The sequence below is a fragment of the Akebia trifoliata genome, chromosome 8 (assembly GCF_017979445.1).
Source record: "Akebia trifoliata isolate Shusen 1 chromosome 8, ASM1797944v1, whole genome shotgun sequence".
NCBI lineage: Eukaryota > Viridiplantae > Streptophyta > Magnoliopsida > Ranunculales > Lardizabalaceae > Akebia > Akebia trifoliata.
Genome location: NC_141382.1, coordinates 248804 through 386663, shown reverse-complemented (window position 1 = coordinate 386663; position 137860 = coordinate 248804). Strand labels below are relative to the sequence as shown.

At 35.1% G+C, this 137860-nt stretch overlaps 14 protein-coding genes, 1 long non-coding RNA gene and 1 pseudogene across 21 annotated transcripts; 5 read left to right on the top strand and 11 right to left on the bottom strand.

Moving 5' to 3' along the window:
- The first annotated feature begins 5772 nt into the window (after window positions 1-5772).
- On the top strand, window positions 5773-9972 carry LOC147395225 (uncharacterized). The gene is made up of 3 exons (XR_015180773.1): window positions 5773-6467; window positions 6561-6643; window positions 9836-9972. It is a non-coding gene; the product is annotated as an uncharacterized LOC147395225 (long non-coding RNA).
- A 17205-nt stretch (window positions 9973-27177) lies between these two features.
- On the bottom strand, window positions 27178-34314 carry LOC147395224 (E3 ubiquitin-protein ligase SDIR1-like; annotated as a pseudogene). The gene is made up of 9 exons (XR_015180546.1): window positions 33659-34314; window positions 31675-31836; window positions 31470-31525; window positions 31324-31376; window positions 30984-31211; window positions 30738-30852; window positions 30465-30513; window positions 28939-29064; window positions 27178-28586 (listed from the first exon to the last, which is right to left on the bottom strand). The product of XR_015180546.1 is annotated as an E3 ubiquitin-protein ligase SDIR1-like (transcript).
- Window positions 34315-39643: 5329 nt separating this feature from the next.
- LOC147395223 (aspartic proteinase PCS1-like) lies at window positions 39644-41424 on the bottom strand. The gene has a single exon (XM_086451125.1). The coding sequence runs from the start codon at window positions 41274-41276 to the stop codon at window positions 39984-39986; it is 1293 nt and encodes a 430-aa protein (XP_086307251.1). The 5' UTR covers window positions 41277-41424; the 3' UTR covers window positions 39644-39983.
- Window positions 41425-56110: 14686 nt separating this feature from the next.
- LOC147395221 (transcription factor PCL1-like) lies at window positions 56111-64478 on the top strand. Of its 4 annotated transcripts, none has more exons than XM_086449887.1 (2): window positions 56111-57403; window positions 64340-64478. In XM_086449887.1, exon 1 carries the CDS (start codon window positions 56412-56414, stop codon window positions 57372-57374), a length of 963 nt encoding a protein of 320 aa, XP_086306013.1. In that variant the 5' UTR covers window positions 56111-56411; the 3' UTR covers window positions 57375-57403; window positions 64340-64478. The 4 variants fall into 4 exon arrangements, with proteins under 4 accessions (XP_086306013.1, XP_086306012.1, XP_086306011.1 ...); XM_086449886.1 differs by lacking the exon at window positions 64340-64478 and adding an exon at window positions 64161-64281; XM_086449885.1 differs by lacking the exon at window positions 64340-64478 and adding an exon at window positions 60757-61446.
- LOC147395222 (protein LATERAL BRANCHING OXIDOREDUCTASE 1-like) lies at window positions 60156-61719 on the bottom strand. The gene is made up of 4 exons (XM_086452286.1): window positions 61453-61719; window positions 60999-61246; window positions 60593-60917; window positions 60156-60404 (listed from the first exon to the last, which is right to left on the bottom strand). The coding sequence occupies exons 1-4, from the start codon at window positions 61717-61719 to the stop codon at window positions 60156-60158; spliced, it is 1089 nt and encodes a 362-aa protein (XP_086308412.1).
- LOC147395220 (protein LATERAL BRANCHING OXIDOREDUCTASE 1-like) lies at window positions 63031-65790 on the bottom strand. The gene is made up of 4 exons (XM_086449884.1): window positions 65081-65790; window positions 64588-64835; window positions 64176-64500; window positions 63031-63503 (listed from the first exon to the last, which is right to left on the bottom strand). Exons 1-4 carry the CDS (start codon window positions 65354-65356, stop codon window positions 63252-63254), a joined length of 1101 nt encoding a protein of 366 aa, XP_086306010.1. The 5' UTR covers window positions 65357-65790; the 3' UTR covers window positions 63031-63251.
- Window positions 65791-66282: 492 nt separating this feature from the next.
- LOC147395219 (thaumatin-like protein) lies at window positions 66283-67465 on the bottom strand. The gene is made up of 2 exons (XM_086449890.1): window positions 67339-67465; window positions 66283-67139 (listed from the first exon to the last, which is right to left on the bottom strand). The coding sequence occupies exons 1-2, from the start codon at window positions 67400-67402 to the stop codon at window positions 66466-66468; spliced, it is 738 nt and encodes a 245-aa protein (XP_086306016.1). The 5' UTR covers window positions 67403-67465; the 3' UTR covers window positions 66283-66465.
- Window positions 67466-69415: 1950 nt separating this feature from the next.
- Window positions 69416-73848, bottom strand: LOC147395218 (protein TOC75-3, chloroplastic-like). The gene is given in 7 exon segments (XM_086449881.1): window positions 69416-69838; window positions 70418-70672; window positions 71514-71762; window positions 71880-72071; window positions 72168-72275; window positions 72421-72556; window positions 72558-73848. Coding segments are annotated over 7 exon segments (2406 nt in total). The 5' UTR covers window positions 73784-73848; the 3' UTR covers window positions 69416-69598.
- A 990-nt stretch (window positions 73849-74838) lies between these two features.
- On the top strand, window positions 74839-77252 carry LOC147395217 (uncharacterized). Its single transcript, XM_086449889.1, has 4 exons — window positions 74839-74981; window positions 75743-75985; window positions 76440-76964; window positions 77071-77252. The coding sequence occupies exons 1-4, from the start codon at window positions 74921-74923 to the stop codon at window positions 77112-77114; spliced, it is 873 nt and encodes a 290-aa protein (XP_086306015.1). The 5' UTR covers window positions 74839-74920; the 3' UTR covers window positions 77115-77252.
- Window positions 77253-78459: 1207 nt separating this feature from the next.
- On the bottom strand, window positions 78460-83478 carry LOC147395216 (uncharacterized). The gene is made up of 8 exons (XM_086449891.1): window positions 83163-83478; window positions 82448-82503; window positions 81235-81378; window positions 79976-80049; window positions 79724-79778; window positions 79566-79628; window positions 79339-79466; window positions 78460-78787 (listed from the first exon to the last, which is right to left on the bottom strand). Exons 1-8 carry the CDS (start codon window positions 83206-83208, stop codon window positions 78709-78711), a joined length of 645 nt encoding a protein of 214 aa, XP_086306017.1. The 5' UTR covers window positions 83209-83478; the 3' UTR covers window positions 78460-78708.
- Window positions 83479-84543: 1065 nt separating this feature from the next.
- LOC147395215 (ribulose bisphosphate carboxylase/oxygenase activase, chloroplastic-like) lies at window positions 84544-87308 on the bottom strand. The gene is made up of 7 exons (XM_086449883.1): window positions 87150-87308; window positions 86371-86687; window positions 86151-86256; window positions 85972-86057; window positions 85334-85806; window positions 84944-85225; window positions 84544-84846 (listed from the first exon to the last, which is right to left on the bottom strand). Exons 1-7 carry the CDS (start codon window positions 87192-87194, stop codon window positions 84734-84736), a joined length of 1422 nt encoding a protein of 473 aa, XP_086306009.1. The 5' UTR covers window positions 87195-87308; the 3' UTR covers window positions 84544-84733.
- A 1719-nt stretch (window positions 87309-89027) lies between these two features.
- On the bottom strand, window positions 89028-96698 carry LOC147395214 (transcription initiation factor IIA large subunit-like). 3 transcript variants are annotated; one of them, XM_086450490.1, is made up of 11 exons: window positions 96360-96698; window positions 95950-96120; window positions 95666-95851; window positions 95500-95554; window positions 95353-95411; window positions 95027-95152; window positions 91642-91794; window positions 90791-90854; window positions 90524-90684; window positions 89606-89689; window positions 89028-89452 (listed from the first exon to the last, which is right to left on the bottom strand). In XM_086450490.1, the coding sequence occupies exons 1-11, from the start codon at window positions 96474-96476 to the stop codon at window positions 89429-89431; spliced, it is 1200 nt and encodes a 399-aa protein (XP_086306616.1). In that variant the 5' UTR covers window positions 96477-96698; the 3' UTR covers window positions 89028-89428. The 3 variants fall into 3 exon arrangements, with proteins under 3 accessions (XP_086306616.1, XP_086306617.1, XP_086306618.1); XM_086450491.1 differs by having other exon boundaries at window positions 91660-91794; XM_086450492.1 differs by lacking the exon at window positions 91642-91794 and having other exon boundaries at window positions 96360-96696.
- A 7626-nt stretch (window positions 96699-104324) lies between these two features.
- LOC147395213 (LOB domain-containing protein 20-like) lies at window positions 104325-105277 on the top strand. The gene is made up of 2 exons (XM_086451368.1): window positions 104325-104666; window positions 104763-105277. The coding sequence occupies exons 1-2, from the start codon at window positions 104388-104390 to the stop codon at window positions 105129-105131; spliced, it is 648 nt and encodes a 215-aa protein (XP_086307494.1). The 5' UTR covers window positions 104325-104387; the 3' UTR covers window positions 105132-105277.
- Window positions 105278-109029: 3752 nt separating this feature from the next.
- Window positions 109030-110502, bottom strand: LOC147395212 (protein PSK SIMULATOR 1-like). The gene has a single exon (XM_086452261.1). The coding sequence runs from the start codon at window positions 110500-110502 to the stop codon at window positions 109030-109032; it is 1473 nt and encodes a 490-aa protein (XP_086308387.1).
- A 2500-nt stretch (window positions 110503-113002) lies between these two features.
- On the top strand, window positions 113003-121165 carry LOC147395211 (uncharacterized). Its single transcript, XM_086449926.1, is given in 15 exon segments — window positions 113003-113126; window positions 113283-113372; window positions 113545-113667; window positions 113751-113918; window positions 114009-114080; window positions 114221-114360; window positions 117745-117792; window positions 118090-118140; window positions 118316-118455; window positions 118458-118914; window positions 118997-119122; window positions 119250-119489; window positions 119620-119721; window positions 119821-120021; window positions 120224-121165. Coding segments are annotated over 15 exon segments (2730 nt in total). The 5' UTR covers window positions 113003-113105; the 3' UTR covers window positions 120975-121165.
- Window positions 121166-134017: 12852 nt separating this feature from the next.
- Window positions 134018-136822, bottom strand: LOC147395210 (AT-hook motif nuclear-localized protein 20-like). The gene is made up of 2 exons (XM_086451991.1): window positions 135344-136822; window positions 134018-134903 (listed from the first exon to the last, which is right to left on the bottom strand). Exons 1-2 carry the CDS (start codon window positions 135759-135761, stop codon window positions 134521-134523), a joined length of 801 nt encoding a protein of 266 aa, XP_086308117.1. The 5' UTR covers window positions 135762-136822; the 3' UTR covers window positions 134018-134520.
- Between the last annotated feature and the right edge of the window lie 1038 nt (window positions 136823-137860).

Genomic DNA, 137860 nt, shown 5'->3' with positions numbered 1-137860 from the left:
CCAATCCATTATAGAACTTCGATTGACACTCACAAAATTTGTCAACAATTCAACAAAATAAAACTTTCAAAGATTATAAGTGAAATTCAGATTTTATTAGATTCATAAAATCCATGTTGGATACACAATCTCCATGAGTTTAACAACTTTGAAACTCTTCAATGCAAGAACCAAATAAAAATAAGTCAGCGATACTAAGTTATGTATCAAATCAATCACCAAGAGGTGATTATGATCTTCTTGGTCATGAACATTGTACTTTAAAAAAAAAAAAAAAAAAAAAGAGTTCTAACTTGTGTTGGTGGGATTTGAACTCAAAGTTCTGATACCATTACCCAAAGACTTTTATTAAGTTAGTTGCCACGTGAGAACCTTGTTTGTTAGGATATTTTGGAGGAAAACAAACATGTTTTCTTCAAAGAGATTCTAAGCCACAAATCAACATAAGTCTTTTAAACCTTATTTTCTTTTGGTGTAATTATTATTTAAATTTTGTTATCACGAAGTCATAAACTTTACCAATCAAACTAGCCGACACTTCTAGAATTTTTTTAAGACTTCATTTTTAAACGAAGTTGGTTGATTTATAAGGTGACTTTCCCATAATTATTTTATACTAAACCAATGTTATATCATGGTATATTGAAAAAAAAAAATTACGTGAAAAATAACATTTGCTTGTTCAAAGAAATATAATAAAAGATTAATTTAATTTTAGAATGGATTTTGCATGAATATTTTACATGAACGGAGACGGTGAAAGCATATAAGAACTTCCTCTCAATGATAGAATATTTAGCTTTACAGAGTAGAATGAAGGAGCATCATGACCTCAACTCTTTGGGATGAGATTTTTCTTCTTCTTTTAATTTTCATTGTTATATTTTGTACAGTGGTGATAATGGTGCAATTCTAGTGGTGTAGTACTGATGATGGTAGTGGAGACAATGTGGTACACATATTGGGGCCCAATAACCCAAAGGAATATAGCTAGTCCTTTAGACTATTTATGCCTTAAAGATTTGGGCTTGGGCCCATAACTCGGTACAATTACATTATTACAAAGCCCCTTCCTGCAAAGATTTATGGTCATCCAAATTAATGGCGTTCCTCCATTAATTCCATTCAGTCCAATTCCAATTCTCCATCTAAGTATTTTTGGATCTTCCTCTTGCTCTTGTGGACCTTGAATTTGAATATTTTTCTAAGTGTGGTTGTAATCGGCCTTCATTAAACATTCTCAAACAATCTCAGTTGCTTCTCTTAGTTTATTGTTCATTGGAGATATATACTCTTATACATTCTCTTAATTGCGTTCATTTCTAACTATTTTATCTTTCCTAGTCTTTCCATCCATAGCGAGTTGGTTGACATTTTAAAATGCAACTTTGTGGTCATGTGTTCAAGTACCCCACCAAGGAGAAAACAAAGAAGATTGCAATTAAACGTGATCGGTTTTTATTTTTTATTTTTAGCCAATTGGATTAAAAAATATATACAAAAAAGTCAGTTTGATTGGTGATGTTTAGTCATTGTAACCAAATAACCCCAAGAAGAAAGCCAGAATCGAATGGCTAAAACTTACCAACGGAAATTCTCAAATTAATGAGTAATGGATCTGATTGATCTTTGGAGTAAAGGTTATATTATTATTATTTTGTGTGTATGTGACATCTAATTATTTAGGTTTTGTATGGAATCTTTTAAATTCCTAAATAAAATTCTCTTCTTAAAATGAAATTTCTACTATTTTAAAAGCTTTACATAATTTCTAAAAAGGTAATAACTTCATTTTTTTTTTTTTAAAAGCTTCCTAGAAATTGTTGAGTGCTGATTTTCTCACTACAAAGTCTTCACTTGGTCAATACTTGGCTGACATGGCATGCTCACGAAACCATAGATTTTTCCTTGGGATACACAACTGCACATCCCCATAAAATATGCCGTTGTGTATTCCGAGGAAAAAAGATCTATGATTCCATGTATGTTCCACGTCAGCGAGTACTCGACCGATTGAAGACTTTCTGGTTAGAAAGTCATTATTCAATTGTTTTTCCTAAAATTCCATACATAGCCTTAATCTAGTAGGAGTTATGTCACAGAACTCAAAGTCTCTCCTTTTCTGCAAAGTGGCTCTTTTAGGGGCCGATTTGACCCAAGGGTTTACTTTCTATCCTTTATTGGACCTACCCACCAAAAAAACTTGTTGATTAATTCTAATTGTTCATGGGCTTGGAACTGAACATAATCCATTAATTAATATGTGCGATTAGGTCCAATAGGAGGTCCACCAAATATTTCCTACACCATGTGCAGTGCATTACAAATTAGAAATGTAGTAGGTATGACAAGGAAATAAAGCTTGAAGTATATCTCAAAATTGACAAAATTCTTTCTTTAATTTGCCTTTATTAAGGGTAAGGGTGTCAATGGGTTGGTTCCCATTCCTAAGAAACTTAGAAACATAACCATTATATATAGTTCGGTTATAGTTCCTGTTGGTTTCGCGTCCAGTTCCAAAATAAATGAAATCGGAATCAAAACCGTCAAAAATCACGGGTACTTTCAATTCTCAAGAATTGAATGAGAAAAAATGTGTTTCAAGTCATTATAAACCATTTTTTTCCTTTTAAAAAATTTACATATTATCAACAAAAATATTAACTTACTTATAATTTGTTATACTAAAGATATAAATTAATGATTTTTTTCAAAAATAAAAATTCATCTTAATTAAAAGTAATAAATTTTTAGAAGAGAATTCATTTTTAGCATCAATTGATAATATATATAAAAAATTGAAGATTTTTATATAAAATGCATTTATTTTGAAATAAAAAATAACTTAAATCATCTATAGTATCAAAAGAAATGACAAAATAGATTGGTTCCGGGTACCCATTGGATAGAACCTAACGGTTCCGGTTCCTATCGGTTTAGTTCTATTTTAGATCCAGCTCTAATCGGTTCCAATAAAATGGGAATCAAAACCGGGATTTTTCAATTCCAGATCAGTTTCGATTAAATGGGTACCCATTGACACCCCTAACTAAGGGGTTTTTGGGTAGTATTTCATCTTTATTTTTGAAAAGGCAAAAACACAATAATGTGTGGAGATAATGAAAGTAGAACACTCTTTCAATAATAGAAGACATGGCTTTGTACATGATAAATTTGGGGCCTAACTCAAAACCAATTGATAATGAGTGGAGAGGCCCAACAACTTATAAGGAGAGAAATAAGGCAATGAGATGTGGGATTGAACTCAACATGCCCCCGAACGTGTGGGCGGGACTAGGCCAAAGTACATGGAGATATGAAGGCAATGAGATGTGGGACTAAACTCAACAGTGCAGAAGAATAAAGGGTCATGATATTTTTACCTGATACAAATCTTTGGGATCATGTTGTGATGATGATGTTCTTAACCACGAATTCTTATAATTTTCCAATTTGAGTTGATAAGCCAAAAATAAAAATTCTATTAGTATGTTTATAATAAAAATTTGGGCATTTTGGAGATTCTATTTATAAGAGTTCTACTCAGAGGATGTCCAAGAAAAATCATAATGCAGCCCATGCGACACATACGTGCACGTCCACACACACACACATATATATGATAAAAGAATCTATTGTACAAATATCAAAGTATCTTTACCTGTAAGCACTACAAAAATAGTTAATACCTTTGAACGAAATTTTCGAAATATGAAAGTTGTGGAAAATGCTAAAAATATTAGATTCAGAGTCTTACGTACTTGATTTTGGTTGGATATCAGTTATGTAGTAACCCATTATACTAGTAACATTAGTCGTCAAATGAGATAACTTCAAAATGTCATATAACATTAATCGTGGTGCTAAATTTAGAAGTCCATTTCAAAATCATTGAAGGATAAAATACTATCCTAAAGATACATCACATATCCTAGGATAAATTCCGACCATTGGTCTTCACATTTAATGGTTGTGATTCATGTTTTTGGAAAGTACCCATGTACCCTTTTCATAGCTCTTTTAACTCAAGTAAGTTTTTCAACGGGGACTGCAATTTATTCCGACGATTTGTGATGGTGAATGATGAATGAAGGCGACATACTCTTAAATTTGAATATTTAAATATAACTTTGAATCTATTTCGATGATATGTGACAACAAAGACGAAGAAAGAGCGACATACTTATAATTTTGAAGATTTAATCGTAAAATTTGGTCGAATGCCCACTTCACCACTATAATATAATTTTGGATATTTCAAGACGATCTATAGAGTGTTGAGCTCGGAAGGATTTTTTTTTTTTTTTTTTTTGAGTTATTGATCTCAACGATTTCAATTTTTTTGTCATGACATTGGATAGATGTTTCTGAAATGCCCAAAATACATATATTAATCAGAGTGTAATGTTTGATCCAAGTGTCAGTTTTGCCATTATTACAGATGTATTTGGAGTCTTTTGAAAAGATAGTGTCAAATTGGAAAAATCAAAATCATTGATCTCTTTGATGGGTCCTAACCTAGATCTAAAGAGTCGAACAACTCTAACTTAGACCAACCCTAACTCCCATTGGTTTTAAGTTGGCTAGGCCCAAGCCCAAATCTTAAGGGCTCAAATAGCTTTTCCCAATTGAAACATATTCCCCTAAGAGCAAGTGAAAGAATCCTTATAAATCCTATGAGTGATGATAGTATGACACCCCCTTTCTAACAAACGCCCCCATCATAGAATTGTAAATCATTTGCCTCAGGATACAAAGAACCATAAATCTTTTTCTTGTGTATCCCAAGGCATTTGATCTATGGTTCTATGATGGGAGTGTTTGTTAGAGAGAGAGTCATATTATCATGGTTCAAATCATATATGAGTCGTAATTTTCTAACTCCCCCCTTTAACATACTCCCCTTTACTCTTCTGACGTGGCGTGTGCTAAAATCATAGATTTCCTTGAGATACACAATTGCACATCTCCATAAATATGTGCAATTGTGTATCCCAAGAAAACAAAATCTATGGTTGTAGCACATACCATGTCAAGAGAGTATGTGGCATACTCAAAATACTATATTGATGTGGCATGTGTTAGAATCATAGATCTTTTTGCCCCACGATACACAATTGCGCATATTTATGAGGATTTGCATATGTGTATTCTGAGGCAAGATATCTATAATTATAGTACATGTCATGTCAGAAGAGTATTTTGAATAATGTCAACTATCATGACTTATATTTTTGCTCTCTTCTCGTTCTTTTGTGGTAGGTATAGAATTAAAAGAAGTCCTTTTTTTCTTTATGGGTTGGGATCCGTACTCATGAAAACTGACAAACCAGAATCGATTAACATACTACGAAATTCAATGATCAAGATTTACCCCAAGCTTGGAATAGGACGCATGACATATTCTTGAGATATATGTTTTCTAAGGATAGTTGGATTTCATGTTCTATTGGATAAGATTTCGTGTTATTTTCATGAGTCATTGTACACCCAAATGACATCGAGCATATGACTCAGATAGATTCCCTAAGAAAATTTATCCTCTAGAAAACAGTTCTAATCCCTAGGAAATCATTGATTTCCCTCCCACTCTACCCTATGTTTGAGGATAAAATTACAAGTCCCATGAATGGGGTCTTAAATTGGCAAATGTGGAATAAAAAATGGAGAAGGTAAGTTTTAATTTTCCTTTCTGGAAAGTAAATTAGTGTTTTTTTTTTTTTTTTTACATCTGTAGCAAGTGGACTAGGGCAGGAAGGATTATTAAACATTTCTGATATTTTTTGGAACGAAAGGAATGTGATGGGTTACTGTTGTGTTGTGGGCACATCACCCGAACCTGACAGATCTCATCACCAATCAATCCTCCCATATCTTATTCATTTAGTTATTACAAACCCTAAATCCTCTCTATTTATAGCCTCCTCCCTCTTCAATTCTCACATCTCCCCCCCACTTGTATCTCTTATCTCTATCTATCCATCCCCCTTTTTTGTCCCAATTAAGTTCCTTGTATTACAACTACTAACAACACTACTTCTTCTTCCTTATCTCTTTGATCATTTTTTCTAAGTTGGAACTGTAGGTGTGATAGCTTTTTTCTCTCCATCAATCATCCCTCTTTTGTCTTTGCTTCAACACTTGTACAGCAACTAAGACCATTCTTTTTCTCTTTTGATCATTATATCTAGTGAAACCATAGGTAAATATCCTTTTTAACTAAAGTGGGAATCTATTATTTAATGATTCAAGAGTGGGTTTGCTTGCTTTACAGATTTCTATCAATCTTTATTTTCCCTTTTTTCCTTCATGGGTTGTGATTAATTAGGGTTAGAGTTTCTCTTTTCAATTTTCTCTTGTTTTACTGCATGGGATGATGAACGAGGATCTCGAGACATCAGTCAGTCTTTGCAAATGCATCATCATCAAGATTCCCATACTTTAATGTGATTTGTGGAGCGTTTGTGGTGGTCCCTTCACTCTAAAATTAAGCTCTCTATATGTGAATCTTGATGATGCTGCATCAGCAATAAATGACTTTTTTTACTTTTATTTTGAAGCTTTAAAGAAGAAGGAGCTTCAACTGTTCAAGTGATCTTATTATAGTGGACGCTTTAAGAGTATAATCAAGAAACAAATGAAGGTAATTAAAGTTTCTTCAATTCCTGCTCACTTGTCCTCAAATTCTTTAGTTTTTTTGTTTAAAATTTTCTTTTCATGTCTTTGTTATTTGAACATACCTAATAATCACTTGTGTTATTGTGGTTGATCATTGATGGGTAGGAAGAACTAACATGCCCTGTGAAGCATCTGGTGATGGTTAGGTTTGGTGTGTGGGTAGTAGAACCAAACATGTTCCATGAATTAGTAAGAATGAACGGTTAGCTTTGAGGTGCAAGGACAACTGTTACTATCAAATATCAATAAGTTAAAACATAAGATATTTGTTATTTGTGGAGTGGTTTCTCTTGCCTTTCACTATAGTTTCTGGTACTAAAAATTTCCAGCAATTCTCTATTTAGTGGGATTTCCCACCCTATATGGACCTATTGATCATCAGGATCAATTTGAGCTCTACCATCAGTGGCACATAGCCACATGTGTGCGACCATAAGGAGCATGAGATCATCATCTCTTCGCCCCCTCCCTCCTTTTTTTTCTGAGGAGTTTAGGATTTTGAAGAGAGTTTCACATAGGTGCACATAAATATTAATTAAGGGCCTCCAACAAGATACGATCAGAACATGACTACACTACATCTATAAAGTCTATGAAGGAACAAAACCCATAAAGTCACGGAACTATTAGATTATGGAAATGTGTTCAATACCTCTCTATAATCTAATAGGAATGAAACCGATAAAATTTTTGAAAACTTACTTTTTAACTGGGGATTACATGTAAGGAGAAAGAGTAGCATTGAGGTATGTATTGAGTTTTCCATTAATTTAGGTTTTCTCAGCCTCCTCTTTCTTTTTTATAGCATAATGTCATGGTTTAAAATTGGATTGATGATCAAACTGAAATTTTGCTTTACCAGTAGATAGGGGGCTCGATTTGGTTGGACCAATTTCTATTAATTAAATAATTTTACATATATATAAATATGTATATATTTGAAAGTTTTCTTTTTCTTCAAATCTTTTTCAAATATCATTCTATGAATCTATGAATCTATGAGAAGCTCCATGGAATCAAAGAAAAATTGTATAAAAAAAATAAATTGAAATCTTCTTATTTTCCCAAATCTTTATTTTTCTTCAAAGTTTCAAAGCTTCTTCGTGTTCAATCTTAAGATTCTGTACCAAGCCCTAAAAAATTGTTTGCTGGAAATTGATACTAAAAATGTTGTTTGAGTTATGCTTTAAGAAGATTTTTTATTTATTTTATGTAAAAAAGCCCTAAAAATACATTATTTATAGGTTTTATGCCCTAAAAAGTACATCAGTTATAGACTTTATTTGATACTAAAAATCTATAGTTATAATTCTATTTAAGGAGGTTTAATGAGAAAAACTTTTATGTTTCTTTAAAATTTCATGTATCTATTCATAAAAATCAATGATTTTGACTGTTGAACAATTGTTCTTGATTAAGTATCTGTTCTGAGTGAATCAGACTGGTATTTCTAGAAAATCTGATTGGAGCAGACCGCCCAGTCTACACTGCATTGTGTATCTTATATTCATAAAAGAAAAATAAAATTATTTAGGTGTTATACAATAGGAAATCAGAGTTGGGGGTTCTTAACATGCCATTTAATGTATTTTGGTATGTTTTCTATCACCCCTTCTCTATCTCCTTTTAACTATTTAATCTTCCTTGGAATTTAACAGGTTTCGTTTTAAAGTTTGATATCTATTTTTTGTAATGGAACTTCAAATGAAGAAGCTTGATCCTATTTTATCTTTGTCCATGTTAGTTTGGAAGTTGGAATGTAGAATCATAATTCATTGTTTACTTCTTCTAGTTTTCTTTGATAGCTATCTTAAGGATCTCTTGGGGATTCAAGATGAATGGAAATAGTAGAGAATGTCTTGGATATTGTGGAAATAGAGGATCAGCCGCAATGGATAGCGATTCCAAAGAAGGGAGAAATAGGAAACAATCACACAAATAAAAACAATTATTTGAGAATAGGAAAATATAATCTCAATCTTCCATTATACAAAATTTATAATATTAGTTCAGTTTTCGTTTTTTGGCATTTTTGGGATGGGGGTGGGAAAGGTTCTTAGGGTGGAGAGGTGGCCTTAGGGATAAATAAGAGCTTGAGACATTCAATCCACATATAACACTCTATACTCGTAGTGAGGGTGAATTAAGGGGGAACTCTGATTGTTTTTTCATCTTGAACAAATTTTTGTGGGTGCATAAATTTCTTCTTTGTCACCTAAATCAAAATTTTAGTCCAAAGAATATTTATTTACATTAGAGAAAATTATATACCTTTACCTTAACCAACTCCTCTTTTATGATTATAGGTGTTGATGGGGTAGAAGCTCTAGTAGTTTTATTTAAGTCCCATGTCCTAGTTAATGAACTTCTAACCACTTGGAGCCATGCATTGTTTGTCAAGGTCTAGGCTTGTTTGGTCATCAACGTTGTCTCTATAATTCTAGATTTTGTTAAGATCTCTTTACGTGCACATCTAAATTGTTAGAAATTCTCTCTATGTGAATATCCCTTTGTTAAAAGCCAACTTTCTCGGTGATGTGTCCTTCCTGACTAAGTAGCCAAGAGGGCCAACCAGTTATGAATCTTTATTACTCTCACAAGAATTTTTAATTGCCCCCTCATTGAAAAAGTCCTAGCTCCGCCCCTAATCTTAATTAAAACATTACATCTAAATTAATACCTTAACATTGTTCCCATGAAAGTTGGTTTTAATTTTTGGAATTATGTAGGTTTAGAGTAAATTACATGTTAAACCTAATATTGATTAATGTATATACATAAGTATAGTGGGCGTCATTGTCTTATCAACATAATACTCAAACAACACTTACAATTTTACTTGAGCGGTTACAAGAAGACACTTATTGAATCATTGGCCTCTTTTTTTGGTAGTTATACAGCTTCTTGTGATAGATGTCTTGAATCTAGTTAGTGAATTTCTCTCATCGCAACTTTAAATGTATTCACTGTCGAATCACGTAAATCTTGTTGTGTTTCTTCTTTTATTTATTACCGTCTTTGTGATTTAATCTGGGGAATCATGCTCACATTGCTCTGACCAAGATAATCCTAATTATTGTTGTATAGTTTCTTGCAAGATTTATGGACATTTTAATACACAATTAGTAAATTTTGATTACCATTTCTTTCCTTTCAGGTAATTAAGCTGGGATTTAATCCAGGACCCCTTGATCACCATGAAGAAGTATCACATCTGACAATTCAGAGAAATTTACTTTGAATCACTAATTTCTTTCTAAGATGCAATCCTTTTTAGGGTGTTGGGTGGGGGGAGGGGAATAAATATTGACCTCATCGTTATTTTTGTTGTAATATGTGATCTTTCTTCTCTGTTTTAATATTTTTTTAATCAACCAATAATCCATCTGCTTCAAATGAGATTTTGTTATGCATATTATGTCTCTGACTGAATCAGAAAAAAAAAAAATTTGGAGATTAATATAGAATCGTGATGATCTGAGTGCCCCACGTGGCACACTCAATTGACTCTCCTGATGTGACAACTTTGGGAATCGTGGATCAGTACACCTCAGGATACACAATTCCCTCGGGATACACATTTTATGGGGAAATGCAGTTTTGTATCTCAAGACATACAGATCTACGGTTCCCGAAGTTGTCACGTCGGGAGAGTCGATTGAGTGTGCCATGTGGGGTTGTCAAATTATCACGATTCTAATATTTAAAGAAGTTAAAATAATCTTCTAATCTTGACAAATCAACTTCCTTATAGAGAACTTCCCGAAATTAGTACATGATTTTATGATTTCGAATCTCCATATGCCCCTCCACCAATAACATATGGCTATTTAATTGTTGTACAAGTGCCAGGTGGGATGGTAGGTGTGATCCGCTAAAGGAAAAAAATAAAAATAGTATATGATTATTACAAATAGTATCCCTAATAAATAGAAAACAATAAGATAACCCCTAATTAATATAATTACTAAATTATGTGAGCCTAAACCCCTAGATGGAATCAACAAAGGCAATAAAGAGAGAGAGTAAATAATGCAAAAAATTCAATAAAAGATTTATAGTGGTTTACCAATGCTTATGTTCAATTAGCAAGAAATTACAATCCATATTTCTTTCAATACCTCCCAAACACTCGAGGATATTTCACATTTTGATCAACAAATACCGATCCTTTCTCCCCTTTTGGGATTATTTATAATGGAATATCCTTCACTGTTTGTTTTGTTCCTCAGTTGAAAAGATACATCTTGAATAATGGGAGAATTATGCATATATATAAGATAAATTATGATAATTTTTTAGGGTTTGGGATTTCTTGTTTTTTCATGAATCGAAGGGGATGCAAGTGTCCCCAAATCTGGATAGAGTGAATGATTGATGATTCTATATGGCCTAATGTCATATACATTACATATAAATATGGGCCTAGACAGCCAAATAAACAATAGCTCTTTTTTTTGTTTTCTGGTTTGGGGCAAGGGATATTATTGTAGCATCAATGGGCCTTGTCCTCCCTTAAAAACCCCATGGATAAATTATTAACTGGATAACAAGTAATTGAGTTTCGACCTCTCATCATCTGCACTATTTAACTCTCTCTCTCACATAAAGGGCTAGGTACCTCCAATCCAACCCATAGTTTTAAAAATAAAAAATACGACTCAAATGTCCACCGAGTTGAGTAAACGAAAAACTTGCAAGTCGACCTGATAGAGTCAAAGAAATATATATTAATTTTATAAACAATTAAAAAATAAATTTAAATACTTAAAAAAAATAAAAAAAAAATATGTTTTTGTTACTCCACAATAATGTTATATATAACCAAATAATTTGAGTAAAATTTTCTGACCTGACTCGGTGCATTTTCAAGCATTGCTGAATTGACAAGTTGTTTGACCTATCGAATTTGCGTTCCAAGTAAATTTGAAATTCATTTGAGTTGACTTGGCCAAGTTTTAAATCAACTCCACCTGTTTAAAAAATATGCCCCAAACTCAATTTTAATGATGAAATGAGAAATTGTCCTACCTTTCTCTCACATGTTTTAATATAAAATCAATTCAAACAATAACAACAAAGCCTTATCCCAAAGAGTACTTCACCAGACGAATCTTGTTCCTCCATTCTACTATGTCTTCTCTTATTATGGAAATCAATTCAAAGAGGATGAAAAAAGGTCAAGAAGAGCCATTTTGAGCCTAAACTAGAAAAGAATATGACTAATTCAATATTGAAACCTTAACAATCAAGAACTAACCTTGAATTGGGGTAGTTATGGGCTTTAACTCTTAATGGTTTAAAATCCTAGCATACCCATCAACTCAAAAAATTCATACAATCCAATAAATCGTCCAAAATCAATCTATCAAGAATCATATTTTGGATAGAACAATCAATCATAGCTCAGTTGGTTTGACACATTGCAAAGCAACTTTCAGGTCATGGGTTCAAGTCAAGCTTTTCCATCCGAAAAAAAAAAAACAAAAACAAAAACAAAAAATCAAAATAGTTTCGCCAATATGTATGTCCAACAATTGGTGGGCCATAAAAGACTAGGTGAAGTTGTGTAGCTAAGCAATGTTCTTCTGTACAGGATCAAGATCCTTATGATATGGAAATGCAGAAAACAAGAGGAAGATGAGCTTTAATAAAAGAGGAATTATTATGTAGAGAGGGACCACGGAATCTAAAATAAGGTAATTTAACTCCAAAATAAATTAATGAACTAATAAAACTATAATCTATATATATATATATATATAGATTAACCACTAAGTTCCATCTAAAGAGAATTTCAAGTTCTACACTGCTTGATTGTCTAATATTACTTGGACTAATGTCACATGGAGATAGGATTATGTTGGTCATAGGTCATCATCAACTACTCCCATGTAACGTGCATCTCCAAGGAATATTTGACCAGTCAAAACATCTTTGCTTTCTTTCTTTTTATTTTTTAATTTTTTAATGAGTTGTGATGAATGCACGCTACTGACGTGGCAAGGGCACAGAATCATAGATCATTTTCATCGGGATATGCAGAAAAAAGATGTGTGATTTTCACTCAGCTGCGTACCATGACGGTGTGCATTCATCATTATTCTTTTTTCTATTTATATTAATAATGGATAATTTTGATACAATTTTACCTAAAATTTTCATCTAGTCATCCCCTATTTATAGAGAAAAAAGAGGAAACCATAATTCAGCTCAAATGATCTTTGTCCATATTAAAATTGATCTATAATATAATATGATTAGAAGCCAAAACTGTCCTCAATCAGCTTTGGATTTTATCTTCTATGGGGAATCCAAATTGAATGTAAATTACAATGTTTTTTTTTGGAATGAAAAGGTCCCCATCCATTTTAAGTGATAAACAAAATTATCAGTTTTAAGTTAATAATCAAATGAAATGTTCACTGAAACTATTTTCACCAAATTCCTTTTGATGATAATTATTTACTTTTACCAAAATGGGTTCCTGAATTTATCTTTTTTTTATATAAAAAAAAATGTAAGTAATTAAGTTTGTTAAATACAACACAAAAATTAATAACCATGGATTGGCTGCCTCATATGGTAAAAATGAAAGAAAAAAAATGTCAAAAAGGGTACATGCACGTTTTGATATAAATATTGAAAAAGATTAACTTTAGCCTGCAATTTCGGTAAAGTAAGAAATGCAATTCGGTAAAACACCCTTGCTTTTACCATGCATATATGAATTTGTGGCCATAGAACTAAAGTGTGTTGTTTCTCTGCGACTAGTACATATAATGCAAGCTGACACGACAGCTGGTGCATCTGCAGAAGGACACATAATCGATTTACTTTATGAATTGGGATGATCTAAGATCACACAATCAACAGTTCTCTATTACTTTCTACATTTATACATTATTACAATGCTACTTCAACGTATATCTTAGATTAAATAAGATGGTCATAAGTAATTGAAAAACTTAGGGTATGTTTGATTGCACATGGAAAATAGGGTGAAAAATCAATTTCCATGGAAAATGACATTTTTCAAGTGTTTGATTGCATATGAAAATGGAAATTCATTTTTCACCCCCTTCAAAAAGTCCATCAAAACATGGATTTCACTTTCCCACCCATATTTTTCATCCCTAATTCGTCCCCACTCATATCTTCTTCTTCCCTACCACCACCAACACCATTACACTAACCTCGTCATCGTCATCATCGTTGTCACCATCGCCGTCGTCATCTCCGTCTCCGTTATCATCATCTCCGACCCCCTTCTCTCTCTCGCCTCCTTCGCCACCACCACCACCACTTTCTCCCCCGATCTTCCTCATCATCTTCTTCCTTACTTACCTCTGCCGCCGCCACCGTCACCACCATCACCACCACGTTCTCCCATCTTCTTCCTCACTTACCTCCATCGTCGTCGCCACTGTAGCCGTTGCCTCTGCCGCCATCGTCTCCGTCGTCGCTACCCTCGTCGTCGCCATTGCCATTGCCGCCACATCCTCCCCCCTCCCTCTTCCTCCTCCTCTTCTTCTTCCTCTCCCACTCCCTCTCCTCCTCTTCTTCTTTTTTCTATTATTTTTCATGATTTTGTCCAAGTAAAATCAAACAATGGAATTTGATTTTCCAACCCTACCTATTTTCCACAACTATTTTTTCATAGATTTCAAATTCCATGGAAAGTCACTTTCCATACAATCAAACATACCCTTATTCGCATTCTTAGTCATTCATTCCTACTCAAATAATTAATCTTAATTATTTGATAAATGATTGAGTAATCAGTAGCATGGTTGAGAACACCGATAAAGATGATGGTGTCGCTAATTAATTATTCTCCAATTTGATATTTTCTTTGTGGAAAAGTTGGAATTCGAAAGAACAATGCACCCCCATCAATCCAGATGTCTGTCTTGATTAAGTAAAGATTTGGAGTCAGGATCCAACAAAAATCACCCAAGGCCGTCAAACTAACATTTTATGTCACAAGTTCTACGTTGGGGCAGTAGTGCCTTCTTCTATTACGATTTGGTTCTTGATAATATATGCCTCAATCATGGATTAAAGCTGCATGCAGTATGTAAATGGACCTTGACATGAAAAAAATGCAAATGGATTGAGATCAATGTAATTTGTAGGACACAAAACTTGGACATGGATAATCATGATCCATAAAAAATTGTTAGTGTCTTAATAGGATGAGAAGATGACATAAAACACTCTCTTTAGCTATAAAAAGAGGGATGATTGTGGGTTGCAAGTTCTGATTGATCTCTGAGCTCCTCTTTGTCATTTGTTGATAATAATATTAATTTACATCTCCTCTCTATTCTTCGGATCATGAAAATACATTTTGACGATCAAATTAATGATATATAATTTTAATAGAATGTAAATATTTTTTAATTGGAATTGAATACCTATACCTTTACTTATTGTCTATTTATAGAATTTCATATTTCGTTCTAAGTATAATATATGATGTTTTGCTCGAAACGCACTTGAGATATCAGAACGTTCCCGTCTCTAAAGTATCATGCACTATGTTTCCTACATGTTGACTATGTTTCAACTAGCATCACTACTTATTTATCTAATCATGTCAAACATGCATTTAATCAGATGCTATGTTTGGTATAATTTTTTTCTTGATTATTGATGTTTCGTATATTTAGATGTCCAAATTGTTGGTAGATTTTTCCTAATTAAAAAAAAATTACAGATTATTTTCAAATTAAATTATCATCTTATATATTCTACCAAATTATTTACAAACTTTGATGAATGTATATATATATATATATACATATAAAAGAGAATTATTGACATATAAAATAAGGAATTTGTTAGAGGATTACGATGTATCACCCCTAGTGGCTTGTGCGAATGACAAAGGAAACGTTAAAAGCTTTTAAAGGTTCTTCAGTCTTCAACTCTTGTCCTATGTTGACCAGAACTTTTGGTTTGGTTGACCAGGGACACGACCCATCTACATAGCCGACCAACACGTGTGTGTTTATGTAAGCATCTAAAACTTGATCCGCTATGAGATTTGCATAAGTAGATTTTCATCGAGATACGTAAAATTCCTATCGCAAGAACAATAGGGTGATGCTCAGGTCAACATCATCATTTTCCCTTTAAGTAATGAACAAAGTGTGTGGGTCCCGCTTCCGTAATGGAATCTTGTGCCTCATGTGATCGTATTCTCATCATAAATACACACACGCTTATCTCTCTTCCTGCAATCATTGTCATGGTCCCATGCCGCCCAATGATTCCAAATTGACACGTGTTACTTTCTATTTGGACGTTTCATGATCTTTTGGACTATCATTTCCAACCGTTGGATTGGCTTCGAGCATGGCTAATCAAGAACCATACTTCATGTAGATCATGAAAGAGGATACTTGGTTGACTTGGAACCTACAATTTCCTTTTATTTTAAATTCGCTAAAAATATATTAATTAATTATTTTCATTTAAATAAATTACAATGAAAACATGCAATTAATCTTGATCGAAACGTGATAATTTTGAAATACGCAGACGAAGATAACTAAGAGTTATATATGATATGAGATTTGATCATAGGCACATAGGGTACTTCTCAACATATGCCCCGTAAGTCACACATCCAACTAATTAATGCCTAAATTCTTTCTTTTTGAAAATTTCATTGGATTATGGCTTACATGGCAAGTATTGAGATGTGGGAGGAGGGTTTCATTAGCTATAGCATTTGAGCGTCTTGATAAAGTGGCATGGTAGAACCTACGTGGTCTATACACAATTGCCGTGGCAAGTGCTCAAAATCATATATCTTTTTCTTTGAGATACATAAAGAAAAAGATCTAAAACTCTATGCACTTGCCACTTTAGTAATGCACGTTTTAGCGCATCATTTTATTATTAGTTTACATTTTTAGATGTTGGAATTCACAAATTTCCATTATCAATGCCCATGCTCTATTATTAGTAGTTTAGAGGTTTTTCTTCCACTTTTGTTTAAAGACAAAGGAAAAATACAAAAGGTTTATGATTTTTTGACTTTTTTTTTCACTCAACTGATATATCAAGGGTGTAGAACAATATATTTTTTCTTGTGTATCTCGAAGAAATGATCTATGATATTGTGCCCTTACCATGTCGATCAAGTACAAACTGAGTGAATAAAACTGATTCAAAATATCTTGACTCAATGCCAAAAGGTCGCAGCTTATAGAGAAAGACTTTGTCATTATGGCATCTCTCCTCCTTATTACTTACCAATATTACTAGTTGTAATCAAATGATGAAACTCCTATTTTTTCTTAAACAACAATTTTTCTTACTGAATTCCCTATGAATTTGGTTTCCATAAAAATTGAAATTTGAGACAATCAAACATATCCATGGTGAAAAATGTTCAAATATAATGATGAGATTGACTTAGTGATAGGAGATTAATAAAGTGGTGGGCCAAACATTTATTGATTATAGTACAACGTTTACTAACAAAAGAGACCAGGTGTTAGCTCCTAAAACAACTCTCACGTGTACTTGATAAATGACCAGGTAATCGTGATAGAGATAGTGGACCAATACGTTGGGAAAAAAAAAATTCATCTAAAGTGTTGAAAGTGGACAATTATTAAAATTCAACGGTAAAAATTAATTATTTTTTTAAAATCTTAAAATTTTATGCTTGAAATCCTTGTGATGTCAGATCGTACTTTTAGATGTAATTCATGACCCTTAATAAGATTTGAAATCTTACTAACTTAATTACACCAAACTCAACCACACAATAATATTATTGGCGAAATTGATGATATTAGGTTTACGGGTTTACCCTTTAAAAAATGAGATTAGGTTTACATCCGTTTTCGTTGATGTTTTAATATTAAATTTAATTTTTAATTTTTAATTTTAATTTGATAATTTATTTTTATTTTTATTTTTATTTTTAAAATTCAGTGTTAAATCCTCAACAAAGAAAAAAAGCAACTTTGTTTTCTTTTGAGGAAGGTGAGCCTATTTTTACATAATATCATCAATATCGAAGGATGTAATTACGAAATTACCCAAAAAAATGGTGGCAGTCAAAATCCAAATAGATTGATCTTTTCACGCGTTGTCTACGATCAAATCATGATAAACAATCAATCACTTTGACATTTAGTGACGTGGAAGTCTATCAAAGGACTTGATAGACTCTCTCTTCTCTTCGTTAATAAATCTCAGTCCCCACAGATTTTTTTACAGTTGACTATTCACCGATTTAGATCTTTTCGTAAAAAGATCGAAAAGAAGAAACAAACAAACAGAGAGATAGTAAGATGCAATTATAACACTATCGTTTAATGATATTTATATAGAGTTACTATTGTCACACCATTTCTTATATAAATCACCACAGAGTTACACATAGTTCGTGTGCCCTTAGTAAAAATTGGTGTGGCAAAATCGACTCTCTAGATTTATGGGGCAGTTTTCTTTTTGTTGGGTACTTCCACTCTTTGCGTGAGACTAATCCCACAGTCACATATAAGCACTGATCCCTCGAGAGAAGTCTTATGTGCAATTGATTGAGTCAAGAGTCATCCCAAACTTGAAAGATGACCTCAAAGAATATGTGGGATAAACTTATTTGTTACATTTTTATTTAAAAATCTTTTACTTTATTAAGTTTAGTAGTCAACCAATCTCACCTTACAAATCATGTTAGTCGGTTTGTAAGATTTCAAATCTTACTAACGTCGTTAGGCCCGTAAGGATTATCACATTGACAATCCAACAATACAAATTTTTAGATCTCATAAAAAAAAGTCATATTAAAAAAATAAAAATTAAAACAAAATCTTTTAAGTTTGATCAAAGGTGTTGACAATGGATGCTATTGAACTTGCAAATTTAAAATTAAAATTTAACATTAAAAATTAAATGTTTTTTTTTGAAAATTCCTAGAATTGCATCCTCCACAATCTTTTGGCATAAATCATATTTTTGGATGTTACAAATTGATGTCATAAGGAAATTTTCCTTACCTAACAAACTTTGAAATAAGACTCATATTATTATAAATGTGGGTCCCACTTGAAAATTTCTATCCGTCAATCATTATTATTTTTTTCTAATACACGTGACTCATTCATTTAGCACATAAAATTTGAAATAACAAATCGACAATAGAAGAAAGAAAAATAAGAACACTCAGATTTATATGGAAAATCTTTTGAAAAAAAATCACAAACAGAGAGAAGAAAATCTACTATGTCAAAATTGAATAATTCCCATACAGAATTCGACCGAACAACATATACATAAAAAAAGAAAATTCTAAAATATAATAGGTTCATACTGCGAGGGCTCTGCCCTTGCACTCTCAAAATTTTCCATTATTTTATTTCACCATAAAATGTCGCACCGCAAATCTTTCGAACTGAGTCTATTAGAATTCGAGTCACACATTCGACTGAAACATTTCATTCAAAATTTTGAAAAAATGAACATGAAATTTTAAATCTGATTCAAAAATTGACTCATCCATCTATCTCATCCATGCTCGATAACGAGACAACTCAGCCGATAAGTGTAACTGTTGGAAGTAGTGTTGAATCCATGCTCACACCCCCTTTGTTTTTCATTAATTAGAAAATAAAAAATAAAAAAATGGTGGGACTCTCGAGGCGTAGAAATCCCAGGTGAGTTGAGACTTGAGAGAGACGGAGAGAGTCATGAGCACAAGTCCCCTCTTTACGTTTACCCCTATAAATACCCCATTTTTCTACCTCCACCGCCACCTTCATCAATCACAATCTCTCTGTTTCTCCATCTCCCGTTCTGAAGTTTTTTAATGGCGGCTTCAGATCCTTCTTCAAATCAACCTCACCAGTTTTACATGGACGAAAACTGGAAATTATCAAAGAAAGAAGGATCAAGGAGTCGTTCTTCTTCTACTTCTACATCTCTAATGAGAAATTCGTCCAAGAGAAGGTGTGCTTTTACGAGAAAGTGTGCGAGCTTGGTGAAGGAACAGAGGGCGAGGTTTTACATCATGAGACGATGTGTTACCATGTTGATCTGTTGGCACGATTATGGAGATTCTTGAAAGGAAGAAAGAAAGATAAACAGAGTTGAAGTTGTCCTCTGTTTTTGCCCTATTTTCTTTCTGCGAGATGAGTTTTTGGGTTTGGAAAGCCAGATAATTAAGCTTTCAGCCGTCCGAGGAAGAAGAGGAGATATACTTGTATAGATTTCAATTTTTTTTTTTTTTTTCTTCTTTCTAGAAGTTTTTTTTTTTTTTTTGGGTTCCAATGAAGGAGTTGGATTCTTGATGTTATTGTAAGTTTGTAACTCTGTAACTGATACTGCAACTACTGCTACCAATCTTTGAACAGAGATTAAAATGAGATATTAAAGATGAGATCTTTAGCCCCCAAACTTGAAAGATTTGATTTTTCTTCGTGGTGGGTTTTGATTATTTTGATTCGATTGGTCTGTTTTTATTTTCAATCTGCAATTTCTGTTTCTGGGTTTTGTTGAATTTGTTGAATCAGGTGATGGGTCTCTGTGAGATCTCTAGAGAGAGAGAGAGGTTTTCTTCCTCAATTACAGCTGCGGCTCTCCCGAATCTAGTGTGTTTTGGTTGAATTCTAATTCATGAAAATTATTTTATCTGAAATTATATGAGAATTGACCTCTCTCACTCTTGACTCTTCACTTTCCCTTCTCCAATCTCCAATATTTTTAAGTTAATTTATAAAATAAAAATAGTATGTTATATTTTATATAGGAAAATGAGATAAAAAGAAAATTAAAATTTCCCAGTTGCAGGGCTGTCACTTCCACTTGTAGAGAGGTAGATATAGCTGGAGAAGTAATTAAATGGGCAAATAACGAGGTGTGAAGATTAAATGACCACGAAACCCTTTCGAGCAATAAAGAAATTATGTATTCTGTTTTGGGTAATTTTGAAAATTGGAACTCGATTGACTCGCCTTATTGATATTGATGACTCAGCCAAGTGAGCAAACAAAGATAGTGATTGGCTCTGAGTCTGAGTAATACTTTCTTCAGTGGCCCCTCGGCATTTTCGTCATTAGAAGTCTTTACAGCTGGAATACGTACGGAGGTAGAATATATATACTGTGTGAATTATAAAGTCTGATTTTTAGTCGTAAAGAGGGATAGTTTTGGATAATTATCCCTACCTAAAATTATTATGTACACTTTTAGCAATGGATCATAGGGTGGGTATAGAATGGGTCGGGCTTGACTTCAAATCCAACTGTTCTGAGAGAATCAATATGATTAACAATACCCTGCCGGAATATAGTGATGTTTGTTTCTAATGTGAAATGCAGAAATGCAATTCAATTTGACTTGATCGAAGTAATTGATCTGACGGACTTAGTTCTGAATTTTTTATTTGATTCTGAATATGAATATATTAAAATCCGACACATTTTATTCCCTATTGGTTTATGACCTACATTACATTAATTTTTTTTTTGATATGATCCTAGGCTTTGATAATGGATTATCATAGAATTACTAACATGATGGTGAAAATTTACTTATTTGTAATTATATTTTACTAAATTCTAAAAATCCCATGTCTCACTTATGTTGTATCCAATAATTTTTTCTTGGTCAATGTCACAAGGGAGTTAGGTCATGGAACAATTTTTATTTAATAAAAAAAAAATAGTTTTGCTTTAGTTTTACCATGTAACAACTCCATGGATCCACACATAAATGTAAGTTGGGGGTAAGTTAGCGTGTGTTCGCGTCATTCCTAGATCCTATTATTTCAAATTATGGAAAGTGAGTCTTGGAATCTTCCCATCAATCAATTCTTGAAATAGTGTTAATAAGGACTTTTGAAAGTTATTATTGAGTTTAGCTCCATATTGAACACGCATTGCCTTGTCTCTTTTCTTATAAGTTCATGGGCTTCTCCATTCATTATCAATTGGATTTGTGTCGGATCTCCAAAAATTTCATGGTATTAGAATGGGCCTTTCTCTCTTCCACATCATTCAATTCATATTTTCACGTGCTTCGGTTTAGTCAAGCTCACATGTTTGTGGGTGTGTTGAGTTTAGTCCCACATCAAACACTCATTATCAATTGGATTTGAATTGGAATCCCAAATTTATCCATTGTAATGATAGTCGTGCCGACTCCAAGTAACATGCCAATGATGGGGAATAAAATAAAATAAAATAGAGACAATACCATCATATGAAGAAGACCGTTTATGAAGTTAAAACCTTAGAAGAATTGTGTTATGCCAATTGCAATACCCGACTAGAGTGACGTAGATAAATTTATACATGATAATATAATAATAAAATTTTAAAAATAATATAAAATAAGTAATTGTATGTAATTTTCTATCTAAAACATTTCAAAGAATAAAATTTAGCCAACAAGATTTAAGAACAGGGGTTGAAATTCAAACATAGAATATTATAGTAGGAAAAAAAAATCTTAAACAATAAACAAGAAACATGGACATGACTGATTTTTTTTAGGTGAAGAGATGATTTTTAATGAGAGTGGGGTTATGACATCATAGCCAAAAAGAACATGGAGCATAAGAATTGCAAGTGGGAGAGACATTGGAGGGTGAGTAAGAAGCACGGGCACTACACATGGAGTAGCCATTGAAACTACAAAGAGCCAAAAGTCCCAGTCAAGAGACCAGCCGTTATTTTTTTATGTAACATTAAAATATTAAGGAGTGGGAGAGAGAGAGAGAGAGAGAGAATTTAGGTAAGTAAAGTGTGGTAATAATCCCAAGAATGATTAAAAATGCTTTCCACTCATCGCCACATCTCTTTTTGACCCATTTTTTTCATATCTGGGAGCTACAATTTGAAGGGGTGGTCAAAATTCTATTCAAATTGTACTAAAAATTTAAAGTAACCATTATCTCATAATATAGATTGAAAGCATGCTTAGAAATGATTGCAAGTCCCCTTTTTATTGTTGTTAGTCGTAATTTGCATTCTCCTTTTAAAAAGATGATACTCTCTTTTAAAATGTTGGCTATTTCCTAAGTCCAACTTTGAAGCAGGAGCTCGCTTTAACATTTTGGTAGAACCCTCATCGTATCATGACATGTGGATTTATTTATTTATTTCACACCTCTATTTTTTCATTGATATTTGAGATATCTCTTTTAGTACGTCCACTATAATTCAAAGAAAAAGGTTCTCTCAAAATTTTGAAGTGAACTGTTGTTTCTAATTTTTTCTTGTTATTTCATATTTACATTTGGCAGTCATGCTAAAACTATTATTAATTATTAAATCCTAATTATCACATTTACATGTCACCTCTATAAAATTTGATTATATTGAGATTATCCTATACATGTTTGAATATGTATTGAACAATGATGTATTTTTTTTTCTTTCAAATCCATTTTACATGCGATTTTCTCTAATATCATGGGATATTTGATCTTGAGATACCCATAATTTTTCATGAATTATTGATCCTAAGCAATTTTTTTTCAAAATAATAAATAACCCAAATAAATACAACAAACAAGGGCAAAATTGGGATTTTGTCTATGTGAAGACAACCAATAAACCTAAAATTTTTATAATTTCTCGTGGGGTAATAATGATGGATTTTATTTTCTACTAATATTATATGTTGAAATAGGATATAAATCTTATAAATTTTAGAAATTCTTAGGAGGAGGAGGGGAGTGCTCCCACCATTAATCTGTCTTGGCGTGCAAATCAAATTAAATATCTACTTTTCAAATTAGGGATAAAGCAAAAGATTCACTTGTCTCACTGCATAAAATTTTCTCTTTTGAGTTGATGAGAAGATAATACAAAATATTTGACTAACTAGATTGGAAATCTTTTTCTTTTTGACAATTTGGGAAGGGCATTAAGTCTTAAAAGAGTCTAAGTACACAAGAGTCTTCATAATTGGGAAAAAACAAAAAGTTGAGTGAGGGCCCGATCCCAATCCCAATCCCAATAGATTGAAGAAATTTGGAGATGCCCTCACCACCACCTAACCCTAAAATATTATTGCAATATGACCCTCTTTTCTCTTCTCTTCTCTTCATGAGACCTAATAAAGTTAAAGCCTAGATACCACTCTTCACTTACTAGCTTTCATAATCTTTCTAACCTCCAAAAACCATAATAATGATAATTTGTGATTAGTGGACCCAACCCTATTCACAACCTTGTCTGTCTCTTTAATTCTTTAAAAGAACTATAACCATAGGTTCGTTTAATACTCGAAAAGAATAGGGTCATGTTTGGTCAACGGTCACATCACCCGACACTCTGTCCAACGTGGCTGTGGTGCCCTCGTGTCTCTGTGTTTTAAGGGTCTTAAATAATCCAGGTGTGATTTTTGAATTGGACATCACAGTTTAACAAATAGAATGGTCCAAGCTATTTTGACTGCAAATCACATGGCATAGGGACCCATTCCCATGTACGTAGCTGTTGTCACGTTGCGAAACATACTATATTTTTAATTAGACTAGCATGACAAACTTAGTCACGCTCCCACACTTACTACGGCTTGTGGGGGCATACGTTTGTGAAAGTTACACCTCATTGTTTCTGTGTTCTTTGTCTACAACTGATTAAATTTTTTTTTTTTTTAAATCTTTTATTTAAAATTGAAGGTTCTAGAATTTTTTTTTCTGGATTACCAAGGGAGTATCCCCACCTATAGTGAGAGTAATCTATCTCGACCTCCGGTGTTACGACATTTAAGTAGTCACATTTCTCTTTAAAGAAGTATATAGAGATTTGAAGTCACAACACAACCTGAGACTTTTGTTTGTATATCTCTACAATATCCAATCATTATTTTAGATTTCACAAGGAGGGGCAGTTAAGGAATTTTCACAACTAGTTGAAGAAGATTTTTTCTTACATTTTTCACACAAGGAGATGTGGGGGGATATTTTCAAAACGACTCAACAGCTTGAAATTTGTAATAAGAATAACTTTAATGAAGATTTCTTTTCCATTGCCAATTTTGTGCTTGTGGAGTATATTTCATGGATTTTGTGGAGACCATTTTTGTTCCACCCTGAGATTCAGACACGTGTCTTGAAGTAGCAAGTGGATCTTATGTATGATATTGTGTCTATCCAATACGAACATAAGCGGGCTGTCGCAAACTATGGAAGGTGCTTACCAAAACCCGAGCATTGTACTTAATTAAATCGAACACAATAATGAGAAAAGAGAACTGATCCTACTCATACATGTTCGAGATCCCTAGTCAGAATGGTACACACTGTGCACCTAAGACAAGAGTGTACAATACTTCTCCAATCGTAGGTAGATCGAAGAAGTAATACAACTCTTCCTAACTCGAGGTTTTCAAAAGGTAACTACGGATTGATTCTTAGATTGACGAGTCTATGGGATTAGTCTCAAGGTTTCAGATATAATAAGATAAAACATTAAAGTCAGTCTGAGCTCTCCCATATGCAAAATACCTCAGTATTTATCAGATCAGAGATGGACATAACATTCTCTAACTCACCCACCTATAAACAGTAAAGTCACACCACTTAACATTAATTGCATTGAAATACTAATAATCAAATTCAAATATCAATACTAATGAGGCATGGGCATGAAATTCAAGGTCTGAGTTAGCAACTTCTACCCAATTTTCGTCCAACCTGGCGTTACACTTCAATTAGCCGTGTGGTGACTTGTTCCTAGATTTCAATTATAAAATCCCCTCTCAAAGGATGAAAAATGGTTTAAAACTTGAATTCTTCTTTAAAAAATCCTCTCATACAATCCTAAACACTCTGCAATTCATTATTCATTATCTTCTCCAACTCTCATGACCAAAATTTTCACCATTTACTAACTTAAGCTTCAGGGGATCTTTGACAATCATCACACCACAGCCTCTTCCTTCTCTCTTTCTCACCTTCCATCATCAAAGAAGCTGGGGTGAGACAGAGACTTTCAAATCATCAACAATAGAGGGGCAAGGCCATTGGTTTAAGAACAAGTCTTTCGCCAAAAGTCAGTTAATATCTCAAGAAGTGGAAGCCTAAAAAAACTCTCCACAGCTTTGATCCCTGCAAATTGTAAATTTTAAGACTTTATTTTTCTCTTTATTTATTATTGTTATTTGTATTATTATTATTTTGTGACGGGCCATAATTTTGAGACCCACTTTTGATGAGTCTTTGGCTCCACTTTTTGAATTTAAGTTCTTGTCCTAGATTAAGTTAAATTAAGATAGGACATGTACTGTTCTAATCATACATGGTTGTGAGAGTCAAAAAGCAAGTTTGGGAAGTGTCGTGAGACCCTTTTGTATGATTGTACCCCCAAACAAATAAAACCAAAGTTTTACTCATTCTTCTTCTTCCTCAATTATGTCCACAAAAATTATTGTTGGTTCATAAATTTTTTTGCAAAAAAGATTTAAGTATTTTTTGGTCATATTCCCCATGGAATCAAGAGAAGATCTTTTAACTTAATAAATTAATCAATAAATAGTGGATACCCACTACAATTATACTTTTATTTTATAGAAAAGAGAGAATCTGTGAAAAGTTGTAATGGTCATGGATTCTTATTATGTTCATCTTCATTACAAGAAAGCAAGAGAAGATTGGGTAAAGAGTGCAACGCACAAGACCTTATCGGTCTCACTACATTCAAGGTTGAGATCCAAGCACAGGCTTTTAACAATTTCTAAATAAAAATTTTGGAAAATCGTTACTTTGCCATTGTCGTCATAAAAAGAACACAAGTAGAATAAAGAATATAGACGAGCAGATTATCCTCATGAAGTGCAATTTGTATGATAAATTATGTTACAAAATTTTTAAAAAAATAGTCTTTTAGCATGGGGGGCACCTAGTCACTGGTGATGTGCAGCTAGTCGGTCCCTCTTTAAATTTCTTTATATTGATTATGCATTGAACAATCACAATGTCTTAAATCACGTCCTTTGTATATCCAACCAGATTGTCCCTTTTAGAACAATCAAGGCATCCATTAAGTCCCAAAGTCTATAAAAGAGAACCATCCCTTCCTATTTTGGAAAAAAAAAAAAAAAAGAAGAAGAAAAAAAACCCTCCCTCTTGATACTTCTTTTTAAATCAATCATTCATCTTTAAAATAAACATTTCATTGATTTAATATTTTTTGATGAATTAAACCCAAGTGATGAATGGAGTTTTATACCTTCTCTTGGGTAGAAGATTGTTGAATCTTGAGGATAAAACTCCTAGCGTCTCTAAGCAACACACCATCAAGTGGAGGGGACTATTAATCTTCCTTAGGACAATGCGTGTCTTGTTGGTCTACATCTCTACTTATCAAAAAAGTTCATTTTGTTGTATATTTATTTACACAACACCAAGATATCTGCTTTGCTGTTTGATTTTGGATCAATAGACGTATTGGATTACTGATCAATTTTGTCCATTTAATTCTCTATTTTTAAAGCTTCTATTTACTGAAATATATATCACTCAAAACAACATCTTTCGACGCACACGTTAAGGTAGAACCATAATATTTCTCAATCAATACTTCCATGAATTTTCTACACAATTAACCATACCATTTATGGACTTCTATAGAGTCCATATCTTAGTAGGCATCCTTCCAAACTTTGATCCATATTTCTTAGTCTTACCTGCACATCACATGCACCAGATAAGTGAGGGTACGCCCTCACAGGTGGTCTCGAGAAGCCACTGCTCATACTGGATATCAGACTCTCACCCCTTAGTGGATTCGAAATTGCCATTGGATTCGGACTCTTTCCATTCTTAATCGAACAACTTTGTATCTCTTAATTTCAGGATCCATATTATATCTTTTATATTTGAGACTACCATTGTGACACGTGACACAAATACGAAGGTCAAGCTGTAATCCCAACATAGATGACAGATCCACCACTTCATGGCCTTGTCTTCCATCTAGACGAATATGACAAAAAAATTAGCTTTAATTTTCTCATCCTTGTCTGTCGTTATCAATCATGTCTTTATCATGGGTGACACATGTACATACTACTAGTCTGGTTAAATCATTTCTTATACCCACATTGTGCGTGGCACCTTTAGAATGAACCAACATTACATTGTGAATCCTTTCCTGCCATTTTGGTTTTTTTCCTTTAATGCTCCAAAGTTATGCTACTTTCCATTTCCATGAACTTGAGGTAATTAATTTGCTTGGTCATGAGTCTGAGTTGAAAAGTTTCACAATGTAATGTTGTAGAAAGCTTCTCCCAAGTCACATCCCATAGAAGCCAGTATGTCAGCAACTCTACTGGTTTCTCTATAAATTCATGAACAAACTCATAAGAGGAGCGTTTGGGTTATTTAGAGTGGTACTACCGACGGCATTAACGACAACAATCTATAGAATTAGGGCGTTACCTGTTAATATATAGCTCCAGAACCTGAGATGGCAATGGAAATAAGGGTAGCTGTGGGAATTCATGTCATCATCATCAACAACATCAAAACCTTATTGTAAGTGAGCAAAACATATCAAACATTCATGTTCACATAACAAGGTCGTCAAGTGTAAATGATGAGCTTATGATAAAACAGATGAACTCTCATTAGAACCTAAAGCTAGAGGATCGGTCATGTCTGTTAAACTTAGATAATCAGTGAACCCTAGATATCAACTTACGTACGTGAGACCTTTATCTTGATCTTTGTAATATTGATATACATAAACATATATACTTGCATGGATATGTTTGAGCATGTAAAAGCACTTTCAAACCATGTAAGAACTATCTAATATGCCACATTCCCCATTTTCATCATGCCATTCTGATGCTGCTCTAAATTTACACACAGGGCACGTCCCCTGTTGCCGCAACCATGGGTCTATACAATTAGCATGGAACTATACGCCAAAAAAGAAAAAAAACACATACACAATTAAAGATGGTTACAATAGAGATATCAGAATATACAACAAAGCTTTGTAGATAAAACATATTTTTCCAAGATGGTCACAACCATGGTTTTAAATCTCGTCCGATACGTCTCGGTATATCGGACGAGATTTAAAACCATGGTTCACTTGTCTCATTGTTGACTGAGATGATTCAAATGTATCGGAAAACTCGTCTGAGACGACTTGGTCTCGTTCATGGACGAGACGAGACGTCAAAACGAGTTTTAAAGCCATGGTTACAACAGGATATGTAAACTGTTACTCAAGGTTAATAAATCATGGAAAGAGGATGCGGCACCTGATGCAAGCATGGCAAGCTATGGATGAGTTCTCCCACATTGACATGCTCCAAGCAAACACTGCAAGTCAGTTCATCTTCTCGGGCCTTTGTAGTTGCATCTATTATTGCAGAATCTTGACTTTTCTGCTTAAAAGAGGAGAAATTAACAATGGAAAATTATAAAAACGAAAAAAGAAAAACTATGATAAGAGTTATACTCTAAAGTGGTAAATGAAGTTTACATGCATAATGAAGCAATCCCTCACGAGGTTATGGTAAGCTTAAGTAAAGAACAATACATGGAATTACTGACTATCCATAATCATCTCAAGGAAACTAAAATAAAATGGCAACCTAGTCAGCCAGCATCCATTAGGTCATTGAATGTTGACCAATGTAAGTACAACCATGTCCTTTCCCTTCGGAGATCATGCCCATTCAATAATCACAAAACATGATATATTTGTCGAAAAGCATCATAAACATATACCAGACAACTGCAGTCAACTGAATGAATCTTTTTCCTCCTTTCAATTCTGTTAAAAGGACATGTCTTCTGTTAATTCAAGTGTTATCATATCCAGTCTCACTACCTCAATCAAATTTTTTCGGTCTACTCAATCCACTTCAATTTGCACATTCCTTCTAACAAGGGCTACAGGTTGCCACGATTTTAAGAGTCACCATCCAAAACTGTGTCCCATTGCTATAGCAAAATATGGTGTCCATATGGCATGCGTTTATTGGATAATAAACACGTTGGGCTGTGTACCATATAAAAAATGGCTTGGTTAGGAGCCCAATGTGCCACATAGACACCGTTCTGGATCCTGGTTCCTTTTTTATATCAGTAGTTGTGGTAGTGGTCATGAATTCAAACAAAAAACCAAGTAGCAGTGGTCAAAGGGTATACATCCTAGTCAAAGCAGATGTTAAATGGAAAAAATCAATCAGTAAGTGAAAAATATTAAATTCCTTGAGGCAGAGATCTGAGGAGGAATTAGTGATATTGAAGCTTCCTCATTTCATTAATCAATCGATATCCTGATCTTACTGGTTTATCCAATTTCTTAATGTACTGGATCAAAATGATGTTGGCAGTTGCAAATACACTGATTCAAAAGACAAAGTGCATGGAAAATGACCTACACATGCATCCCATTTTTAACTTGAAAGAAGGATGTTGGCAAGCCTAAGAATCATAGAAGTAATGGAATAAAGCCCATCTGGGAAAGAAGCTTTGGAAATTCAGAACAGAATTATAGAGTAATACGTTAAATGGATGAAAGAATTGATATACGCATAGCGTCCATGATATTGACAAAGAACAAAAAAAAACACACCGAAACTTTTCAAGTTAAAAAAAAAAATGGTGACGTAGTGTCAACCAGTTTACAAGACAAGCTTTTCTAACATAATTAGATGGTAAATAATATCACTGGTAACCGATTAATTAGAGGAAATAACTTGCATGTAGCTAATCTGTAACATGTAATTGTTTATTGACCTATTTTATGAGAATTGAAAAAAGGATAGAAAAATACCTCAGGTGTAGCTGAAGAAGCTGAGGTTTGTTGCCACAATGAAACAGAACTGCTAACAACCAAAATATAAAACTTAATAGCTATGAGAATCATTATTTTTCTTTTTTTGGGTATACTATACACACACTTTTAGGCTAACATGGAATCTGTTAAAGAAAACCTAAGATTCACATGATAAAGAAATGGCACAAAGATTGATTTATAATACTGTAACTCTAGCAGTAGGTGGCAGCAATTCTATGTTCAAACAGAATAAGAAAACAAATAACTTGCCTTTGTGGACCAGTGACCTTGTATTTGTGAACAGGAAGGGCATTTATCTCTTCCTCACTCATTGAAGGAGCAGTGGAAACGTCATCAGAATCCAGTTCTCGCAAAGTTTCATAATCTAAAAAATTTATAAAAGAACAAAAACTCATCCCATATCAGTACCTTCATTTTGTCAGTGTTTTCACAGGCAATGATGTGCATTTCATATGTACCTATAATATAATATAGTATTTCAATGAGGTACAATACCTAAATCATCAAATTCGCGATCAAGAAGTGCAAGCTGGAGCCTCAGGCCTTGTAATTGCCCTCTTGAAGGAAGGGCTATGGATGGTGGCAATGCACCCGTAACTCGGTGTGACCAAGCAGGCCACCAGCAGCTGCCACTTGAGCTTGGGCCTGAGCTTGAAGTTGTTGGCAAGTTGCATACATTCTAAGGATCGTGCCCATCAAAAAGACACCAAGAACTAACCAAAGCTACAAACATAGGATTCACAAGGACTTCTTAAAGATCTGGTAGCATGAAATATGTTTCAAAGCAATTATTAACGTTCTAAATCAATGTAACTCCTCGGTGAGAAGAAAATACCAGAAAATTTGGTTCCATCTGTTGTGAGTTTAGTACCAAAAATAGCAAAAGAGCTGCTGGAACAAACATGTACTGCATGGATTAGAAAAGAGAAATTGTAAAAAAGGCAAATAATGGAACAACTGATAATGGAAACAGAAAAGCACCTGTTAAGATAAATGCCATTGAGTTGGTATTACCTGGATGAGCTGCATGAACACGCCGATAAAGAGAAGAATTAGTATGAAAACTAAAAACACAGATATAGTGAGATATGTTACATAGAAGAACAAATTATCCTCTCACATATGGGTGCCGGAACATACATATAGAGTCAAATTATGTAAAATTAAGTATAGAATCAAACATACCATTGTATGTCGTTCAGGAATAAATTCAGGAAAACCACTTTCTATATCTGCTCTTGTCCCTCGGAAAATAAAACTCATGGTTGCACTGTTGGAATATAACTCCCTACCGTAAGAATATCAAAATGTCCAAATCCCTCAGAAATAGTTCAATTCTTCTTAAAACCTGTAAATGTTCTATAATCAATCATATTAGCACACACTAAACCATAAATGAGCTATTTCTGAACTACATGTACATCTCATCCCATATCAGTACCACTTTCTATACTTTAGTGTGTGCTAATATTTCCATAATATCCACCAATTACAATGATGAATCTAACCAAAGATTTTTAAATTGAGTTCGTGCTTATGTTGGCTACATAAATAGAATGAAAAAACAATATCTTCTATACACGTGAGCATTACTGCAAGAATAGAAAGACAGGAGGAAACAGAACACTCAAGTTAGATGGTTGAAGACGGGTGGATTTACAGTGGAGGCAATGGGGGAACTTGCCCCACAAAATGTTTTCAATCTAAAAGGATTTGTGAGTTATTGTGACAGATAATGTAGGCAGTCAAAAAATTCCACCACTATTTCCCCCATAGAATTATTTTTGTTCTTGATTGCCCCCTCAAAAAATTCACTCTTAGTTGCATCCATGTGGGCAAAATCCTGGCTCCTCCCCTGGTTGAAGAGGAGGGATGGGAACCTATGTAACAGGGATCCAGAAACATGTGTTGATATCTAGCATGGGCATGAGATGTCTGATATGGCTTATTTGAGAAGGCATATATACTTACATATCTGTGCAGATATATTACAATAAAACATTTTAGTTATATTTAACCCATATTTATTTTAAGGAAAAATAAGGAAAGAAAAATATGAAAAACAAAAGATAACAATTCTATAAACCGTGAGGGTGACACTACCTTATTTGCACAAAATTCAAACGGGAGTTTGTTCTTTCATGAGTCAATAGATGTTTATTGTTTAGTTTTTATCATTTAAACCATGCCCATCAAGTCCGAAGGGATGGTTAGTCTCGGCTACACCTAAAAAACGTGCCAGAGAAGTGGAAATTTAATCTGCAAAATGAACGAAAAGTGACTCTTCTGGGGCGTGGCCAGTTTGTGTTGCCTGTCCATAGCTCAGTTGGTGGGTGACACATTGCAAAACAACTTTGAGGTTGTGGGTTCAAGTCCAGCTTACCCATCAAAAAAAGATAAAAATAGATGTCTGATGCTATAAATAGAAGAGCAACATTGAATGATTGCAAAGGCTTCTAATTGAAGGGCTATGAACTTGGGGCATCATTTTGATGAATTGGATATGATTAGGGAGTGGCTTGCGAAATAGGACAGGATCAAACTCAATGTCTAGATGGATTTTTTGTTTCTGTTGTTTCAAATGTCCGTAGTGGTGATACAGTAGGTTCTTTTATTAGTTCGAAAACCACGTTGGGTTTTCTTGGTTTACGTCAAAATCGACCAAGTCTTCATGACAATTAATCAAACCACCAAATCCAACATTATGGGATTCTATAAGCAAAAGTTTCCATTATGGAATCTGAATTAAATGACATTACACGCATCATCATAGAATTTTCATCCTAAAGATACACCTCATATTACAAAACATAAATTTTCAAAATTTGGACACTGTATAGTACTACTCTTTATTGTAATTTTTTTTTTTGATAATTCTTAGTTCATGGTATGATCATGCGTTTGCAGAAACAACTACATCTCCAAACATAAATTACTAACTAGCTTGTTCTAATCCTGCATCCAAACAGATCAAGAAAATCCTCAACAAACAGAAAATAATCTCTTAGTTACAATTACAAGTGAAAAAATAATAATCACAGATTAAAAATAAAAGAAAAACTCACCATAAGTTATTTAATAGTTAAATATTCAACTCAAACCCTAACAGATTAATCTTTTAATTAAAATCTACATATCTAAGGGTTAAAAAAAAAAAAAAAAAGACTTACAAGATGGAGAACTGTTGAGGATCCAATTGAGTGCAGATCGCAAATATTAAATGTCGTCTCGATCGTTCAAATTTAAGAATAATATTTTATTGTAGTTCAGTCTTCTGGGATTATGGGGGGAGATGATGATTGATACTGATGAGGATTGAAGGAGAGAAGACGTACGATTCGGAAGTTTTGATTTATTTATTTTTTCTACGTATTTACGTTGCAAGCTTAAATACTCGACATCTCATGTTGCTTTTGTCTTTTTCTACACGCGTACTCTCCTTACCAAACCCCCTATCTTCTTCTTTTTTTTTTTTTCGTAATTTTCCTTTTGAGAATAGAGAGAGAGAGGATCTCAGAAAGATCTTGTATTGTTGAGATGGCATTATTATGAAGATGAGTCAATTAAACCCTTGGCCCACTAATATGGCTCGGCCCATAGTAAAAAAGAATGGTTAGATTTTTAACTTTAAGCCCACAAAGAAAGGATCTAGTGATGCAACATGGGTGGGCTAGCACAGTTCAATCCGATTGATGAACACAAGCTTGGGATGAGCTATGCACAACATGAATTGAGCCTAAGTTAGAATTATTCAACCCGGCTTTAATTTTGGTCGAGCTCAAGTTGATCGTTCAGGCAACCTAGCTCAACCCAAACCCAGACTATATAATAATATATAAATACTTTTTTATTTAAGATATAAAATTTTATTTATATTTAGTGTGTTTTTAATTAAATATGTAAAATTTCTTTGCTAATCAAAACAAAATTAGGATTATTGAACAATCCCAATCTGTCCAAAACTATCTAACTCGGGCACACTTGAACTCAAACCTAAATTTAGAGGTGAAAAACAATGGTATATTGGTCCATTTCTGCTAGTCTCTCATAGAAGACCAAGGTTAATATAGCATATTATCACTTTGAGAACAAAGGGATATCTCAAATATTTATCAAGCTAGGTCTAGCCAGGCCTGATAAGTTATATTATTAAATTATTTATAGTGTTTATATATGTATTATTAATGTTTATATGAAATATTGCAGACCAAGCTTGAACATAGATGCAATTTTATTTGGCTTGATCCCGACCAACCTTTAGATGGGTTGGGTTTGGGCTTGGATTTTAGGCCCCAATTTGGATCCACCCAGCCCCATGACAATTCTAGTTAGGTGTATTGTAGAAACCAGTTGGTAATGGAAAAATGCACTCTGTTTTCTTTGGATAATAAAGAATATAAAAAGCCCACAGCCAGAAACGAATCAAGCCCAGCTTCCCAATCCCACTAAACTATGTATGGACCCCCATTTAGTGTCCTCTCTCTGGATTGAATCAAAAGGAGCATATTTTAAAGTTAGGCAAGTAGGCATATATGGGAAATTAACTAGGGAATTCCATCAAGCATCCAAAGGATTGAAGGCATAGTAGCATATGGATTTTGATTTTTTCCAATATTCAAAGATTGATATACTTTGGATTCTATTGCTCCATTTCGCCTAAAGGTACACATCTATGAAGGATAATTCTATCAAATGTGGCACAAGAAGTTTTTCCTGGCTGGACAGGGTGGCTTCAAGCATAGCTCAATCTCGTGGTACCTATGGTGCTTTGCAGCTTAGTTCAGTATAGTGTAGCCAAGTCGAGCTGATTACTACTCTTCTATGAACTTGGTAGGATGGAGTAGAGTAGATACTTGGGACAAACTCTACACTTTCTCAAGTTGAGATTGAGAGAGTATCCCAAGAATCTAGGAGTGATTGACAGCATCAATCATATTATTTCCTAAATGAATAGCTTCCAGTAGCTAATCATAAGATAACCCTAAACCCTCTTGAATAAAAAAAATAGGTGATGTGGCTAAGGGGTAGTTAAGGATGGAGATTAGCTTATAAATAGAGGAGAGGCCAAGATGGAAATGAGGGTAGACTAATTTATTAGTCATTATTCCTTGCAACTTACATTGTTATAAGTTAAGCATCAGAGAGTGTTAAGTAGGTACCAAACTGGTGTCCCACCTCGACAGAAGAGGAATGTTTCAGCATTGAAGTTACAGTATGAGTTGTTGAAGGTAAGCTCAGATATTAGTTCTATTATATATATTTTTCTTTGTAAGATTTTAAAACCATCTAATAATTGGGGACATTTAAATTATATTGCTTTAATATCAAGGATGGGATGAGTGGCTATTCAAGAAGGTTGTGATTAGTGAACAACAGGGCCAGAGGCTATAGAAAAAATGACAGATTAAGAAAAACAGGAGGGACTGATCTAAGTTTGAGGTTTACAATCATGGGGTGCATAACTACAACTCATCTTTAGATCTTATTTCTGCCAAGAATGTGTCAAGAGCATTGTAATAGAGTCATGTTACACTGACTTCCTTCGACACTGGGTTCATCAATGTGCTGATGTGGCAGTGCACAAAGAACCACAAATTTCTTTCCTTGAGATACAAGGAAAGAAATCTATGGTTCTCTGGACAGTGCCATGTCAACACAGTATCAAATGAAGTTGGTTTGGACAGTCACATTCACACGACATGAGTCTTTAAGATTATCCAACAACACAGGCTTCAATGAAGCATGTGAAACTGATTAGCATCATATGGAATCACCATTTAATGGAGAATATAGTAACAGAGTATTTTATTTAATATCAGATGTTGCGTAGTAAAAAACAAGTGAATAAGTTATAACTGAAATTAATCAGGGCCATTTGGGTATGGTACTTTGGTATCTTATTTATGATCAATGAATGATAATACCACACCATTACGCCAATGACTAATGATAATTGCATGCAAGATCGAGTTCAGCTTCGTGGCCTGGGTCTCCTTAAATGGTATGATTCTTCACATGCTCTTTCATGGATAATCGGCCTAGAGTTGCAATTACACTTTGACAATCAAGTCACAGTCCTCATGATCAAAATCCTTAGTTTTTCTTTTTTACCCATAAATCCATCGTCTTTCACCTCTTAGGATTAATTTTTTTTAATAATCTATTTAACTTCTTGAAATTTATTTTATGACCCCCCATCATCTTTAATCTTGTGATAATAAAAAAAAAAAATCCCTGATTTTTTTTAGTAAAAATATATCTTCTTCAACCACCTTCCAAAAGCCCCTTAGAGGTTTGATTGTTGAAAGAGATAGACTCTTTAGATTGAAGGGTAGGGTACAAATTTTTATCGGTAAACTTAAAAATGAATTTTTTTTGAAGAAAAGAAAATGAAGGATTTTAGGTAGAGGTTGAAGAAAAATGACATTTCAATCATTTTATATTAACCTCCCAAAAGGTTATGCAAATCTTGTGTGGGTTATTAGATGCAAATCTTGAGTTGGAGTGTGCTTGAATGACAAGACGTAATGTGACATCATTCGAGTACCACTTATACCTCTTCCAATCAGGGATAATCTATATAAGATTGGCTTGTTAAATTCTGAAGTGTCTAATCTCGAGCGTTAAAAAGGGTAGGTCAAGTATCCAAAACCACATGAAACTATAAATTTGTTAGGACCACCCTCCAAGTCCGATTGACTCTCTACTCAATCAATTGCACGTCAGTCTTTTCGAGGGGATGGGGTGTGTGTGTGTGTGTGTGTGTGTGACCTTGAAAGAGGGGTGAGGATACCCTTGATAACGAATAAGAGTAACAACAACAAAAATAAATAAATAAAGTATATATATATGGGAGCGGTTCGGCGGTCCTAACATCTACCCAGTTCCTTGCCAAGTTTTTATGGTCGTGAGATCTCAACGCATCCGATGGTTCGTAATCGTAACCGGTTTTAAAGTTAAAAATTTCTCTAGTTAACTAACGCCCCCTCTAACATATTTTTATTCTGTTATAAATCCCTCACAGCCTTCTCTCATTCTCTTCTTCGAACACTGTAACGAAAACCCATTGCTCTATCCATCGAACTCTCTGTAACGAAAATCCATCTCTCTTATAGGCAATTTGGGAAAAAAAAAACTTAACAGAACATTTGTAATCAAAACTCAAGAACAGAAGAAAAAGATAAAAATGACAAGACGAGTGGGCACCAACTGTGCCTCTCTCTCTCTCTCCTTTAGCTTTCTATCTCACCGTCTCTCTTTTGCTTCCGTCATCCTTACCTTTCTTTTTGCATCTTTTCAATTTTTAATAATTTTTCACATTTTATTTCTCTCTCTCTGATTGCTGATCTCTAGATATCCTTCTAATAAGATCCCAAACAAGATCTCTCTCTCACTCTTTCTCTCTGGATTTATTTTGAGAGACACCCATGTGAAAGAGAAGATAAATTTAAAAGTTCAATCAATTGGGTATCATCCATGGAGCCTCCAAAATCAGAAGAAATAACTCACCTGCCAATGGATCAACTCCAAGGATTTGAATACTGTATCGACTCCAACCTTTCATGGGGTAATAATTTCTTTTTTTTATTTTATTTTAACTCTCCATATAATTGAAAGGGAGGGAGAGAGTTTCGTTCCAAGGGGGTTTCGATCTGAAACTTGAGAGAGTGATAGATAAAGGGAGGGATAGGGTTTCGTTCCGAAGGGGTTTCGATCCGAAATGTGAGAGTTCGAACTCGAGTCGTTCGAAGTGAAACTTGAGAGAGAGAGAGAGAGAGAGAGAGTATCAGTTCTGTATTGTGAGGGAGAGAGACGTTCGAAGAAAATGAGATTTTTGTGTTGCGAGGGATTTATTAAAGAATAATAATTTGATTAGGGGGTTTTTTTGTAAAAACGTGATGTTTTAACTTAAAACCGTAAGACTTTGTTAACCGTCGGATGCGTTGTGATCTCACGGTCATAAAAACTTGGCAAGGAACTGGGTAAATGTTAGGGCCGCCGAACCGCTCCCTATATATATATATTTTCCCTTTTGGGTTTTGATTTTTTGGGTGGAGTGACGTAGAGTTAAAGCAAGTTGAAGTAATAATACAGTAGCTCTTTAACTCCATTACCTCAGATCTTTCAAACGAGTAGTACGGACCTGATTTTGACAGCCCAACATCTGATCTGAAATAAAGTTACCCTAACATCTCTACTCTACACACCTTTTAATTGGCGATTGATTCCATTCGAAGCTTGTCAGTTCAACTGTTCTTAAAGATCCCTATAGCCTGTGCAGTTGGATAATGTTCGAGATTCGTGTAGTGTGTGAATGGGACTGCCCAACTATCTACTCATCTAAAAAAAAAACTTGTCGACAATGGCACGTCGTGCATTTATCTGAGCAATGATCAGGTGTTATACTAAACTTGCCTACTAAGTTACATCACCCCCATTTACTATCTTTATTCCACGTCACCTACTATTCTAATTATAAAGAACAGAGTTACTATTTATCACACCAACTTTTAATAACACCACATCAACTGTATGCGATTCTCAAGTGATTTACATTGGAATTGGTGTGGCAATAGCAATACTCAATACAGAATCAGACAGCTTAGTGATTTCCTCTAACTGATGAGATCAAAAGTTTTTATCACAAATAACCCAACAATTATAGGAATACAAAATTATTTGCAAACTATTTGTGCATTGCAAAAAAAAGAGTCGTAATAAACTCATGCTTTTTGTACGTTCCCTAACATGATTGTGTATAGACCATAGATATTTTTCTTTGAGATACACAGAAAAAAACCTATGATTCTATGCACCGTCACGTGAGGAAACATTCAAAAAGTATCAAGTTTTTAGGTGTCAAATTAACATTAGTCTTACAAAAATTATGAAAAACTCTCACGATTAAAAACTTTAGAAACTTATTTTACTCTTAAAGTGTGTTTGGTAAAACTTTTTAAGTTTGAATGGAAGTGATTTACTTTTAAAATTCAAACTTCTAAAGTTGTATTTCTGTTTGTTTTATTTTAAATTTTAGAATCGAAATTCAAAAAATTTGAACTAGCAATAGAGGACGTTAGATGAAACTTCTGAAGACTGATTTCTAGTTTTAAGACTTTGGACTTTAGAAGTATTATCAAACATAACAAAGCAAATATAAGCAATCTCGTTATATTATATTGATTTGATCATTTAAATTATTTAGAATTGATACATCCATTTTTACTTTCTAGCTCTTTGGCATGATAGATTGAGGATAACATTTTCCTTGTAATAATTTTTTTTTTTTAAATAAGATAAATATTGAAATTTTTTACCTAACTTCCAATCCAAACGGTCCAATCAATGGGCCACCTCTAGTATTGCAAGTAGTATCCCAAGAGGTAGACCATGGATTGGACCACAAAGAAGGGGCCATGAACATATTTTATTATGACCCCTCGAAAACATCATATCTTTTTTCAATTAGAGAAAAAAAAATTAAAATTAAAATTCCTAGAAGCCCATACCCAGTCTTTGACCCGCAAGATCACACTGAGTTGGAGCGAACCCAACTCTTAACTTTTCAAGATCAAACTCAACCCACACGTTCTGCTGATGGTGATGACCAATCACATAAGCCTCTGCCCCTAATAAGTCCGAATTTCCAAAAGTGAAACAGTAAACCGAGTCACCTCCTCTCACCTCACCCGGTACCCGATACAACAACCGATTCCCCGATACCTCCATCTCAGCTCCCCGAAACATTAAACTCACTGTTGGTAACGGTGGTAAAATCGTCCGAGTCAACTCAACCCTGTAACACAGATCCATCGTTCCTTGAAAAACAAAATTCGGATCCTCCAAAACTCGCAAAACCCCTTTTGTCTGATTTAAGAACTCGTTCCTCAACGCGCTGTAGACGGGACCGAGTAAGAAAGTGAACTGCGAACCCGAGTCGACCATCGTTTGACCTGCTCCGGTATGATCCGGTACGAAAACCGATTTGGGTAGCGGAAGAAGCTTCTGTGAGACCCGAATTCCTTCGAGTTGAACTGTATAGGCGACTCGGTCGAAGTAAGGCAAAGGGGTTGATATTTGAATCAATGGGGTGTAATTTAATGGTCCGAGCCAAGAGAATGTCGCGTCTCCAAGCAATAAAACGCCAGAAGAATCACGATCCGATATACAGTATGAAAATTTCGGAAAACCCATTTGAGAAACAAACGATAAAGATCCTCGATTCATACCGATTAATCCTGTATTCTTCGAATCTTCTTCAGAAGTGCTACTAAAGCTCGTATCCATGCATCCAAAGATCGTACCGGGTACAGAAGAGCTCCCGATATGAAATGTTTCGTAAGCAAGGTTTCCTTCGCTGGAAGATGCATCTGCGTACGCAAGAGTGGCGTGGCAGAGATTCTTGGAATCGCAAGAAGCTGGAATCGAGAAGTCTCTTGTTCGATTCGTGCAGATCGATGAAGAACAAGGGATTGGAGAATACGAAGTGGAGCGAAGAGGGTCGAATGTGGTTTTTAAATTTGGGGATGTTTTACAGTGTAGCCATGAAAGCTCGCTTCCAGTGTCGATTACCATCGAAACGTTCTGTGGAGGAGTTCCTACCGTTAGAGCAACCGTTAAGCTAACGTTATGGTGGAAGGAGAGTTTGTTTGGGGGTTTTGGGAGGGACCTAGATGGAATTACTTGAGTTTTTAGGGGTAAGACGAGGGTTGTTTGTAATAAACAAAAGGAAAGATTGGAGTGGAGGAAGAGAAATATAAGATGAACAAGAAGAAAGATGTAAGCCATGAAGAAGCGATTTTGTAGAGGTGAATCGAACTTACTGGTGCACGTTTGCAAAGGATCTCTAGAACTGAAGCTTTAAAGATATTTAAAGTAGAATATGTAACGCAGTGCCTCGTTGAATGAGAAGAAAGGGTTTGGTCCCAATCAAGGGTTCTAAGTTCTAATATATGATTGGTGATGAAGGTAAATAAGTTTGTGGGACCCAAATAATCGATGAATCACTTTAATGTAGATTTTAATTGTGTGAAATATGCATGTTTTGATGTTCCCATTGTCCGTTCCAGTGTTCTTTGAGGAAAAATGAAGTTTTGATCACAAATATTTGTCATTGGTATTGGTTATAAAATTATTAGTACGTGTCACACTCTTCATGCCATAAATTAACCCTTCAAACTACTCCTTAAAAAGGATTAGATCTCACATCTATAAAGAGTCAGAAAATTTTGAAGGAACCCTTCTCTCGCTTACAAGACATGTGACATTTTGTATTTATTTTACAATCTTCATTTTCATTAATATTTATAATACTTCCTTAAAAATATCACATGTAATTCAAAGGAGAGGGTTGTTTTGAAATTTTGAAGCGGGAGGACCACTTCAAAGATTCACTACTCGAGGAAGAGAGAGGAAAAGGCAAAAAATGTTCTAACATCTTGAAATGCATGATCCAAGTTATGTTTTGCTCGTATTCTTTTTCAATTTGTTCCTCATTTTAATATTGTGTTAGTTGATTACAATTCAACGCCCCAGTCAATTTTTAATTTAATACAAATTCATTTGGATAAACACAAAAGAATTGCACGCATTAGATTTTCATTGATCCCTAATCTATATCTAATTTTAACACCTGTTGAGGTGGTTGATCGATATCTCATCAAACCAATCATGTTCAACGACCATATAATAATATGATATAATCACCTTTTTATACAATATCATTGAGGCATGTTATTTTCTATCCACAATCAAATGATACGATTTATATCACATGTGGTCATGGGGCTCTAAGTCATATGTTTACAACAATGACAACTGAATTCGCCAACTTCTTTAAAAGTGGAAAATCTATCATTTGCTCACTATTTAATGCATTTAAAAGTTTTTATACGTTATCCTTTCAGCCTGTTAACTAGAATCGACAACTTCCTACTTGAAAAAGCTACATTTGATTTCAAATGTCTGGATTTTTTAATGACACATAATTTTCATATTCATTTAAGCATAAATATGTAAGTCACCAACATGGCAAAGAGGTGTTCATGACCAATACTTGGGTCTTCCTCATGTTCGTTCAAAACTAGCTTTACTTTTAGACTTTTCTTTTGAAAGATTCCTTGGGTGATGTCGGAGCAACTCTTTCTGAGGAAAGGTCCTTAACGTAAGATTAAATCATTATAATTGTACTTTTAAGGTAACTTGAGGAAGTAAATGACCAACATACCCTTTTTAGGATCACTTTCACATGGTAAAATTGGTGGCTAAAAGTGGTTGACGAGACTAAACTTTAACTTAAATCTAAGAAAAGCCCATGACTTTGTAGAAATGCATACGTAACTTAGTCGCATGGAGGTTTCTAAACTATGAGTCGTGATAATATGACATCCCCCCTCTAACGCACGTCCCATTACAGAAATAATAGATCAATTACCTCGACATATAAAAAAAAAATATTTATGAATATGCATATCCCGAGACAACTGATCTACGGATCTGTGTTGATAGTGTAGGGGGCATGTGTCAGCGGGGGAGCATCATAAAATCATTACATATAAACTATACTATACTTCTAAGCCATGAATAAAATAATTATAATAATTAAACTTTTGAGATAAGTTTTGATGATAATGGGAGCCAATTATTATCATAAGAGGGAAAAGGGACCAATCACTTGATCCCACTTGCAAGATGTGTCAAAATAAAGGTCACTTTAGAATGGCCCCCTAATTAGCAATCTTTTAAAATTTGTATTTTAGGATCTTATCTTCTTTTTTAAAAACATCAGACTTTCAAAATTATATCAATGACATCCATATATCTTTTTTAATATGATATAATACAAAAAATCAAGAAATAAGTGATACAATATAGAAGGAATGTTTAATTACAATTCTAACTCTGATAGAGCGTTAGCAGTTTATGATTTGATGTTCAAGTCAAATTTCTATATTATAAAGATTTAAATGGTTCAGAGAAAATTGTGCACCTTAACCTTTATCATCCCTCTTTAATAGATGTTTGAATGGGATGATATGGTCAACAATTATCATGTTTAAAGATTGTGGGATTGCTTAGTCTTCATGTTTTTTTTCCCTTGGTGTACTATTCATTGAAGATTTTATTTACATTGGAGATGTATACAATCTTATAATTTTATAATATTTATGAAAATTTAAATTATTTTTATTTGCCAAACTATATTTTCTTAGATTAAGATTTTATTTATCTATTTAGCCTTATAAAGTTTTGCTTTAAATAATTATCAAACTCATCATTATCCATCAAAGGAAACGTAATTAGATACTTGATTTCAAACAAGTAGTTGAGCTAGGAAAAAGAAGAAGAGTATCAAATACGACAACATGATAAGTGTCATTAATGAAAAATTAATGACATTGTGAGTTAGTTAGGCGTAGCTAATTGGTTGCAATATTAATGCAAGTCGCATTCTTCATTGAATTTAGAAGGAAAAAACTTTGAAACGGTCGTCCTATTTCAAAATTTCTTTATTTTCAGAGTCAAAAGGAATTAATTCAAAAAATAAAATAAAATAAAATACCTAGATCAGATTGTCAAACAATTCAAACAAAAAAGAATAACCAAAATTACTCAGGTGAACATACAAATTGATCAATAATTTGAAAAAACTTAGGCAAAAAATGTACAAGAAGAGTCACCCTATCATCTTGGCATCCATTCATGAAAACGTCCACAGATTGGATGATCGGGACCACCTAATTGTCGATGGATTTCCAATCATATACCCAATTAATGATCCATGTATAAGACATAGTTAGGTATAGATGGAGACTTGTAACATTTTGATTTTATTTGGTTTGATATTATTAAAGTCAGATTTGTCTTAATTAAAAAAACAAAAAACAAAAATTAAAATTAGAGGAATTGCTTGTGGTCCCTTCATCATAGCCAAGTAAGCCAACTCTGCATCTCTGCCAGCCCTTGACTTCAAGTGAAGTGGTTGATTTCTAGTATATGGGACCCATCTTGACTATTGGATTCCAAAGTCGTTGACTGAAGCAATGTTGGTCACTCACGTATCATCCTTGGGTTTATCGTATAATACCTCTATGATTGCTGCAATCATTAATGATCAACCAACTCCCATCACTGTCCACGTCATTTGACCTTTTGAATGGAGACAATACGTTTATTACCATACTAGGGTCTTCTATCATCTCCGGGAGATATGGCAACTCATGGCCCCTAAAGTCTATAATAGTTGATTGTGATTCACACTTCAATTATTATATTTTTCTCAATATTCTATTTTCTTATTTTTCTTAATCAATTTGAATGTAGGAATGTTTTGTTTCAATTTAATTGGATTAATTAATATCTATTAAAAAGGTATATACCATTTTCTTAACTACCTTTATTTATTTTTATAGAAAAATAAAATTTAATTGAACTGATTTTGTTAAAAAAATGCAATTGAACCTGATTAGACTATTGTTTTGGGTCTAATTTTAAGAGATTAGTTATAGTCATATAATGTCTTGTACTTGATCATAGTTGTAATTTTACGTTTTTTTTCAATTTGTCAAACTCAAAGTACTTAGAAACGTATAATATGCCATAGAATCACCATCTTCTGAGGTTGAAAGAAAATTGAAAAACCCTACAAAACAAATTAGTCCCGATTTTTTGAACAAATAAAGGTTGGTAGAGAAGATGACACTCAATCTATTTGCTTTGCCAAGATAGTTATTTTGGAAAAATTGGTGTACTCTTTGTTGAAAAAAAATGTTGATGCAACTAACAAGATAATGAACAAAATTGAAAAATCAATTGAGGCATGACTTAAGAGTATATCGTGCCCCACAACGATTGTATCTTGGTGCAGCTGATTACAGTGGAATACCCTCCAGGGTACTATAATTGCAATCCCGAACCAAGCATGCACTCGCAATGGTTAAGAAGGTCGAGTAACTCAGATCGCTCCTTATTAAAGAATAGGAAGAAAAAATAATTTTAGGGCAATAGAAGAACAGAAGAAGAGAGAACAATAAAATCCCAAAGAAATTGACCGTTCATGTTCTAATCACAACAGTTAAGAATTTTATATCAGTGGATCCAAATTTTAATTGGAATCTTGGGTTTTTCGCTTAAGGTCCCGTACGCACGTGGGCCTCTACTTATCATTTTTAACCTTACCACACAAGTAAAGCAAGATATTATATAAAAACATAGCTAGTTTTTCTCATAGTCCATGTGTGACTAAACATTTTAGAGAACGGGTTAAACACTCAAATAGTTAAAAGGTAGAAAATTACTTTTAATTTTGTTGACACCAAAATAGATAAAAGCTAAAAAATATCATTTTATATTTAATATTAACCAAAATAGCTTAGATCGCTTTCTATTTGAAAATGCTTGAAATTACTTAAAATAGTCAAAATTACAACACTTTCTTCATGGTCCAATATGCAATAATGGCAGTTACCTTAAGATTAAAAAAATTGGCTTTGAAAATGCTTGCAATTACTTAAAATAGTTAAAATTACAACACTTTCTTCATGATCCAATATGCATAGATGGCAGTTACCTTATGATTGAAAAAAATATGCTTTTACCCTTTGTATTATTGGAAATAATGCTCATGCAATGTAATTCTTTTTCTTATAATTCATGTTTGAAATATTCATTAGTTATGTATGTAATGGTATGGGATATTTATGGTTTTTTTTTAATCATTTCATAATATCCTAACAAAACAAAACAACAAAGAAAAGAGAATAGCACACAAACACAAGAACTTATGTGAGTCCGAACTGTGCCTAACTCCACAAATCAAATAGAAATCAAATCACTATACTAATCTCTAATAAATCGAGAACAAAGGAAGTGTTTCTCCCTTTCCCAAAAGGAAATACTAGACAACTTTCCTAAAAAGAATGCGCATATATATCCCTTCGGCCCAACCCCACACTATTTTGAAAAAGGTCCCATTTGATATATACATGGGTAGCGTTCGGAGGCCCTAAAGAGAGTCATTTTTTCAATGTATGGGTTAGAAGTTTTGAAATGGGCTGATTTTTTCACTATGTGAAAACTGAAAATTTTGATAAGAAAATTCAACGGGCCAGAACCCACAAATTTTAGGAAGTGAATTTTGACGGCTTATAGGCATTGAAATATTTTATGATCCCCAATTCAACGGTTTAGAGTCATCAAATGTCTCTCATCCTCCATTAATTTAATGGTTTCGATTCATCGAAAAAAAAAAATTAATAATGAAAAATTTGACGCCTTAGCCCTTTAAATTTTATGAAATTCTACAATCTTGGACTGTCAAATATAAGTTTTTTTCACATTGTGTTTGTGAGGATGATCTCTATGTTGGGGAGATCATCCTCGCCAAAAATCAACCCATTTTGAAACTTCTAATCCCATTAAAACTGGTTTATAAAAATTGAACAATTCACGATTCTTCAACTTGTAAACTAGGGTTAGAAGTTTTGGAATGAGTTGACTTTTGATGAGGGGTAGTGTGGACCCCCACATCAATATAGGTGGAGGGGACGTTTATCCCCCATTACTGTAGTTAGAATTATATATATATATATATATTATATATATATATATATATATATATATATATATATATATGGGAAGTGTTTGGGTGTCTTAAAGAGAGTTGACTATTTTTTAAGATATGGACTACAAGTTTCGAAATGGGTTGATTTTTTTTTCTGATGATGATCTCTATAGTGAAGAGATCACCCTCACAGAAAAACAGCCCATTTTGAAACTTCTAACCCCATCAAAAGTGATTTACAAATAAATAACGGTCCACAATTCTTCAGCTTGTAAAATAGGCTTAGAAGTTTTACAATGGGCTGATTTTTTGCGATGATGGCTTCTTCACCATATAGACCGTCCTCATAATAAATCAGTCCATTCTAAAACTTCTAACTATATTGACAAAGTGTTTGGCATTTTACAGGACCTTCGAACGCTCCTATATATATATATATATATATATATATATATATATATATATATATATATATATATATATATATATAATATAGATTACCCTCACAATAAATCATCCCATTCCAAAACTCTAGCCCATGTGTTGAAAAATGTTTGGCTCTCTTTAGGGCTTCTGAACGCTCCCTTATATATAAGCTTTTGTGTGATTATCATGTAAAGAATGAATTCCCCAAGTTTTTAAACATAATAAATTATATGTGGGATCGAAGTCTTAAAGAGTTACTAAAACATGAAAATAGAAAAAATATTCACTCCAAGAATCATGGACTTAGCAACTATTAAATCCTACCACAAGTCATTTACACCATGAAATCAAGAATGAAACTCATCCAAAAATCAAAGAAAGATAAGTGATCAGAAGTTTATAAATTAGAGACAAAGCTAGAGGTAAGAACATATTTCCTGACTTGATTATCGAAGTGCAATTAACAAGTACTTTATACAACATGAGATACACCATGAAACTAAAGGAAAAAAAGAAGGTGACGGTGGTTGCCAGGACACCAAATAGTGGAAACCAAAAATTCCCACTCATGGTCTAAAAACCATTAACATAAATTTTGATGCCCATTTTAGGAGCTTCAAATTAATCTAAATGCTATTTTCATTTTCCCCAAAATTTTATACACTTTAAATGCCACACTGGGACATCTAAAACGTGTGGAGCATGGATGTCAGGCCCACCAATTTGAATTATCATCCCACCAATCAATTGGGTCCCATCTCTATTAAGATTTCCCTGGTGCTTTCCATTCTACCTTACTACATTCAACCATGCCCCCCACGTGCATTGGTACCTTAAAAGTTCAGTAAGGACAAGATTTTTGTCTGAGTAACTGAAAACCAATCTTCCATTAAGTAATGTGGTTGAAAAACATGTAATATTTAACATGGTAAAATGTCATATATGCCCTGGGTTGGCTCACAATTTAATGATTAGAAGGGTAATATGGTCATATGTACGACACAGCACAATGCGTTGCATGTGTTGCTACGTTGTGGTATGGCGATCACAATTTTTGCCATACGACATTAGAACCAGCAGATGTATGTGCTACCTGGCACCAGTACATTCCATGTGCCTCTTTACATAGGGTGGTGCCTCTGTTGCCTATCAAGTAAAATTGTACCCAAAAAAGAAAAAAAAAAAATCATGAATAATACTTGTGGCTGCTCATATGCCTTCAATTTTCTTAAATTCTAATGATCCTTTTTATTTTGTTAATCGAGTAAAATTAGTGGTCAATAATTAGTCGGTGAAAGCCGGATTTGAATATAGGTGATAATCCTTGGTTGATGCTTTTTTGCCATTTTTTAAATATATAGTAATACATTCAAACGATCAAGTTAATTTTAATTTTAATTTATTTATTTATAATAAAAATATTTTTAGATGGTATATTTACCTGCATTTGTTAATTACGGTATTGTATAACATTCTGCTTACATATTCGGAAATGCTAATATTGTCTGCTTTGAAACTTTGTGCATAATTTTTTAACTTAGTGATCAAGTGTTAGCAGAATATCGAAGTTTATCAAGTGGGATTCTTTTATGTATTATGGACTCAAACGTTGGGAGTTTGTCTTATAGACTGTCAAGGTAATTTTTTCTTACTCACAATAATACAAATCAAAATACATATAGAAAGTAATTCAGAAATATGTACCGTTCGAATTTTTGAAAATATTTGAAATACCAATGGTTTATAAGTCATGATTTTTTCCCTCAAATATTATAATTTATCATCCAATGAAAAAAATTATCCACATATGACAACCCTCAGACCTCAAGAAAAAAGAATTTGGGGGAAAATTAATTTGAGATGATGGATTCTCGGGAGAAAAATGAACAACTTTCGGTAAGAGATTAAAAAATAGTTTAAGATGATGAGGTCGAATAGATTTAATAAAATTACAAGTGACCGAGAGCCTAACCCATCACCTTGCATTTCCATAATCTTTCACCGTATTTTGGATCGACTATGCTTCATATCTATATCAGGAGTAAGATTATATTGATATGCAGTTGACCAAAAATAGGATTAAATTTGTTTGTAGTCAGGGACGGATTTAGAATGGAGGCTGGAGGGGCACTTGCCCCCATAAGAGTTTTCAAATTCTATGGATTAACGTGCTATTGTGACAGATTTTAACTACAGATAAAGAAATTTACCATTATTGCCTTCACAAATTTTTTTTTTTTTTCACCATTAGTTGCCTCCACAATTATTTTTTTCATTCTTAATTGTCCCCACAACTTTTTTTTTCTACTTTTGGTTGGCCCCCCGGCCCTGAGCAAAATCCTGGCTCCGCCCCTGAATTGTAATAGGCCAATAGCTAGTCGTCACCTCACGATCGATGTTGACAAAGCATGATGTATTTGTAGTCTCCATCTATCAGTGTTGCTAGTTCAGGGATGGTGTGCTTGGCCCAGAAATCATAATTAAATGAAGATAATCTTATCATATATGGACTTTCTTTCTTGATTCAGTGAAATATATCTTTAATGTTTTAAAAGGCAATATATAGGCATTAGAAAAATGTTCGCTTGGAGATTCGATGGATGGATAAATGGATGTTTTAGTTGAACTTATGTACTTTTTATTGAAATTATTTTGTTTGGAAGATAGTAAAGAATTTAGAAACAAGTAATTAAATCCAATCGAACCACCTTATCACAATTCAATGGTGTGATCTAAGAGATTAAAGTATATATTTTTTTCTGGGATTAAGAAGATTATTTTGGCGAGCCATCATGCCAGAAGTAGCAAAATTGATTGATGGATGGATGGATACTTCAAACAAATCATGCATTGTCAACGTCTTGAGTTGAGTTTACCATTAGCTTATTGCAAACAAATTTGATCTTATTTTCTGTGAGATGCCTATCAATTATTACCTTCCAATATACATACAAGGCATTAGTGATAGAATGAGATCTTAGTCATTATCATGTTTGAAAATGCTAACTTTTTTTATTATTTCAAAGCTTTATGCACAATATTTTTTATTTAATAATTAATGACGTGTTAGTAAAATGTCATGATCAATCTAATTGGATTCACATGCTCTTGGTTGGAGAGCATAATCATCATCATTTTCGCATCTAAGATTCTGGATTATAACGTGATAGGATAATCTTGTCTATAATTTTGGTCACCCATTGTGGACTTCGAATTTGAGAGTTTGGTTTACGGGCCTTTCGGTAGACAAATTTTTCTTAATGAACTTTTTTTTTTTGCTTGCTTAATAATAATAATAATAATAATAATAATCAAAGAGGAAAATCAAGTAAATATTTGAGATACCCATATTTAAAAGTGGGAGTGGCCATGGTAAAGAAAAGAAAACAAACACATCAGCCATATAAGGATCATGTTTTAGATCAGATTTGAAAAAACAAAATAATAATAATAATAATAATTAAAAGCTTTCTTTATGTCTGATCAAGGTCTTTGAAAATGAACGGTCACTAAACTCCAAAGATTTGGAAGGAATTTGATGATAATGATGATGCTATTGTGGAGCTCCCTCAATCGTTTAATTGCACTTTAGGGAACTGTAAAAAAAAAATTAAAAAAAAAAAAATTAGAGAGGATGGTCTTACAGGAGAATGATTTAAATGCCCTCACTTTCAATTTCTTGCTAAAAACTCTTGATTTTTTCCCCCAACAGATCCATAGTTTGTAATATCTAGGGGATTTTTGTTACCAGCCTTCAACTCTCATAAACAAATAATTTTGGGCCTAAATCATTTATAAGTCATCAATCTTAATTGGGCCAAAATCATTATGGACCACGATTCAGCCATTGGGCCGTAAATTAACCTAATGGACCACATGTAAACTGTGGTGGTTTCAGAGGAACAACGTTCTAGCTAGCACAATGACGGGTCCTTTGGATGTAGATGAGTACCAATCAAAACTAAGCAAAACAACACTAATGATAAATGAGCCAATAGGATGGGTGGGCTCCGATTCGGTTCCTAAGCTACCCAGAACCCAAACCATCATATTTTTCCATCCCTGCTCTTGACGGTTTTAGTTCTGATTTAAAATAAGTGGAATAAGAACCACCAAGAATCACGGGTACCCATCAATTTTGATACTCAAAAATTGAATGAGACAAAAAACACTTCCAATATTGTTAAAAAAAATTAGTTTTAGAAAAAAAATATATATTACCTACAAAAGTGTATCTTAATTACAATTTGTTTTATAGTAGAGATATGAGTTTATGTTTTTCATTTTTATTTTTATTTTTTTCTTTCAAAAATTAAAAGTCATCTTAATTTGAAATAATAATCTTTTAAGAGAGATGATCTATTTTAAACTCCAATACATTTTTTTTAAATATCCAAATTTGAAGGATTTTATGTAATATCTCTTAATTTTAAAATGTCAAACATCTTAAATCATCTACAATATGAAAAATAAATGATAAAATAAATATGTAGATAAATCTTAAATGATCTATATTATAAAAAGAAATGATAAATTTTAAGTATTTGGCCAACCAATTACTCCAAAAGACGGATCTATTAGAGAGGGGGAGAATTATGTATATAAGGTCACATGGTTCAACTAGGATATTATACACTCGAGAATGGAGGAAAATATACACTCAATAGTTTTTGGTTTTGATTTTTTTCATAGGGTACCCATCGACACCCCTTCATTCCATTGATGTGTTCAAGAACTAAATCTTCGGCTTGAATCTAATCCCATTGAGTTTGATTTGAATCCAAATATCATATCCAACTCATCCAAGTTAAATCCTCTCAAATCAATTCCACATTAGTGTGAAGCAACGAAGCAATAAAGAGAACAAATAAAACAAACACGAAATACACGAGGTAACTGTTTGCAAGGTTAGTGTTGTGAAATACACAAACGTTGGTAGTTTCTTGGTTTTAGTGGAAATAGATCTTACTGCAAAATATCTTTATTAGAGCGTGGGAGAAGATATGTTTAATATATTTATGACTATATAAATTTATAATTTATACTATAAAGTAAATGAAGTTATAATTATTTTTATTTATTTATTTATTTATTAGGACAAATATATTGGATAGTTTGATAAAATATAATATTGAATAACTCTAAACAAATATCTTTGAAATTTAATATCTTCGTAAGTAGAAACATTGTCCAAACCCTTGTTAGTAATTCGGAATATGGCAATAATTTGATGTAGGAAAATTTTGAGTTTTGTTCGATTTTGCCCAATTTTTTCTATCAGGGTTAGATTATATTCAATTTAATTTATTTGGATTCATTAAATAATTTTAACCTATTTGAGCTACACAATTTCCTCTTTCTCTCATAGATGTAGTCTAGTGGCAATTATGAATCCATAAGCATTTCAACGTAATTCAAGGACACCATGTGTCATCATTAAAAATAAATGAGAAAAAAACTTCTGATCCTTTGAAAGAGTCAGAGACCCTCCATAAATTTGGTCATTTTTTACCATTCTTAATGAATCAAACATGGACCTAGAACAACTGTTGGTCTAGAGTTTAGTCTAAATCAAATAAAGAGAGAAACTCCAATCTTATGGAACAGGTGGTCTTAGGATTTGCACCCAAAAAATTCAAATTTGTGGATAGAAATACACCACCAAACTTACAAGTAGGATTCATGCTTGGATGAGTAAAATTTTCTATTACTAATGCAAATCTGAAAAGTATTAGTTAGAATATAAATTTGAAAAGTATTAGCTAGAAACAAAAAAGGGGGACCTACTGATAGGGTCGTTTCTTCATTTTCAACCACTACTCTACTCTTGAAAGCCTAAACTTCAAGCCAAAGAGCTTCTTAATTTCCATTCTTCTTATATTGCAGATCTGGTATTTTTTCTCTTTCTCTGTATTTCATTCAAAAAATCCATTATGTCGATCATTAAAATACTTAGATGTTAACAAAGAAAAATCCAAAAAATATGTATATCCTTAGAGATGGAATAGAAGTAGAGAGATAAATAAGGAAAGAGACATGGAAAAAAATAATACAAATCAGTGAGGAAGCTTACCTTCAATGCCCTTCAAAGCTTGTTGCTATGGAGGTTGAAGTCGAAGTGACGAACAAAGAAGGTGAAGGAGTTACTGTATTTTTAGGGTAAAAGTTAGTAAATAGGTATTTAGATTTATTTTTCTACAATTTTACCTAGTGTTTTTTGTTTGGGATAGATTTTTGAAAAATCCTTTAGAATCCGTTTAATTCTTTTTAATAGAAAAAACTCCAACTTTTTGTGAATCATTTAAAGGTGCGGCCGAATAATACTTCTACTAAAAAAATGAAAAAATCACGAATTTTTTACACATAGAATGGGGGATTGCTAACAAAGGTCCAAACTTGTTAGGGCATAAAGTCTCAATCTTTCTCTTTTTTTATTCACGTGGTGCACGTTCACAGTCTAAAGGCTATTGCCTCTCACAACAAATTTTTATATCCATCCAATTGGATGCAGTCTATCGTCCAAAGAAATACAGCGGTGAACTTTTTTTAATTTTTAGGGAAGATTATAAAATAAAAAAATAACCTAAAAAAAAAATTATTATAAAATAAGTTATACATATTTTTTTTTATAATTATTGAATCCAACCCAAAAGTGTCGAATATTTTTTTTTTAAATAAAATAAAATAAACTTTTTGCACTTGAAGTGCCAATTTTTTTTTAATAGAAAAAAAAAAAACTTTAAATTTCCATAAGTTTCGATTTTAAAAAAAGAAAAGAAGAGAGAAATGCTAAATGGACATTGTTTTTGGCGCACACCCTATTAAGCATTGGCTCACAACCTTATTGACGTTTGACATGTGGCGCAATGACATAAGCAATACAGAGAGCTTCTCTCCCTTGCATATTGCCCACATATTTACTTTTTTTAATTTCAAATCTTAAAAAAGGTCGATGGGCCCACATTGATTATCACGTTCACAATCCAACAACACTAACCTATTTGATTTCATAAAAATATTCATATTAAAATATATATATATATATATATATATATATAAAAAAAATATTGTTTTTAGAGCTTGATCGAAGGTGTTGAAAATGACGGCCATCGAGCATCCAAATTTAAAAATAAAATTCGATGGTGAAAAATCACTATTTTTTAATTTTTTTTTAAGTTTATATAATTTTGTCTACTACAACTCCATTGCATCGGATCATGTTTTTGAATGTCACAAGGTGATCAAATCAGAAAGTTTGTGTTTTTTCAATAAAGGCAGGAGAGAGAAAGGAGAATTGCCAAAAATAACATCCATTTAGCAATCATAAACAACATCCAACACCCCTTCTTTCTCTCCTGTCCATAGTGAAAAGAAAACAAACTTTCTGATTTGATCACCTAGTGACATTCAAAAACATGATTCGATGCAATGGAGTTGTAGAGGATAAAATTATATGAACTTTAAAAAAAAATTTCAAAAATAGTTATTTTTCACCGATGAATTTTATTTTTAAATTTGAGTGCTCGGTGGCCATCCATTTTTAACACCTTGGACAAGCTCGAAAAATAATATTTTTATTTATTTTTTAATATGAATATTTTCATGAAATCTAAAAAACTATGTTGTTGGAACGGGCAAGAGAGAGAAACTCTCTCTATTGTTGATGTCATTGCACCACATGTCAAATGTTTGTTGAGTTGTGAGCTAACACGTAATAGGACGTGCATGTCCATTTAGCATTTCTCTTTTTTTTTTTTTTTTTAATTATTTAAAAATCAAAACTTATCAAAAATTTTGAAAATTTATTTTATTTTTTATTATTAAAAAATAAAATCGACACTTCAACTGTTGATTTGGGTTCGATTTGAAATTATAAAAATTGTATTACTTTTTTTATAATAATTTTTGTAAGATTTATTTATTTATAATTTTTTTTTATTTTTTTTTTATATTTAAAAGTAGTGATAATCTAACTCGAAAAAACGTACTCAATATGTGGTCTGTACGTGTTTGGCGTGGCAAATGCAAAAAACCATAGATCTTTTTCTTCGAGATACACAAGAAAAATGATATGTGATTTTCTATGCGCTTACCACGTTTACAAATCGTGTGTGTTTTAATAAGTCATCTTATCATTAGTCTATTTTTTAAGGTAATTCGGATAAGAAGGTGAATCTGATTTAGAATAACTAAAAGATGACATGTGCAAACACACATGTATTAAATTAGTCGATTTATTTATAATTTAAAATATTGATTAAAGAATTTTTAAAATTACCTAGTAAAAAAATTGTACTGATGAAATCCCCTTTTTGATCCTAGTGTTCTCTAATAAAATAAAATAAAAAAATTATTTAAATGCCATCATCTTCACTTTTTAGAAAAATAATAATTTGGGATCTTTTAGTAAAAATCACGGTGGAGGGGCCGTATTAGATCAGTTCAAAATGTTAGTGTTTCTTAAGTATTTATTAAAAATTAGAGGTCAATGTGTAAATTATCTAAATAAATATCTACGAAAAGATAGATTTTATGAAAAAAAATTGAAGAGGGAAGCGAAAATATCTGGCTAAGACATCCACGTGAGCGGGGAATCAGATATATTGCACTTTTTATGTCCTTTCGCTGCATAAAAGCTAAAAGATAGATTAAAATTTTATTAAAAAATTGCGATTCTTCCGAAGCTTATCGAAATATCTACAAACCTCTCTCTCTCTCTCCATCTCTCGGCCGCCGTCTTCGATCACGAAAAAAAAAAAAACCTAATTGCTTCTTCGAATCGTTACTCTTTTACATGGAATCCATGTTTCCCAAAACCTAATTTATTTTCTTTCGACGAATTTCAGAGTTTCTTAAAGATAGACAGCTTTGATCCGAAGCTTTGATCTATTCTCTGTCTCAATTCTGAATTCTTGATTTCAGTTTGTGATTCATAAATGGGAGAAGATGTGCAGATGAGAGATTACGAAGGCGATGAAGATGAAGAACGAGTACTAGAATGGGAGGATGGATTGCCAAGCGTAGATGATCTCACACCTCTGTCTCAGCCTCTGATCTCACCAGAGCTCGCTTCAGCTTTCAGTATTACCCCCGAGCCATGTCGAACCATGATCGATGTCAATCGAGCTTCGCAGACCACACTATCGAGTCTTTGTCGACAAAATCAGGCCTTTTTGTCGAGTAATCTCAAGCAATTGCCTTCTTTCACAGAGGATCGAAGTCGGAGTCGAGACTCTGTTGTTGTCGAAGGAGACGAACCCGAACAAGAACTTGAAAATGAAAAACTCGGGAACTCTACCAAAGATGGGTCCTCAATTCGGAAATTAAGGAGATTGGAGAATGCAGAAGATGTTTCTTCTGCTCTACAACTGGAGAATTCTAACGATGATCAATCCGCTCAAACCCTGAAGAGGCCTCGATTGGTTTGGACCCCACAACTTCACAAGCGATTTGTCGATGTAATCACACATTTGGGTATTAAAAATGCTGTACCAAAGACAATTATGCAGTTCATGAACGTCGAGGGTCTGACGCGAGAGAACGTTGCAAGCCATCTCCAGAAGTACCGGCAATATATGAAAAGGATGCAAGGGTTATCGAATGAGGGTCCTTCGTCATCAGACCCACTCTTTGCGTCAACCCCTGTTCCGCAAAGCCTACATGAGTCCAGCCAACAAGGGTATATGCCGGTTCCAATGTCATATGGGGTGCCATTGATGTCTATGCCATATCTTGGATTACCCCACGGGCAAGGCCATATGGGAATGTTAGTAGGCAATACAGGTAGTGCCGCCTATCATGGGTTCGATCCGAATCACTATAATATGTTTAGGGAGCCGCAGAGAGATTGGTGTGGTAATAATGTGTCACGCCATCATGTAACTCCCAATGATAATTAAAAATTCTAGACTTTCATAGATTATAAGAGGTGAGTCAATCGATCTTCTTGAGCTTTGCTATCTATTATTATGGTATTGATGGCTTTTATTCCTTGTACTTCCCTCTATCAGATTGAAATCAATGGATTAAAACTAAAATTACTTTCCAAAATTTAACCATATGTATTCGGCTCAAATATTATTCTCGTCCGTAAAATTGAGCAGTGGAACATATTTTTTACATTTTGTTCTTCATTAATGTTTATGCACTGAATCAGATGGTAGTAACTAGTTCTTAGACCCAAATATAGGGTTCTTTGGGTAAAGAGTAAAACACGTGTACCCATGCTTTATTTTACATTCTTTTACTTATGCTCCACTCTAGAGTGGTGTTCAGAGTTCTGGAAGGCGTTAGCATATTGTAAGCTTGGTTCATGGTTTTACTTTTTAGTTCTCTTCTTAGATGTTATTGTTTGTTCAACTCCCTAATGTTTTACACTGTTTTTGGCTTTCAGATTTTATTGTGGTTTCTAGACGAATAAGATTTTTTTTCATGGTGAGATAAAGTAACCAAAGAAATCACAAGGGGTTGGGGGTGGATCCATAGTTCCTTCTCAACAGAAAATTCTGCAAAATAACATAAACAAAGGACTATCCACTTAGGAAAGCAAGAATTCGTTTACGTTCTTTTCATCAAGTCCCATTTAATCACATTAGCAGGTCTACTTGGGAAAAATCTAAGCGCTAACAGTACCCTTACCAACCAACATTGTAATTTAAGCAGATTTAAGTGAGTTATTACATAGCAGAATCACTACTAAAAATCTTTATAAAAAAAAGTAATCTTCGCAAATGTATGGACCAAAATACTCCCATGCAAATTATTTTCCTGCATTTGGTGTTTGGAATGAAGTATGCATTAACACACCCATTTTGCAATTTGATGGAAAAAAAAAAACTATTTGCACCTCCTGCATTGTTGGTTTATTGAACACCATCAATTTGGGATCAGCTGAAAGATTTATGTTCCACTATTCACTAGTCTAAAGTTGTCTTCTTTTAATTTTTGTGTGTTCATATTCTCTCTCAGTACCTTGGTCTACGTTCTTTCTGGTTCATGGCCTCACTTCTACTATATTTTGCATGTGTTCAATGTGTTCATGGCCAAGTTAAGATATGATTGAGTGCTGGAACTGTGGAACATGAATGTATCCTGTTTCTGATCCTGAAAAGGTGTGATGAACATTATTTAAGATAATGATAATGTTGATGGTTTGATGACCCAAGTGAACTAAATTCTAGTTGATCAGCAACCAGTAATTACATGTTATGTATAAGACCCCTGCACATGACACTCAAAATAATTTTAAGTGATCTATATGTTGGAGGCATGTATAATCTTTGGGGTCCACTTAATTTGAAGAGTCTGTTCTTGCGTAGTTTGGATCATGTTGTTGGCCATCTGTATCACTAAACCTGAAGGACTTGCACTGGCTTTCAATCAGACACTGTGGGAAAGAGATCAAGGTGCTCAAGCCTCGGAGATGATTCTGTCGGTTTTTCAAATGGCCATCCATATGTTGTTTTCGATTTTATATCAAGTCCTTTTTCTCCATTGTCGAACAATTTCTTCACAAGAAATTTATATACTTGAGTAGGCCCCACAATAGATTGTTCATTGCTTGTACATTTGTCATCAACTCCACAATTATCCGATCTCAGACTGTTACTACTATTTTATTTTTTGGAAGGTAGTCGTGAAGTTGGGTTCTAAGGGAGTCCGACCACAGAATTTTGGTTTTACTGCCTCTGATTGCAATGTTCTGCAGGTGAGATTAATCTCAACTTTTTTGGGAATAGTTGGTGCAAGCCGAATATGCTTGATGCAAATAAGAAAATTTCACCAAGCTATTGAGGAAAACTCAGGACAGTGATCTAGGAAAGCAGGATAAACAGACACATGTTAATGTATCTCCCAGTCCAGTTACCATTCTTCAGAGACCATGTAGGCATTTTCCGTATCCTGGTGTACCATTTTGTAGCCGTTGAATGCTCTTTGATTCAAATAGAAGTTAGAGAAATCCATCTGTGACACACCTTTTAGTGCTATACTGCACAACCTCGTTGGTGTTATTAATACCGACTTTTTTGCAAGATTATTAAATTTGGAATTCAGATTTATATGCACCTTGGACTCATGGCTCTGAATTGCATCTAAATTGCCAAACCTAGGTTGAGTTTGTGAAAGAATAGAAACTGAAGAAAAAGATACTACGGTTTGGTAAAATAGAATTCTGAACTTCAATGATTATTTTTTTAGTATATGGATAAGACTGTAATATGTAACTAAGTCTATTTGGCTATTTTAAATCTGAGAGCATCTTCATTGTTTACTGGTGTTACATGGTCCTTCCAATGCATAAGAATCCATGATTCTGAAGGAATAATTGTCACCCAATTTTGGTAATTAGTGAAATTTGCACTTTTGGAATCTGGACTGGTTGTCCACTGACAAGTTAAGAGTAGTTATAGCTAATCCTGAGCTCAAGACTATCCAGTCATTCATTTGTCATGCCGTAAAGAAATCAGGATGTGGGCTTCATTACATAGCTTCCTCTGAATATATAGTTCAAGTAGAGACATAGATTAAGAATACAAGGGAAATATTGGTGAGATTGCTTTGCATAACAAAATCCCAATAGTAGGGGAAAAAACCATAGACTTTGGAGACGCATCTCCTTATGTACTCTTTCTATTTTAAGATCAGAGGATCTTGAAGGCATTAGCACAAATTAGAAATCTTTACTTAATTTTTGCGATATGGGTGTGCGCTTTTCCCTCCATTTTTCTCTCCATAGAATACCTAAGATAATCTCCATACTTGATCTTCTTATACATTCTAAGGGGCTGTTGACAATCTACCATCTGATCCAATGGCTCTATTTCCACGTCATCATTTGGACATATAAATGATGCTAAAGAAATCCTTGCCTTGTTTTGATTAGTTATAGCTCTGTGCTCGATGCTTTTGTACTTCCCATTGCTCCAAATCTGATACAAAAAAAAAAAAAAAAGTTTAGAGATGCTTTCATTATGCAATATTGGGATGGTTTTAAAGGAAATTGTTAAATTTAGTTTCTTTTTTATGATTAGCTGTGAGCTTCAATCTGTAAACTTTTACTCTTGCCAGCTTTTGGAGAAAGAACTACTGAGATGGATAAGAGATTCTTGAAAAATACCTCAATAATGTCTCCAATATTCACGACTAGAGCATTTGGTATTGGCTCAACAGGCACCCATCCTCCACCATGTCGAATCTGTAGGCCGATAACATCATCATCTTGCATGAGTATGGTTATAGAGCTAGTATCTGAGTGCGGACTGACACCAAGTACTTGATCAGGTTTGTAGCAAATGGGATAGTAGTTCACACGCAGAGCTTGCATCACCTCCTTGTGCATTCCAAGCAGATCATCCTTGTCCATCCCCATCATCAAAGACAAGGTACCAAGTAGTATCTCTGCTACCTTCTTCACCTCAGCCGAATATGCTTCAATAGCACCTCTGCAAAATGAGATTTAAAAGAAAAAAGAATTACATATCTGCAAGTCATTGAGCTACACTAACGGAACTCAAAAGGCATACTTGAGTTCGGGTGGTGTCGTTGGCCAATACTTGAGTTTCCTAAACTGGGAAGGATAAATAAGAAAAATTAGTGCATCCGCCCAATCCAATTTCTGCTCTTCAGAGACCACATAAGCTTGCCCGTATCCTTGTAGGTCATTTGGAGCCATTGAATACTTCTTTTTCTCTTCAAAGGGAAGTTTGAAGAACCCAGCTATGGTATCCTTCATCCTCTGCAATAGTTCTGCTGCTACCCCATGATTGATTACCTGAAAGTGTTTGTTTTTTAGAGTTATCAAACATATTTACAATATAACATAAAAACTTGGTGCCATGCAAAGTCTGCAACTCAGTATTAGATGGCCCCAACTTGGGATCTTGAACCTGTTATTGTGTCCATCACTACAGATATTGTTATATAGAAAGAAACACACATGAGTCAGTTGTAAACTACGTATATTTTTTTACTCATTACCTGAAAGAAGCCCCAGTCCTTGCAAGCCAAATCGAAATTCTCGAGCTCCTTGTTGTCTCCATTGGAAAGCAATGATAGATCAATGACAGGTACTTGGGAGGAAATATGTGAGATATCTGCATCACTATCACTGGGTCTATCTTCATGGTTCCTTATATATCTCTCAGGAACAAATGAAGAGTCTCTCCTCACCATTTCCTGAACATTCTGTACAGGTATAGATGTCCCCCAGATGGGTATTTCCTCACTTTCAATAGTTAAACTCATTTTTCTTTCTATGATTAGATTATGATTCCGGAAGCCATACTACTGAGGTGCTCATATACATATACACAGAGATACAGATGGCGAAGTAATCTTGTTTGTCATCGAAAACTGATGCCCTGAAAGGGATCACTGGATTTTGTTTCTTGTTTGACTATGGATATTTAGTGAATGGAGAATAGATTATTAGTCTTGGGTGGTGTTAGCTTTTGGATGATCTGATATGCTTTGGAAACTCCGTGGAGGATGATTTGGGTCATTTAGAAATTTTAACTTCTGAGACGTTTTTCAGAGTTTTCTATTTGTATCTGTGCTTCCAATTACCCAATTACATAGAAGGGACAACAATGTGAAAGAAAGAAAAAAAACAACCATGTTTCATCACTTGTTTATTGGAAGTTAATGACATTTCGACTTCAGGAATCTGGATTGGCCAGTTTTGGCTAAATTTGACCCTGTGAGTTGACTCAGAATGTGCAACAAGAAACATCACTACCATTATCAAAGCCATAGATTAAAATTTTGGGATCAGTTGAATCAATCTTCTTCTTCCATTCGATTCGGACTAAAACTACATCTCCTATCACATGTGTATTCATTGAATTCTGGGTCTTCTTTTGCTCTTTTTGAACCTTCAATCTGTATTTTCCTTTTATTAAGAAAGAATTTATAAGTACCAGAGAGCTCATGATCTTAAGGAGCGGTAGAGAGTGAGATGAGCCTGAAAATTTTGGATGCTTGTGATCCGAGTTGAATGCTCTTTGATTCAAATGGAAGTTGGAGAAATCCATATGTGACACCCTTTGGTGCTATACTGCACAACCTCATTGTTTATTACCTGCAGGTGTTATTAATACTGACTTTTTGCAAGATTATTACATTTGAAAATCAGATTTATATGCACTTCGTATGCATGGCTCCGAATTGCATCTAAATTTCCAAAACTAGGTTGAGTTTGGGTAAGAAAGAAAATGTAGAAAAAGAAACCACGGCTGGTAAAATAGAATTCTGAACCAAAATGATTATTTTTATAGTATAGGGATAATACTGTAATATGTAACTAAGTCTATTTGGCTATTTTAAATCTGAGAGCATCTTCATTGTTTACTGGTTTTACATGGTCCTTCCAATGCATAAGAATCCATTATTCCGAAGAAATAATTGTAAAATTGTCACCCGATTTTGGTAATTAGTGAAATTTGCATTTTTGGAAAATGGACTGGCCGTCCACTGAGAAGTTTAGAGTAGTTATAGCTAATCCTGAGCTCAAGATTATCCAGTCATTCATTTTTGATTCTGTAAAGAAATCAGGATGTGGGCTTTCATTACATTGCTTCCTCTGAACGTATAGTTCAAGTAGAAACATAGATTAAGAATACAAGGGAGATATTGGTGAGATTACTTTGTATAACAAAATCCAACTAGTAGAGAGAAAAACCACACTTAGAGAGACTGGAAGACGCATCTCTGTATATACTCTTCTATTTTAAGATCAGAGGATCTTGAAGGCATTAGCACAAATTAGAAATCTTTACTTAATTTTCAAATTTTACGATTTGGGTGTGCACTTTTCCCTCCATTTTTCTTTCCAAAGAATGCTTAAGATAATCTCCATACTTGATCTTCTTGTACATTCTAAGGGGATGTTGACAATCTACCATCTGATCCAATGGCTCTATTTCCGCATCATCTTTTGGGAATACAAATGATGCTAAAGAAATCCTTGCCTTGTTTTGATTGGTTATAGCTCTGTGCTCGATGCTTTTGTACTTCCCATTGCTCCAAATCTGAAACAAAAGAGGTCAAAAAAGAGGAGGGGGGGTTAGAGATGGTTGTCATCATTTTTATCACTCTTGATCCATTATGGAATATTGGGACAATTTAAAAGGAAATTGTTAATTTTAGTTTCTTTCTATGACTTAGCTATGGAGCTTCAATCTGTAAATTTTTACTCCGTCAGCTTTTGGAGAAAGAACTACTGAGATAGATAGGAGATGCTGATGCAGGACAACTACAATTCTAAGTAGTTTCCCACTTCTATTAGGATTTTTAGGTTTCTATTTTGTTAAAATTCGTTTTATACTTTAGGCTATATAATTAGAGTGCTTTTAAGTGTCTAAATTGAGTTATAATAAGTTTTGAAAGTTGTTATTATATGTTATAGATAGGTTAGGAAAGTTACTTTTTAAAAGGTTTCTAAGTTGTTGTGGTGAAATTATCTATATAAGGAGCTTCAAAAATGAAATTCAGTTGAATACATAACAATTCATTCAATAAATTATGAATTTAGCTATTTCTCTTGTTTGATTTATTTTTTATTTTTTTGGTTTTCCCTTCTTTTCCAAGCTTGAATCTATTGATTCAAACTGGTTGTGTGTGTTCCATTGAACACAATCTCTTAATTCCTTTCGAATATATTGATTCACACGCTTCCATTATGTCAGATTCTTGGAAAATACCTCAATAATGTCTCCAATATTCACGACTAGAGCATTTGGCATTGGCTTAACAAGCACCCATCCTTCATTATGCCGAATTTGTAGGCCGTTGACATCATCATCTTGCATGAGTATGGTTATAGAGCTCGTATCTGAGTGTGGACTGACACCGAGTACTTGATCAGGCTTGCAACAAATGGGATAGTAGTTCACACGAAGAGCTTGCATCACCTCCTTGTGCATTCCAAGCAGAGCATCCTTGTCCATTCCCATCATCAAAGATAAGGTACCAAGCAGTATCTCTGCTACCTTCTTCAGTTCAGCCGAATATGCTTCAATAGCATCTCTGCAAAACGAGATTTTTATTTATTTATTTAAATAAAATTACATATCTGCAAGTCATCAAGCTACTAACAGAACTCAGAAGGCATACTTGAGTTTGGGTGGTGTGGTTGGCCAATACTTGAGTTTCCTAAACTGGGAAGGATAAATAACCAAAAATAGTAAATCTCCCCAATCTAATTTCTGCTCTTCGGAGACTACATAAGCTTGCCCATATCCTTGTAGGTCATTTGGAGCCATTGAATACTTCTTTTTCTCTTCAAAGGGAAGTTTGAAGAACTCAGCTATGGTATCCTTCATCCTCTGCAATACTTCTGCTGCTACCCCATGATTGATTACCTGAAAGTGTTTTTTTTTTTTTTTTTTTTTAAGAGTTATCAAACATATTTACGATAGAACATAAAGACTGGTGCCATGCAAAGTCTGCAACTCAGTATTAGATGGCCCCAACTTGGAGATACTGTTATCTAGAGACTGAACCTAATATTGTTTCCATCACTACATATATTGTTATATAGAGAGAAACACACATGAGTCAGTCGATCACTTTGTAAACTACGTATATTTTTTGACTAATTAATTACCTGAAAGAAGCCCCAGTCCTTGCAAGCCAAATCAAAATTCTCAAGCTCCTTGTCATCCCCATTGGAAAGCAATGATAGATCAATTACAGGTACTTGGGAGGAAATATGTGAGATATCTACATCACTGGGTCTATCTTCATGGTTCCTTATATATCTCTCAGGAACTATTGAAGAGTCTCTCCTCACCATTTCCTGAACATTCTGTACGGGTATAGATGTCCCCCAGCCGGGTATTTCCTCACTTTTTGTGTTCCCATTCTCAATGTTTAAACCCATTTTCTTTCTCTGATTAGATTATGATTCCTGTACCCTTATTACAGAGGTGCTCAACATATACACAGAGATACAGACTGCGAAGTAATCTTGTTTGTCATCGAAAACTGATTCCCTCAAAGGGGTCACTGGATTTTGCTTCTTGTTTGACTATAGAGAATAGATTATTAGTCTTGGGTGGTGTTAGCTTTTGGATGATCTGCTATGCACTCTGGAAACTCCATCTGAGACGTTTTTCAGAGTTTTCTATTTGTATCTTTGCTCCCAATTACATAGAAGGGACAACAATGTGAAAGAAAAACAAAAGGAAAAAAACCCATGTTTCATCACTTGTTTATTGGAAGTTAATGACATTTCTACTTCAGGAATCTGGATTGGCCAGTTTGGGTTAAATCTGACCCAGTGAGTTGACTCAGACTGTGCAACAAGATACATCACTACCATTATCAAAGCCGTAACTTAAAATTTTGGGATCAGTTGAATCAATCTTCTTCCTCCATTCGCTTCGGACTAAAACTACATCTCCTATCACAAGTGTATTCATTCGATTCTAGGTTTTCTTTCGCTCTTTTTGAACCTTCAATCTGTATGTTACTTCTATTAAGAAAGAATTTATAAATACCGGAGAGCTCCAAGATCTTAAGGATCAGTAGAGAGTGAGATGAGCCTGAAAATTTTATTTCGTATTTTTTTTTTTCTACTTAAAATAAGTAGGATCTAAGGCAAAGTAAATTCAAAACATCTATATCTGAAAACAAATGAGATGCACTTTATTCTATAGGTTTATGGAGTGATTAAAGAAGTTGCTGCATACGGAATGAGAGCTGAAGGATTAAAGAGGGGCTGCACCATATGTGATTGAAGAGATACTATCAAAGATAAAATGTGACTTTGTAAATTTTACAAGACGACAACAAGAAGATCAACTATACTATGTGAAATAGGATTTCGTATATTAGTAAATAGGAACAAAACCCGATACATCCATAACCAAGCAAACAAAAAACCTAACCTCTTAGTATTGAAGCAAACCAAGTAAAAATATACATCAACAGTCACAATAGGGAACTATATGTCTGACAATGCCAAGTTCCCCACATACTGAGTTCTCATCATTGCGGAGGGCAGAAGGTGACTACATACCGAGGTGCCCTGCATTTGTGAAGGCTGGAAGAATCATCGAAGGCGTAGGTATAGGCCCTTGGGCATATGGCCTTGAAAAGGTGGGCAAAGAGGGTGGGTTTACAAGTCTTAGCATTGGCATAGTCTCCAGTGCAACAATACTTAGCCGATTGCATAGCCAAGCAAGCACTCTTGCACCCAACCACCTTACCTCCTCGCTTCACCTCCAATGCCGAAGGGCAGCATAAGTTTAAGTCAAGCTCACATCCTGCAACGCCACACCCAACCCCACCTCCCACTGGAACCATAGTAATTGGAAGGTTGAATCCATCGACCAAGCTCACATCATAGTAATGTAAGGGAGAATTCGAGGTCCCGAGCGTCATCTCCACTACTGTGGCTGGGGGCACCCCAGCTGTATCCTTGCAATGTAGTAAGCCAGCACAATCGCCTGTGTCACATGAGCCCGTGCCATTTTCGTTGAAACGACAACCTTGTCTACCCCATATCCTTCCAGACCATCTTTCACCAACATCGATGACTACCTCGTCGCCAAAGTTAAGATGGAGACCACCATTTCCTGGAGAGGCATGTCCTACACTACCAAGGAAGCCAGGCCATACGCTTTCTTTGCAGTTGTTTACTAGAATGAGTTGAGTCCCATCTACATCCACACACCAAAAAAAAAATCAGTAGAAATTACTTCACTTTATATATCTAATTGATCTTAACAATGCTATCTAAATCTCTAAAAGATATGTTGTAAGATGTACTATAAAATGATAGAGTGCATCTCATACACATGATCATATAATGCAACCAACTAATCTCTATCAGTAAGAGAGTAAGAAAGAGAGTAGTACTTGTGAAGGAGAGGTAGATGAAGAGGTAGAAGAGGAAGGTGAAGAGACTAAAAGAAGTTGGCATAATCTGATTTCCGAACTTTGATGAGGGTGGTGTGTGGGTGCTGGAGAATGGCTTCTTGACAATGAAATGTTAGTTGCTTAGGGATAAATAACCAGATTTAAGTAAAGAAAGCTGATGCTCTCTATTCCAGGAGTTGGGTAATGTTTCCCAACTCCACACTTTTGTTTGCCACGTAGCATACTATTTTTGGACGTAAACACTAGACACCACCAATCAAGATAATTGGAATGTAGGCCCACCAAAATAAGGGTAAAAAATAACCTTGAAGAGTGATAGAGACAAATACATGGAGTTGGGTAACTACAACTCTTACAGGCACACCTGGAGTAATGTTGTTTCCTCTCTCTGACACATTTACTACTTTAGCATATATCCTTTGCTTTGGTTGGAGGTTTCTTTTCAGTTGCTTTAGTTACTTAGATTATGATTTGGATTCATATTTCAATATGTGAAAGTCTATTTTCATTGTTTTCTAGAACATTTGATCAGAACTATGATGCTATACTAGGCAGTAATGATGTTTGATGTGAAGGAGATCAAACACAATCGAACGGACAAGAAATCAGGGAAAGAATTATACATCTAGATCATTGTAATATAAGCTATATGAGATAACGATGCCATATTTTCTTCTTCAAGGGAGTGCATAACAAATCAAATTAAGAAGAGAGAACCTTGCTTTGTCCATAAAGTATGGGTTATCTCCATCATCACTCAGAATAAAGGGTGATTAAAAATTTAAAGAACCTAGTCACACTTCCCAACTTCCTCTTTCTTGTTGCATATAATTCTCTCTTTTGTGTTCATGAAGCAACTTCAAATAGTATTTCGAATTTTGTTTTGCTTTTTTTTTTTTTTTTCCTGACATGCTTCGGCCCCCAATTATATACTCTTGCTAGGCCAAAGCCCAACAACCTGAGACGTGTAGTGGTATAATGTTCTAAATTCAATCAGACTTTAACCAACCTAGCAAGTTGGCACCTTCATTTGCAACAACTTACCAGTTAGCAGCACCATGCAACTTATTCACCTCATTGTTGAATGGTTCCTTTATTTCAATTTTTTATTTTGATAGTGGTTGTTACATTCTTATTTATTTTTTCATTCTAGGCGGTCGAGAGATGAGTCCCCTTCAATCCACATATCCGTATCTACCATGTTTAAAATATCAATGTATGTGCTGGGTACTGCACCTCTAGTTCTTAATTCAATTCCATGTGTTTAGGTTCAATGCATTGGGCATTTTCTCATTGAGCAATGATTTATCATTAAATATCTGTTTATTTCAAGTAATATTTTCATGAGAAAATCATTTGCTCAAGCAGTTGAGCAAACAATTTTTCATGTAATCCAATTGCCCATGTTTGATTGTGCATGGAAAATAACAAGACATGATTTTACATAAAATTGAATGAAGGAACAAGATCCATTCAACTAACCCTAAACTTGAGATGAGGCTTTGATGATGTTGGGTATAGGAGAATAATTATCCACGATCATGAAAAAATTGAGTACAACAACAACAACAAATCCATATCGCTAAGATTTGGATTGGGCCGTCCAAAACTAAATCTTTTCTCATTGAGAGTGAATTCATATATGCTTCCATTGTCTCCATCCAAGTTCTTTTGGTTCTTCTGGTTCTTCGTCTCACTTTTTTGGGACCTTCCATCCTCACAATGCAATGCTAATCAGCTTAAAAGGTGGGGATGTCCAATGAGAGAAAAATTTTAGAATGATTATGCATAATTAGTTGGAATTGTCACGCCTAACTACTTTTAACAGAAGTCTAGGACCCAAAAATGTCTCTTTGACCGAAAGGCAGATCAATCAATAGGTTTATTGATGATCAAATTCTCTTCTTAGGCAGATCAATATGCAGATTTCCAACATTAGCCACAGAGCATTTCCACCACATTCATCTGACATTGAAACTTAATCTAAATTTAATTTATAGAGGTTTGAAGCATAATTTAAAATGACGAGCCAGGACCAATGGTGTAGATTCAAGAATGAAATCAAGAAAAGCTAAAAAAATCATTAAAGCTTAAACCAGGAGATATTTCTAGTTTATAACAACTCTTATCAGAATTGATGGCTCTAGTACAGAACCAATAATTCTTCCCAACCGCACTAATGGAAATCTAAAGCAAAATTTTCAAATTACACACGCACACTAAACATGAATGATCCAACTCAGAATCTCTCCCCAAAACGTAAGAATATAGCACCCGTCCCAGCGTTGTGATCAACAGCATATTCAGCTCGTGCAAGACCCAACTTGACGCCGACACCGTATGATGAGCCTTGCCCCTCTCGCCTGTAAAACTCTGTTGGATTACCCTTGACATCCTTTGAGCTTCCCAAGTCATTACCGTGCTCTGCAAATGCATACACATGCGTTCCTCTTACAGGTATCCGCAACTCAGCCGCAAGCTGCATGTATTATTAGCAAAAAAATGCAAATCAGATTTGTACTTCCCAAACTACATTGCCAATAAACAGCTCAGTAACGTTCGTACCATAACAAAGCATAAAGTTAGCTATAAAAAAACAAAAGAACTAAAGGTACACCTCTTGAAAACTGCAGATACAGTTTACAGGTGGAAAGATCATAAGCATGGGGAACAAAGCAATGTCAAAATCAGTATTCAATAGTTTCCCCCTCAGTAGATTTCAAATACTGGAAGATAAACAATTTGATGAACCACCCATCTTAAACTTTCTTCTAGTTAGTTCAACAGATACTTTCCAACTTTCTGAAAGAATCTTGTATAAGATAAGTCAAATGAACAACCAGACTTTCCCAACTAAGAAAGCTGACTCTTGAGAACCTCTTTCCAATATATCACGGAACACCACATGAACAACCATTTCTAGCTCTCGCTGGCTACTACTTTCCCAACTGAAGTCTCAAATTTCTGTGAGAACTCTTTCTAATACATCATGAAACACCATATGAACAACCATTTCTGGCCTCATTCTTGATATAATTTTTTTTCCAGTGATGCGTACCTCAACAATGTTTCTGCAAGCTCCCAGCTCACCCATGTTGTAACCCCTCACAGAGTAGGGACCTCCAAGTGTAAAAGCATCATAACTTGGGAGGTCTCCTACACAACCACCATAGTGGCCATGAAGGACCAGCACAGGTGGTGGTGGTTTACCGGCACCTTCTTCAACCTGTTTCAACTGGATGAAGCGGGTTAATGTCAGCTGGTGGCGGTTGAAGAATGGGAAATTGCTGCCTATGCCAAGGCCCTGGTCCAGCTGCAAGTTTATTTATGAAAATGCATCACATTAGCAAGGAAATAAATACCATTCAAAGATACAGAAACTAGAGGAAAGTAGAAGGTTTTGTTGAAGATGACAAAACATCAAATACTAATGTATTAAACAGTTATGTTCCAAATTAAATGGGAACCAAAGTGAACTGCTTACATGACATTGACAAGTTTTAAAGTAGGATTCAGAATTTCCATTAATCAGTATTGTTGAGAAAAACATGGCTATTATAAACATTTATGAAAACAACCACCAAATTTCTCACAATTGCCATGATAGAGTAACTAGAGAGAAGAAAAATACACCAGTGATTTTAGAAATTTTAGTTTTCTAATCCATGACTATTATTTTTTCAATTTTTCTGTTTGTCCTCCGAAAAGGTAAAAAGGTCCCCACAGAGGGGGTTCCACACTGCTTCAGCATTAGAGTTCACATATCAAATATTTGAAAAGAAAATTCATCAACACTGACGCAATTATCCACATGGGCATAAAATAAAATAACAGCTGAGGCATTTCCGGAGTTGCACTTTTTTCAGTAAAATAGAAAATATGCATTGAGAATCACATTGGGATTCTAGGAATGACATAAATACATTAATACAGTTGTGCAACTAAAATAAGAATTTTATTTTCAACGTTCCGAATTAAATTTGTGGTCTTGATTCCTCCATCAGTACAATACTAGTGTACAGAATAGGATTCAGAGCATACTTCTTTGAAATTTATATTTTAACCGAAATAAATTGCAGCACGCTCATGCCATCAAAAGTGGAAGAAACCATAACATGCAATGATATGGAAGATTAAACATATAAAAGATTCACCTGAAACACATTTCTCTCACCAACGATTGTTCCATTCACAAACTTGGTGTTATCACGTGTGATATTTGCCTGTGCAAATACCATCTGGTCAATGCCAGTGCCACTGAGTGTCGTTGGAGGTCCATCTGCGCTGATTCCTCCACTTGGCAGCTGTCGCTGACCATTCTGAGAAATGTGACTGCTTTCATCACGTGTTGTAATCTTCTCCATAACCAGTCCATAGGTGAATTTGCTCTGACGGGTAAAGTTCTGCAAAGTGCAGATAAATCAGGATATATAAGGGTGGGTTTGCAACTTTAAATCATATTGTCATCAAGCTAACTAGAACAAGTAAAATCAATATTGTGAAGTAGCATCACAACCTACCTCTGTGATATTGGCTTTGACACCTGCCCGATCGATCCATATTGGAGGAACTTCATCCACCCCTGGCCCACCTGTGAAAACTGGACTCAATTTTCTGCTGTTGAAACAGCTTGCACGGAAGGAACGGTTGCGAGGATTGTATACACCATCAAGATATGGATGTACATACTCAAACTTGAAAGAAAGATCGTCCTGAACAAGAAGTTAAATGGAAACATAAAAACCCAGAAATTAAGAAGGTAAAAACCATGTTTTTTAAGAACCAAAACAATTAAAAGTGCATGTTACCTGAGGATCAATGAAGTTGCTAGTGGTTATTGAACCAATTAGGGATCTGTTGAGTCCTTTGAGGTTCCGATGTTCAATTGTAACAGTTCCACCAGGCTGGATTGAAGCCTGGGAGGAGATGTCGAACACAATCCATGATTAGAAAACAAAACCCATTGTAGAACATTTAAATCATGAAATACCCAAAAAAATCCGAAATTCAAAATTCAAACAACAAACAGAGTTTAGAAAGATAGTTGTATGTATATATTACCAAGGTGGGTCGACCTTGACGACCTGGTACAATACTCCATTCTGTGCTGACTTCAGCATTCTTTTGTTCAAGTTCTTTAACCTTTATCTCGACTATGATTCCTCCCTCATTCTTCTCATCAGGACGTGGGTTCACTAATATTAGAAAATTTATAAAAAGTTTCCCCGATGTTAAAAATGTGTCCTTGGGCCACATTACTTTCTAAAATTGCAACGGCGAGTTGGGTGTTCCCCTCACACACATTTCCAAGCTTATCTTGAAACTGGATATCTAATCGGGTAATATCCCCCTCGACCACTTCGCAGACGACCTCCTTGGTGTTTAAATTCCCAAAATTAACCACTTGGGCACAAGCATACCCTTCGTCGTGGTACCATTTCTGAACGCGATCTCGAATCCTTTGAAGCAACCGTGCACTCACCTTCCCCTGATCCCTCAACATCTGCAAGACCTCCCGATGAACTGGGACAGGCAACAAACATGGCCTCGACTTCTCAATTCTCCTCATATAGTCAATCTCCTGACTCCTGAAATACTCGATTTTCTCCTTCTCAGTCATGTCGGCATCCATCTCAATAGGTTTGGATTGCTGCATCAACCCAACATTAATGCAGCGGAACGAATCAGCCGATTGCCATGTACTCTCAGTGAAGGATATAGTGATTCCTATGGTTCCATCAGGCTTAGTCTTCCCCTCTAAATCAACCTTCTCAAACATTCCAGATGTCGCTAGGGTTTCGAGTTCCTTTTGGAGATGGGCTTTGGTGTAGATACCTCCCGGCCTAAGCGACACCATCTCAAAGAAAGAATCTTCGGTGCCAACGGTCATCCATCTTCGTCGATCAAAGAAGAGAATCTCGGATAATTTATATTTCTTGAATCCACTGAGCTTGTTGAGTTGAACCACAATGTTGGCGGGAAGACCATGAGAATCCCATTCTTGAGATTCAGAGTCTTCATCTTTAGCAATTGCGGCGGGGGAGAATATTCTAGACCAGAAATCACCGTTACCGTTACCGTCACCTCCTCCGTTCCATCCGTGACCTCCACCATTACCAGTTCCGTTAAAATCTCCATTACCAGAAGAGAAGATGAGAGAAGGAATGGAGGAGAGGTGGAAGAGGAGACCAGTAGCAGTGGAGAAAGCTAGGGTTTTGGTGAGGGATTTTGATAGGGTTTTGTTGGGTGAAGGTTTTGAGGGTTTAGGGTTTAAGTTGGAAGAAAGGTCGCATTGGATGGTAGAGGTGGGGAGGAGAAGAGTGGAAGCAGAGAGTGTGTTGGGGTTGGTCGTGGCTATCCTGCGCCGTGGGCGAATTGAGGGGCTGCATACATTGGGGAGCTGCCCGTTTGCGTAGAACGCCATCGATGGAAGGAAGGATGGTGCCAAAGAAAATGAGGTTTTGGCCGTTTATTTGCTACAATAATCATTCTTTGAGGGCACTCCAATTATTACTTAGGCCACCCCCACCTCTTAGACAATAGTCATTGAAAAATATAGATATATTTAAAAAAAAATTTAATAACATGTGAGAAAAATGATTTTTTTTTAAAAGAGATTTATTAAAAATTTTGTTTGATTTATCAAATTTGTTACTTAACAAACTTTTCTTAGTAAAATTTCAATTCTTAGTAAGTCATTGGCCAATGCAATGCAGAGAGTGCTAAAGAAAGTCAATTTAGATATTTTCTATAAAAATTAAAAAATTAAAAAAAAAAACTGAAATCTTGCTCCCAGCCCTCAATACATGCTCCACTTAAGTCATAATTCATGAAAATTTTAAAAGAGGGGATATTTTAAGCAATAAGTCTTGGGATTACGACGTACGTGACATGTATTGTATCTTGAAGCCGGGAGGACGATTTCAGTCCTCCACACTGATACATAAGATCCGGACTCAAAAAAATTTTACCACTTCGAATCCCTTTTCATCAATATTTGAGATACTTCCTTGAAAATACCACGTGTCATAGTACGAATAGGATTTCTTAAAAAAAAATCCCTTTAGAAGGAAGTCCCTCCCTCGCAACTATATAAAGCCAAATCCACAGTCCAGGTTGAAGTCTCTTCCAACTGTTGGGATGATAAGAATTCCCAAGAAAATGTATCCGTAAAATGTCTTTACTAATTCCTGTAAGACCAACTGATAACTAACCAAATCCTCTAATCTCAATTGTCAGATTGATTATCGGGATGATGTCCGTAAACTAACAAACAAACGGTTAGGTTTTATCATCTGAGTGCGGCCACGTGGTAGAAGAAAAATAAAAGCATTTCATACTTACCACGTGTCAGACAATGGAACCAACAAATTTACACTAATAACACGTGGTATGTGCTTAGTTAAACCCTATGGTATGGCGAAATTGTAGGCTTGGTTTGAAGTCTGACCTTCCGCTTAACCTCTTCTTAAAGAAAAACAGAGAAAAAAAAAAAAGCCAAACCTGGCTATGCGTTTGCGAGGATACAAACTTCTTTGCAAAACAAGAAGAACAGAAGAGAATGAGAAGCAATCTAAGAACAACTCCAAACGATCAAACACAACTACTCTCCTATGGGCATGGTAATCTCAAATCCCCTAGTCTTCATAGTTCTTTTTCATATAATTTTTATTTATTTATTATTAGACTGACCCCAAATCCAACTACTATTTACATTTTCTCCAAGAAGTTGAGAAAAATCTCTTCTAACCTTATTTTTTTCAGGTTCATTACATTTTCTCCTTTCAAGTGGACACTAATAACATTATCTACAAACTTATCAAAAAAAAAAAAAATAACATTATCTACAAAAGCAGCATTAACCAATTGAATGAATCACTTGTAGACATGGTATGTAACGGTGTTGGACAAAACAAAACAAAACAAAAAAAAAAAAACCATCAAGCAGCATTAAAATTTTGACACATATTTTTGAAAAACCTAAAAATTTTACTAGGAAAATTTGAAAAAATTAAATTGAGAAAATCTTGGGGGTGCAGCCATTACTACAGATTTTTTTAAACCTTTTGAGGATTATGAATATGAATTGAGATACATTTGTATGAACACTATTTAATATCAGAAGAGGTCTCTAAACATAATTGAATGAACGAACATAATTGTTTTAGTCAACCCCATATCTTTAGCATAAGGATTCAATGGTGATGATGATGTGGTTTGCACTTAAAAGAGAGAAAATGTAACCAAATAACTTGAAAAAAGTGAAAATTTGAGAAAATGTTAATGGTTCCTAGGATTGGGATCTGCCCTGTAAACGACTTTAAATATAAATGCATACAACAAGCTTAACTTTGTTCTTGGATGGTGGTATTATTATAACTAGGTGATGACACAAGATGGGCAACTCCCATGACACCAAAAATGGGGAAGAACCATGACCAAGAAGAAGATCATGACCACCACATCAGAAAATCTGTTCTTGCTAAGGTGAGGGAGAAGGCTAAGAAATGGAGGCAAATTCTTGTCAAGAAGAAGCGTGGCCAGGATAATGCTACCCCTGCATGGGGTGTTAGCTTGGATGATGATAATTATGAAGAAGAAGAACCTGAATACTTCGGAGCCCCAAGTAATATAACTTTAATTTCATTGTTATTCTGAAGTTTGATACCGCAACAATGGTATTGTGTGTCACAAAGTTGATTGAAACCATGCTTTTAACACGTAAATGGTGTCAATGGACTATGTGAATGTCAACCCCAGATAAAACCAGAAAGGCGTTAAAAATAAAAGAATACAACAAGATGTACATGGTTTGGCAATGTAACTAAGCCCAGAAAGACGTAACAGTCTGGGATATTTCCCTAAACCTCTCTCCCAGACTTCCTGAACCCATTCTTGTTCCACTGTAACCACTAATTTGGGTCAAAGTGTATAGTGCGCATCCCCATTGATCAATCACCAACTGGATTCAAGACATCGATCACAACAGATTTCCACCTTCATTTCATTGTGTGAAGGTCCGTAGATAGTTTTTTGTTTGAAATTCTTGTGGTGTTTAATGTGTTTTCTTTTGTTTTCAGTGTATGAGTCAGAGTTGGCGCCTGAGGATTGTAAAGAAGTGGCAAGCCAGCATCCAAGAGAGGTTTCTGTGATTGCTGAGAAGCATGTTTTGGTCACCAACGTCTCCCCTCCCAAAGATGAAGACAAGGAGAACCCTAGCACTAACAAGACAATAATCGAATCTGTGTCAGAGAAGCTTGCACCAGCATATGCCATGGTGTCTGAAGCCACCCAGACAATTGCATCCAAGATTCAAGGTGTAGTCACGACGAGGGAGGAGATGTCTGGCGGAGAGCATAAGTGGGATAAAGGGGTGTCGGTGAAGGAATATTTGATGCAGAAGTTGGAACCTGGTGAGGAGGAGAGAGCACTTTCTCAAGTGATATCAGAAGCAATGAGTCCAAAGAAGGCTCCTAAGGATACAGGTGTGGTGGAGAAGGTGAGAGAGGCCTTTTCTTCTATGCTTGGAATGGAATCATCATCATCAACGACAACAACAGCAACGAACACGCCAAGCATTCCTTTATCTACAAATGCTAAAGAAGGTATTTTTATTTTTTATTTTCCTTCTTCATATGAGGTAATCTGCTCTTTCAGTGGATCTAGAATGTTTCCCTTTCTAATGATATCTCCCTACATTTACTTTTGCAGTTGTTGAGGAAGAAAACCATGGAAGGATACTCCAAGCCAACTAAGAGAAACAGCCTTTCTCCAAATATAGGAAAAGGTCTTGTTGATTGGAAGTCTAGATGCCTATGTGCTAATAACTAAGTTTCAATATCCATGTAAATGCAACATAAGTTTTGCTTCTATCTTAAATCTCACTGAATTCCCCCCTTCTCTAAAAGAAACAAATGTATATCTTAACAATATATATATATATATTTTGGTACCGATAAACAGTTTTGAATTTTCACGGTGTTAAAAATTGTATGATATAACTTGTTAAGTTCCTCGTGTTTAAGGTAATATAATCATATAAGAAGTTAGATAATCATAAATATAAATTTTAGAGTATTTTCCAATCAAATCATGTGATCCATGGTAGTCCTTGATTTGGGATAATGCAATACTAAAAGGATGTAAGTAAGCTTTTGATGTACTGCAAGCTGTACAAAAATGCTCTGAACAGGATCTCCAATAGTTTATTTGAATATACCTTTATCATCATAAAATCTGGGCCCATCGAGATAGAAATTTTTTGAAACCAGCTTCAATCCTAATGTAACCCTCCTTTATTCGGGCTTGAAATCAACAAACTGATGTAAGACAAGCACAGGTTTGAATCGACTTCAAATAAATTGTAGGAGAGTGATCCTGCATTGCTAACATTATGAAAGTTGCCCATCCATTTGGTTTGCATACCTCGATAAAAGTCTTACTATTGACCATCTCATTACCCAAAGAATCTTATAGTGGATCCTCGCCAGATGTGTTGATCAATGGAGTATCTATTTTAGCCATCAACTTCTGCATTCAAGCCTTAGGATATCTGGAGCCATCTTTTCTTTCTTTGGTGTGTGGTGCACCATTCCTTAATTGGTTGTAGATTTTCATAGTTCATCTATTTATGCATTTTTGTTCAGGGGTAGGATTATTTTGAGACTTTCAAGTTTCTTTTTTTTTTTTATCTATCAAAAAATAAATATATATATATATATATATATATATATATTCTTATTAGTGCAAAAGGCCTGCCCTTTGACAATCTTGTATTCAGATGGAAAACCATCCCAGGGTAAGAGGGATGTATAGCTTTGTGTTTGGTTTGTTAGCATTTTTTTTCAGCTTTGTTTTTTAGGTGGTCTTCTCGGCCACCTTTCCTATTTGTATTCCTGTTTGTTTGCTTCTTCTCATGTACTTTTTTTTTACTGGTTTAAAAGAAAAAAAAAATGAGTTGATCTTGGGCTTCTCATGAACCACTTATCCTTACAAGCATGCCAATTAAAACTTGCCACGAAGGCCATTTACCATAGCATTAACACTGGAATCATAAATGAATTATTTTACACAAGAAAAGTTCTGAAGCTAAACATTGGATGACAAGGAAAGTATTTGATATAGAATATCCAATTATAATATAACTCTTATCACATAATATTTCAGTTATTCTGTTACAACTCAATGTTTTGAAGATCCAAAACATGTAGTTCACATCTGAACTCTGCATACCAGAACATAACCACGCGTGGCTTAAAATGATTCAGAGAATCCTTAACTAGCACGAAATGCATGACAGAATACTCAATTTTGATTACTTTCACCATGAAAGAGTTTCCAAAATCCATTTTATTGTAACTGATATGAGGAAAAGCTGAAACCTGACCTTCCCTCGTTAGTAGACTTCAGCTCAAGCTTCTGAAATGGGCTGTAGATAAGGTTAAGAACACAATTCATTAACTTCTTGGTGTTTTGTTTAAAGAAAACAAAGAAAGATAGCAGGGAGAAAGTTATGGACCAATTTGGATCAGCAAAAGAATAATATTACAAAACTAAATACGCTGCAAAATGCTGAAGAAGAAATAAACAGTTCTTTGCCAGTAGGGGGCCACTGCTATTTTAGGGTTGATTTCCTAATGATAGATTATGAAGTGCCTCCCAATAATCCTCAAGCTTTTGAACCGATAATGTTTTTTTTCACACAAAAGAGCGACTTGGTTGGATGGTTAGGATTGTTGTCAATTCTAAGTGATTTCTGGGTAATGATCCATAATGAGAGGTCGATAAGTGCATGCACATAGTGGAAAGAGAATGGTATACAGCTAACCACTGTCATTGGTGGTCTAATGCTGGATCACTGGGCTCTTTATTTCACATACATCCTTTGGTTACTGTTCAGAAGTATACCACTATGTAGAATACTTCTAAGTTATAACTACTAGAGAAAAAAGGACAGTTTGAATGGAATATTGTATGTACCTGCTATTAGGATCATAATAGAAGCCATTGATGGAGCCATCACTAAAAGAGAAGCAAACGTAGTAAAATCCAGCAATAGTTAAGCCACAGTCTGTACCAACATTAACAAAGTACTGCTCCTTCCATCTCTGCATGGGAAAGATGGAGAGGATAGCAAGATCATCATTTGATGCAACAGTTTTTTTTTATTTTACATTTAATGGGAAAAAGCTTTAAGAGTAGAATACCATAAATATGTATGGATAACTACTTAAGTCCAAATGTTTACCACCATCAACCTCCACTTGACTCTGAAAAGGGAAAAAATATATTCAGTGTAAAATAAAAATTTTCTTGTAGAAGGAAAATATCCATTTCAACAAATAGAGCAGAGAAACAGCTTTACCAAAAGAGGGGAGAAGGATGGAAACTTTGACCAGTGCCTTATGTCATCCTCTGGCCTGTGAAAAGCAAATAGAAATTTTGAACCCAATAGATGGAAAAATGGGTCTTCCTAGTCCATGCTACTTGAAAGCACCCAACATCTACAATAGACCCTTGTAAAGGTCACCACAATATATTTGAAGTGCAAATAATCCCTTTTAACATATTTTCAATGACTTTCATGCTTTAGGAGTTACAAGAAAAAGGACCATACGTTGCCTCCCACTTGCCAGTGAAGAAAGTATAGTTCTTGGTATCAACAATTTCCCCCTCCCAGAATGTAACTACCTGAAAATACAAAAAAAGATGCTAAAGAAACAGTATCTGGCAAGTTCAACTTAATTTCCAATTTTTTTCATTGGTAGTTTCCAACAGAAATTATAAACAATTTCAAACCAGATAGCATTGGTCGGACTGAGAGAAAAGTATGTAAACTTTCTTCTTTGAATTGAATCAAGATAAACTGAAGCAGGGAACACTTGTAACATAAATTGCTTGCCATCCATGAATATCAAGTCTGAAATCCCATATTGGACCCTATCTAAAGAGAACTGAAATTGCCTACATTATAACACAAATGAAAAGCAGGTAAATAAGTTCGAACGGAATGGGCAGGGTTTATCCCAGGTTAACTAAGGAACAAGCATGAGTAGAAACCCATCCTGAAATGGAAATTAATATATCATATCAAGGTTTGCATAAGTTCCAGTTCAAGCATAAACAATTTCCACAAAGTTCATTCCCTAGGATTATATCACTAACAAGACCATCCCATCCCTTCTCGCATATAAATTGTGAAAGTGAAATTAAAAAAACAAAAAAAAAACAAAAAAAACAAAAAAACAGAAGGTGGGGAGGAAAAAATGCTTGATAAGGACACATGAAGTGGAAATTGAAGAAGAGAGAATGAAATGCAGATCAGGAGCATGCCATGTCATAGAAGAGCATCAAGAGGATAAATAGAGAAGGTTGGGCAATGGCTGAGATGAAGATGACCAAATGAAATGGTGGTGTTCAAGTGACATTAGTTCCATGATAAAATGAAAATCATAGATAGAGTTGGGGGTAGCTGATAGAGATGATGAGGTAGATGCTTTTGCTGGAGTGGATTCATCTAAGGAGATCCGAGGATCAACATAACGTCTTCAGGTGAAGCAATGGACACTCCATCAATACAAAGCCAGCTAAGCCCCATATAAAAAATATAGACAGGTCACCGTAAAAGAAAAATCAGATGGATGCAAAAATATGAATGACATTTTCAGCCCACCAAGATATTGTGTCAATTAACAAGGAAAAGAAGTATTCAATACACTTGCTTTAAATAATAAAACATTGGAAGATCATGGCAGAACTCTTCTCAAGGGCAGTTTAACATAAGAGTCAAGCAAGTAGAGTATCGCATAGAAAAGGAAATAATGCTGTATGGAAACTCAAAGGTTGATTCTGAATACAGAAAAAGAAGTTGCTCACTGGTGTGTCTGCAAAAGGAACATTAAGAGCTTCCATAGTGCCACATAGATAACCATGTTCGAGGTCGCAACCTTGGATCCGTACATTAACCTTCCATGCTTCATCTTTTTGTAAACTTGAAACATTTTGAGTTCCAGTGAAAGCCTGTACGCATAACTTATGCCATGAAAATTAGAAAACTACACCAGATAATGATGCATGAACTCTGTTATACTAATGCAAGAAACAAACACAAACTGATAATCGGATTCAAACAAATCTTAGTTCATTAGTTTTCTATCATTTGTATAATAAAAGTGAATAGTGTAGTCAGAGGCTCCTCCCTTTTATTTCATTCATTGCATATATGTGGACTATCCAATGTTTGCACCTTTAAAGCTCCTTGAGCCCCATGAAGCAAACTTAGCACTCCTACAACATAGCTGAAGAACAATCTGAAGATAAAGAAGCTCTAATAGGTCTAAAGGACTCTCTTTTTTTACTTCCACATAAAAAATAGACCACCCCAAACCCCGGCCAATAAGACAAAATCTCTTAGACCTTTAATGATGTTAAGAATGTTCTTTTTTTTTTTTTCTTTTTTTTTCCTTTTTTTTTTTTTTTTGTGGTGAAGGAGTTCATCAGTTAAAAAATATCTTCATCATTTTCCAGTACTCAGCCAAAACAGTAAAGTAAGAACAAGAATTTTGAGAAATTTCTTTGAAGAGTTTGTAGTTTAAAATTCTTCCCAAGATATTTTTATTTTATTTTATTTTTCTGAAAAAGATGTCAACAGAGGACATTATGAGATATTCATGGGATTTATGTATATAATCAGAGGAAGAATATTCTTGTGATCTAATGTTCAATATGCATTTTCTTTTCTTTCACTTTCATATTTTTATATGCCCCTATTTGGTGGATATAAGAATGATTCTAGCTTTACAATGCATTTGCTAATGGATAATCAACCTATGCCACATCTAGAGTTTCGTTATAAGGAAAATATTGTCAAATATTAGTTTGAAATTGAATAAAAACATTGACAAAGTAAGTGTTTTAATTACCTTATAGAAAAAGGTCTAATCAAATCATAGAAATTTTGTATAATACTATTTTTTATCGGCTAAAATTTGTAGAATACTTGCAATGCAGACGGTGTTTTGAAATTCTAATAGAGATTCAATCAAATAATGTACTACATAATCCATATGCGAAAGAACATAAAACTCACCTGTCCAACACTCAAAAGAGTACAAGCTGGAGGGAGAGCATGCTCAAGATTTCCACCTTTTTTATGCAAGAAAGCCTTTAGTATCAGACTATTAGTGTATCATTTATTAAATTTGAAGAACAATAATAATGAACCACAAAAAAGAGTTATATGAGTATTTATTAATCGATACTCTTTACTATCTTGATCGTGATCTTGAAACTTGACCATATGAATACTTACTCAATAGGTATTCCTTTAAGTTTCTACTTGTATCATATGATGAGATTCATTTGATCATAATCCATTTCATCTGATACGATCCATGCAATGTTGGATAATTAAATCACAACGATCTTAAATTCAAAGACATTTCCGCAGTAACTAGTGCGAATTGATCACCTTAGACAAAAATTATTGAATTAAAATAAAATTTTCCACTCCAATTTCATCCAAAATGTCAAATTCTAGAACTTGTAGAGGATTTCAAACTCAAATCAGGAGCAAATAAGTCCTAAAGAGAAAATGAACTCCTCTTCGTGTAAAACCTAAAAGGACAAAAGTTTTCCAAAGACATTCTCATCTAATAAGCTCAAAAATTACATTTTGATCTTAAAATACCAGAAACATCTAAAGAAATAAACTTTTTGAGAGATGAAACCTATCCATTAGAGAAGATTCCAAAAAATCTAAAAGACAAACAAACAGATCGAAGAAATCTGGACTTCAAAGGTACCTGAAACTTGAAAAGGCGTAGAATTCTCCACCACTCTCACGGGCATCTCTCTGATAGATCGGATCTCAAAAACAAAAAACAAAATAAAAGGCAGAAAAACAGAGCTCTCGAAAGAGAAAACCAGAGCTCTCAAAAGCTCGAGCAAATCACCGGTTCATTCGAAAATCGGAGCCCTCCTTCGGTCGGGTCAAAATCTAACCCGGTCCGGTAAGCTACGGTTTAACATAGTGTAACGGACTAACGGCCACCACTTGTCAGTCAATCTTAAAATAACGGAAACGGAACGGCGCACATAATAGTGGATAAGGATTCTATAATACACGAAGGATAATAATATTAAAAAGTTGTGAAAGTACTGTGAGTAACGGCCGTTAAGATTATCTAAGTTCAGAACCTATTTATTTTCCAGCAAAAAAAAATAATTATTGTGGTTGTCACTCTGAAAAGTAAATGGCCCAATACTTTTATGAATAATGTTGAAGTGACCTCAATCGGACCTCACATCGTACACCCTGAGGTGAAAGGGTATGGGAACCACAGATGCTTTCCTCGAGACACGAGTGAACCAGTATCTATGATTCTTATCCACTTTCACATCAAGATGTGTGATATGATGTCAACTCCACGACAGACTCTTTCTTAATTACAATTAATTTAGTTATTGTGGATCAAATTCTTGCAATCTATATCTTCTCTATAGCTTTCACGAATAAGATCTATGTCAAATATCTTATTGGTGAAAGGTATTGCGAGGAGTATGCGACAAAAATAGCCACATTCAACATTATGACATTATGAAATGACATTTTAAATGTTTCGCTTTCAGTTTCTCAAAATCAATCCTAATGGGAATTGTCCAACCGACTTAGAATCATCTTGATCATCAAAGAAGAAACGAGTTCGAAACATATTAATCGGGCATTTTATTGGGGAAAAAAAACAAGTTGAACACAAATCGTTAAAGCTATAGAGAGGTGCATATTCGGTGTGTATTATAGAGATCATGGCAATGAGAATGTCGTACCACTAGAGTTTGATATACTGATGCAAGTTCTTTGCATAATTGATGCCCACAAGTGACTGTGAGTTGAGACGTTTGAATACATTACTTGCACTTGCACGGAGGTATTAACTTCAATAGTGCAACTTTGACATGTTTATCAACTAGAAGTACACTGGTAAATAGCATTTTGATGCAAGTAAAGCTTTAAAAACAATAAAATCATAGACGACATAGATGAAAGCAGTCACAAGAGAGAATTATTTTCATGTCTTGGGATGATTATTTATGGTTTTACTCTTATTTGCATGAACGAAAGCACAGTCCAGATAACCCATCCAAGCTAGATCGAAGGCTAAAGCAACATGGTAACAAGATTACTGTAGAAACAAAACCCTTTAAGATTGGACAAGAGTATAAATCCAAAACAAAGCCCCTTCGAGATTGATTGAACACACAAGAGTATAAATACAACACAAAATTACAGGATATTAATCCAAAGATACAGGGGTGCTAATGCTATTGATTCCAAAGCCTTTCTCCTTGAGCTGCCCAAACTCTTACCACAAACTTATTCATACAGGCAACTCCCATTGTCACTCCTTGCAGTAGGATCAAAGTTTGCCGCAGATGGGTCGGTGCAACCTTCAGGGACGGGAATGTGCACTTGTTGAGCTGCTTTGCCTGCATTCAAACAAGAACAAAAAACTTAAAACACTTCTCCATACACCCAATTATTCGATAACATTCCACTAAAGCCTCCTGGACTAAGGGTGCTAACCATAGAAAGATCCACTCTTCATGGAATCCTGGTTTGCATCTCCAAGAGCAGCCTCACTCAAGTACATGTCTGCTAATTGGACTCTCTTCACGTTCTCTTGTTCTTGAACAAGCATGTTACCATACTCGAGAAGCTTTTCCACAGTCATCTTGGGTTGCTCGAAAGTTGGAGGCCCATCTTTTGAGTTCACGAGCTTTTTCCCAATGCCATCAACCCCGATACCTGATACCCACTTCCTCACCTCATCATCATAAACTCTTGCCCTAAGGGCACCGAAGAAATCTGAACACAAGCAATGTAATAATATTATTGATCTCATATTTTATAATAAAAATATTACAATGGAAGAATAATAATTTAAAAATATATATTTTCCAAAGTGAAGCTTACCAATTGATTGACCAGGGAAAGTATCAACAATCTTGACAACGGCCTCCTGGCCAATATTGTCAGTCCTGAAGATACCCATACAAACACCAATCCGATCTTCACGAGTAGGAGCCCAGTAGAATTTCTCCATACGACCATCACGAATGAGAGGGGCATACAATGTGGAGAAGTCGTTACCAGTGACTATGATTGGGACACGGGGGTTCTCTTGCTTGTTATACATACCAGGGAGCTGAACGTTGGTTGGATTATCAGCAATGTTCATGAGGGTGGCATTCACCATTTGGTTATTAACTGTGTATTGAGTAGTTCCACCCATCCTACCCGCTCCTGCATCAAGATCATTTATGAACAAACAGCACATCTTCCCCTTACTAATGATGTCAGCTGCCTCACGGTATCGTTGCCTTATCAATTTTGCAGGCTCTCCTGCATTTCCACTTTCCAATTCTCCAGCACTCATCATGATGGGGCTGAAAATTTGATACGTAAGTATAAAACACATAATCTAATGTCAAAAGTATGGTGTGTAAAACTTTTGTTTCTCCAAATAAGCACAAACAAAAAGGATCGTGTTCTTCTAAACTTGTTTCAAAAAAATCTCCTAATATGATGGGGGAAGATGAACATGAACTCACTTGATTCCCATCTTGGCAAAGACAAGCTCACATTGGAAAGATTTCCCCTGACCTTTGCCTCCCCATACACCAAGGATAAGAGGAACCTGTAATGATTTTTGAAGGAACCAATCAAGTTTATTATAATTCATTAAAATTTCATAAATTTTTTAAATTAGCACAGACCAGTTGAGAGATACCTTGATGTTAGGCAAAGACATAAAGTTCTTGGTAATGTGAACAACAAGTTTGTCCATGAAAGAAGGAGCTATGTAGAACCCATCCATGCTGTTGTCCAAGTTGTACCTGAATGAAACAACATATAATTAATCAAAATGAAGTCCTTCATAGCATACATCTAATCAAACAACTAATACTCATTTGAGAACAAAAACATAAAGGAAGAAAAAATTTCAATACTGGCGAAGTCCTTGGCTGATGTAATCTTGGGAAGAGAGGATGGCATGATGGGTTCCAGCTCCTTGGGGAGCTTGGAAGAGGGTGTCGACCAGTCCCTTTCCTCTAGTGATGTCTTGTTGGTCATCGGAGGTATCAGTACCAAGGCCTTTCCATCTGTCCTTATTGGTCTGCTTATTTTCATCGATTTCGGCAACAATCTTGAAGCTTCTGGAGGAAACCCTTGAGTGAGTGAAACCAGAGCTAGCCTTACTCAAGCTGCTGCCCAAGAAGGATGATGCTGGTACTAAAGCTCCGGCACCAGTGCTTGGCAAGCTCACCTGCATCAAATTCATACCCAATATAAACTACACAGTCAAGCTTAATTATAGAATCTCAAGAACATACCCATTTAAATATATATCAACTCAAAGGCATTGGTTTGGCAAGATTACCCATTATGAAACAAGGAAGCAAGAATTATTTAAGAATCAAAAACGCAAACCCAGAGATTAAAAGAGATCAAGCATGAAATCAAAAGAAACCATGGAAATTTAAAAAAAAAAAAAAAAACTGAAGCAAACCCAATGCACAAAAGAGATTCTAGAAAAACATCTCTTCTTCAACCAACCAAAACCATTAAATATTCATGAATCAAAATCTAAGATACAGTTATAAGTTTATATAAAAAAAAAACCCAAGAATCTAACAGAACCCAATAACAAATAAATTCAGTCGATAATAACAAAGTGATTCAAAGATGAATAATAGATGTCAAAAAAAAGGCGGGAAAGAAACAGTACCAGTGATCTGTTAACAGATCCGACGGTTGATATGGCAGTAGCCATTGATTTCGAGGATTCGACGGCTGTGATCGAATAGGAGAGTCTGAGCTGAAACTGAGGAGAGAAGATGTAAGAGAGGAGAAGACTTATAAAAGCTTTGGTTAGATGGTTGAGAGCTTCAAATCGTGTGGATTGTCTCATAAATTCGTAACGGCCACACAATAAAGATTAGTTGAGTGCCACGTGGCTGCTTTCAGGCGGGCATTGATCTTGGATAATGTGACACAAACTACAAAATCGACGAAAGTGCCATTTCTCTCTCAGTTAAGGCTTTTTAGAATTTTTTTTATTCTTCTTTACTAAAACTTCAATTATTTAATAGAGATTCTATTGCCACACCAAATAAGTCAAGCACCATTGAATTAGCACACATCTTGAGATGGCGTTAGCAAAAGTTCGTGTGGCAATAGAATCTCTCTATATCGATTAAATTATTATTTTTCAGAGTTTTGTGAAATAGTGGATTTGAATCATATAGTTAGAAATTCGGATTACAGCAAAAAATTTACTTAAGGGATTAATTTAATTAGGGAACACCTCAAGTTAATTAAGATTCATTATTTTTTGTATCTAATTTACTAAGTCAGTAAAATTAATCTTAATCTTTGAACTCATTCTCATGTAATTGAAGTTCCCAAACATATATAATGTAAATATAATTTTCTTTTTTTGTTCGTGCAATTTCTAATAATGTCTGATTTGACCGACATGCTAATAAACTACATAATTAAGTCGATACAAGACTAAAATCTTTTGAACACTAGTTGAAGGAAATAATTAAAAGCTAGTAAATTAATCCCACTAATAATTAATTACAATTGGGTTTTTCTACACATATTTGACAGCTAATTTAATTCTTGCATTTTAAAATGGAATAGAATAATTTCATAAATGCATAACAAGAGCTCTCTTAGTTAATTGAATAAGATTTTTTTACTTATATTTCATTTTCAAAAATACTAGGGACAAGAAGAAAGAGAGAGTCCAACTTTGAAACAGTCACACTGCATCAAAATTTGATAGGAACCTCCTCGTTGCAAGACACGTGATTTTTTGTATTTGTTTCACATCCCTACTTTTTTTATTAATATTTAAGACACCTCCTTGAAAACGATAATTCAAGGGAGAGGGTTCCACTGACATTTTGAAGTAAGATGGCTCGATTAAAAAAAAAAAATCATAAAGAGAAGAGATGAAGAATTTTGAAGTGAGTCGATTCAAATTTTTTTTCATAAAGGGAAGAGATGGGAATAAATGAAAAAACCGTACATGATACTTTGACAATTGTTTAATAATGACACCATGACGTAGATGGGAAATAGTAAAATCACATATTACCATGCACAATTGTGAGTGAAAGATAATTATCAGAAGTATAATAAAATTAATGAGGAATCTTGTGTTTTTTTTTTTTATATTCTTTATTTGTTTAATTAAGAAGAGAATAAATCAAGAAATTTTAAAAAGAATAATGTTGAAGTGACGTCAGGTTGAAATCTCATATTGCACTCCTTGACGTGAAAGTGGATAGGAACCATAGAGATGCTTTTTCACTTTCACGTGAAGAAGTTTGATATGAGGTTCCAGGTTGAGATCACTCCTGCAAGACTACTTTGATAAAAATAAAACCAAACAAAAAATCAACAAGTCTTGATTATTATTCCTGTATGGCATAGTTGGTAGATAAATCTCTGAAAGTAAAATATGGATGGCCTGGTTGATAGGAATCCCAAGTCAGATCGGGAAGGTCTAAAGTGGTAATTGAAAAATATTCTGCCTGAAGATAGCAAGCAATCTGTGGCCAAGCAAGAACTCAGACAAGCAGCTTACCTACACTTCTTTGTTTTGTTTTTTTAATCTAATATATAAATCCAAAAGTATTATGTGCACAGAATCTTCACCGATGCTCTCGGAAAGAAGCAATTGGGGGAAGTTTGTTGTAATTTGACCAAAAACTTCAATTATACAAAGAGAACCGAATTACACACATCAGAAAAAGAAAAGAAATTTAACTCAATAGGGCTCTTTCCTATACTCTCAAGCGATCCATTCATCCAACTCGTTTCTTATGAGGGTATCGATTCATAAAAGACATTATCTGCCCTCATATTTGTCACTTAATGAAAAGAATCGAAAAACAACCCCAGAGAGACTCTCTCCCTCTGAATTTGGTCTTCCAACAGTGGTCTTAGCTTTGATCACGAAACTGCTTATGTCCACTTCTTGCTCTAATGAAATCAGAAGTCGAACTCCCCATTCGCCTGCAGAAAGTTACGATCATACAAGTTAACTAATGAATTAAAACTTTAAGCTCCACAAGAGATGGGAACAGAAAAGAGGACGAAATATACATGCAAACCACTCCTATTTCATAATATAATGACCATAGTTATAGATTTACCGCAGGAACGTACCTTACTGAAGAGTACATCCTTATTGTTGACACGCATAATGCCATCCTTGAGTATGCATTTCCACCTACTTTTGGTCCGAGTCACCTAACCATACAAATTTAATGTAACGAAAAGATTATTATTAAACATAAATGTCAATAGGAGTGTATGCTAAAAAAATTATTATTTTTCTTTTTTTTTTTTTCCAAATCCAATCTTAGACCACGAATCTAGAGGGCTGAGTTGTTATTTGGACAAATGTGGCAGTCCACATGCCCACACACGAGTACCTTGGTCCAGGCTCTACATGGTCCTTGGATCCATGTATATGTGTGTATAGGGTCATGACTCAATACATATAAGGTCATTTGGTTCCCATTTATATAGGGTCATGATCAGGGGGCAACCAATTCTTACAATGTTTTTTACATCATCCGTGTAGATGTCATCGATTTTGTCAATGTTGTTTACAATACCATCAGATCTATATGATGCACACTAAAATAAATGAACTCAGATATAAAAAGGCTTGCATGTATAGCGATCAATGTTGGACAACCCAACCACACAGTGAGCAGGCCTAAAAAAATCAGTCCATTCTGGCATTACAATGTCAAAATACTTAAAACCAAAAGTTAAAAAATAAAAATAATGTTAATTTTGGCAAGGCCAAAAATGACAAAATGGAGTAATTATTGTGATGATATGACAATCATTCTTTGTTGTTTACAACAAGAACTCTTTGGTCACCTCCACCAGTCTCTTTCATACGTAACATTTCTAAACGTTGAAAGGAAGGTCTCTAGTCTCCCACCCACACTCAATAATCCCCTCCCCCCCCCCCCCCCCCCCCCCCCCCCCCCACCCACACACACACAAAAGGATTCAAGCACATCCGTCACACACAAATATTTTTTCTAATAAATAAAAGCAACTCACCTTGTCAAACTGGGCTAGAACTAATTGTTGCATGTTTGGCTCCTCTATATCACCCACATCATCAAAATCATCATCATCATTTTCATTCAAGGGTGGCTCGTCATCATCATCATCCCCAGCTTCAGTTAGTGTGCCAGGATTAGGAGTGACTACTTGTAGATCTACAACCATGCAAAGAAAAGAGAGCTCCAATGTGAGTGTAAAATTAATTTGTGTCTAAATGAAATAGTTCATGCCTTGATCCAAAGAACTATCCGCAAAACTTACCATGGCCAGCTGGAGTGTTCACTGTATTGTAGTCTTCATTTGCAACTCCTTGATAAGGATACAACTTCAAGACGAAAAAACAAAAGCAAAGATGTAAGAAAAAAAAAAAAAAGAATGAGAAATTTACTAACAGATAAATTTATATAAGCATACATAGAAGAGCAATAGGAAGCCCAAACATGAGGATCAGTTCCAGAGCATATGCACAACATACACACTAGATATACAGTCATTGATTGATGATAGAGAAATTGAGTGCAGTAAAAGTAGCAATAATTGTCAATAAAAACTGCCCAAATATATTGTGATCTCTTCAACTGGCCAGAGCCCAAAAGCTGTACCACTTCCCAATAATCCCAACTATCCAACCAAGGGCCTTCTTTTAGACAATCAACGATTACTTGCACCGATCCAAAATCCAATGCAGCAAATAAATTTTTCAGATGATCAAGATCACCAAATAAGTTGCATTTACAGATGCAACCAATCCATAGAAAGCCCTTACATTTTTTGAAGTCTAGACCAATCATAACATAAGTACATGTGCAGCATCTGCATCACTGCTCTTCTTGTCAAAATGAATCACCTCCAGAAATTTAAAATCACTCCTGATGGTGTACATTTTTGTAGCCAATTTGAGAGGTGTCTTAACATTTTGAGTCTGTGGACATGTATCATGTATGGTTCTCTAACATTTTGAGTGGGCTTGGGATTAGACAGCTACTCCCTCTCTCAACCACTAGGATCTTGAGCCATTTGTCATAAACATGCAGCATAGAAATACACATTTGTGCGATGATTGTGTATGCATATATATACACAATTCATGTAGACACAAGAAAGCATTGTACTTCAGTTGTGGTGGTTACATCCTCGTAGGTATCAGTAATTGGCCCATCCAGTTGTGGAATCCTCAAAGAACCCCTTGTCTCTTGAGGCAATAATATTTCATCATGTGCAGCAATTCTACTGCTTCTATCCAAAGATTCATTTGCTTGATTTACCTAAAACCCAACAGTGTAACATGGAGGTGATTAAAAAGCTCGCATAACATTAAAACACACAACATATAAGACCTTTGGCATAAAAATAGTACACCCGATATGTGATTAGAAATGACTCAAAGCTTCAAAAGACGACAACACATTGAGGCATTGGATCAGCAAAATGAATAAATCAACAAAGAAAGGCAACAAAATTTAATATGTTATGCCTAACCCTAGGAAGTAATGGTAAAAAATAATTCCCCCTTCCGCCAAATTGCAATCATAGACATGGCTCCACATTCTTGGGAGAGTCAAAAGAATCATATTCTGGCCCATATTTTTACTATAATCGAGAGAAGGCAGAGTAGAGGGTCCTTGACACCAAAATTTCTTCCAAAAATGCCCCCACAATACATTTAAACTTACTAATTATTAGGGTCTTTCCAGTTAAAACGAATAAAATTGCATATGCACGACTCCCATAACCACATTAGCTAATTTGTTGAAATTCCAAAAAGATCCTTTTAATATTCATATCATTATGAGATACAAGCCCCCAAGGGTTGGTGGTGAGATGGCTAAGACCACACCTCATGAAGCGAATCCCCCCTTAGGGGCCACTCTCAGGGATTTATCCCAGAAATTACCTAGTGCATGAAGGGGGAGGGGGCTGTATTAGCCCTGAGGATTAGTCAGGTGCTCCAAGAGGCCTTGGTACCTCGGGTCCAAAATATATATATATATATATATATATATATATATATATATATATATATATATGTATATATATATATGTATATATATATATATATGTATATATATATATATATGTATATATATATATATATGTATATATGTGTATATATACATGTATATATACATGTATATAGACACATATATACATGTATGTATATATATATATATATACACACACACACACACACACACACACACACACACACACACACACACATATATATATATATATATATATATATATATCTATATATATATATATATATGTATTGAGATACAGGTCTGAAGTTAATTTGTTGAAATTACAAAATTAAGTATATTAAATTATAAACCATGATATTAAATTAGATTATCTATTTAAAACTTCTAAAATAATTATTTAAATTAATTACACAAAAAAAATTAACCCAAGGATCTTTGTAATACATTTGCACTTGCACATGCCACCTACCAGTGCAACTTAAGGCAACTTCGCTTTTTCAGGATAGGAAATTCATATACAACAAAGGGTGAGAAAGACCCAAAGTGATGAGTAGCAAAGCAATCAAAGGAAAAAAAAAAAACAAATTGATAAACAGATTTGCCTTGTTTTCAAAGGAAAAATGTAAAGGACGGCACTATGGTAAAATATTGCCAACAAGATTGCCAGTGATAAGACTTTTTTTTACATGTACAATAGCACATTCATACGATACAGCAAAAAACAAGGACAAGAGGTTTTGTTTTATGACGTCGTAATTTGGAGTCATGAATGTAAACTATAGCTACTTCAAATTTACATTCATGATTCACCATTAGCTGCTTCAACTTTTAGGTGAGGTATCAATAACCAAAGAAATGAGGGGAAGAGTACATGGAATATTCCAAATAAGTCTCCCAATTTTTGAACTTTGAAGTAATTCTCACAAGAAGTAAAAGTGTTAAGTGAAATTGCCTCAAGCTAGAGAGAGATGAAGGCAATACACAGAGTCACCAAGGGAAGAAGTTCTGGCCTGAGACAACATTCTTTTCGAGAAACATAATTTTTCAAAGTAAAATTGAAGACAAATCAAAGGATGTTCAACATCTGAATGATATCTTCAACAATTATTCCGAGGTTATATGTGAAAGGGCTGCAAAGACAAGAAAATAGAATATAGCTGAAGCTTTTTAGGGCACTCACTTTGGCTAGCTTTTACCCAATGTATCACTTAGGGAGGCTAACATGGTTTTGGGGAGTTTTTTTAAGTAATTTAGATGAAGGGTCTTTTCATTGGGGATTGGCAGCCATGAATTGCTTAGAAAAGTACCTATCAAAAAAAAATTGCGTAGAAAACTATGGTAAGGTTGTTATGGCTTATAAAACAGTGAAGAGCATTCAACAAACACTTATTTAAGATTTTATGAGTTGATTTCATCCTCCAACTAGGGGCCGTGCACTCTACTAAGGATGGTTCAAGGCTTCTAAAGTTGTACTTCGTGGATTTTTTTTTACAAAGTTTGTTTTTTAAAATAAGAAACACTCTGATCACCATTCATCTTTTCTCTTAGCTTTACCCTGACATCACAAGACACAACCACATGAGCAACCACACAAGAGGTATGTCTTTGTTCCTTGATAAATTGTTTGTGCAGTAAGTAGACGTATCTTCATTTTCATAGTGTGATACGACAAAGTTAAAATCTGAAATTGAACATCATGAAAGATAACCTAATGTAGGAGCTTTTTCTACAGACTAATGTCATTCCAGTATGCCCCCTCAATGCTATAGCCACACATTTCCACTTCTTTACAAGTCAAATATCCTGAACCTCCTATCAAAGCAATTAAACCATCGGCCACACATACAAAGAATAGAAGGGATTCAGTAGGGTACAGCGTAGCATTTGAACTTGCAAGTGCAAAGACATAAATTTCATATGTTGCATTTATTCATGTGTCTGAATGTGGGATAAGTGTCTACAACAGGAAGAAAGGCAATGAGAGAGAGAGAGAGAGAAACGGACTCCAATCTTCGAATTCACTCAAAAATTGGTCAAGTATCAAGATTGACTTCCTAAAATAATAAAAAATAACCCAATCCACCATTGACTTCATTACTACAGATGTAAATCTGCAACCTGTGAGCAGTAAGAGAACATTAAACAAAATTAAAAAAAGTAGATATTTTAATAGAATGCATACAGTTCATGTATGCAGCTAGTCTCAAAGGGCTCTATCACATTATTTTCTGTAATATTCAAGGATGTGTTGGAATTTCTAACTTAAATTTTCAAGTTATAGATGTGATAAGCTGCACTATCTATAATTAATTCAACACGTATACATTATTCTAACATCCATTATACACACGGCCAGGACCCAACATCAACAAGCATATTACACAATTTCCATGCAGACATTACACTAATAGACCCCATTACAAGTCTTGAATCATTTGGAAAAAAATTAGAACTTTTAACTATTAAAACAACAACATCAAACCTATACGAATATAGTGGATGAGAGCAGCACCTCTGTCAGAAAAACCTCAGGTGTAGCATCTCCAGCTCCATCTTGCTGCGGTATGCGTCCACCACCATGAAACTGTGGTGGAAAATCCTCCCGTTTCCGCTTGCCAGACGACACCATGAAAAAGTCCTGATTTTAACCCCACATAATGAATTTCAGGTATAAAAAAATATTTCCATTTTCAGAGAAATAGCACTGTTGTTAAACAAAAGAATGTCAAAAGTTATTCTAATCACATAAAGCAACCCTTGTTTCATGAGCTTCCAATAAACCATGAGCCCCAAACATTCACCAGAGAACAGTTTAAGAGATATAGCTAGATTTATCACCTGTGTCGTGGGTTGATAAGAAGTTCCTCTGTCCGCTTCATCCCTCCCTTCCACATAAGCTACAATATACAAACATTCTCTATTACTAAACAATTGAAGGTTGTGATAAAAAGGGTTGCTTTGCTGTTCTATGCCCAATATACTTACCGACATTGACATCAACACCTAGAGGTCTTTGATTCATCCAAGGTGATGGTGATTGCTGCAAAAGAAAGAGAATAACTAATTCACCAATGTACATTTTGTGGTACCTAAATGTCATCTTGTACATACATGCCTATACCCAAGAATAGTTATTATGTGATAGTCTTACCATGTATGGAGTAGGCCTTCCAGGTTTCACCTCATTGACACCCCCGGCATCCTGCAAACCAGAATAGTCGCTAGGTGTCGATTGCTGATACAATGAGTGTTCCGCAGTTCCCGGTGTAGGATGGTGATACATCGGATGGTCCATAGTTCCTGGTAAGGGTGTTTGAATGGGGGTCTCTAATGGTGTCTGCAATGGAAAACCATATCACAAACCACAAATTAAAAATTACTTCAAAAAATAAATAAATAAATAAAGACATGATTATGAGTGAAATAGAAAATTACTGGAGGAAATAGAATCTCAGCAGTAGGAGTTTCATACTCCTCAGTCCCTTCATAGGGTACATTAAGATCATGAACAGGCGTAATGGCACCGCCAGTGATAGGTTTTTGCAAAGAAGATCTCTCTATTGGACCGCATATCGCACCCCGTTGCATCATCTTCAATTCCCATAACTAAATTTCATAAAATTAAATATTATCAAAAAATTAACAGGCTCTGTAATTCAAGAACTACACGAGCAACAACAACAACAACAAAAAACCCTAGAAATTGGGGAAACCACAAAACCCTAAACTCACTGATATTGAAACAACGAATTTTTTTCAAATACGATCTTTAATTTTCACAAATACGAAAAATCGAAATTTCAGAAAAAACCCTGAGAGAGAACAATTCGAAAATCAGAAGTTACCCCTTGCATCTCGTTGATGGTAGCATCTTCTACACCAGAGTTGGTGAGCTCGTCTCGAACCTTGTTGATGACATCTTCGATGATGTGGATGTAAACTTGACTCGTTGTTGTCGCCATTTCCACTCGACAAATCAGTGTTTGAGGAACGAAGATTGAAGATTAAAGCTTAGAGGGTTGTTGGTAAGAGATGTTGGAAGGATAAACTTGGAGAGATTGAAGGATTAAAGATTCAGGTTGATTTTGAGAGAGGTCTAGGGTTTGGTTCCCTTCTCAATCAAGAATCTCTACTGCGCAGAGAGAGAGAGAGAGAGAGAGGGAAGAGGGCGGAAGAGAACATGAAATTAAAGAAGGGAATATAAATAGGTTTGCGTCCGTTTATGGCTTGGGGACACGTGTCGAAATCAATGCGGTTGATTATTTCTTACTTTTTCCAAAATGTACGATGAAGGGCAGCGCCATAGCAACCGAACGATGCGCCACCGCCAGACTTCAAAATGGGGGTCCAACATTGTCCGGATCAAATTTTGAACCGGGCCAAACCGATGGTTTTGACTTGGTTCGGTTCTGGGGTTAAGAAAAAGTAGAAACAATCAATTTTGTTCGATTCTTCGTTCAAGAATTATATAAAATCAAATCAAACCAAAAATGGAACTCTTACAAAATATATATATATATATACATATTAGAGTTTGCCTACATCTTGTCTAGGATTAAAGGAGTAAAAAAATAATAATAATAAAATTAAAGAGATATTGTTAAAAAAATGAAAAGAGAGAAAAAGTAATAAAGTTAAATAGGAAGAAAAGGAAAGATAATAAAGTGAGATTACATAGATTCTACTCCTTTGTCTCAATTTTTACCCCCTCCCCCCATAAAATTGTTGCTTAGTAGATATTTATTTAAAATGAGGAGATACAACAAAGTAATAAAGTGGGGTAATGTGGACCCGACGCCATTGTAGTTGCAATGAGACATTTATATCCCACAACTGCAACGACGTGCATTCTCTTTGGAGTTAAAAGAGTAAAAAAATAAAAATAGTAAAGTTAGAGAGGTATTATTAAAAAATTGAATAATAGAGAAATATAATAACATTGGAAAGATATTATTGAAAAGATAGATGAGAGAAGAAAGATAATAAAATTGAAACGATGAATAAGAAAGTAAATAAAGTGGGGTAACATAAATTTCATTCAATTGTAAGTAGAGTGGGATATTTATACCCCCCACAATTATAATTGCAGTGAGACTCCTCATTTTTTATCATGCTTATTACTTTTTAGGAGTTAGGACATAAATTAATGATTTTTTTTTTCATAGAAGATTAATGACTTCTTTTATGAATAGATCAATGTGAACAATGGCTGAGTTAAAAAATACAAACTCGGCCAAATCAATCGGGTTTTGTATTATATACATAAAATAATTATTTTTATTTATTCAAATATTTGTTATCAATATAATTTATAGATTTTGTGATTGAGTATCTGCTCTGCTTTAGTATAAGAAATACGGATAATTGTTTAAATATAAAATATCAAATAAATTTTAAATCGATTTCAATGATTTGACTCGTGGAAATGACTGGAAAGAGATAACTTTGGTCAATGGGACAACCATGACGCCACGAAGGAAGTACAAGTTCCACTCCTAATGGATGGGCCCATAACCATCCGATATTAAAAATAAAAATATAAACTTATTACATGCAATTTCGACTCTATTTGGAAGGGAGTTGTCACACCTTCTAATTGGAATTTTTTAGAGAGGGTTATGTAACCTATAAAATGAAATCCAACGTTTGGTTGTGCATGTGGATCTCTTTTGGCAAATTTCTACAATCCCACTTTGCCATATGACTAACCAACTCCCACACGAAAAATGAGTAGTTTAGCTCTACACCTACATGTTACCTTTGATCAGATGTGTCTTTACTAACATCAATGAGAAAGAAAAGGTAGGACTTGAAGATCCTTACTATTTAAAGGTGGGATTTTCTCATCGATCAATGAATATTCTTTCAATTATACTTCGTTTCATCTTCGTTGCGAAAGAAACAAATCTATCTTAGATTCCCCTAGAAAATTGAATAGTAAGCAAAGAAATCATGGGAAATGTTGACTAAGAGGAGAGGGAAAGGGAAAGGGGGAAGAAGATGATGAGAAGCTTTTTGGTATTGAAGTAAATAAATGCATTGTTTCTTGTTTTGTTGCTTTCAATGGGTAGAAGTCAAATTTAATAGCTAAAATTACTTAATGGACCTAGCGGAGGGACCTTTTTCTAAATAGCTCATAAGTTTTGGGCGGTTTCTTAATAGTCACTTTAGTGAACTTTTCTTTTTCTTAATGCCTTTGGACCTCATTTCACATTGTAATATTTTTTAAATACCCAAATTACCCTTTTATTATCTTCTTCACATGATTAGATTTTCCAATGGCGATTGCAACCATTACTGATGATTTTTTTTTATCATGAATGACAAATGGAAAATGAATTCTCTTAATGTTGAACGTATAGATGTATTTTTTGACTTATTTCGATATTTTATTAAAAAATAAAGAACGAAGTTGAGATTCAAAATTTGTTGATGATTACATTGTAACTTTGGATTTGCAACTATGATATATGCATTTTGGGTATTTCGAAAATGTTTACTAAGTATCGGAAACGGAAAAAAAATATTATCTGAAATGCATATATCATAGTTGTGAAACGGACACTCAAATCAAAGGTTACAATCTAATTATCAAAAAATTTAGAATCTCAAATTTGTTATTCATTTTTATAAATAAAACATCAAATATATATATATATACATCTAAATATTCAAAATTAAGAGAATATCATTCTTCATTTGTCATTCATTATCAAATATCGTCAGAAATGATTGCAACCACCATTGAAAATTTTAACCATGTGAAGAAGATGATAAAAAAGGTAGTTTGGGCATTTAAAAAATATTACAACATGAAACGAGGTCTAGGGATTATTAAGAAAAGAAAAGTTAACTAAATGGACTATTAAGAGATCGCTTAAAACATAGGAACTATTTAAAAAAAAAAAAACCTCCATAAAGATCCTTAAGTAATTTTCCCAATTTAATAACCAAAGACAGGAGGAATTTTGCTTTTAAGAGGTAGAAGATGTGGGATCCATATATTACTATATGCACTAAAAATTCTACAAAGTAAATATGTAAGATTTTCTGAGGAATTTTTGTTTACTTTAAATTAAGATTTATTTCCTAACATGATAATATTTAATGAGTCGTTCTGGAGTAACATTGGAATGTACATGGATTCTCACATTGTTAATGCGGAGATGCACATAATCATGGATGCTTTTCACTCGTATTTTGATGAAAAGCATCTATGGTTTCATACATAAATCCTCGTCAATGATGTGAGAATTGATGTATATTTTAATGTAACTTCAACAGTTTCCATATCGAATTCAAGCCTTACATCATTAATCAATCCAAGTGGCATCTTGAATGGTGAAGTATAGATCTCAATGTCTTGGAATGCACATTTAATTAGGCCTTGGGTGATGCACTAATCAATGCCACGAGATTTATACCAGACCAATCCTAGGATCTAACATTGAGATATGCATTTTCGGTAACACATAAATTAACTATAATTTTACGCTCATACAAAGGTCGATACAATTTCAAGGTATTGGTAGGTTTAATATTTCTTTTTCAAAATATTTTCCTATCTAAGCTTGCAAGTTTCACCATATGTTTGAGAATCAAAATTGAATAGTGAAGTTATGCAGCAGTAAGGAAACTTGATTTATTTATTTATTTATAAATCTTAGTCTATCATGAACCAAAGCAATTCTCACACAACAATAGATAAAAATCCGGATTATTTATCATCTTTGTAAAATCTTTTGTTGCAAATTTACTTTTATACCTCCCTTGATTTTCAAATAGGAAAATTATGAAGTAACATTAAAATTGACATTGATTCTCACATTGATGATGTGAGGTGCACACATAACCGTAAATGCTTTTCACCAGCACGATTCTTTCAAATATCAATTATATAATTTTTGAAACAATAAATGGGGATAAAGGTAAATTCACTACAAAGATTTTTGCACAAATGTTTCAGAGCAGCATTTGGTTACATAATTTGGCCAAGGAAAATGTTGAAGTAACATTAAAAATGTACATCGGACAACTGAGTCGACTCGGTGGGTTAATGCAACTCGATACTGAGTTGATTCGGTGGGATTCGCCAAAATCGCACTTTATTTTTGAAGGAGAATGGGAGTTGGGTTCAACTGAACTGCGTGGACTATTATTTCTGACAAGTTTTTTCTTAGCAAGATACTAGACACAGTTTTGGCACTAAAATTTACACCACCCGCAGCCAATAAAAATCTGTTGATTTTTCATTTCCTCAAGATTCGTTCAAGATTAATGATCCACAATCCCTGTCGTGATCCTCAGGGGAGGGGCCAATTTCGTCAAATCAAAAGCTCAATGGTGCAATTCTATATATATCTCACGGAGAGCTCATTCCTGAGTCAGGAAGAACGTTGGTGGTCATGCTCAACATATATAAGTTTGATTGGAAAAGTCGAATTTCCATTGTATATATATGCAATATGGGGTGGGGTGGGGTGGGGGGGACTATTTAATTTAGTATTTATAAGTCCATCTGGGCAATGGTTTCAATATCTTGCTTCACCAAGAGGATATTGCCCTGCACCAAACAGATAAGATAATACCTTAATTGACCAAACTCAGAGGAACTATCAGGAATTATAAGTTAAAAAGGCTAAGATATCCCCCAAAATGGATGCCATATGGTATCTGCATAGAAGCTATTGATGACAGCCAACATCGAGGCATGGTTAGTAAGGTGGGGAGTGCATATGTCAATCAACTCATCCATGCAATTGAACCCACAATGTCCCACTATTTTTTGCCTTGGGATACACAACTGCACCTGTTTTGGGGATCGCAGTCGTGTATCCCGAGGCAAAAAATTTACCATTCTTTGCACATGCTGTGTTGGTGACATTTTGAGTTATCCTGTCAGGTTGAGTCACAAAGTCATTACATGTAAGATGAATGCGCATGTCAATCACCCTGTCAAGTATATTTTACAACAGTAGTAGATTTTTAAATTATGATTAAGTGATGTTAAAGGCTCTACCACAACGTGAACTTAAGTGGGTGAGGATTATAAAAGCCATTCTTTTACAAGCAAAACAGAACAATTTTTTTTTTTTGTGGACTAAAATTAGAAACGAAACAAGACTCATATTTTAATGATTTTAGAATCCGTTTCTTGCACTTTTGTGCAAAAAGTGATGGTTTTAATGCTTAGGTATATATATAATATTTTGTATTCCAGCTGTAGAAACAAGGTCAGTAAAAGGAGATTTTGATTATAGATTCCAAAACCAGTTTTTAGAAACAAATTACCCAATGTGATTCTGGAAATTTTTATCAATAATATTATTTTGACGATCCAAAATCAGAAACTAATTGTCGGAACCAAACGGCCCCCGAAACATCAAATATGTATATATATTTTTTAATGAGCCTTTGATGATGGAAAAAGACACTTTCATTGTTTAAATCAAGAGGTTTCCCACCGCCCAAAGCTCTCTCCATGCTTTTCACACAACAAAAGTTCACAAAGTAAAGAAAAGACACAAAGAATACTAAGTAATGAGAAATGGCATTTTGTCCCCTATCTTTTCATGTCTACTTCATCTTTACTTTTAGATGGTTTTGTCCTCTAAACCTTGAGAATGAGACATCATGGGTTTGGCTATTCTTCACTTAGAACTATTGCTGATGGCAATTGTAAGAGTTGGATGCATGTGTTTTGAGTTCCCTTGCTTGTGTGGAACCCCATTATTAAGTGACCACCAGCTAACCCAGATTAAATAATCTGAAATTATGGAGAATGAACATGTTCTTGGACAAATTGCCGTCGTGAGTCATCCACTCTATCCACTCTCTCCCTAAGCTAGTAAACTTGCACATAAAACAAATTCTCTAATAGCTTTTTTTAATTATCTCATCATAGACCCATGAGTGTTTTGAAATGTTGTCTAATGTGCAACTCAACTTATACTAACAACTTGTGAGGGAAAAAAATAATTGTTGGCTCAAAAAGCCAACCTTGTAAATCCTAAGCCATCACAGTAAGATTGGATAAAGGAGTGTCTGGGGCTTAGACCCATAGCACAGTTGGTTTGAAACATTACAAAGCAACTTAGAGGTTGTGGGCTCAAGTCCAGCTTACCCTAAAAAGAATAAGAAAAGTGTGCCAAATCCTAGATAGAATCATAAAGGAAATAAAAAAAATAAAAGAAAACGCACCAAGATTTACGTGGTGAGATTAGAGAGATTCACTAACTCTGATAAATAATTACATTCCAAAATTTCTCCCTATAACTATATCGAATATCCATGACCCTAGTCCCAAGTTTCATTCACCCATAATCCTGAAATGAGTTACATTACACATACCCAAAAAAACTCAAAATATCAAATTTGTCCTTAGTTTTATTTTATGGGTGAGCTAGAATGTCAAAGTTGCTTTGCAATATGTCAAACCAACTGAGCTATTGGTCTAAGCCCCAAATTTGTCCTTTGTTTCGACCTGAAACCCCCGGACAGAGGGTTACATGACATGAGGGGCTAATATATGGCCCATGACCCATAATTTGGGTATGTGTACAGTATCAGTCACCAACTAGATTCATGACATCTATTGCAACATCTTTGACATTCCCTTTTGATGAAGAATAATTCAACCCAATCTTATTAAACATCTCAGTTAGCAAAGCTGTAACCAATCGATTTCACTAACACCTATAAATATAAAAAATAAATAAAGTTTTGCTTTTATATTTCATTTTCAACACTCAAGTAGCTAAGTTGGTTTTATATTTCATTCATGACATCTATTGCAACATATTCCACATCCCCTTTTGATAAAGAATATTGAAACCCGTCTTCTTAAATCCCTGTTAGTGAAGCTGTAAGCAATTGATTTCAATAACATCCATAATCTCAGAAGAAAAAAAAAATGTTTATCTGTCATTTTCAACTCCCATTCAGCTTTGCTGTAAGCCAATGGAGCTCACTAACAGTACTTAATCTCTCAACCACAGTTTTAATTTTGTATTTCATTCTCAATGTTACAGGGAAACAACACCTTTTCTTTGTTTGATCTTTGATATAGTAATTACTAAATAAGGAGGAAAGGAGCCATTGTACTTTAGCCACACAATGAGAATGATTTGAGTGTGAAAAACAACTTTGAGCAATAATTTCCTACTTTAACAACCCAAAGTTACAATAATGATGATTAGGCCTTAGGCCTTCAATCAAAAGGCTTGATGAAGATACATCTGCATCAACAGTTCCCCCAACCAAAATGCCACTCTTATAGGCCTACTGACCTATGGATGTTTGCTCCATAGCCTTGGTGGACCAACATACCTAAAATCAGCTTGATGGGTGATTTCTAGCCGTTGTTCTTGAGCATTTTTTTAATCTTGGGCCTTGAAATTATTCATGGCTTGTTCATGCACCCTGTCTAGACATAACCAATCAATCTGATTTTTTCACATGTCGATCTACTAAAGACAAAAGTGTTCGAGAAGAGTGTGCCGCATGGAATTTTTGGGAGATTAACTGAACTTTTGATACGGACATCTCTATCCAAGAAGAGCTAGTCTTCCATCAAGTAGTCAAGCTTGTGAGGAATCTCAATGAAAAAAAGGTCCTTTTAATTCATGGATTAGGAAAAAGACATCCATTTTCAGAATGGACATGTAGGCCACCAACGAGACCCGAGATAACTTTTAGCCAAAGTAGGAATGTCCATTCCCTACAGATAGGAATAACTTTTAATTCTTAAGTAATGGTTATAAAGACTAAATCTTGAGTTCTTTTCTCTTAATCAACAAGCCTAAGTAATAATACAAGCAAGAATAAAGCCATTGAAGTAGAATAACAGATAAGTCTTGTTAAAGTTGAGGAAAATGACAGGGCTTAGATCATCATGTGGAGCATGCAAGTTCTTGAGAAGAAAATGTAATGAGGGATGTGTGTTTGCTCCTTACTTCTGTTATGATCAAGGTGTGACCCATTTCGCTGCGGTTCACAAGGTATTTGGAGCAAGTAACGTCTCGAAGCTACTATCACACCTCCCCGTGAACAACCGAAGTGAAGCCGCCATCACCATTTCTTATGAAGCACTCGCTAGGATACGGGATCCAATATATGGTTGTGTTGCTCACATCTTTGCACTTCAACAACAGGTTTTCATAACTTTCTTTCATTCTCTTAATTAATGAGTAAATTTTATTTATATTATTTGTTCCCTTATATGAATCACAACATTCTTATCTCTATAGGTTGCTAAACTCCAAGAGGAGATAGAATTTCTTGAAACTCAAGTTGTTGATCGTGCTACTGATATTTTTAGCCATCAAAGTTTGCAAGCAATGAACGATACCAATAATATTCTGTTCCAATTTTCTTCGCAACAAGACAGCATTAACATACACAACTATTGTAATCAAGAAGTTCCCGAACCTGCTCTCACGATGAATGCAACTGGCAATATGGCTTTTAGTAATGATGTAAACATGCAGCTTTCTCCGCTGTACAGATGGGGGGATCATACCTTGCTTTTCGATTCTCTAAACGAACCAAATTCTTTGGAGAGTCTCTCAATGGGGATGGATCACGACATCTTTCCTTCTGACCCATTGTTTCCTTAATTTTGTTGATTTGGTGCAAGGGTTAAGGTCATTAGACTTGTTTTGTTTTTGAGTTTGTATAAAATAAAAAAAAGGGGCTAGCTTGATTGATGTTTGGGCTTGTTCCTGCATGTTTTTGAATGCTTTGAAGTATTATCACTCTTGTTTGGAACAAAGTTTAAATTCAACTTTTCTTGTTAATTATTTGATAAAGCTGCTGCTTCTTGAAATATTATATTTTGGAGAATCAGAAAACAAGTTGTGGCAAATATCCAACAAGGTGGTTTCTGTTCTTCTTTTGGCTTGTTCACTTTTTTTTGGGGTAAAACTAAAGGAAACATAAGAAATTAAACAAAATAACGAAAATGAAAATTAGTACCACTAAGACTTGTTATTTCTCCAAGGAAATTGGTCATCTATATATGGCCAAGTCATGTCCAATGCTTCATGAGACATTAGCATTCTTCACAACCTTGATTTTCAAAAATACCTTTCTTCAAAGATTTATTATTTTATGTGCAAAAGTTAACATTTCTATACCAAGAAGGTTATGATTTAGACACAACCCTGAGGTGAATATTTGAGGTACCAACTAACAGCTCCCTCCCATTCAAACTGATGATGTGTCTCCCTTGTCCTTGGTCTATTCTATTAGACTTATGAAAAATAACTTCGAGGGCCTTGACTTCAACCTGTAGGCAAAAACTTAGATTTTTTTCCTAAGATCAGACATCTTTAGCCTCTTCTATAAAATATTTTGTCTTCATCTTCAAACTTAAGAATCTATCTAGTTAGCAACATTCATATCAAGAACAAGATGGATATTGGAGATTTGGAAGATGATGGAAATTAGGTTGAATAGATTAAAAACAATCTATCAGAGAGGTTGAATAACTTAAAGAAGACATAACTTTAATTTGGGAGAATATTCAAGGGTTTTTGGCTAGAGGTTGAAGATGAAGGCATTTAGGTCATTTTTCATTAATCCATAAGAGAAGATTATGGACAACCTTTTTTCCTATCCTATTAAAATAAGACCTATATATGTCTCCTCAGGATAAAAAAAATCTGCCTGGGATAATTGAAAGAAAAAAGTCATTAACCATCCATCTACAATTGTGTGTATATATGTACTCAATCAGAATCAAGAACATGGTGCAACAATACCTTAAACCTCGATTGTAACTTATAAGTATTTGAGAAGTACCAAAGATATATGGAACTGTGTTGTTAATTAATTAGTAAGAGCACCATTAGACTCAGTCAAGTAAGGTTCTTATAACTTGTACATCACCAGTAACGCTCAGCATAAAGTATAACCCGATAAATGTACTTTTGTTAAAATATCCTTTTAAGACATACCCAAGTATGGATCACCTTGGAAAAATCATGTCAACTGCAACCTATATACTACCTCAAAACTATTTGCTTATATGGAATAGAACAAAGCATTTACAGCATTGGCCTCTTCATAATCAAGTTCTTTTGCCTCCAAATCACATCATTAAATGCGATATAGTCTTAAGTTTATCAATAGAATAGAGGATGTAATATTCTATGTTAGAGATCCTACTTTCTAATTATCTTTTTTACTTGAGTCGTGATAATCTGATGCTCTTTTCTCAGACACCCCCGTCACAGAATCGTAGAACCTTTGCTTCGGCATACACAAGATGGTTTTGTAACTACCAGGTTAGGAAGCGTATGGGGGGTGTCTGCAATAAGAATGTTAGATTATCATTCATCTTTTTTGTTTTGCATTAAATTCATACACTTTTACACATCCAATCCAATATTTACAATAAATGTAGTTGGTTAGCTCATAAGATATTATATTTGGACCACACGGTTAATGTACACCACTCGTCTCTATCTATAATATAGATAGGAAAGGAAGGCAGACTAGTTTGCTATTCTTAGCTTTCAATTAGCCTTCCTTTCTCATTCCTTTTTTCTTGATGTATTGGTATAATCTCGAAGTGCATTTGGGTAGGCATTACACTTGTGTCTTTTCTTTTGTCCTCCGTTCAACATGGAGGCCTAAAGCTAGCTCTTTCATTTCTCATCCTAATGGCTTGAAGGGGATGAAGTTCAAGAAATTTCGGCTAGTTGATCTCATGATAATGATTTGACTTAGTAAAGTACAAATCTCGAAGAATGTGTGGTTAAAAACCACTCCAAAGATCAATGTCAAGGGGCATATGTCATCAATTTGAAACATATTAATCAAAATGCGGAGGATATGTGTAAATTACCTAAAAATATAAGAATTCTCAAATAATTACAAAAGTTTTTGGTATTTTTGAAATGTTGCTAATGTTGATAATTTAATAATATTTTATCAATATTACGTGATAGTTGTATCAACACATGTAACACTTTTGATATTTTTGAAAATTTTAATAATTATTTGAAAACTTACCCAAAAATATATCATAAATCATGTTAGAGGAAGTAAGATCTGTTAAAATAAATGTTGGTTAATATTTGTTTAAAATTGATTCGAATAAAATTAATTTAGTTTATTTTAAAATAATATTTGAAAGTTACTTTATGGTTGGTGTACTTTTTTGTTAAAAAAAAGTAAATATTTTTAAAAAGAACATTTCTATTGGTTGATATCTTTTCACATAGATTGAAGTTTGTAAAAGTTCTTTTTGGCTCATTTTTTCAAATTTTTTGTAAATCCCACATTGCTTTCTAAATGTTTTGGAGGGATTTTTAAACTTATAAATAATAATCTATTCTCAACTCTTTCTTCATTCCAAAGACTCTCTCCTTGAGAGCTCATAATGGCTTCTAGCTATATGGAAATTTAATAATTCTTTTTTATTATATATATATATATATATATATAGAAAGAAAAGAAAGAGAGAGAGATAAAAATTAAATATTTTAATAGGACCATCCAATTTTGGATAGGTACCAAGGTCGATCCGGAAGGTGTCAAAGGGGTCTAAGGGTGCTTAACGGATTCCTTGATCCGAATAGGTGCCTAGTAGTTACAATGGGTTTCATGCTATCGAGATTCAAAAATCATTTACGAATGGATGTGACTTTTGTAATTGTTATCTATTTATAGAGATCAATTTGTTAAAATTCAAAATTTTCTACAAAAATAGGTATTCGTGTATCTTGAGATTCTGTGTGACAGATTTTCTCAAAAAAAGTGTAAATTTTGAGGAAATATACAGTTGTGTTAGAACTGGACTCTGTTTTATCCTGAAGACAAGTTCGCCAATAACCCATATGCATCTTCGTGTTCAATCGGAGTGGGGGTCTCTGTTGTCTATAAGACAACGTAGATTACTACGTGCCTTTAGAGCAATTTTTTCAAGTTTTATTTTTTCTAACAAGATCTAACTAAAGAAAAACACTTTCCTTGTTAAGGAAAGTTACCTGATTATCCATATGTGCAGCATAAAAAAATATTATCAAATGCCAAATTTTAAGAACTTAAAAAAATATTTTTCTTGTTGAATTTTAATTTTAAATTTGGGAGATTGCTGGTTGATCATTTTCAAGCACTTTAGATCAAGCCAAAAAATAAAATAAAAATTCATTTTTTCTTTATCTTTTGACCTACTATAATACAAATCTGACAATATCCAAACCCCTTGATTTGAATCTCAAAAATCATCTAACGGCGTGGATCTTACCTTAAAGAGGACGTTCTCCATCTCATCACCTTCGATCCCCTGACATAATTATGTTTTAATAAAATAAATAAAAACACGTGGTGTTAATAAAAATCTTGCGGTTAAAAACATCCCATCACCCGATCTCTTACCACGTGGACGGCCACTTTCACATATAGCGTTTCACCTTTGATCCCCCTAACATAATTATATTTTAATAAAATAAAATAAAAACAGCTCATTAAATATAAATCTAACGGTTAAGAACATCCCATCACCGATCACTTACCACGTGTACGGCCAATTTCATATCTATATATATAATTCAAACCCACCAAAATGTCCGCTATGGCAGCCTCCATCTTCTTCCTATCAGCGAAAAACAACGTCTGTAACAGCAAAACCCTAGGCTTCGCATCGAAACTCTGCTTCTCAACATTCCTCTCCATCTGCCACCTCACCATATCGTGCGCCATGGGCGCAAGCCACCCCAATATTTTCTTCGTCTCGTCCCACCTCGACTCAACCACCGAGTCATCGACTCGCGATCCAAACTCATCTTTTCTCATCAATTCTTTTAGCTTCGAATCAACCAACCTTCGAAGACTGATTGGGAACATCTGATACAGATCTTCTCTCCCATTCTCATCAATCGAATCGGGCGAGTTAAGAAATCTTTCGACAACTATAATCACATTGGCGTATCTTAGCCCTAACCCTGAGCCCCCCACTGTCGATGGTGTGGCATGTTGATTTAATCTTGTAGCTTTGTCGCTTTTACCTAAAATCAAATGATGATTCTCTTTTAACCCGATACCGGTACTGATATTAAGAGTTTTTCCATGTAACGGTTCCTGATCTTTGTGAGAATTCGAAATAGGACCAGAGTATGAGCTATTTTTCATTTCTTTTACAGATTGATTAGGAGGCTCTGATAAATTAATGGAACATCTATCGGGGTAACATTGTAATTGCATCTGTGTCGGGAAAAGCATGTGTTGTGGCGAAACGCGAGGTAGAACCGATATGTAGGGAGAAAAAACGACGCAAAGTCGAGCGTAGATGATGCAGACGGTACGAATCATGAGAGACACTGTTTTGTTGAAGGTCTGACCCCATAGAGAGACACTTCTGAGGTGTCGTACTCGATGCCTCTGCCACGAAATTTTCTGATAGAAGAGATCGTAATTCGGTTTCTGTCTCAGTATCGGACCGCTGCACTTCCATTGTTTGAGTTTCCGTTCAGATATTTCCATTTCGGTTAGAGATTCTAATCCTGAATAGAGATCCGATGTCGTAGAAATGAATTTGTCCATTTTATCGAGTGTTCTCTCTGTCTCTTTAGAATCAAAATAATAGCCTAAATCGATGAATCCGAGCTTTAAATCGGTATAAAAGAATTCGAATGCTGTCAATCCAGGATCTGAACATTTTTTACCCAATCGAGCGACTGCACTTGCTACGCGATCCATATCTTCGATCTTCTCCTTCCAAGCGAGTGTGATTAGATACTCTTCGTCTTTGGAGATCAAATTAGTAACACCTTCTGATCTAAGAATCTCTTTTCGAAATTTTTGAAATTCTTCTTTTGATAGAGATCTATGAAGAGAAACGAGTCGAGACATGGTTTTGGCCGTCTCGAAGGATAAAATTCCCAGTGTTTGAGATTTTTCTTGACGAAAATGATTTTGAATTTTCTTTTCGGTTTCGGAGGCAAGAGAGCGTTTCAGACCATTGCCGACGCGGTTTCCCATTTCAGCGAACCACATTCTTGTAGCGGCAGCAATGGCTGAGCTTTCTCCCTCTCTGATTCTTCTATTCAATTAGGATTTTAGGAGATGAGATCGTTGGAGAACAAGATTGGCTGTTTGACAGAAGAGCTCTTCCTCTTCTTCTTTCTTTGGTTGGGAATGCGTTGTGACAGGGGAGCAATAGAGGAACAAACGGACAGAACTGATCAGCGTGTTAATCGCGAGGAATATGTATTTAGTTGCTACGAATCTTTACTTATCTCTAGGAATTTGTATTTATCTTTGCATCTTAGCCGTTCATTTGACTATAGTAGACGAAAAACAGAAAGATGGATAATTAATTAGTTTCAAGTGTTACTGTATGAGGACAATCCACGTTAATCTTAGAATCGAGATAATCGGACTACCCCACGTGGCAAACTCTCAATCGACTACACTATGTAGGTTTGTGCTCCTCGGGATACACGACTGTAATTCCCCATAAAATTGTGTATCTCGAGGGAATCATGTATACTGAGAAGTGTAGATCTAAGATTCCCCAGAGTTATCATGTCACGTAATCGATTGAATGAGTATTCCGCTTAGGATGGTCAGACTTAATCTTATCCACGCATGCTTTATAATGATTTTTATTGTTTTTTCAAAGAGCCAATCTTACATGATTAATTTAATAAGATTTCAAATCTTATAAGGGGTTGTGAGTTCACATCTTGACATCTAAAAACCTGATCAGATGCCTTATGTTTATAGACGAAATTCTAAGAAATTTGAATATTTTTTTTCTTTAAAAGATCGTTATTTTTTCACCATTGAATTTTAATTTTATGTTTAAGGAGTTCCATTTTGAACACCTTGGATCAACTAAAAAAGAAGATATTTTTTCCATGAAATCTATAAGGTTTGTTGTGTTGGATTGCCGAGGTGGAAATCCATGTGGGCCAAATGACCTAAGATTTGAAATCTTAATTATTAAGATAGTATGGAAAGTATTTTTTTCTTTTTGAAAAAAATAAAAATAAAATTGACCAATTAAATGTAATCAAATCATTAAATTTATGGATGGGATGAGAAGATATTTTTTCAAAGATATAAATCTTTAAGAAATCAAAGAATGAATTCTCAACTTTGGGACATTTTTAGACACTATCTGAGAATGAAGGGAGACATGATATGCAAATGTTGACGTGTATTCGGACGTGCAATGGACCACCATGATAAGGTCAAATCTCTCCAAAGACGGTATCAAATGATTATTGTGATTCAAAAGATAGTGTTCATTAAGCACCCAATTCTATTAAACTCCATTATTCAACAAAATTTTCACTAACTTACTGATTGTAAGATCCTAATTAGGGGTGTTGAAAGATTGATTACTCAAAAAAGTGAGAGAGCATTTAAGTCAATATTACCAATGGAGGTGATTTTTATTTTTATCACCTTTCGAGATCACTAATGTGTGAGTTGTAATTTACTATAGATGGACTTTCTTTGCAATTGTTGTCTCCCTAGGGGCATCACTGAGGTATCTCTTTAAGAATCCTTGATGCTTAATAACTCTCGACCATCAACCTCGAGTTAAGGAAAAAAGAGATTTCCTTTTCTTTTGATCCATTTCTTTGCTACTTATAGGGTTTATTTATACAAATCATTAATAATTAGTTTACTTAGGGCATGACTCTCTAAAAAAAATCATTGATTCATTATTTATGATTTTCAACATTAAATACAACTCAAGTCAAGTAAGTTTCTTTTTTCACTTACTCCCCCAATGAGGTGCACTTAAATGTACTTTTTGGCTGTGAGGTCATTACATCTTTAGATAAAGAGCCGTGATAATCTGAGTATCCCATGTGATACACTCAATCGACTCTTTTAACGTGACAAGTTCAATAATCGAAGATCTATACATCTCGAGATACATGATTCCCTTGAGATATACTTTTTTTTGAGAATTGTAATTTTATATCCTGAGACATAAACTTATGATTTTCAAACTTGTCATGTTAAGAGAGTCGATTGAGTGTGCCACATGGGATAGTCAGATCATCACGATTCTTAGATAAATTTAACCAATTCACTTATAAACATCATTTTAAACTCTTCGAGATCGAGATGACTCAAGTGAGTCATTTCATTCTTTGAAGCAACGAGACAAAAGGGCCAATGTGAATCATCCATCACATTGACTCATTGGATTTTAGAATATCCATCGAGTTTTTCAAATGGGTTCTATATGTTTTCAAATGGATTCTATATGTTATTTCTTTACGTATAAATTAAATAATTTGTTGCTATATATATAAAATAATATTTTGTAGCATCCACTAATCGGATTTTTAAAAGAACAAAATTATAGTTCTTTAAACATAATATTTCTTAATTAATAATAAACAGCTTTAAAGCTAAACTTTAAATCCACTTGACTTATGCGAGACGAGATGACTCGAACGAGTCAACTTGGTCGAAACAAAGCGAGATACCTAGACAATCTAGTCGCAAGTCTCAACTCTCAACCCAACTCCAAAGCCAAACCTGTTTTGTTTTAGATAGGTAAGTCTCTCTCTCCAAAATAAACGATTGAAGGGTCTCGAAGAAAACCCTAGAAGATGTCGGGAGGTTTTTTCAGGGTATAATTTTTCTTTTTCATTTTTCAGATTTTCCATTTTTAATTATGCTCTCGATCTATTCTTCGATCGAATCTTTTAATCTATGTTTTTCCACATTTTTTCTTACTCGATATGGCTGGATCGTGTTGAACTGGATCTCGGATTTGGTTTTTGTAGGGCACGACTGCTGATCAAGACACTCGATTCTCTAACAAGCAGGCGAAGCTGTTAAAATCGCAAAAATTTGCTCCTGAATTAGAACATCTGGTTCGTTATATCTGTTTATTTTGTCTTAAAAAGTATTAGATTTTATTGAAATTTAATTACAATTATGATTTCAAGATATATTTCAGTGCAATTCGGGAAATTTGGTTGTTTCGATCGAAATTATTACCATTTTATTTATAATATATTGGATTTTGTAAAATGTTGGGGTTAGGTGGATGTATCGAAGGTGAAGATGGATGTTGTCAGACCCTGGATCGCTAATAGGGTTACTGAACTTCTTGGATTCGAAGATGAAGTTCTCATCAATTTTATTTATGGCCTTTTAGATGGAAAAGTAAGCATTTTGCGGTGTTTCTGTAAGGTGTTTGTATTTTGGTTACTTTGTGTTTGGATTGCTTATTTCGTTATTCTATGTAGGACGTTAATGGGAAGGAGATTCAAATCCAGATTACTGGATTCATGGAGAAAAATACTGGGAGATTCATGAAAGAACTTTGGGGTCTCCTTCTTAGTGCTCAGAAGAACGCAAGTGGCGTCCCTCAACAGTTTTTGGATGCCAAAGAAGAGGAAATTAGGAAGAAAAAGGTTGAATTTCTTATAGTTTGTAACTGTAATATCAACCGTTTTAATGTTTAGTGTCAACTCTTTGTTAATTTCAAATATGGGTTGTTGTAGGTGGAGGCAGACCGAATTACCCTTGAAATTCAGAAGAAAGAGGAGGTTCAGCAAGAGAAGCTGAAGAAGATGGTAACTGATTCACTCTATGATATAGTTAATTTTTCTAGAATTGGCTTTTGGTTTTGACTGTCATTTGTGTTTGTTCTGGCGTTCAGCTTGCTTCTGCAATTATTTGGGTTCATGTCCTTCTTTACCTCAAACTACTGTAGGACAACGAGGTTGATATCTCAGTGGCTGCGGATGATGCATCTTATCCAGTATCGAAGCATTTGCCACGGAGGGCTTCTAGTGCTCACCCTGAAGAAGACAAAGAATCTGATGAGAGGAATGGTTCGAGAAGGAATGACAGGTTAGAACTGAGAAGTATTTGATTATCTAATCTTGCGTTTGAAAGTATTTTCTTTCTGTTTTGCATTTCCCTATCATATAACATGAACGTACATGCCTTCACTGGGCTTCTTACCTGTAACTTGTTTGCAATATAAAATGCATTGTTGTGGTTTGTCGGTCTGGTAAGCACTGTCGATACTGTCAGTTGAAAACGATTGCAAGAGCTAAATTACCTAAAATAGGTTGTGGAGAAGGTCTGTTTCCTGCCATCTCTATTAGAATGCAATACAGCTTTTATGATGCTTGGGAATCTAATGCTATAAACCTGATACAGCTCCTCCATAAGTGAGTTTACCCCCCAATGTCTGATTCCAAATTCACCCAAAATTGAACGCCAGATCCAGCAACTAAAAGGACATTGTAAGAAGAGGGTGGTCTTTCCCTTCGGGGGTACCCTCACAAAGAATGCACTTAGAAGCCATAGACATTCCTCTCTTCTTCAAATTTTCTATGGTAAGAAGTCCCTTTTGCACCACAAGCCATGCAATAAGCAAATGGAGAGGAATTTTTTTTCTTGTTCAAATCGTGTTCTTCCAACCCAATTGTGGCCCTTTATCTCTTAAGGCGTCCTAAGTGCTTTTGAATGAAAACATACCTCTTGAATTCGGAGTCCAATCAATCATATCGTCCAATTTTTGAGATGGCACAACTTGTTTCATGATCAAATCCCTAACTTAATGCAATCGGTAATCGTGAGGTTGTGGTAAAATCCACTTTCATCTTCAATTATTTTAGAAATTTTAGCGACTGGTTGGCTTGCAAATTGATAAACGATTGTAGTGCTGAATTTGCAAGCAATGATATTCCCATCCAACCAAAGGAGGGTATTGTAACTGTTACCCACTATGAATTTGATATTCTTGGATGCTTCTTCCCATACAAATAGAACCCCTCTCCACCCTAAGAAACATTACTGGATATTTGAGCAAGACCATAGATTATTATATCCCACGGAGCATGTTGTAATCCACTTGCTCCATAAAGAATCATTCTTCACCACTAGGGCTGTCAATGGGCCAGGCTTTGGCTTGATCTAGCCCGCCATGGACCGGCTTAGGCCGGGCCGGGCCAGGATAGGTCTATTGGGCTGCTGCTTGATTACATACATTATATATATATTTGTATGTGAAATTATGAAAAGAATATCTGATGCAGTGGTTGAAGTCTTGCGTGCAGCAGGTCATGAGTTCAAATCTTGTGACTTTCCCCATATACCTTTAATTTTGACGTTATGTTGGACCTGGATCTGTGTTTAATTACTTGGCACGAGAAAGCCCGGTCTGACCATTAAACGGGCTGGGTTTGGGTTGGGATTTTGTGGTCTGATTACATCTGGGACATTAAAAGCCTGGACTGGCTTGACCCATTGACAACACTATTCATTGTAGCCCAGAAGAGCACTTCCAATAAAAAAAAAAAAAATCAGCTGTGCACGTAGTGCCAAGACGTTTTCCTTAAAGGGTTTGAAGACTTTTTCCTATCTTAAACGGGTGAAAAGAGGACCCCATTTTTGGGCTACTCCAAAGAAACCTTGCAAATAATGACTTAATTTTTTTGCAAGGTTGAATGTTGAATGATCAAGACCAAACAATTTGGAAACCACTCAAAATTGAACGAATCAATTTGCGAGGCCCTGCTTAGGAATGGAACTTATATCTCCACCCCTCTATTTTTTAACGAGTGCGGTCGATTAAAGGTTGGCAACACTTGACAACTTATGGGATGAAAAAAGAGGCAGACCTAAATAACAAATTGGAAGTTGACCCTCAGAAAAACAGAGAGATTCCCAAGTTCCACCTCTATCAACGATGAACAGACGAATTGAAAAAGTCTGGACTTTTATCACTAACTCCAAGTTGCGACATATAAGAGAACATATTCAATAGATTTCTAATTTGATGGCCGGCTCATCTGACTTCCTTGAAAATATTAGAATAATGGGTAGAGTCCCTTGCTTAATAGGAACTAAAATGGCCTCACTAGAAACTTTTACCTCCGTGAGGCAATTAAAAGCTTCCGTTACAATATAAAACAATTAAGGGTAAAGAGGGTCTCCTTGATGAAAACTTTAATGATTAGTAAAATAACCATGAATAGACCCATTTATTATGACGGAAACACGACGAGTGGATATGCATTCTATAACCCATTTAGTCCATATGTTAGGGAATCACAATTGAACTATAGTCTGACTCTAGGAAGTCCCACCAAATGCAATCAAATGCTTTTAGACCTAGTATGAACACCTCATTTATACTTATTTAAGAAAAATCTTTCTCGCACCCAAAGATGCTCTCCAGTCTTAAGATAATGGGTCTTGATGCCTTGGGGTTCTGCTGCTATTACATCAGTAAATTTCTTCATTATTCAAACAAGAATTGGGGCTCAATGTCCATTTTGAGTGTTATTCCGAGCAAAGCATTCTCATCCATCAAAGCTGAGATGCGACTTTGCAAATTTGTCGTGTTTTGCGTGCTGCTTGCAACCGTGCCAAGCTTTCATGATAATTGTTAAAATCTAAGAGATACATCATTGGCTTGGCGACTCTACCTACACATTTCGGTAGGGGGCTCACATCATGTTAGAAATCAATTTCTCCCCATTTGTGGAAGTGACTCACCGATTCTCACTTCCCCAGTCGGGCCAGGAAGGGAATGGAGTGAAACCTGCGATTGTGGGGAATTTGAGGTCATGAGCTACTATTGCTATGTTTGTGGATAAACAAAGTCAGGGCAGGTCTATGGGGATTAAAATTTTAGTATGCTCATCAAATGACAGCACTTTGTTAGATGCTTACTCTGTTATAGTTTATGCTTAAATTGATAAATGTTTGTTCTTTTTTATTTCTGTCAGTGGGGGCTTTGTCCCTTATACTTAAAGGTGTATGCTATCTATTTATCATGCTATATATGAACTGCTTCAATGGCAGCTAGCAATGCTTTAGTGGCCAGTTTCCTGTTAAGATATATATAGATATATAGTTTTTTTTTTTTCCGTTAGTGCCCTTTTGGGAGGGTTTTCTTTCACAACCATATGCATAAATGGAGACCCATATATTTCTATTTGGTTCATTTGCTACTATATAAAAAGAGAAAAAAAAGAACGTCTTTCTCATTTAGCTTATCAGTAAATCTAATAAATTTTCTTTCAGCATGTAGGAATTTTTCATCATTGATATTCTAAGCATTTGCTTTTTGCCACTGGTGTTGTGAGGTAAAACTTGGAATTGCAAGTTGAGATGGGAAGCAAGCATTTTTTTTAATAGTATATTTTAGTGAAATGCAACTCTTGGCATATTTAACTAGTTCCAAAACAGTGAATGGGTTATTTTTCTCTTTTGCAGGTTTTCTCGTTCCCCACCTTCAGCCGACCGTTCCCTTTCATCTGAGCGGTCTCTCTCTCTCTCTCTCTCTCTCGCACACACACACAGAATATCAGCTTAGTATAACATTTTTACCGTATGAAATTTGGATTACAATTTACAAAAATGTGGATAGTCTACACTTTTAATTTAAGTTCACATTTGGAAAGGTTAGAACTTTCAGAGTGGGCCGAATTTTGACTCATCCATGTGGTCCAACATTTTTGCGTCAGCATAACCCAGCCCTTACATAATGCCTTTAGCTTGCTTCATGAAATGCGATGTCTGTTTGCATTCACAATCCTTTGGGGTTTTTTCTTGTAGCAGGATTCCTAGGTCGGTCACCAAGTCATTATCCAATTCTAGGAGTTATTCAGAGTATTCTTTCTTCTCTCTTGGCAATAAAGTTTGATTGAATCTCTTATCATCATTTTTAGGGGAAATTTCATTTTGGTGTTTGTTGTCTACTTTGTTGCCATTCTGTGCCCGCAATGATTTTTTACTTCTTTACTTGCAATTAATTTAATTTAACTCAAGATGTACCCAATTTTAGTGACAGGCACAAATCAAGGAGCATATCTAGATCTCCTCAATCACAAGGGCGTTCCATTACACCTGAGATGCGCTACCGTTCTCCACGAAAACGTTCCATGTCTCCTCGCAAGTATTCACCACGAAGACCTCGTTCTCCTTCAAACGGAGATCACCTCAATCAAGGCACAGAACATCATCACCCTCCCCTAGGAGACGTAGATCGCCCTCCCTTAGGAGACGCAGATCGCCCTCTCCTAGGAGACGTAGATCGCCCACTCCTAGGAGACGTAGACTGCCTTCTCCTATGCGACGTAGATCGCCTTCTCCTAGGAGACGTAGATCTCCCTCTCCCAAGAAACGTACACCATTCTTCCCTGCATGGCGTAGATCACCTTCTCCTGTGCGACGCCGATCTCCACGTCCCATGCGTCGAAGATCTCGTTCACCTTTGCGTCGTAGGAGATCACCAACTCCTTCCCAGCAGAGGTCCCCTTCTCTTAGGGGGAGGTCTCCATCTCCACGTCGGCGTAGGTCTCTATCTCCAGTGAGATCACCCCCGCCTAGATCTGCCAAACAATGGAGGAAGTCACCACTACGTTCCCCTAGGCAAAGAAACAGGTATTTGACATTTAGTTAGTTTAATTATCCTTTTTTTTCTTTTCTGCAGGACTGCATTGGTGATTGGATTGTGCATGTGCAGGAGTCGGAGCCCATATAAAAGCCGTAGTCCTGCTTACCGCAGTCGTAGGAGCTTGAGTAGGGATCGTGGTATCCGTATTAATGGCGCGGGATCTAAAAGATCCCATGATGATTACACCTCTCAAAGGTTGTTCGTAATGCATGTCTCCATTGGACTCCTGTGTACTTTTGAGTCTTGATCTAGTTTGTTTTAGTATTTACAAAGCACCTGTCCAGAAACATCTATTTCATTTAAAAAAAAATTCTTCATGCAGGACCCATGGGAAAAGATCCCCTGCACATCATGAGGATTTTGAACGCTCTGATCAGGGACGCCAGGGATCTGACAGTGTAGCACGCTTGCCGCCAATTTCATTGAGGTCACCACAACGTGATCCAAAGGATTGGAGTGATGTCCGTAAAAAAATACATGTTTCGTCACCTTCACCAGAAAAATCTCCAAGTCGATCTGAGTCTTCACCACGCATTGGTAAATCAAGTCCTAGTGAAGACAGGTCTGAATCTTTTTATTTATTACTTTCTTTTTACGTAATCAATCATTTTTATTATTTTAATATAATTTTCTTTTGTCAATACAAATCTCTTGGTCATTTCTGCTCATAAGTTTTTGTGTACATTTTCTAGGAATCGTAGTCCATCTGAGAGTCCTGTGAGGCGAACTGGAGTCTGGGTTTCTCGTCATGACAGTCCAAAAACAAATAGAGAGAAAGAAACTAGTTTTGCCAGGTTGGATTCTTAGTGATTTGTTGTTTTTCACTTTAACTTTTGATTCTTTTAGGCATATTTTCTTTTTAATTTTTTTGATGCTGGACTTCCATGTTTTAGGGGGGATGGGGATCGGAGAACTGATTCTCCACGGAAGAGTACTAGGCATTCACCCACAGTTGGTGGTCGGAGAAATATTCCTATGAAGGACTTTGATCGGGAAGAGTGTTTGCCAGAAGGATTTGCTGAAGGTCGGTCTGGTGAAGCTCGGAGTCGTCTAGATAACATAGCATTGAGAAAGAAAGATCAGGATAGAAAGAGGTATGCAATCATCTATATTGTTTATTTTTTCATTTTTATATTTTTATTCTCCTCGGAATTTAATATTTTTGCCCATACGTGAACATACATAACGAAGCATGTAACACTCATGTCCCCGAAAAAATGCCACTTTGCTGGGGTTACTATTGTCCAATACTTATGTATTAGCTGTGGGTATATTGATATTGAACGTTGCTGGCAGTGAGAAAGCTTCTACAAGGACAGGTAGTCCTCAACGATCATCACGTACGTTGGAAGAAACCGAATGTGGGCCTGGGAGGATTGAGGGAGAGAGATTTTCACTGGATTGTGCCCCTTATGAACAGCCATCTGCTAAGAAACTTAAAAGAGATTCTCCTTCTAGTGAAAGGTTTCAGAAATCAAACTTGAGAGAAGATTACAGAGCTGATGAGAAGCGTTCTCGTTCGAGTAATGTTGTAGATGGCAGAGGTGGCAAATCAGAATCTGTACAAAAATCAATGAAAAACGTTGATCATAATACTACTTTTGATTCGGATTCTGAGGAAAATGAGAAGAAAATATCAGAACAGATGGAAAAGAAAAAGCATAAGAGGTCGGGAAGGCGTAAAGTGGCTTCAGATGATGATACCAGTAGTGATTCTCGAGTAGATGAGAGGAAGGAGGCCAAAAGAAGAAGGAAGGAGGAGAAGAGATTGCGGAGAGAGGAGAAACGCCGGCGCCGTGAAGAGCGGCACCGTAAAAGGGAAGAACGACGTGCGTGCAAGCTGAAGGCAAAGTCAATGGAAACAGTGAACCTACCTTCGGATATTGAGAAGAATGATGCTGAAAGTTCAGATGGTGATGTTGCAGCAAAGAGGGATTCTCATCTGACTGATGGTGAAGAAACCGAGTCTGAGCAGAAAAAACTTGAGATTGAGCTGCGAAAGAAGGCTCTTGAGTCACTTAGAGCAAAGAAGGGCATCAATCCCTAAAAGAGTTATTCCAAACTTGGAAAATGTGACAATTCTTTTGTTTAAGAGTTTAAATTTACTAAGCAATTTTATGTTTTAATGGAATGAAATTCACGCCATAAGTGTGATGGCCTCCCATTAGATAACATGCATGTTTGATATGATCTGTGTTTACTGCTGGCAGCTGAGGTAAATGAGGTTTTCTTGAGCTATTCTCTTGATGTGCATCTGAGTCTGACCTTTCTGCTTGATTTACTGGGAATATTTACGTTCCCTTGATATCATTGTTGATTGTGCTGGTATGAGAATATCATATCTTCTCTTTTATTTATTTATAATGCTAACTAAGCAAGAAGTAGTATATTAATTATAAAAAGAGGGCTTTGCCCTTAATTTGAATATCTTGTCACCCTGACTGATGATTAATACGTGTAATTCAGCTACTGATATTAGTCACTAAAATTGGATTTAAATACTTGCTTTACCACATTTATTTACTGTATGACACTTGTTAGGTCGATGGGGCAACCAAATCAAATCTTGTTGCTTAATAACAAGAAAAAAAAACCAAAGTTCTTGGAAGTTTTTCTTTAAATATCTGAATTTGATACTAAATCAGGTTTGTGGTTGATGGATAGGTGAAAAATACTGTCAACCAGATGACTTGGTTGAGCAGAACCTCTTTTAGAACTCAAATCAGGTGAATTGTCATACATGCTTTACAGACTTCTTGAAAAGGAGTGTATTATCTATTGGCTAAAAATCTCTTTGCACGTAAATAGTGTTCTAGTGCATTGTTTTTGGTTGTATGGTTGGCAGCTCTGATAGTTGCTTGGGTGATTTTGTTTTTAACATTCACCAAAGTGATATAGGCTTCCAAGTTGACCTGTCATGTAGCTGATGATAGCTGTTATTGCCTGTCTAGAGCCTGTCACCATATTCATGAATTATCTCAGGAATTTTCTATTTCCATTGTATGGTGTATACACGCTATCCACATAAAATAAATGGTTATTCTTTGATCATAGAGTATGCATATGTGCAGATTGATCTTGTAGAATTGTTCGAAACTTTTCTCTTTTCGTTGAATTTCAAGTTTGGAATATGAGCACCTGTCATGAATTAGTTATTTTTTGGTAATAATGTTCAAGTGTGATCTCTTTAATCATCACATTCTCACTAATCAGATTCTTTCAACGATACAAGTCTTGGGAAAGCATCGTTGGTTCCAATATTCTTCCATTAGAGGAAGATTTACCATGGTTTTGTTGCTCCTGCATTTTTTTGAAGGTTGGAGTCTTATATAACAGTAGAAATGTGGAGCAGATGATACATGTGGGGGTGTTTGGCTGCAGGGTTAGGTAAATCCTTGTCAGAGTGGTTTATAAAATATAGATCATGTTTTAACTTGTTTTTTGTGTGTTCTATGGTATTCTTTTTTTTTATTTTTTATAACTTGTATCTTGAAGAAAAGCAGATTTCCCTCTACACAATTATATTGGCAATGAAAAAATGATCGAACTGCACAACTGCATGAGGTTCTTTGTTCATTTTTTTCTTTCCTTATCTAATGTTGAAATTTGTTCCAACACTTGTGTGATTTTAGGTGTTATTCTGATCCGACATCATCGGTCTATATGGAATGAAACTTGTCATCAATCCTCTTTTGTTCAATGTTTAATAATTGTAGGAACCTTCTTAATCTTTGGTTTTGCTCCCATTTTAGGAGAGTCTTGTCTTAGAATCTTGTTTTGCTTTCGCTTCCTAAAATAATTCAATTAAAAATTGGTATGCAACGTTCCTCATCTGATTCTCCTCTTCTGCCCTGTTTCCTTGTGACAAAAGGTTGTCTAACAATCGTCTCATTTTTCCACAACTAATGTATTGGATCTTTTCATTCCTTGGTTTGACTTGATTCCCCCATAATAATTGAAATGATGGAGATAGGAAATATAAGACAATTTTTAGTGATGTTAGAGTGCCTTTGGACCCAAAAGAAAGATATATTTTAGATGCTTGATGATATGGTGTCAAATCTTTTTGAGTATAGATGCCGTTAGGATCCAAGTGATGATGATGAGGACACCATTGTTGGTTCAAATCAATCTTTTACTTCGGTGTCTGCCCAAATTGAAAACATTTTGAAACAAAATTGAGCTTTGAAGCATGGTTTCATTAAGAAGAAATAACAAAAGAGAGGTACAATCTCCATGCTTTGAAACCTTATAAAGAGTTGAACAAGTTTGATCTTTGTACATCAAATGTCTCGATGTCCCTCAAATCTTCTAACCCTAATTTACAAGTTGAAGAATCGTGGATCGTCCGATTTTTGTAAATCACTTTTGATAGGGTTAGAAGTTTTAGAACGGTCTGATTTTTTGTGAGGATGATCTCCTCATCATAGAGACCATCCTTACAAAAAATCATTCAATTCCGAAATTTCTAACCCATGTTTTGAAAAATGTTTGGCACAACCTTTGGCTCTTTTTAAGGCCTCCAACGCCAAACATTGTGTCAAACATTTTTCAAAATAAGGGTTAGAAGTTTCGGAATGAGCTGATTTTTAGTGAGATTGATCTCTTCACCATTCCGAAATTTTCAACCCTAGTTTACATGTTGAAGAATTGTGGACCATCTGATTTTTGTAAATCACTTTTGATGGAGTTAGAAGTTTAGGAATATAATGGTTTTTGGTGAGGATGATCTCCTAATCATAGAGATCATCATCATAAAAAATCAGCCTATTCCAAAACTTTTAACCCATACATTGAAAAATTATTTGGCACAATGTTTGGGTCTCTTTAGGACCTCCAAACGTCACCTTTTATATATATATATAGGGTCCGATTCAGCAACAAACATTTTGGCAAAACATTTTTCAAAACATTGGTTAGAGATTTTGGAATGAACTGATTTTTGGTGAGGATGATCTCTACGGTGAGGAGATCATCCTCACCAAAAATCAGCCCATTCCAAAACCTCTAACCTATATTTTGAAAAATGTTTTGCCAAAATGTTTGTTGCTGAACATTTCCCATATATATATATATATATAGGGAAATGTTCAGCAACAAACATTGTGGCAAAACATGGGTTAGAGGTCTTGGAATGGGCTGATTTTTGGTGAGAATGATCTCTACAGCGAGGAGATCATCATCACCAAAAATCAGCCCATTCCAAAACTTCTAACCCCATAAAAAATGGTTTACAAAAAATGGACGGTCCATGATTTTTCAACTTGTAAACATGGGTTAGAAGTTTTGGAATGGGCTGATTTTTGGTGAGGATGATCTCCTCACCGTAGAGATCATCCTCACAAAAAATCAGCCTATTCCAAGACCTCTAACCCATGTTTTGCCAAAATGTTTGTTGTTGAACGAGACCCATATATATATATATGGGAAATGTTCAGCAACAAACATTTTGGCAAAACATGGGTTAGAGATTTTGGAATGGGCTGATTTTTGGTGAGAATGATCTCTATGGTGAGGAGATCATCATCACCAAAAATCAGCCCATTCCAAAACTTCTAACCCCATCAAAAATGATTTACAAAAAATGGACGGTCCACGATTTTTCAACTTGTAAACTAGGGCTAGAAGTTTTGGAATGGGCTGATTTTTGGTGAGGATGATCTCCTCACTGTAGAGATCATCCTCACAAAAAATCAGCCCATTCCAAAACCTCTAACCCATGTTTTGAAAAATGTTTTGCCAAAATGTTTGTTGCTGAACGGGACCCTATATGGGAAATGTTCAGCACCCTAAGTTTTACCACACACTTTAACAAACGTTTTTTGTCCTACATGGGTTAGAAGTTTTGGAATGAGCTGATTTTTGGTGAGGATGATCTCTATGATTAGAAGATCATCCTCCCCAAAAATCAGCCCATTCCGAAATGTTTAGCCCCATGTTTACACGTTGAAAAATCGTGAACCATCCATTTTTTGTAAATCAATTTTGATGGGGTTAGAAGTTTTGGAATGAGCTGATTTTTGGTGAGGATGATCTCCTCACCATAGAGATCATCCTCACCAAAAATCAGCTCATTCCGAGACTTCTAACCCATGTAAGACAAAACGCATTTGTTAAAGTGTGTGGTAAAACTTAGGGTGCACCTATATATATATATATATATATATATATATATATATATATATGGGAAATGTTCGGCACCCTACGCTTTACCCCACACTTTACCCTATGTGTTTTGTCCTACATGGGTTAGAAATTTTGGAATGAGCTGATTTTTTGTGAGAATGATCTCTACGGTTAGAAGATCCTCCTCACAAAAAATTAACCCATTCTGAAATTTCTAATTCCATATTTACAAGTTGAAAAATCGTGGACCGTTCATTTTTTGTAAATCATTTTTAATGGGGTTAGATGTTTTGGAATAGGCTGATTTTTTGTGAGGATAATTTCTAACTAAAACTTCTAACCTATATAAGACAAAACACGTATGGTAAAGTGTAGGGTGCCGTATGGTAAAGTGAAGGGTGCCGAACGGGACCCTATATATTGTTTTTTCATTCTTAAATATATATTGTTTTTTTCATTCTTAAATAGTCTTGATCAAAAATCAGAAGTGAAACCAAAAAATCATGCTTAGGATGATGTTGTCAACATGACCCGCCCCCGGCCCCCCAATATTCCACGTTGGCAAACAATTATCATTCCATTTTAATATTATAGAATAAGTAATATAAAGAATTTTTTTGCGCACAAAAAATCAATCTAAAGGATTTCACAGAAGCCATCTTGACCAATCAGATTAAGCGGCATGTATTGAGGGCACCTCCAATTACAAAATACCTACATTTGGAAAACTCTTACTACGCGTGGTGTCTTGCAATTGGTCCATTTAGATTACTGTAAAATTCGTGATAATCGGACTCCCCCACGTGGCATACTCAAAATACTCTTCTGACGTGACATGTGCTAGAACCATAGATTTTATGCCTCAGGATACACATCTGCACATCTCCATAAATAGGTGGAGTTGTGTATCCCTAGGAAATTCTATGGTTCAAGCACATGCCACATTAGTAGAGTATTTTGAGTATGCCACATGAGAGAGTCAGAAAATCATTACTAAATTTTATTTTGACAAGAATCAAAACAAGATCAACTGAAATATTTCAAAACATTCCCAAAAAACTGACTGTTTCAGGATAGATGTGTTGTTTTGTTTGGATTTCGGTTGAAACTGGAATGTTCCACCCAAATAATCTAAAAGGCATGAAATTTACTTGGAGAAGGTAGGATGAACTAAATAAATTAAAACATTAGAGAGTTCACAGTAGGGACAAAAAAACAGGTTTATTTTACCAAGATCAAGTCCCTTGTAGACTTCAATCTGGATCATCAAAACAACAATAGACAATGCTCAAGATGAGCATTAATGTGACAATGCTACCAAATTCATTTTAAGCGCAAGCAATGCCATGCAACTTTGAGGTCGTGGGTTCAAGTAGTCTAGCTCCCGGATGCGTGCACACACACAATGAAAAAATAAAAAAGCCATAATAATAATAAATAAAATAAAAAGTTCACATCTATATATCATGAGTTGAAGTTGAAGATCTTTCCTACAATGCAACATAATTCAAGATCTTCCTATCCTAGACCTTAGTCCATTCATTAGTAGAACAACACACAACACAGACAAGAGACAACCTGATAATAGTGGTTGGCTACTAGCGAAATGGGCAATGCAGTACGTGCACCTGTTGCCTAATTTGAGCAAGAACAGAAGGTGTAATCTAAAAATGTTTCTCAATCTCCTGAACTCATTAAATTAGCGATTTAAGTATTGTAACAATGATCAAATGATATAATCTGCTTGAATCCTGGCAAGCTTGATTAACTAGAAATTCATTCAGTCAAGTTTTATAGCAACTATATCACTGTAAATGCTACCAAAGCTAGCTCTTCAAAACTGCTCATCAGATTCTCAAGACAGATGGAGTCAAGATGCAGAATTAAACTCGATGCTCAAGAGAATAAGCATATTCACTAGCTTTCTGCTTTCTGCTTTCTGCAATAGAGACCTTTCTTCCATCCCCAAAAACAACAAAAAATACACACAAGTGTTTGGTGGGTTTTTGTTTTTTCAAAAGAGAGTAACGGAACAATAAAATTCCAAAGCATTCTGTGTTCCATGCAATGTTTCTTGGGATCCAGGATTGAAGGTGACACCATTCAATCAGCTGGAAGAGACTCGAACATTTACAGACAAGGAAATTGATCCCAACTAAATTTGCCAGATCTTCAGTTACCGTGTTTGAGATACAAGTCTAATCTTATAAGACGATAAAAGCATGCGATGATGTAGATTTTACTGATAGCTCTTTCTCCTAGACTCATTTGTTGTTCATGGAATCAAAGTTAGCTCATCGCATAATCTAATGTTATTGGTGCACTTCCAACCGAAGGCAATGGAAGTCTTCTACTTAAATCCACTCTCTACAGAAGTTCTTCCAGGTAATAAAAAAAAACTTGCTCCCTCTCTGCAATGGAAGTAAACACAAGAAACCACCCTATTTCCCACGGGCTAATCCATACCATTGGAGGTTGTGTGGACAGGAGGCTCAAGGGCTTCCATACACAACTCTACCTCCTACATTGGAAATTGGAGGTTGTTCGGTAAATGAAAGAGAAAAAGGAACCCCACTTGGGAATCTTGAATAGCTGCACCATCAATCCGACTGATCAATTAGTCACCTGTCTCATGTAGGCTGTTGTAACTGCTAAGCCAATTCGAAACTCAAAATCTCACAAATAAATGAAAGTGAAATCAAATCAAATAGCAAAAGCTCACCCAGGGATCAAAACATAGATGAAAGGGTGAACAAAAATGCACTCAATATGATCAATTTAATGAATGTCAAGGGCATTCCTCATTGGCCGGTGTTCAAACGATTGCAACCCTTGGGGAGGGGGGTGAAATGTACCCTTCAAGTCTAGATGGATTTTCAAGATGGACAAATGGAGAAACCAGAAGAACATTGTGATACGAATACCTAGAGGAAAAAAATTTGGTCAAAGAGTAACTTGATTAAGAACCTAACCCATATCAAGAGAAACCTGATCATCTCGTGGGGAGTTGGGTAAGTAGCCAAAATTGACATATAATGAGACAGAGAAGGGGGGTGATCTTTGAGATCAGATAGGTCAGCTTGAATGTTCCGTGAAAGTTCACCAAATTCCAATTTGCTTTTGGATTGTGCCATATATAGTCAGGAGACCATATAGACACAAAACCATACACAAGACACTGACAAAGCTTGGATTGGATGGGAAGTCTCGAACATATCTTAGCAAGGATTAGGAGAAATTTCAGAGGAATGGCTGCAAATTAATTAGGATATTCTTGACAAAAATAACCTCGGCCTACTTTGGATTAAAGTAAGTCGGCCAACTTAAAGAGAATTCTTACTCTTTAGCTTGTGATAGGTACCTTATTGTAGTAATTTTGGCTCCTGAATTTCAGGAACGTGTAGAGTTTTAAACTGCAGATCCTATTTAATAGGATCTGGGACCAATTCTTTAGGGATAGGGGGTTGCACACACGTTTTATTTTAGGTGACTACCAAGACACGGATAGAAGATACAGCGGCTGTTATTTTCAGGATATAGCAGTGAATACAACACAGTTTGTAGAGATATAGAAGGAGATTTTAATATCGATTCTATAGAGTTTTTGTTATAAAAAAAAACACTGCAGTCTTTTCGCAGCCGAAGAGGGCAGAAAACTGAATCATAGCTTGCTAGTTTTCTTTTGAATTGAAGGATAGAGAAGAGGGTTTTCAATCCGTGCATATAACGGATTATTCTCGTGCTAGAGAATAGAGAGAATATTAGGTAGTTCTCAAGAGAGATTGTAATCTTCTCGGATTGTCTTTTCAATAATAAAGAAGTGCTCGTTGTTGTCCCGTGGATGTAGGCACATTGCCGAACCACGTATATCTTGTCTCTCTCTATTTTTTTCTGCACTTTATTTTTTGTTCATTGCTGATTCACGTAGTATTATTTTGGTCGTTCGCACTCACCAACTAGGTCTTGGCTTGAATTATTTTATAACAATTGGTATCAGAGCACCAGTTGCTTGGTGTTTGTGTTTACGAGGTGTTTGTGAAAATGTCTGAAAGGGGTTCTTCATCGTGGGATGATGGCTATGTGAAAGTTCATGGATTCGATATTCTTCGTTTCAATGGAAGGAACAATTTTAAAGCTTGGCAGATGGATTGTAAAGATATTCTGGTTAGTTTGGATCAAGTTGATTCACTAGACGACAAGAAGAAACCATTAGAGAAGGCGACAGATGATCAAGCTGAGAAGTGGAACAAAATGGATCAGAAGGCGTGTAGTACAATTCGTTTGTGTCTTTCTCGGAACGTGGCTTACAACTTTGCTGATGAGACAACTGCTAAGGGTATTTGGGATAAACTTCAGGCTATGTATCTTCAGAATGATCAGATGAGTGTGATGTACCTGCAGAAGAAGCTATTTACTTTCAGGTTACAGCCGTGTAAACTTATGACTGATCATATCAATGAGTTTGAATGTTTATATTAAGATTGTGTTAGCCTGGGAGCTAAGTGTGAAGATAGCTAGAAGGCGTTGTTCTTGTTGATTTCTTTGTTACCGGAGTGGGAACCGTTTGTTGATTAGATGACGACATTAAAAAGGAAAAATTTGTGTATAGTGACATTGTTCAGGCTGTACTTGCAAAGGCTTCCAGGAAGAGTGCTTCGAATGAGGAGGTTCAAGCACATGATCTTTCGGTGACAAGGGGCAGAAATTTCAACAAGAAGAACAACAACAGAAAGAACCGTTCTCAATCAAGAGGAAGAGATATGTCTAAGGTTGAGTGTTACAAGTGTAAGCGCAAGGGCCATTACAAGAAGGATTGTCCAGAGTTGAAGGATAATCTCAACAAGAAAGAGAATGATAATAGAGGCGTAGTGAATGTAGTTGAGACACCAGATGTGGCAGATGATATTCTCATCGGGGGTGCCTTAGCACAAGCATTAACAGCAGGTTCTCATGATCATCTGTATGATGGCTGGATGTTAGATACGGGGGCTTCGTATCATTTATGTCCCATTAGGGAATGGTTCACCACCTATCGTGAGGTTAAGGGAAGCTCAGTGATGATGGGTGACTCTCAGCCTTGCAAGACTATGGGTGTTGGTATAGTTAGATTCCAATTAGCAGATGGGTCATGTAGACAGCTTACAGAGGTACATCATGTTCCAACTCTTTCAAAGGGGCTGATTTCTCTTGGGGTCTTGAAGCTCAAGGTTACAGGTATGTTGGTGAAAATGGCTATTGCAATGTATACTTTGGTGATAGGTTGCTTCTGTCAGCAGTTAGGCATGCAAATCTCTATTTCCTTCAAGGCAGTGTAGTTGAAGGTGGAGCTATGGTTTTTACAGTTGTTGATGAGAAGAGTTTGACCCGCACACAGTTATGGCACATGCGGCTTGGGCATGTTGGTGAGAGTGGGCTAAGAACTTTGAGCAAGCGGGGCTTGCTTGGCGGTGATAAAATGGCAAAGCTGGATTTTTGTGAGCATTGCGTCTATGGGAAGCAGTGTAGGGTTAGTTTTGGTGATGGTATTCATAGCACCGCGGGGATTGTGGATTACATCCACAGTGATGTTTGGGGACCCTCTAAAGTTGCATCCAAAGGGGGTTCTAGGTATTTTGTGTCTTTTATCGATGACTTCAGCCAAAGAGTATGGGTGTATACCATGAAGCATAAAAATAAAGTCACTGATATCTTCAAGAAGTGGAAAGCTATGATTGAGAAGCAAACAAGCAAGGTGATCAAAGTTGTGAGGTCTGACAACGGTGGTGAGTACACCGAGGATCCCTTGAAGAAGTTTTGTTTGGAGCATGGCATTAGGAGACATTTCACAGTGAAGGCGACATCACAACAAAATGGGGTAGCAGAGCGGATGAATCGTACCCTGTTAGAGAGAGCACGGTGCATGTTGTCCAATGCAGGTTTGGGCAGAATATGGTGGGCTGAAGCAGTAAACACGTCGTGCTATCTCATTAACTGCTCTCCTTCATCAGCTATTGAGTCTCAGGTTCCTATGGAGGTCTGGTCCGGTATTGATTCAGATTATTCTAACTTGAAAGTATTTGGATGTCCAGCTTATTTTCATGTTAGAGAGAATAAAATTGGAGTGAGGGCCAAGAAAGCAATATTTCTCGGTTATCCAGATAATGTGAAGGGGTATAAACTTTGGTGTCCTGATTTGTAGAAATTTGTGATTAGTCGAGATGTGAAGTTCCATGAGGAAGCTTTGTTGCAAGCAAAGTGTGAGATGCAAAGATGATTCTCCTATTTGGAGAGGTGATAGTTACGATAAAGATAAGGATGCAGGAGATTCTCTACAGGTGGAGCTTGGAGCTCATAGATCTCATACGCAAGATGTACCTTCTACTGATAGAAGGAATGATATAGATACGGTTCCAGATCTGATTCTTGATGAGATAGTTGCAAATGATGAGGTTCCTATTGATGGGAGCATGGATCTTACACAACAACAGGTTCGGCAGTTACAGACACCGTCTTTAGCAGTAGGTAGAGCACCCAGAGTCAGACGTGCACCACAGAGATTTGGCTATGAGGAGGGTGCATCTTGTGCATTCTCAGTTCTTGATGGATATGATGATGCTCCTACCACATATAAGCAAGCTTTGCGTAGTGTTCACAAAGAGGAGTGGAAGAAGGCTATGGATGAGGAGATGTTATCTCTTCAGAAAAATCAAACATGGGAGCTTGTTACACTTCCCAAAGGGAAGAGGCCAATTGGGTGCAAGTGGGTTTTCACATTGAAAGATGGGATTCCAGATTCCAAGGGTATTTGTACAGGTATACGGTACAAGGCAAGATTGGTGGCTAAAGGCTCTGCACAACAGGAAGGTGTGGACTATAATGAAGTTTTCTCTCCGATGGTAAAGCACACTTCTATCTGAGTCCTATTAGTATTGACAGCGCAATTTGACTTAGAGCTCGAGTAACTTGATGTCAAGACTGCATTCTTGCATGGAGATTTGGAGGACATGTATATGTCTCAGCCCGATGGATATGTCGTTGTTGGTAAGGAAGAAAAGGTATGTAAACTTAAAAAATCATTGTCTGGGTTGAAGCAAGCTTTGATATAGTGGTACAAGAGGTTTGATACTTTCATGATTGAGCAAGGGTATGTAAGGAGCGAGTATGATCCTTGTGTATTCATCAGGAAGCTAAATAAAGGGTTTTTCGTGTTTCTCTTACTTTATGTTGATGACATGCTCATTGCAGCGAAGAGTATGGGGGAAATTGATAAGCTGAAGTCAAAACTCAGCCTAGAGTTTGAGATGAAAGATCTTGGTTCAGCGAAGAAGATACTTGGGATGGAGATAGTGAGAGACAGGAAGAAGGGCAGATTGAATTTGTCACAAAGACGGTAATTAGAGAAGGTTGTTAGTCGATTTGACATGGATAAAACTAAGCCGGTTAGCACTCCTTTGATTGCACACTTCAGACTCTCGGGTATGTTATCTCCTAACACAGAGGATGAGAGGGAATACATATATCACGTTCAATATTAATCATTATGAGAAGTGGAACAACACAATAAAAACTATTACTCAAATGACATATATTAGATCATGGACTAGATAATGAAAATAGCATGCTTGTATCAATCACAAATAAGGGTTTTACATTCTAGAGTTGGCAAATTTACTTGTGTGGCATTAATGGAAGCATGAAAACATATAAATAGAAAAAAAATAATCTATCAAGAGCGCTGATAAATTGACGTACTTTTGGTGCACGCACTTGTCACACACTAACGTGGAAGCACATAATTTATTATAAAAAAAGGAGAAAGTTTTTCTCTCTTGCTCGTTCTCTGCCCACATATATTTTTTTTTTAAATTTAAAATCTTAAAAAGGACCGTTAGGCCCACATTGATTATCGCATTGATAATCCAACAACACAGCCATCTAGATTTCATGAAAAATATTCATATTAAAATATATATATATATATATATATATATATATATATATATTCAAACTTGATCCACGGTGTTTAAAACGGATGACTACCGAGCACTGAGCACCCAAATTTAAAAATAAAATTCAACAGTAAAAAATAATTTTTTTTTTTAAGTTCATATAATTTTATCCTCTACAACTCTATTACATCAGATCATAATTTTGAATGTCATAAAGTGATCAGATGTTAAAGTTTCTTTTTCACACCATGGACAAGAGAGAGAAAATCTCTTTTTCTCTTTTTATTTTTTAAATAAATTATATGCTTTCACATTTGGATGCGTCAAGTCTGTAAGCCAAAACTACATCAAATTATCAGCCCTCATCCTTCAAATATCATAAGCATGGCACCATGTTATTCATTTTCCCCATAAATGCCAACAATAAAAGATATGGATTTATTTTGATACCATATTATATAAATTAATGATAAGATAACTCGCAAACTAACGCTCTTATCGTGACATGTGCATAGAACCATAAATCTTTTATGTTGTCTATTCCGAAGAAAAATATTTATGATTTTACACATTGTCACATTAAGAGCATGAGTCAAGAGCGTTCTCTATTGTATATTATTCCCATAAATGCAAGTAATAGAAGATAAGGATTTATTTCTCCAGACCGTCCATCAAATTCACACAACAAATCATATATTTTTCCGTCTTGCATGTATGTCAAAATTTCTATTTATGGAATATATATATAAATATATATTACCAAAAACGGCACTCTCCTAAATTATGTACAGTAGAATTAGCTTTCATTGGCACCATTATTGTCATAACTTATCACGTCATATAGCTTGAAATGGTCTTTTGATGTGATGCATGCACTCCAATTCAATGCTCAACAAGTTTTTAAAGGCTGCAAAAAAACAAAAATTTCTAAAGGCTGCCAATAACTTTCAATGAAATGACCCTATTTGTGAAAGATCCAGATGAACCAACGTCCCATCCATTCTTTTCTCCCTCTTTTCCTCTCCTACCTACCTACACAAAGCATCCCCCATACCCATTTGGCGTCTGTTCAACCAAATAAGTACTTCACGAAATCTCTCTCTTTCCCAACAAAAGTGTCTCAAAAGACTTAGAAAGTTGAAAGTAATAAAATATATAGTTAAACAAAGGAACAAAAGCATAAAGATTACATACCCGTGTAGAGTAAATGAGGTTCTTTAATAGATTTTGTGCTTCCAGCTCAATTACTTGACCTCTTTTTTTCTTCTACAAAACTTGATCAAATTGATTTCTTCCACAAGAAGATTAGAGATAAAAGGTGAAGAAACCCAGACTAGCACACAACAGACTAAAACCCTAAAAAAGAGATTCACAACAACAACCAACCAAAAAAAAAAAAAAAAAAAAACCTTGCATGCTATGCATATTGCATACAAGGGACAGTGAAATAACGCACGTAAACAAACAATTCAGATAAAAGTAAGGGGATTGAAGAAAAGCTCTATCTGTCTCTGTCATTGTTTTTCTTTTCTTCTAGTTTTAATATGATGGAGGTGGACGAGGTGGTGGAGTCCAAAAGACGTCATGGGGAATCTGACCATTGGGCAGAAGATTTGGTGGTAAATTGTAGATTGGCAAGGAAGATGGATCAGGTAGACCATGAGGCTGTGATGCAGATATACCAATAGTTGCCGAATTTACCCCTGACGATTCCGGTAATTCCATTCCCTCTCCAGTGGGCTCTTCTTCTAGCGGAAGCCGCTCGTATGTTGCATTTGTAAATGTTGCAGCTATTAACATAACTGGTCCTGATGCGATGAGTGCCCCGACAACGTTCCCGCCCACCACTTGGCCCTGCCCACCGGCTAGGTATACTGTAAGGCCGGTTGCACCAGACAGTGATGGTGCAGGAAGGAATGCGCCTAATAGAGATAATAGAGAATGTAAAAGAATGTACACTGAATCATTATCAGTGTAATTCAATCATAAATACCAAGTTTTAACAGAGAGATTAGGCAAAGATACATAGGTCACTATGCACTAGTTAGTACCAATTAATATTTTCTACTTACTTGAACAAGTTTCAATTAACAAGATCAATAAAAGGGTTTCTTTCTATAATTTAATTGACATAGTTGTTCTATAAAAACTCATTTGAATTCATGTAATGATCATGCAATTCATTACCTCACAGTGATGGTAATATTTTCTAACTGAAAAAAGTAATAATTGATGAATTTGGATTTATAAAATCTTTCTAATTAGATTTTGTTTCTATATTTTGGTTGATGCAATTTCTTTCTTCATAAAAAAAAAAAAAAAAAAAAAAGCTTTAAGATGTAATAATCATTCAATTCAATACCTGATAATGATAGTAACTCAAAGCGACCATGAAGAGCGACAACGGCGTCTGGTGCGGCAGGTTGACGAAGAGTGACATTGGAGACGATACCGTTACCACTGAGAACACAAACACCTCTCTGCCTTCGCCGAGCGAATGTTGCAACACTCTCGACGATGTCACTGCCACTGCTGATCTCTAATACGTGGCTTCGGAGGGCGTTAGGGCTTTCTCGAGTGATAATTATAGGGGGTTTAGGTTTGTTCTTGGAGCCTGCTGGGCGGCCTCGAGGCCTACGACCGCCGCTGCTACTCCCTTCAATGAATTCTTCAGGTTCTTGATTATTGTCTCTGCTATAGTCGTCGTCTTGGTTTTGATTGGTGGCGTTAGGGTTTGTATTTGTATTGCTACCGCCACTATTGGTCGCGGTGTTTTCCATCCCCACATCACCATCCCACCACCTGTTTGCCAGCTCTTCTTCTTGAGAGAAAACTCCTAATAATTCTTAAATATATCAATGAAACTAAAAGAACAATATAACCGAAGAAAGAAATTAACCCTCTTGCTTCACCTTGATTGAAATCAAATCAGACCCAGATACCTTTCGTTTGTTCTTTTGCAGTTGTAGATCTATTGAAGAAAATTCAACCCAACAGATACAATTGAAAACTTTACACCTTCTGTTTTTTCTGACATAAACTTCAAATTAGACTAACCAGAGAACCATGTTGCTTGAATCTTATATTCTCTCTATATCCCTCTCTCAATAATCCTTCTTGTTCTTCTTTGTTGCCTACAACTTGATTGAAATTAAATTAGAAGACTCGTCTGAGAACTTCCAGGCACCTCTCTTTTATTCTAGTGTTGCTTTAGATAGAAATCTGTTGAAGAAGACTCAATCTAACAGCTAAAATCCAAAGCATTCTCTCTCTCTCTTCTTTCTTTTTCAGTCACAGCTAGCTAACCATGTTGAATGAATCTAGCTAACAATAGTCACAACATGAGTTTTGTTTGTTATGCAAGAAACCCTAATCAACAAATGTAGATTTTAAGAGAGAAGAAAAAACCCCACACAGGTCCGGAAATTCGGAAGCACAGGCAACTGTCTCACCAAACAACTTGGAATCGCTTGAACCCTAGTGCTACGCCTGATTTACGTATATTTTTCTGACGTCTGCTGTTAGAAGTTAGAAGTTAGAACTTATCATACCTGAAACTCTCTCTCTCTCTCTCTCTCTCTCTCTCTCTAACAGCGAAGCTCCTGATTTGTCTGTCTGGAGTCTCCAGATACTGTGTTACGGCAATCCACAGGATGGGTCCTTCACTTAACTTCTGTGTAGTCTGGCTCTCTGTAGCCGTACGATTACGAGTCTGAGCACTCCTGGCATACCTCTCTCTCTCTCTCAGTAGGAATCTAATTCTTGGAAGGTGGTTTTGCTCAATAGTTTTATAACTCGACTTGACCCAAATTCTAGAGAATCCAGTCAAGTTGACGACTCAAAAATCAACTCGACAGATCCTAATTAATGTTTATTTATTAAATATCACAATGTAATTTTCCTTTAAAAAATTAAGTGTGATTTCTTTTATCTGCTCCATCCTTGCTCTTTGATCTTGCTTTTCGTAAGTGTTGCATGAATTCCGGATAATACTTATATACTTATAAATGTTTTGACTATTAAATTAATTATAAATTTTGCATAATCTACATTTTTGATAATGTAACCTATGTACTTAGCCTAAAAACCGTGTTTATCTCTAGTTTTGGGATATCTCATTGTAGGGAATGCCAACATGGTCATACTAATTAAAGAGATGGTGATACTTGTCCGTATGTGACAATCCTTTCATAAGGATGAGGTTTATGCCAGATTGTTCGAACGTGTGAAACTTTTGAATAGATTTTTATAAAGGTGGCCTAGACAAATTTAATTTTTTCAAGAACATAGAAATCAAGACAAGGATTAGGGGTGTCATATGTTGCATCCGTCCTTTAAATACAATCGTCCGGCCTGAGCTTATAAATAGAGTAAACATATTCATCACGCGCTACTTTAAGGAATAAGATTATTTTCAATTATATCAAATTTGACGTGATTTTCTCTTATTCCCATAATAAGATATATGTTAATTTTTAATTTTAAAAAAAATTATATAATTAACTTAGAATATTTACCGTTGACTTGTTGAAATTTCACTTCTACATAGTGACATAACAAAAGTCAAGTTAGCTTAGACAAGGTAAAATTGACTTGACTAGTTTTAACACCACTTTTTAGTAAGTTGAGGATTTTAATTACCTATTGGATTTCAAGTTTACTTCTCAACCTTCGAGGATTGGAGGCTTGATTTTAAAACTTATCAAAGACCAAGATGACTTGGGGAACTTATATCTATCTTGGACATCATTGGACAAGAGTGTCAACATGAATCATTCCACCTTTATTAATCAATTGGCCTGACTAACGTAGTAAGATTTCAAATCTTATTAAGGGTCGTGAACTCACATCTTGGCGTCCAAAAATACAATGCAATGTT

What these genes read in the sequence shown, in the direction of transcription:
- LOC147395212 (XM_086452261.1), bottom strand. Translation starts at nt 110,502, where the DNA reads ATGGGAAACCGCGTCGGCAATGGTCTGAAACGCTCTCTTGCCTCCGAA.
- LOC147395220 (XM_086449884.1), bottom strand. Translation starts at nt 65,356, where the DNA reads ATGGGTTTAAACATTGAGAATGGGAACACAAAAAGTGAGGAAATACCC. An exon ending in AGGACTGGGGCTTCTTTCAG is followed by an intron (nt 64,836 to 65,080) that starts GTAATTAATTAG and finishes AAACACTTTCAG; the next exon opens with GTAATCAATCATGGGGTAGC. An exon ending in ACCACACCACCCAAACTCAA is followed by an intron (nt 64,501 to 64,587) that starts GTATGCCTTCTG and finishes CTCGTTTTGCAG; the next exon opens with AGATGCTATTGAAGCATATT.
- LOC147395214 (XM_086450490.1), bottom strand. Translation starts at nt 96,476, where the DNA reads ATGGCGACAACAACGAGTCAAGTTTACATCCACATCATCGAAGATGTC. An exon ending in CTGAGATTCTATTTCCTCCA is followed by an intron (nt 95,852 to 95,949) that starts GTAATTTTCTAT and finishes TTTCCATTGCAG; the next exon opens with ACACCATTAGAGACCCCCAT. An exon ending in CTTATCAACCCACGACACAG is followed by an intron (nt 95,153 to 95,352) that starts GTGATAAATCTA and finishes GGTTAAAATCAG; the next exon opens with GACTTTTTCATGGTGTCGTC.
- LOC147395213 (XM_086451368.1), top strand. Translation starts at nt 104,388, where the DNA reads ATGACAGGGCTTAGATCATCATGTGGAGCATGCAAGTTCTTGAGAAGA. An exon ending in TCTTTGCACTTCAACAACAG is followed by an intron (nt 104,667 to 104,762) that starts GTTTTCATAACT and finishes TTATCTCTATAG; the next exon opens with GTTGCTAAACTCCAAGAGGA.
- LOC147395221 (XM_086449887.1), top strand. Translation starts at nt 56,412, where the DNA reads ATGGGAGAAGATGTGCAGATGAGAGATTACGAAGGCGATGAAGATGAA.
- LOC147395219 (XM_086449890.1), bottom strand. Translation starts at nt 67,402, where the DNA reads ATGCCAACTTCTTTTAGTCTCTTCACCTTCCTCTTCTACCTCTTCATC. An exon ending in CATCTACCTCTCCTTCACAA is followed by an intron (nt 67,140 to 67,338) that starts GTACTACTCTCT and finishes GTGTGGATGTAG; the next exon opens with ATGGGACTCAACTCATTCTA.
- LOC147395217 (XM_086449889.1), top strand. Translation starts at nt 74,921, where the DNA reads ATGAGAAGCAATCTAAGAACAACTCCAAACGATCAAACACAACTACTC. An exon ending in ACTACTCTCCTATGGGCATG is followed by an intron (nt 74,982 to 75,742) that starts GTAATCTCAAAT and finishes TATTATAACTAG; the next exon opens with GTGATGACACAAGATGGGCA. An exon ending in ATCTACAAATGCTAAAGAAG is followed by an intron (nt 76,965 to 77,070) that starts GTATTTTTATTT and finishes TTACTTTTGCAG; the next exon opens with TTGTTGAGGAAGAAAACCAT.
- LOC147395222 (XM_086452286.1), bottom strand. Translation starts at nt 61,719, where the DNA reads ATGAGTTTAACTATTGAAAGTGAGGAAATACCCATCTGGGGGACATCT. An exon ending in ACGACACCACCCGAACTCAA is followed by an intron (nt 60,918 to 60,998) that starts GTATGCCTTTTG and finishes CTCATTTTGCAG; the next exon opens with AGGTGCTATTGAAGCATATT. An exon ending in ATATTGGAGACATTATTGAG is followed by an intron (nt 60,405 to 60,592) that starts GTATTTTTCAAG and finishes TTTTTGTATCAG; the next exon opens with ATTTGGAGCAATGGGAAGTA.
- LOC147395215 (XM_086449883.1), bottom strand. Translation starts at nt 87,194, where the DNA reads ATGGCTACTGCCATATCAACCGTCGGATCTGTTAACAGATCACTG. An exon ending in GATCTGTTAACAGATCACTG is followed by an intron (nt 86,688 to 87,149) that starts GTACTGTTTCTT and finishes AATTTGATGCAG; the next exon opens with GTGAGCTTGCCAAGCACTGG. An exon ending in ATCAGCCAAGGACTTCGCCA is followed by an intron (nt 86,257 to 86,370) that starts GTATTGAAATTT and finishes TGTTTCATTCAG; the next exon opens with GTACAACTTGGACAACAGCA.
- LOC147395216 (XM_086449891.1), bottom strand. Translation starts at nt 83,208, where the DNA reads ATGCCCGTGAGAGTGGTGGAGAATTCTACGCCTTTTCAAGTTTCAG. An exon ending in ACTGGCAAGTGGGAGGCAAC is followed by an intron (nt 79,779 to 79,975) that starts GTATGGTCCTTT and finishes TGCTTTTCACAG; the next exon opens with GCCAGAGGATGACATAAGGC. An exon ending in GTTATCCATACATATTTATG is followed by an intron (nt 79,467 to 79,565) that starts GTATTCTACTCT and finishes TTTCCCATGCAG; the next exon opens with AGATGGAAGGAGCAGTACTT.
- LOC147395210 (XM_086451991.1), bottom strand. Translation starts at nt 135,761, where the DNA reads ATGGAAAACACCGCGACCAATAGTGGCGGTAGCAATACAAATACAAAC. An exon ending in TGAGTTACTATCATTATCAG is followed by an intron (nt 134,904 to 135,343) that starts GTATTGAATTGA and finishes TATCTCTATTAG; the next exon opens with GCGCATTCCTTCCTGCACCA.
- LOC147395223 (XM_086451125.1), bottom strand. Translation starts at nt 41,276, where the DNA reads ATGGCTTACATCTTTCTTCTTGTTCATCTTATATTTCTCTTCCTCCAC.